At 41.7% G+C, this 117,573-nt stretch overlaps 1 protein-coding gene and 1 long non-coding RNA gene across 2 annotated transcripts; one reads left to right on the forward strand and one right to left on the reverse strand.

The window, feature by feature from the left end:
- Positions 1–6,054: 6,054 nt before the first annotated feature.
- TRPC7 (transient receptor potential cation channel subfamily C member 7) lies at positions 6,055–69,608 on the forward strand. Its single transcript, XM_056502697.1, has 13 exons — positions 6,055–6,059; positions 6,382–7,159; positions 26,621–26,803; positions 42,191–42,355; positions 47,154–47,370; positions 52,216–52,449; positions 54,276–54,540; positions 59,729–59,924; positions 62,770–62,991; positions 65,575–65,655; positions 67,322–67,375; positions 68,656–68,731; positions 69,466–69,608. The coding sequence occupies exons 1-13, from the start codon at positions 6,055–6,057 to the stop codon at positions 69,606–69,608; spliced, it is 2,619 nt and encodes an 872-aa protein (XP_056358672.1).
- A 41,182-nt stretch (positions 69,609–110,790) lies between these two features.
- Positions 110,791–117,033, reverse strand: LOC130258640 (uncharacterized). Its single transcript, XR_008841527.1, has 3 exons — positions 116,964–117,033; positions 113,509–113,557; positions 110,791–112,437 (listed from the first exon to the last, which is right to left on the reverse strand). It is a non-coding gene; the product is annotated as an uncharacterized LOC130258640 (long non-coding RNA).
- Positions 117,034–117,573: the final 540 nt, after the last annotated feature.

Genomic DNA, 117,573 nt, shown 5'->3' on the forward strand with positions numbered 1-117,573 from the left:
TATAACACAAGAATTTGAATAAAAGAACAAAGGTGATTATTTTTCAGTCTTTCCTGCTGTAAAAGTCTTGTATTGGTGCATGGTATTTTATGGGATGGCAAAGAAATTGCTAATGTTTAGTCTGTAAGAAAAAGGAGGGTGAGACAGCTAAAAAGCTGTGGATTTTTTTTTTTTTCTGCAAGATAGCTGATAGAAAGACAAGTTCCATTTCCTCTTTTTTTTCCAAACCATAAGACAGAGCTGCTTCCTTTCTAGCAGAGAGCAGGGAGGATTTGAAAATGTAGATGCTGTTAAAGATTTGGTGGTCTGTCCTAAATGTTTCCAGGCTATTGTCCTCAGACCTTATGCTTCATGACATGAAGATGTTAAAAGTCTTTCTGTGTGTCATTGATCAGCATTTTTTAATGGCACCAGAGGCCTGGTTTGTCTTCCTGTACATTCTCATGCTGACATTCCCTAAAAAGATTTGAAAAGGTGTGCTTTTGCTGACTTTTCTTGTAATTCCACAAGGAGAGAGACCTCTTCCTAAATTTTTCTTCTATCTCTATGAGCAATGGGAATGATGGGGAGGGGACATTACTTCCTGCATATGGTTTGTAGGGCAGCTCTTCAAATTAATTAATATCTGCCTGTGTATGCTAAAAATTATTATTAATTGCATCTAAAAATCTATTAATAAAAATCTAATAATGCATCCTAGACATGTACTCGACTTTTCATGTAGGAAAATGACCACATTGCTGACAGTATTGCATTGGGATTTTCAATGTTGGTCACAATCCAAGAATAAATGAAGTGTCAGTTCAGCTTTTCAAAGCATAGAAAACTTCAGAATAAGCTGCTGTCAATCAATGCAGCCATCCCAAATTATACTGAGTGTGTTTACATAGTAAACCAGCAATATGTGAAAAAGGATACTTAAAAATCTTGTCACACAGGAAAAAAAAGCTTGACTTAAGGTAAAATTTAGAAGACTGATTAAGATATTGGAGAAAAAGGGGGCATCACAGGACTCTGGCAATATGAGCCCATGCAGCATTTGGAATGCCAGAGTAGCCTATTGTATTTAGGATAATAAATGTATGCAGTTATGTTCAGTCTGTGCTCCTTGCCTAAAGTCTGGAGTATACCTCAAAATAAGTTGCAATTTTTAATTAAAAGATTAAACATCCTCCTATTTTTAGTCTGAATTATTTGAATTATTCTTTCAAATTGATTGACTTCTATATCAGTTTGTGTTTTCTTTTAGAACCCAATTTCCTTCTTTTTTTTGTTCACGTTTATAGCATGTCTTGGCTGGCCAGGTTTTCTGTGTGGAACCAAGGGTTAACAGAGAAAAATGGTCCTTTGATATATAAGAGCTGTGTCAATTCCAAAGAGGCCTCAGGAAGTCTGCAGATTCTTTTCAGAAGTACTGATTTAAGTAGAAAGGAAAATAATAAGTAAAGTGTCAATTTGACAGTTTCTGAGGCACTGCAGGAACTGAGGGCAGTGCATTCAAAATGGCTTTCAGAAACTGAAATTTTCTTTTCAACAAGGCAGAGTCAATGTCTCATCAAAGCCTCCTCTGATGGGTGCTTATAGAGCTTACAGAGGATAGTAATGGTTGCATATCCAAAGTTTCTTCTGTAGTTTGTGGACAAAGCGGGGCATTGAAAGAGCATAAGGAGACTCCTGCCAACCTCTCCCCACACAGTGAAAGCAAACCCAAAGTATAGTCAGAGGCCATACATTACTAAAGCTGCTCAATTTTAAGGCTTAAAGACAAGTAAAAGTTGACATAACCTGAGAATTCCAGAATTGTTGCAGTTCCTAATACCTATTGATTTCAATACCTTTTATAGACTTCAGATGTTTTAAAAATTCAGGCAGGTACTATTCAGTCTCTCCTACATACTTTCAAAGCTCTGGTTCAAAGCCATGTGTAAAAACTCCAATTCAACCTTTTAAGGCATTTGGGTCTTCAAACATTTTCTCCAAGCCCCGAGGTTACTCCAGGTGGTAATCCCTCCCTTCCATAGGTTTTTGTGTGGGACTAGAGAGGCACCAGAAGGTCTTGAATGGCAGAGTCTGGAGCACTGTGGAAAGGAAGGTCAAGGAGAGGCTATTTGCTGGAATAAGCTCAAAGTGAAGCAGCTCAACTTCTTTCTTAAGCCCACCCTGTCCTACATGTCGGCACTCAGATCAGTTAAGAGACTGTGGTTGTGGGAAAAAAAAGAGAGCTTCAGCTTCAGTGCGTTTCTAATGTCACCACATTAAGAACATATCTCTTGTTATGCCATGTTCCACTCTCAGACACTGAGTGTCTCAGCATTGTCAGAGCCAATTGCAAGGATCTGCTCTTAGTCACTTTAATTAGAAACTAAAATGCTCCCAGAGGAAGATCTGTTATGAGCTAAATCACCTTTCAGAAAGAGCTACTCTTCTCCACTCCCCACAGGAGTCCAGACGTCTTGTGGCTCCCTCAGCCATGGAAAGCTGGATGAGCTTTGCTGCAAGCAGTGCTCAGGCCCTGAAATTTTTAATTTTCTTTTCCTGGACCATTTTCTCTCCAAGAGCACTGCATGCATTGGCATCCTTTCCTAGAAAAACACGGTGTTTAACTACACTGCTGGATGACTTTGATCACTAGATGTCTCAGAAAAATATGCAAATAAAGAGTCATTTCAATCCAAAGCACCTTTGAAGAAAAATGGTAAGATAAATACAATTAAATCACAATTAATTTTATTAAGTGAACACATTACATGTGCTCAGTTAATATGGTTAATTCTAAGTCTGCTTGCACATAACTGAAAAGCAGAATAGAGCAAGGTTGAGTACAGTCATGACATTGCCGTAGGGTTCAGTTTACAAGAGCTTCAGCTACTGCATACATTGCTCTTTGCACTACTCTCTTGTCATGATACAGTGCTCAGGTCAAGCATAATTTCAACTTTTTTTTTCAGAAGGGGTTTAACAGCTGAGCATATCTAATGAAATTATTCAAAGTTTAAAGTGTAAGTTTTTATTTATCTCTACTTCTCTATGAAGATCTAAAGTATGATAGCTGTTGATGAGCAAGAGGGAGGGTCATAATTCATCTGAGGTGAAGGCCTGTGTACCATGGTGCTCTTTCCCCTACCTGCAGGGTGTAGAGATCAGCTCTGTTCTATTGGAACATCCTGCAGAACATTTATACCAAGATAAATATTGGGTAGCCATTATCTCTTTGAAGAGCAGGTGTTCTTTCCCGTTTCCTCTTTTTCTGATGCAATTTCTCTTGTTAGAAACTATGTATGAAACCAATGTTCTCTTTGAATTGAAGAAAGTGGAATGAAGGTTCTTTTTTTCTGGCATGTTATTCCACATACAACAAACAGGTGTGAATTAGCTCTAGGCCAAATTCTAACCTCTTTTTCAGGCAAAAATCTTAACCAGGCTAACAGTAATATTTTATGTGGGTTTATGTTTACTTTGGGTATGATTATGAGATTATCTGTCCCATCTATCTGGGTTGTCCTTTAGGGACATACCTGAAGAGAAAAGTTTTTCTAATTAAAAAAAGGCAAAGTAACAAGAACTCTACTTCTGTACCAGGAAAAATATCTAATATATTCCTCACTGTTGGAAATTATTGATATTTTTGAGTTGCTTCCAGTACTGACACTTAAATATAACAAAATAAAGTTGCCAAAAGTCTTACCATACATGGGTTTTGAATATCAAAAAAGCCCAGTGGAATTCCTCCAGCTTGAAGCAGCTAATGAAATTAACTGTCCTAAAATATTCAGGCAAGTGCAATCCTGCTGCACTCATGGGTGATTACTGAGCACCTACCTGAGCTGAACTGGTTTCCATTTGATCTCAGCAACGATGGCTTAAGTCATCACCAGTGCATCCTTTCAAGTTGCTTAACTTTTTAAGAGATTTAGTTCAACACTCAGGAATTCCCAAGGCTGTAAATTTTTAAAGTGTTTTCTGGTTCTATATCTCTCCACTTAACGAAGTCACAGTTCAGAATTGTTTATTTGCATGTGTGGTCCTTGCTTGAACTCAGCAAGGTTTCACTACGTGTTTAAAACATAAATGCTGTCCTGAATAGGTAAGGACAGGAGCTCTAGTTTAGAAAAACACTTGTGCATATGGTTAAACACTTCATTTAACCACATGTTACTTGTCCTGGCCTTGCTGGAACTGCTTCTGAGATGAAAGCTAATTGCTGAGGAAAATGTATGTGTGTATGCATATATGTTTCCAAAATTTAGACTCCACTGAAATCAATGAAACTTATAATGTTGACTTCAAAGGGCCCTCAATTTTACCCCAAGCATCTTTTGGCTTTAGAGAACTCTATACCCCTGTCAGATATGTTGCATAATTTATTTATTTAACTGTTATTGTTTTCTCTTATAGTAAACTTCATGCAGTTTAGGGAATAAATTCACTTAACAGTATCTCCTTCTTGTATCCCTCATCTCTGTATACTCCTTCAACTTCAAACCATGCTGGAAGGAAATAGTTTTAAGATTCATACAGCACTTTATCTCTCAGTGAAGTCTGGGATGATATGTTCAGTTCCTACTAGCTTTTATTCTGTTTTTACAGTAATATGTTAAAGTTTATAAGGAGAGATTCTTGATTATTAACCTCTGTTTCAAACTTGTGTGGTCACAGAATTGATTTCTTAAGATTTGTTTTAATTTTAATAAAAATTTTATAAAATGGCTGTAAATTTTTTTTTAAACTACTCAGTCCAAATCAGCACAAAAATGCTGAATTAAAATGATATATATATACGTATATGTTAGTTCCTTAAGAATAGCTACCTTGAGAACCTGGATCTTCAGGTATTTTGGGTTTCTGATAACCCTGTATTTTACTGCTTTCTTGCTGATTCCTTTACTCCTTTGTTACCTATTCTTGAAGGAAATGTACATTCCACTTTGTCTCCTGGCACAGTTCCCTCTCATCATTCACTGCAGCACTTTCCAACTTCAGTAGTATTTTTTCAGAGCAACTTTTCATTGACTGAAGGTCATAACCGACTTGGAGAACAGATGGAGTGTGGAAGGATGAACTTTTGCCACCCACTGAGCATTAACACCTGCTTATTTGTTACATCTGTCCACTGCAGCTCGGAAGCTCCTCAAGATTTTACCCAAGTGATTTAGGACTTGCTATTGGGCTGAGTGCAAATGCTGTCTGTGAAAGAAGTGTTGTTTTTACCTTTTTACTCAGGTTGCACATTCTGTGGGCTTTGGATGGCAATTAACTCCACATGCTTAAACTCTAAAAGGCACTATGAATATGTTAAAATGCTGCTACAATAAAATTTTTTAAAAGAGTGACATTGAGACAGCGCTGAATGCAAAATGTGAATGTTTTAAAGGCACAGATACATTTAGAATTTAATATAGCAGTGCGTTTTCTCACCCATGAGACCAACTGCACATAGCATAACTTTCTTTGGGAATTCCAGAGAAGGTGGAATAAGAACAGTTTGTCTTCATCTCACCAGCTCAAAGTGAAGGGCATTTCAGCCACATAATCAGGGGGAAATTTATAACCCTTTTCCTCCTGCCCTCTGTTTGTGGTGAGAGACCTGTGTCTTGTCCTTCTGCAGGAGCTCTCTGAAGGATGCTTACTGGAGACACTATATCAGGAGTTATTCCTATGTTTTTCTAGACACTCCCCTGGATTTGGGTACTTGTATTTGGAGTAGCAGCCACCTGTATTTCACTAAGAAATTAGACAGTTAATTATCAAACTCCTCTAGATCAAGAAACAGAAAAATGGTATTATGTACCTTGAAAAAAAAAGCAGGGAATGAATAGGTGGTTCGCTTGTACCAGCTGAATCTTAGCAGAATATGCAATATAATGATCCTTGTTAACATGTGTTTTAAATTAGAAACACGGGTTTTAACTTTATGGAACACAGTTTATTGGCTTGATACAAGATCTATTGAAAAGAGAGAGTCCTGCTAACTTTCTCTGGGGCTCATGCACTTAAGGACAAAATTCAAGAAGAGTAATTCAGAGAAATATTTTCTTGTGTATATTAGTCCTAAATATGATGTAATGATGTTCTAAACAATATGAATGGGAAATTATGTACGTGCATTTCTTTTTCTATTTATCAAATCAAGAATGTGCTGAGCATCCTTGTTGCAATCAGGAAGGGGGAACAAATCATAGGAGAACTTGTCTTTTGTTCAGAAGCGAATCTTTATTCCACATGGGTCCTAAATGATATTAAGTAACTACTCAGACCATAAAAAGTTAGTCACATCTGGTCATAATAACCAGACATAATGACACTTTTCCAACCTTATTTCAGGTTCTGTGAAATGATAACTGTGCTAGGAGGTAACCAACATTCTTTTCTGGCTTTCTGCAGGTTGAGACACAGCAATTCTAAAGACATGCATCGGAGGCACGCCACCCTTCGGGAGAAGGGCCGGCGCCAGGCCATCCGGGGCCCTGCCTACATGTTCAACGAGAAAGGCACCAGCCTCACTGCAGAGGAGGAACATTTCCTCGATTCTGCAGAATATGGCAACATTCCTGTTGTGCGGAAAATGCTGGAGGAGTCCAAAACCTTGAACTTCAATTGTGTCGATTACATGGGACAAAACGCCCTCCAGTTAGCGGTAGGGAATGAGCACCTGGAGGTGACAGAGCTGCTCCTCAAGAAGGAGAATCTCGCTCGAGTCGGGGATGCACTTCTGTTAGCCATCAGTAAAGGATACGTGCGCATTGTAGAAGCAATATTGAACCACCCAGCCTTCGCACAAGGACAGCGTCTCACACTCAGCCCTCTCGAGCAGGAACTGAGGGATGATGATTTTTATGCTTATGATGAAGATGGAACTCGGTTCTCCCATGACATTACTCCCATCATACTTGCTGCCCACTGCCAGGAGTATGAAATTGTTCATATCTTACTTCTAAAAGGTGCTCGGATTGAAAGGCCACATGACTATTTTTGCAAGTGCAATGAATGTATGGAAAAGCAGAGGAAGGACTCCTTTAGTCACTCTCGCTCAAGAATGAATGCCTACAAAGGATTGGCCAGTGCTGCTTATTTGTCTCTGTCCAGTGAAGACCCTGTGCTTACTGCTCTAGAGCTTAGCAATGAATTGGCCAGGCTAGCCAACATTGAAACTGAATTTAAGGTAACTCACCACTGTGCCTTTTTCCTTGGGCAGAAAGTGTTCGAGCTATTGTGTAGTTTACATGTTTGATCAAATTTTGGGTTGCTTATTTGAGGGGTTGGGGAGTAAGACTGGCAGAGACTGCCAGATGTGGTAGCTATGCAAAGATTCAGATAGTTGTCTTTCTCTAGGTAATAAATGCTTGGAACTGAACATTGCATATTACAGCAGAAGCTTAAGTTTCTGTGTTGCACACTGTGATTGCTTAGAATCTCTAGTTTGCAGCAGGAATAAAAACTAGGTTATTAAAAAAATGAAGACTCATTTTTTGTAAGAAAGGTAAGTCGTGTAATTGAGCAATCTATTTTAGAGGCAGAGTTCTAGAGGGTGTTTTAAGAATCCAGTATGTCTAGTTCTGCTACAATGATAATATGCATAAATCAAGAAATTTTTGTTTTCTGTAAAATAATTCAAACTCTATTGCATCTTATTGGTTTGGTGCTGCATCTATACATGACAGATTTCATGAAAAAGGAAAAGAGAAGCAACCAATAATTTTTTATGAAGTTTATCATCATGCCAAACATAAGAATAGAGCGTATGGAACTCTCTTATAAGTTATTTGAGATTTCCATTATCATAATGAGTTTGCAAATGCCCAATGCCATTTGCAGTTTTCTCTGTGTCATTTACATAACATAAAGAGCATTGTCTCTCTTTCTAATATAAATTAGTCATTAAACCCCTCATTTTCAGTGGCTCAACCATCAGCATAAGACTTTTTTCTGACTTATGGCTGTTGTGCAGCTACAATTATGATCAGTGACTCTGGGGTGATAAAGTCCACATTGTGAGTACACTGAGGTAGGATGCTCACCAGGAATCCATCGTGTCTAGTTTAAAAAACTGTTAAGGTGTTAAAACATCTGTTTCAGGATTTGTAGCTCTATACTATAAAGGACTAGGGAGGAGATCATCCCCCTGCACCAGGCATTGGTGAGGCCACCTTGATTCCCAGGTTCAGTTTTGAGCCCTTCACTCAAAGAAAGACATAGAGGTTCTAGAGCAGGTCCAGAGAAGGGCAATGGAGGTGGGGAAGGCTCTGGAACAGAAGTCTGATAAGAAGAAGCTGATGGAGATGAGGGGGCTGAGCCTTGAGAAAAGGAGGCTCAGGGGGCACCTTCTCACTCTCTACAGCTCCCTGAGGGAGGTTTGTAGTCAGGTTTGGGTTGGTCTTTTCTCCCAGATAACAAGCAACAGGAAAAACACCCTGGGAGGTTTAGGTTGGATATTAGGAAAAATCTCTTCAAAGAGAAGGGGGCCAAGCCCTGGAAGAGGTTCCCCAGAGAAGTAGCTGTGTCACCATCCTGAAAGGTTTTAAGAGATGTGTAGATGTGTCACCTGGGGACATGGTTTAATGGTGGCTTTAGAGGACTTTTCTGACCTAAATCGTTCTATGAATCTATGCTCTCCAATTTAGAAGCAAGAAGAAAACATATTCTTGAATTTTGTAACCCTTTAGTAACTTTAACAGGAAAAAATATCCCAAACCACTGACATCTTTTGGTCAATAAAATCAGGGTAAAATTTTGCAAACTCTTTTCCCCTATGTGCATCAGAATACAAGGACACAATAATTTGAAGGGGAAATTTTATTTGTTTTCACTCTGACTGAAGCTCCTTGGGCTCAGTGAGTCTGACTTCTGGAGTGAGGGTTGCTCCAGTGTGAAAGCACTGGAGGCTCATGCCCACACTTAACATTAATCTCTCATTAATGCTCCAGCTTCTTTTCATTGAAAGCTGTATATTGAGAGGAGCATGAGCAGCCTCAGCATTGCATGCCTGTCAGTCCTGGTAAGAGTCTTGCTGCAGAAGAGCAAATACATTTCTACCAAAATCCTTCCTTTTGTTCCTGGAGCTGCCAGTGGGGTCTATACTGCTGCTGGCAGGTACACGAATCCTCCAGGAGCAAACCAACATTCAAATATTGCAGAGTTTAATGGTGGTTATATCTCTGCACTGGCAAATGGATGGGAATAAATCAATACCAGGAAAAAACCCAAAACATTAGAAACCTCTTGGCAAATGATTGAATTTCCAGGTTTTCCAAGTTCATTGCTTTTTGGAAGGGTCTGTGCAGCACACACCCATATATGTTAGTGAACTACCCATACCATCAGTTTGCTTCAAAAATTTCACATTCCTTTAGTATGTTAATTATTCCAGAAATAAGAACTTTCTCGAGATTCTAATGTATTCTCACTGTAGCAAGAAAAAACCCCAGAGGTATGTATTTATGTGAAAATATTTATTCTTATTAACATAATCAGTGTGATGTGAGATAGGGTATTAATAAAACAGTGGGGGGTTTTTCATAGAACATGACTATTTCAGAATTTATTTTGAGGAAAGAACACAATTGCTGAAAATATATTTAAGAAGCCCACAAATGAAGAAATTTTATTAAATTAGACAAGTTCTAGAGAGCCTTTTTTGTGACTAAAATAATACTTTCCCAGAATTGTAATATGTTTGATTCCTAAAGTTCTATAATTAAAACTGACACTCAACAGATATATAAAATTATTACTTGGGATTATTTAAAAACATTATTTAAAAATTATGTGCAATTGCAGAAATACAGTTTTCAGGACTTTTTTGGGGGGTACAAAGAGTCCTTGAAACGGAAAGACACAAAATTTTAATAATGTAGGTGGACAGATAGTAATTTAGTAACCTCTGAAGAAACTGCTAGCATGAGCTAATTAAAATATAAATGCAGTGCCTCTCGCCTGCTGCTTGCTGCCCCAAATCTCTTATGCAATAGCACCTTTCAGCACATCAAAATGAGAAGCCAATATATGAGCTATTTTTTTAGAGAACATTAAATTTTTTAAGCAATTTGCCTCTTTGTGCAGAGAAATGTGAAACAAAACAGCCACATTGACCACTTTAAAGAAGAAAACTTGTGTTACCTATGGTTGGCCAATTTACCCATTCTTTTGTTTTGTTCTGTGTTCATCACCCTAAATTGCTAAGATTCAGTAACATACTGCAAATCTGATGAAACAGCTTTGCAAAATTTTGCCCAAAAAAAGTTCTCTTTTCATAGAAAAAAAAAATGCTTTGCAATATGTAGTCCATTACTCTAGAAATAAATAAGGTTCTTTCCCCAAAGTAAAATTAAAAATATGGAACCAGTTGTTTCTACAAAAACACATGGAGAAATGGGGTGGATGGGAAACCCCTGAGATGGATTTCAGAAAAGAGAGAAGTAAACATCAGAGTCCTTGTGTATGTTTGCAGGTCTTCATGCAATGATATTCTGTAGTGGAGGTAGCCCAAGTTGAAAGAAAATAACCTTAATAAAGTGCTTTGTCATTTTTGTATATCCCACTAGAAAGCTCAAAATTAAAACCCGTTCATGACTTTTTCTCTCCTTCTAGTTTTAATTTTGTGAAACCAAACCAACATCCAGTGAGGCAAAGGCAGTACAGATTGGGGGCCTCATTTAGTCCGGTGGATGGGTCCCTTCTTCTGTAGTGCCCTTGGAAACAGAGAAAGAGAGGATCCTGTGTGGATTGAAGGGTTCCAAGTGACTATGCTTCTGCAGAATGTAGGAAAAACTGAGTAGGAAACCAAAACACTCATCAATTAAAAAAATCAAAATTACAATTAGAACAGAAATATGGGACAAAGATAATGTGCTTTGTAGTTTTCTGCAAAGGGTGGAAAACTAACATTAGGCTAATGATTAATATGTGAAGCTGTTTTGAGGAAGAAAGCATTTATTGTCAACCTAGTAGAGCTTGGATCCCTCTAGTTCACACAGGAGGAATTCTCCCCCCTCATTCTCCCATTTTACTCAAAAAAACCCATCTCTGTACATTCCAATTTCTTTAAAAGCTTTCAGATCTTGGACCTCAGTCATAAAGCAAATAATCCTTCTGCCATCTACCAGAGGATTCTGTTTGTTTTTTCTCATATAAATAAGTCTGATGTCACTTGCAGTATGAATAACATGGCCAGGATTTGTCCATCTGAACCAGCCATTATCCCCGAGCCAGGCTGATGAGAATTGCTCTCCTCTTTGGTCCAGAGAAATCAATCTCCCTCATGGCAGCTTGGTGTGAAAGCATATTCAGATGTCTGCACTGTTAGTAGCTGTTCACAGCCAGGTGACTCATTTCCAAGACTGGAATATTAAAAGCAGAGTCAACAGAGTTGTTTTTATATGTCCATCAAAAAACCTTAGGAGACTGAATTTCTAGCAAACAGCCTGCAGGAAATGTCTTTGCAACTGTCTTTAATAGCAGCTTCAGCTTAATATTACTGTGCACATTGTGGAAATGGAGTGAAACCCAGAACAATAGTTTTGTTTACTTTTCCTAGAGCAGTGACTGTGTACTCCTTTTTCTGCTGAGATCCCACTCCACAGCCAGGACTTTCACAGCCTTTTCTTTACAGCCTTGCATGCTCTCAAATTAGACCACATGCTTGTGTATGTCAGGAAGCATCCTTGTGATGAAGTAAATCGGGCAAATCATTTAGCAATCCAGACAAATCAAATTAGAGACTTGCAAAGGAGGCTTAGAAAAGATCTCACCAACCGTAAGCGATAAATCAGATCTCAGCTACTCTTGATTAAAATGTTACTAAAAGCAAGATCAAAATCACCACCTGGAAGACATATGGTGTGTGGTCTTTGTTTACTGCTCCCACCAACATTGTCAGTGCATTTACTACAAGATAACATGTTTTGTTTCTCTCTTATATTTCTTACTTTCTCTTTTCCTGTAAAACACTTTCTCTAAAAGCTGTTGGGATGCAAAAGCAGATCCTGGCAGTGAGCCTGCCTTCATGTGCAGGTGAGCATCAGGTCCAGGCTCAGCTGGCTGTGGGATGGGTGGCTGGTGGGACAGTGAGTCATTTCTTTTAGTGTGGATGCCTGCAGGGATGAGCCTGCTGGAATGCTTCGTGTTCCACTGGGGCTGCAGTGATGCAAAGCAGCTAAGGCTCAGATTCCTCCATTCTCATAATGCTGAAAGAGTAACAAAACAGCCCTTGAGACTCCATGACTTGCAGCTCTTAGGGATGATCTGGCATTCTTCTTGCCTCAGTAAATCAGCTCCAACTTTTATTCTACCTAACTAGTTAACTTCACAGAATACTCTTAAGTTAAATGTTTTAAGAGAAATTACTTTGCCCATTTTCTCTGTATTTCTGGCTCCATGCTGCAGGGAAGGAAAAAAATCATTATTAGACTCTTGGTCTTCAGAAATGAGTGATAAAAAGATAGAAAAAGGCATAAAACATTTAAGACTAAAATAATAAGAAGGAGAAATACTTTAAGAGAATGGAGAATAGCAGTGAATTTGGAAAGAGAGAAATACTTGAAAACCCTCAGACTCTAAATCAGCAAGGCTGCACTTATAAACTCTGCTTCCTACCCAGGCTGAAAAGACTCTTGGATTTGTTTCCTCTCAGGACTGACTGATGGGAGCTGGTGCCTGCAACTCATCTCCCACTGAAACCAGAAACTGGTGTGGGAACCCCCCTAATTAGCCTCATGAACATTCTTGTAAATCCATGACTTAATATTTCCTCTCTGACCCATTCTTCCTTGACTGATCTTTTAATCTTTCCTTAATCCCTGCCCTCAACATATTATCTGGCAGACTTCTTGCTTCTGTTATGTTTGGGAATACTTTTTATGACTCATTTATTATTTCAGCAAGCTTATCTTAAAGGCTTTAGTGTGTTTATATGGCATTTGTTTAAGTTTTCATTTAATTTTTCAGACATTCTGTTCTTTTCTTTATTTTTCTTCCAGACAGGATTTGCATATTTTAAAGAGATTAATTTTTTACTTAAGCAGCTTTCATTTTTTCCCCTCAAGTTTCACTTTACTAGGTTTCAAGAAGAGAAGGGAGAAGGGAACTTCATAAATTTGGTCTGGTAGGCAGAATGTATTCATTGCCTTTTATTACTGTTTTTATTTTCTCTTGCACAGCTCCCCATCTTACCTAGTGCCTGTTTTGAAAATTAAGCATCATTAATACAAATATTTATGAGTATATGAACTGCTCCTAAGGGATTGTTTTTTGGATATTAATTTTTCCAGGTCAATCTTTAGTGAGAATATTGTTTTTTCATAGGGATGGAGTCAGGGATGTGGTTTGGTGGTTTTCAAACTTCAAAAAGAACTGATTCTTTTTTTCTCCCCTCTCACCCATGAACCAGTTTTCCCCATTGCAATGAAACACTACAATTCTTTTATTTGAATTTTCATTTGTGCAAAGCAAATGCACAAACTGGTACAACCAATTACCCAACTTCTAATACAGGAAAGAATCAAGTCCCAGTAAAGCAGGAAAACAAATTTCCTATTGTTCGAAATTTAACTTCTTGTTGGAACAAATTAGGTATCAAAATAAGAGAGGAAATTAAAAGTGATAATGGAAATAGCCTGGGAGAAGGAGAATGTATTTAAGCCTTGTAGTGAAATTAGTGTTTGGCTCACTAAGTGGGACTTGCTCTGTGCAGAAGGAACTCATTCTCTATGCTGTTCTTTTTCAGAGATAAATTCACTAATAATAGATGCTATACCAGCTTTGTCTTGAGAGCCTAATTAATTAATCACAGTTACAATTTTCCATGGATATATTGCAGAGACTGGAAAAAGGATATATATAGTCTTTTGCCGTTAAAATCCACCAAATTTGTGACTCTTGTGTTGCTCTCTTTAAATATTTATAAATTAAGAAATACCCATTATATTTTGAGAGCTGTTATGGTAAGTGCTCTTTTTAGGTTCTGTGATTAAATAATTTTCTGCCTGGCATGTTGCCCAAGAAAAATGGTTTTAAAATGTTGCACGAGAAGAAAATCTTCAAAGCTTTTCAGAGGGGTGTAGAACCACTGCCAAAGCTGTGATGTCTGGAGCTGTCTCGAGAAATCCAGATTTGTATCTCTGAGTGTGAAGGTGTGTTGGCATCTGTCTATGTCTGTTCACAGTCAAGAAGAGTAGTAGGTGCTATGATTCACAGTGAGGGGCATAACTCAGTCTACTACAACTTACCTGGAAAAATTAAGGTCATTTTTCATGGAAGTTGTAACTCTGTTGGCAGCACAAGCCACTGAGCAGTCACATAAAATTGGATAATGTCCACTGCCCACAAGGTTATTTCACTTTCCTTAGGAGTGACATTGTTGTTAAAATCTCCCAGCTAAAAGAAAACTTCTTTAAAGTTATCAAAATACTTTATATGCAGGAAAATATTTTCTTTGCTTTCCTGGAGAACTGGCCCATTCTCTCTTTTGAAAGAGTGAAAAGGGAAAAAAGACCCTTACTACACATCAAAGCATGGACAATTCACCAGTGTAAGAAAATGTAATATTTGAATTAATACCTCAAGGTTTTAAAACAACTCTTGAGGCATTAATTCAAATACAACATTTGAACAACATAAAACAACCTCCAAAAATTGAAGGAAACTTTCAGCATTTGAGGATGGCAAGACAGATGAAACCCTGGAAATATCTGCCTCTCCCAGAGAGTATATCTGGGATACTTTTGTTTCCTGTGATGCTACTGCAAGCGAGATTTTTGGCAGTGCCAGTGTGCACGCCATCAGTGCAATGTTTATTACCCTTTACAGCTCCCTGGGAAGTCATTTTTAGTCCTACTCAGTTAAGGATGAGCAACATTGCAACAGCAGCACTTAACATCTTACAGCTTCCAGCTTGATTGAACACGTCCCTGGAGCAGGATTTTAGTTTAGGTGAGCAACAGGCATGACCATAAAAATATAAAATAACATGGAATCCTCTTACAATCATTAATGGGAGAAAACATCTGGGAAGTAGAGAGCAATAGCAAATTGTCACATAAGGAAGTAGCACAGCAGCTAACCCAGCACTGTTGAGAAATTTAGAAGCATTTTTAGGTATAAAGCTTTAAGCCAATCACTGTGATGCTTTAGCCAGGTAGAGAAAAAAGAGTAATATCTGTAACCAGTTGAAGTTGTTTTAAGGTGTTTTTCTTGGGATTTCAGTGTTTCCTTAGAAATAAGCAGCCTATTCTCCATCAAGAGCACATTTCTGAGGAGCTGGAAAATCCCTATAAATATCTTTATAAGGGACCTGAAAGGCAGCAGCTGGTAAGGGTGGTGAGCAGAGTGAAGCCCCTTACACATAAATAATCCTGGGATAAAAGTGTAACAAAAACGAGGAGGAAATCCAGCAACATGAATGTGTTTGTTTCTCCCCTGCCAGAACCATCTAATATTAAACTTCTGAATCTGAAGCTTCAACCTGCCAGTAAATAGGTTGGGCTGGGGCTGTCAGTGTGCTTCTCTTTATATACATGGCTGGTGACTCTTACTTTTCCCTTTTGTAGCCTGCTGTAATGATTATATTAAGTCCAGATTTTTTACATAGTTCTTAAATTCTGGATGTGATGAGGAATTTGGAAGTTGATTTTTGTTATGTGAGATGACTTTTGTAAACCATTCTGAGAGCCTTGTGGCAACTAATTTTATTGAACCATAATTTTCAGGAAATATATTTGTGCATGTGACATCTCATATACAGTAACATGGAGCATATTGAATATATTTAGAAGGAGTTTAGAGCTGAGGGATCTCCTTTTCATCCTTCTTAGACCTAAACTTCTGTCAGTGAATACAAGAGTCATTTACCTTTGATAGAGGCAGTTGCTGGATATTCTGTAGTTAGGGTGATGTACCACAAAGCTTGTAACATGCTTGGGAATGTGAAGAGTTTTTAGTAAATAGAAGGAAAATAAACACCTGTCATTTTGAGATAATTTGTTGTGTTTAGGGGGAACTCGTGTGAAGGCAAGGTTAAATACAGTTATATTAATTAGTGTTACTATGATATAAGGGAAGTGAAATAAGATCAAATTAAATTAATTTAATGTCCCTGTGTGTTGTCAAGTCATGTATACTACAAATGGCTGAGCAAAGGACAGTAGGTCACTGCTGTGAAGATTTAAGTGGCATTTAACTGGCTAATGGGAGCTCTTGTAGCAGAAGTCATGCTGATACCTGTTGCTCACAGACGGTGAGTTAAGAAAATTATTTGGTTTTAGAGATTATTTTAAATTTAGGAATGAAGATGACCTGCCTGTATTTTCTTTTGTGTGCAAGCACTACTCTGCAACAGCTTTTTGAGCACAGATGCTTAGGTTTACTCTAACAGATACAATGACTGTCACAAACCCATCAGAGAAGCAAAAATAGTTTAGAAATACTTCCAAAATTTAAATGTAAAATGTTCAGCTTACCACAATCTTATTATTGTCACATTTTGATCTTTATAACAGCTTTAACATGGGAGAAAAACTCAGTTGCTGGCAAAATCATGACACATTTGACCATCAAGTCATCTTCAGATTTGTTGAAGCCATGATTTCATCCTCACCCTTTGAAAGAATGATGTGCAGTGGAGCCATGGGGTGACCAGTGGGTCTGGCCTGAGGCTGAGCCCTCTCTTTATACAAATGAGGAATATCATATCACAGATATGTTCTAACATGTCTTGGATCCATCACAGCACGGTGTGATCAGCTGGTGTATCAGAAGATGGGATTTATCCCTACCACAATCTCTCCCAACAATCTGGATTCTCCCACAGAATGAATCTTTGTCTCTCCAGTCTCTAGGCAATAAAGGTGAGACAAACCCCTCTGTGCCACCTCCAGCTGCTCTTTGGCTGCCCTGTCCCAGTGCCAGGGCTTTCTGTGGTGCTTGGCTGGAGCCCTCACTGCTTCTCCAGAGCAGAGCATCCTGCATTTCCCTGCCATGTCTGCTGCCAGCTGCTCAGAGAGCTCTCATCAGCAGGGAGAGTGATTTGGCCAGTTGCCTATGTTTAGTTAACAGTGACAGAGTGTTTTCCTTTCTTGCCCACTGAGCGTGGAAAACAAAATGAGTCCTGGTGCTCAAATTGGTGTGTGCACTCACTGGCAGTGCAGCAAGGAGAGCTCCTGCTGCCCTGAGCTGGCTCTTGGAAAGGAAAGACTTATTGGGCCTTTCTATCACTGGGTCCTCTGCAGGGAGTACAGAGCTCATCTGACTTAGAGATTGCCCTTACACACTCACCATTCATCTAAGAGAATTTTCTCAGCACACTTACAAATATAAAATGACACAGCAACACAATTCCCCTTCTTCCTCCCCTCAGCAATGAGTGGTACCAAGAGGGGTCCACCTTAGAGCACCAAAGATGGAGATATTTTTCAGAAAGCCAAAATCCTATCCTATCCTTCTTGTTGAGGAAAACAGATATAAAAGGCTGTGACCACTACTGTGATGTCAGTCCAGCACAACATTGGTAAGCTTTGCATTTAATTAGCACCACCAAATGGCCAACTGCTCAGCTGGTATCAGCACTGGGGTTTTGGGAATAGTTGGGAGCTGGGAGGTTTATTATGAGCAAGATGACTGCTTTGAATGAGTGCTGCTCATTATTCACGTTGGGAAGGGATATCTACTGGAACTACAAATGAGCATAATTAGGATGATTGCTCTGAATAGAATAATGATGTTAGATCAGCAGATGGGAGAATGGAGTCAGGTACGTTTATCCAAGGCACTGTAGGGAATCAATATCATATTAATGAATGTAAATGGAGTAACACATTCTGAGGATCTCAAGTCTGACATCAAATAGGATGCAGATGGGAAACGATTTAGTTTATCCCTCATTATGTTGTTAATTGTTGTTATTGTAGATAATTATGATGAACTTATCCTGACTGAGTCCAGGCAGACTATTAAGAGAATTGTGGATAAACAGTAATGGTATACAAACACTTTCATACTGCTTTAAAATGGTGCTAGGTACTGTAGTATCTAAGGGTTTTTGGCATTTACATGACCAAAAATGGTGATTTTCTGGAATGTATTTTGTTGCAGTGAAATTGTCACCAGTGCAGCATGGAAACAGCTCATTGCCCACTGGGTGTCTTTTCATTTTCACTGTACAGACCTCAGGATCTGAACTCATTTCAGGACTAAGAGATATAATTATGCACTTTTAATATTCCAGCACAACTTCTAAGTCTGCTCTTCATAGAGAGAGGACAATTTCCATATGGTCAAGAGTGCTCTATGCCAGGGCTCAGCAGCTGGGATGTTTCCAAAGTGCTTGGTTGCTGCTTAGGCACTGTGGGAACCAGAATTCCACCCACTCTGATGCTTGGGATGAGTTTTATTAGAAACTCTCCATTCTGGACATTGAGAACTGTGGTAATTGGCTGTTTGAGACCTGGAAAACATAAAGTTATTTTAATTATCAATATCACTTGCATCGTGGGTCACAGTTAAGCCAAGATTCACTTGCAGGATGGATTTAGGGGTCTTTTCCTTGATATGCATGTGCTGCTTGTAGCCAAAATTCCTATGAGGGGAGAAACTCATAGCACCTTTGAACATACAAGTGTGTTGCTTAAGCAAGTTGAAGGTGTCAAATTTACCTCATCCTAAGGGATAAATGAAGCTGTCTTGACCAACGAATTACTTTGAATTTAAATACATTATTTTCTCCTATTTTTTTCCCATCTGATTTTCAGGAAACTTCAGGAAATTCAGAGATTTGAAGCACCTGAGCTAAAAAAAAGTCACAATTGATGGAGCGCAGCTAATTCTTTTAGTGCAAGGAAGCCATTTCATCTCAAATTTTGTAGGAAATAAAAATCTTTCTCAGTGAAGTTTGCAACACAGAAATCAAGAATTTAATATACATGGGAAAATGTCAGAGAGAGAAAGTATGGGTGGCATGAGGAATGAGAAGCTTGGCCCAGAGGTAATTTTGTGCTTTGATAAATCTCTCACATCAGAGCTGCAGAATGACCTGAAAGGAGTTTGTGGTGAAGTGGGGGTTGGCCTTTTCTCCCAGGTAACCAGTGATTCTCAGTGTCATATCCCCACACAAGGAGTGAACACATATTGGAATGTCATGGAGAAGGATTTGGAGCATTGCATGCATCAACATGAGTTTGATTTTACTGCTGCTGTGAGCAGATCCTAAACTCTTCTTCAACCAGAAAATTATCAGAGTATTATTTTGAAATGCATAGTTTGCATTTAAAGAGAAGCTGTTGACAGGACACAGGAGGCAGACCCTCTCCTTGGCTGAATTTGTGTATTCCTCACATTTGGCATGCACACTTTGCTAATACCTCTGTCTAGGCTGTCCTGTTTATGTGACATCCAAGGACTTGATAGTTTATCTTCTGAAAACAGGTGTTTCAGCATAAACATTCAAATGAGCTAGGGAAAATCTGCAAGTAAAAAAACCTCACCTTTCACTTAGTTGAGGGATCAAAAGCTGTGGCTTATTTGTGATGTGTTTGAAAGCGAGCTGAGGTGATAGGAAAGAGAAGTACATCAAGCATCAAATGCCATCTTATGTTGAAAAGCTGCTGTGCCAACCTTGAGACTTTAAATATCCTCATTAAGAAAAAAAAAAAAAGTTAACTAATATAATTTCTGCCCTAGGTTAATTAAATATTTTCAGAGACTTGGAATGGGGTGGTATCTGTCTGCTGAAGAGCACTGATATTGCTGCACAGGGGTGCTCAGTAGTGGCACCAGCCAGGCTGAAGGTGACTTTGGGGGAAAGGAGCAAAGCAGATGGAGGTGTATGAAAAGAAAGATTGTGTTCTGCTCAGGGTGAGAACTTTGGATAGGTCAAGTCATCCATTAACTTCAGTGTAGAGGGAGTTCTCGTGTACAGGAAACTTATGTTAAGTTTCATATAGTAAAGAAAATCAATAGAGGTATTAAAAACAGCTGGGAGAAGACTGATTCTGGAATTTCTTATGCTAGGAAATCTAAAAATTTGGTTGAAGAGTCAGAAATTGTGCTCAGTCTAGTCTTTAACTTCCTTTAAGGATTTTGTTAGATTCCTGCCTTTGCTTCCCCAAATAATCCATCCATTAATTCTAGATTAAAAAAAATCACCCAGACACCTTATAAAGGAATTGCTCCAAGGGGAAGTCAAAGTAAAGTATTTTTCCTTTTCTAATGTTTTTATTGATGAAAAACAGCCTCCAAAATTTATTCATTAGTTTTGGTCCCACAGAAGCTACATTTATCAAAAATATGAGTAATTTCCCAGAAAAAGTTACTGGTACAGCTGTTAAATTTGAAAGAGCTAGAGCAGAAAAGAGCTAAAGTGCAAAAGAGTAGAAACAAAACAGGGAGGTGCAAACCTGTCTTTTATGCTGCTTTTGACAGTGTGAACTGCCAAAACTTCCAACTTAAAATTATTGGAATGTTATTGGTGAAGATTAAACATATACCTTAACCTGAAAATGATGCTGCAAAAACATGGTAACAAACTCTAAAGGATTTTCAACTCCACAACTAGAATCATTACCACATCTTGTTGAGCTTCTTTACGAATTTGGTATCTACCAGTCAATAGATATAAAGTGAAATCCAAGGTCAGTGTTTGATTGATTCCATACTGCTCTATCCCCTTGGTGGGGGGATATGCTGTCTTAGAGATGAGCTTCTGCAGGGAATATGAAGAGATGAATTGCAGCTAGAAAGCTGAAGAGCATAAAAAGACACCCAAAAAATAGTCTTATTGTAAATTGGTCAGTGCAACTGCCACTGAAACCCTTGCAATGATGCAAGAGATGGCATCGTGGGATATTTCCATGGCTTGTTGGAAGTCAGAAAATTTTTGGTCCTCAATCAAATGATCCTGTTGTTTTCTGGGCTTCTTTGGAGAAGAATTGTGTCAACACAGACAGCACCCTGGCTTGTCCTTTGGCTCTTACATTGGCCACATCTCTTAGTGTGTCCTGACAAAATCCCCCTTTGCCTGGGGAACCCCTCTGCTCTGCTATGCTGCACCCTGGAACTGCTCAGAGGACAAAGCATGGCCATGTTTATCTTGGCTCCATTTAGAAGGATCCAAATTGTTTGGAAAACAACAGAGTCACACTTCTGAAATGTGCAATTCTTGTATATTAACAGATTGCTTGTTATATTAAGATTAAGAAGTCAAGGTCTGGATCATTTTAAAAATGAACTGGGACATCTGTTCCTACCTCTAGAAACATTTAGCAACCTGCACCTGAGTAGGGAGCACTGAGCTTTAAATTCAGGGACATGCCCATGGGTATGGCACAATATACCCAGAGCTCCAATAATTCTCTGATGTGCTGCCACTTAAGAAGCAAGAGAACACAAACCAACTGGATGTGCTTTCTGGAAAATTAACTGTACAGCCTTTCCATAGACTGTGGATGTAGGCATCTAGCCTAGAAACAGTAAGAATGCACTCAGCTGTATTCAAAAGTGTCAGCAGCTGGCAGAGCTCTTTGGGAGGGGGGCTCAGAGCACTTCAGAGGTTAACAAAGTTACATGGTCAGAATCAGTGCAGGGCCCTTCCTCAGCATCTTCTCTCATCACCTTCCCTCCCACAGGCCTTGGCTTCTTTTCACTCCCAAATATATGGCCAGCCAAAGACACTGTAAGTACCCAGAAGGAAATCTGTCCCACAGCTCTTCTAGACAGGCTCGTGCATATTTCATGTGGTATCTAATTGGTAAATATTTATAAGCATTTTGAATATTTGACATGATAGTTTATTTAACAATTCATTTCAAATCTTCCATTAAATATATCGGCTTTTATTTTCCCTCCTTTCTCTCACCTTTTTTTTTTTTTCTTTCTACAAGAATTTTTATTTGGGGGAGTTTTCTGTTCATATTTATGGAATTACTTCTCCATTTTTTTTCTGCTGTCTTCCCAAAATACTAATCTAAGCAATGCAATATTTCTCTCCTTGATATATGTGTATATGTGATGTAGATTAAATACAAAGAGCCAAGGGCTCAAAGAAACATAAAAAGAGACTCTGTGCAATGTGTCTACAGCTTTCATTTGCACAGCAAATTTAATGTTACCCAAAAATGCCAGGTAAGTTCTTGGTCTTAGTTTTTTCTCATTTCACTTAACTTTTTACTCAAACTCCATCTCTCTGACCTGAAACAGCTCTTTTCTGAAAAAAAAAAAAACAAAAAACAAAAAAAAAAAACCTGATTGGTTTTGAACAGATGTGGAGACATGACAGAGTTCATTTAGAACATAATCAACAGATAATAATAGGGTACTCAGAGAAATTGCAGTGAATGACAAGTACCATCAGCCTTTTCAAAACATCAAAATTAGACATTTTTAACTCCACATGCACAACAGTGTTAGAAGAAGCAGGAAATGACTAATTTGGAATCCTTTTATTATGTTCTAGTTTTTAAAAAATTATATTGTAACATTCTCAGGCATTATCCTGATCCTTCTCTGCTCACTGCCTCTATATGAAATAAAATTCTCTCCCATGTGTTGTTTGAAACAGACTGCCTTTCTTGCCTATTTAGTTACATCCCCCATCTTCCTCCCTGAGGCTTGACAGTGCTCAGCCTGTCAGGATGAAGCCCCAATATCTCTCATGTGTGATTTGCAATTTTCATTACTGTAAAAATCCATCTGGTTTATGAACCTCATAATCCTCAGACTTCCATAACATGGCATCTGATTGGGATGCTTGGGAAGCTGTGGGTTACTGTCATTGCCTGTGTCTGCTTCTGCTGCACTGCTGGGAGAACTGAGCTGGATTTTGTGTCTCCAGCCCTGAGTTTCTTGTTCTGGTGCAAGTCTGACCCCACTTGTCACCCAGGCTTGCTGCCAGGATGGTTCAAAAACTTATTTAGTCAGGAAGCCATGAAGTGCCTGGTTTGGGGGTCAAACCTGGCTGGCAAGGCAGTGGTGAAGTGGGGACCATCCCTTTGCACCCCAAGACAGAGTGGCCATCTGCTCCTCTGGGTCCTGGCAGAGTCACAGGAGTCCTCAGGGCTATGGTATTTAAAAACCTTGGTGTAACAAGAATCACAGAGAATCACAGGATACTCTGAGTTTGAAAGGACCCACACAGACCATCAAGCTGCACAGAACAGCCCCAAGAACCCCATCAGTTCCTGAGAGTGTTGAGCTCCTCGAGCTCTGTCAGGTTTGGTGCAGTGACCATTGCCCTGGGGAGCCCTCTGGGTGAAGAATACTTCTCTAATATCCAACCTAAATCTCTCCTGACACAGCTTCAGGCCATTTCCTCAAGTTCTGTAACTGCTCACCAGTGTCTGGAAGTATCTGGAAATGTGTCCTTGCTCCTCTTCACCTCTTCCTGCCATCCCTTGCTAATCTCTGCCCGGGGGTGCAGCCTTCCACCCACTGTCCAGCACTCCTTTCTGCAGGGAAAGCACCAGCCTGGATGCTTCCAAATCTGTGAAATACTGGCAAATGTGAAATGCACAGTGCTGGCACAAACACCAATAGAGCTTGAATGCTGCTGGTAAATAAATCTTCTTGGCTTCCTTGGGATTTTTCCCGTGAGTCAGAATTCAGGATTTCAGATGCAGGTACAGAATTTCTGCTTGCATCACCAGAACTTGATTTTACAAGCCAGGATCAGGAGAAGCTTGGCTCTCAGACCTCTGTTAACCTTAGTTTTTAGGGAAAGAATAAAGTGTGCTTGAGAGAAATACCCTGACACAAGGAGAGTCATTGAGTGTGTTCTCACCATCAGGTGATCAGGATTTTCTCTGATGACTGTGAGAATTAAGGAAGCCAGGACAAAGATGACAAATGGTTTTGTAAAAGGGATCATCAGAAGACACAGCAGGTTCAGTGATCTTTGAGACTTGTATTAACAAATGAGCATTCTCCTGAGAGATGTAATCTGCCCTCCTGCCTGGCTGCAGAATTGCTGGAGGACATTTTATTTTATTTTATTTTATTTTATTTTATTTTATTTTATTTTATTTTATTTTATTTTATTTTATTTTATTTTATTTTATTTTATTTTATTTTATTTTATTTTATTTTATTTTATTCTTTCTACAGCTTGTATCCTGGATAGGATGTATGGCTGCTTGTGTCTACTTAAAAATCAGAGTAAAAAACTTTGAATGAGGAAATCACCCATAGTTTCCTCAAATGTACAGAACCAGTAAAACATTAAGCTTGGAGATGTGCATAAAGCTGGGTCTTGACAGAGTCTGCCAGCTGGGAACCTGCCATTTGCAGATGCTTTGGAAGCACTTTCCTAGATGCTACTAAATGTCTTTCCTTAAAGAAAGAAGAAGAGGGAAAATAATCCAATCTAATACAAACTAGTTGCTCAGATGATGTGGAAGTGGTGACTAGAATTACCTAAAATATGCTGGTTAAGAGATAAGCTTGTGAACATTGCAAACAGTACATAGAGAATGGTATTAAGGCTCAGCAGAATTCTCACCCTGGTGTTTTTTTAAAGCTGCTGGGCTAATTAAGCATCTCCATTACCTGTTGCAGCAAAGCATTTCATTCCCACCCTACACATGTTTTCAGATCTATCTATATTTGCTCTCCTTCACTATTTCTGTAGTTACTTTGAGGCTGGTACTTTTGCTTAGCCATCCCTTCTGTCAGTGAAGAGACACTTTCAATTCATTGAAATTCATCTTGGTGTGGGGAAGATTAAAGCATGGAATTGATTTGAGAGGAGTGCTTTGAAGCCATAAAGTACAATCTGTCTTTCATTTACATTTCAGACCTTACCTCACCCTGTATTTGAAAACATTTGCTCCACAAAATACTCAGGTACTAGATTTAGATGTAAATGGACCATCATTTTCTGCCTGAGACACAATCTTAAATTTTAGTGCTCTAGCTTGGCACATTTATGGAAATCTTGGTGCCTCAGCTTCTGCAATGGAACATTCACCCAGATAAAAATCTGCTTGTTGCACTTTTATGTCTCCTCTTAATGAAGATTTGAAGTTCTTGCTACTCTCCATTAACAGCCCAATTAGAACACCTGGTCTGATTACAGCACTCAAGGACAAAAAGAGGAACTCAGATCTAAACTTTTTTGATACGTAAGAGGATGTAAACATGCAAGCTTCACCTTGCAGAAGGTGTCAGCAGTAAAGTCCTGCTGTTCCCTAGCTGTCTTCATCCCCTTCTCCTAAACACAGATCAGGAATGGCTTCTTCCCTCTCCTGTGAGAATGCCTCACCTACACCCCTTAGGGACTTTCTGGTTCCCTGGGATTATTCAGTTTTTCTGTGCTCTTCCCAGCCCTTCCATGGATGAAAAGCAAAGTTGGGACAAGCACACACATTCAAGGTAGAAGTAACCTCAAACCTATGGCAAAGCCATTAAACCAAATGATTTTAAAAAGTCATTATCATTCAGTTCTGAAGGGGAAAAACTGACTAAAGGAGTTAAGCCATCTCTAATTAAGTATTTTAGACAGTGCTGTTCTAACTAATTAATGAATGTTTGTACAGTGCTTAGAGATCTTTGTGTAACAAGGAAAACTAATATGTTGCTATGTGTAAATGATAGAATTGATAATTTAGAAAATATAGAAGCACAAAGCCAGGTTACCCTTATCATTTCATCAAAGCCAGGTTAAACTATCTTCTTCTTTTGGCTGCTGGCTTAATTACATAATTTACTAAATTTAATTAACTCATCAAACCTAATTTAAAAAGATCTCTCAAGTCAGTTAGAACTTGTCTTATGCTTATTATTCCTATTTGTTGCATTGAGCCTTTAATATCATCATTTTGTTATGATATTAATGGTAGCCTTAATTGTGTTCTAATTTACAACATTTACTCAGATGGTGGCACTTTCCTCATTTTTTAAGTGATAGCATATGAAAATCAATCACAATTTAATTTGAGCCAGGGAAATTGCTCTTTGAGCCCTCTGTAAAGTCAGGTACAGGTTTTCTCTTTACCCACAAGTGTAATTTGGATTTGCAAAGTGAAATCATCTTGAGTTTCTGAAGTTTGATTTCCTGGAGAGGTATTGTGACAATGATCATCTGGATGCTGCTTCAGGAATGTTTAACTAAATTTTAAGGTTTGAGGCTGAAGTTGGTATTACAACTATATAATTCATTTGAACACATCTGTGTGTGTGCTCCAGCTTGTTGTACCAGCCTGGAATTGAAAGTTATGAAAGAAATAACTACTAGGAAAGAACAAAAAAAGAACAAAAATTTGTGTATTTTAACCAGTTAGCAGGACCTTTTTTTGGCCATATTTTTACGTTCCTAGAGATGTACCACACAAAGAGCAGAGATCAACTGATTGCTTAAAATCATAATTTCCCTAGAAATTATTTACTTGTTCTGTAAAAATTGTTCTGTTGTCATGCAAACTATGCTGCTGATGGAGACATTGCTAATTAAGTCTGGAGGAGTTCCTGTACTTCTGTGAAAAGCCATCCACATGCTGTGTAAATCAAATGCTTTCTTACTCTTCCAGGCAGTAGTTTTGCAGAAGTAACCTTGCTCACAGTTGCTCTCTCTTCCTTTTTTAATCTGCCTGTTTGCAGCCCAGCTTTTCAGTGCATAATTAAATACCACTTTTTTTCTGTTTTCCCTCAGAACGACTACAGGAAGTTATCTATGCAATGCAAGGACTTTGTGGTGGGGGTGCTGGACCTGTGCAGAGACACTGAGGAAGTGGAGGCCATTCTGAACGGAGATGTGAACATCCATTTGTGCCCTGAGCACCACCGGCCGAGCCTGAGCAGGATTAAACTGGCTATTAAATACGAGGTCAAAAAGGTAAGCTCTTCCTTTGGGTCCCTGGGGAATATGTCTTCACATTTAATTATGCTTCCCTGATGCCTCCTGAAAAATAAACAAAAGAGAGATTTCAGTGGGATCAGGACTGTCCCCAGAATTTTAGCAACTTGTGGGTTGATTTGCATTTTCTCACGTCCTTAAATACAGAGAAGGTTATCTGCAAAGTGAAAAATAAATTCTTCTAGAAACAACTATTCAGCCTTACAGAAGTGTGTTGTGTGAATGGAAAATGTTATTCTGGCAAATTCTAGGCCTGGGTGGTCCCAATTAATTGCTCCTACAATATGCATTGATGGAAACTGGGCTCCTGCTATGGGACTCAAAGAGCATTCCAAATTTTCAAGCTAACATCTGCTCTCTTTCCCCTCCCAAATCCACCACCTGCTTCGTTTTGCCTCTTGACTGTGCTGCTGTGCTGGCTGAAGAAGGTCTTTTCCTGTTATGAAAGCCATTAATTAAAGAGAATCTTAAAACATATTTGAAATTAAATGCTTTCATGCAGGAACATGTACTATGGAGCCAAATGTTTTCTCCTAGGATGTTGTGTCTCTGCTTTCTTCCATCACCAAAACCAAGTTGAACATCTCAGTTCACTCAGTCAGATGTTCAACATGCTGGGTCAAATTTAGTTTTTGAAACTGTTGCTTTGGTAACAGGAGGCCAAACATGCTCTGGTGCTCTTTCAGAAAATGAGCTAACCTAAAAGACACAGATAGTGTCACTGTTCCTCATCATGGACCAGTGCCCAGAATCATCAGTCACAGAATCCCAGAACATTCTCAGTTGCCAGGGACCTTTGTCAGAGCCTCCAGCCTTTTCAATGTGTGAATGCTCCTGTGCTACTTTGCTCACTTATCCTTCTAAAAGTTTGTGTCATCCTTTTGATACCAAGGCCACAAGCTGAGCACTTCCACCCTGGCTTGCCTGGTTCCAAGGGACATTCCCCCATTTCTCACCCTTCTATATCTGCAGCTTTTCACAATGCATGGACATTGACCTAAAGCACCCATGGGAGGTCATGTACAGTTGATCTTTTCATGTATAAATATCTTCCTAACCCCAGGAATGCTGAGCATCCTTTCTGGATCACAGAAACTTGTTGCACACTGGTAATAAGTGTTAAATTAATTACAGGATATGAGCAGGAGCGTTCAGCAGTCTCATGATGACTCTCAGGTCAGAACTTTTCAGCACATTCTTTTCAGCAGCCTGTGTGTCTATGTGTGAGATGAGTACTTAGTGCTAACTCAAAAACAAGACAGTTCAACCTGTGGGAGACAGAGACATGCTCAGATAAATGGCTTTGGGCTTTGGCAGTGACATGAGAATAGACCAATACTGGTCACACTTGCTGAATAAAGGTTATGTAAACAAGGTAATTAATTCAGGTGAAAGATTTTTATTCAGTTGAGAGAGATTTATGTTTATGTGTACAAATCCTGTGCTTTGAAATCCATTTTCATTTTAAGGAATATAATAGAGAATTTAAGGAATTTATAATAGAGAGGGGTCAGAGGGAGGGTGAATTATTATGCATATTTAATAGACCAATTATTGGACAGATTCTGTAAATTTCAAGTCACTTTTTCAAAGCTAATGACTCATCCTGACTAGAGCTTGTCCAGTTCTGGGCTCCTCAGAGCAACAGAGATGTGCAGCTCCTGTAACAGGTCCAGCAGAGAACAAAGGTAAATTGGGAGACTGGAGCATCTTTCTTACAAGAAAAGGCTGAGGGGCTGGGTCTGTCCATAGGTGGGAAGGGAAACCTGAGAGGACACTCACCAATGTCTGTCAGGGTCTGCAGGGAATGTGTGGAGAGGATGCACCAGGCTCTGCTCAGTGCTCCAGGTAACACCAGGGAGAAACTGCTGCCCAGGAAGTTCCAGCTGGGTATGAGGAAGAATTTCTTTACTGTCCATGTGGCAAGCACTGGAACAGGTTGCCCAGAGTGTGGAGTCTCCCTCACTGGGGATATTAAAGAACTGTCTGAACATAATCCTGTGCCATGTGCTCTGGGATGACCCTGATTGTGAAGGAATTTTATTTAAAACAGGTTAAAGAACTTTAGAATGGTCTGACAAAGAAAAAGAAAAAAAGGTGTTAGTGGTTATGAGTTATTCTTTCATTAAGTTCATATTCAGACTAAATATTTGCACTCACATGGGAAATTTTAAGAAATATTTGATGTTTAAAAAATCTATTTCTACCATTAGCTTCTTAATTCCATTTCCATATTAATACTCAGTGTCTACAATGAGCTTTCTTTGATGAAAAATTGCAGAGAACAATGAAATGCATTGAAAATTATTTTTTAATATCCATTATTTTACTTTTACAGCTGCTGATGCAGCCTGTATTTCATCACATTTTTATTTCTAGAGTCTGGGAAAGATGTCAAGGACTCCTACCCTCAGACAGAAGAGCAATTGCATCTGCAGTTTCATCAGGCTTTTGCAAAATCTTTTAAAATCTTCCTTGTTCTTCCAAATTTCTTTGTCACTTCACTGTCCTCATACAGTGCAGTTACTGCAGTCACACCTGTCCAAGGAAAATCTTATGTTCACATCAGGGCTGAAGCCTTTTTACCTCCTCTGCTCAGTAAACCTGCAACTGGTACCTACAGCAGGTTTTTGTCCATGCCCTATATGATCTGTCTCTGAATTTTTCCTTCTGTGCTTCCATTTAAAGTCCTCTGTTACCTTGTTCATTTTCAACTTCAAAAAAACAATTCTCTGGTCAAGTGAAAGGACATGGTTTTATTGATCATTATCTTTTTTCCTAATTTGCAAAGTTTGAGATGAATCTTGTAAAGTCATTCAAGAAAGCATCAAAAATTACAGGCTTCACTTGTTTGTCTCTTTTTTCCCTTTCTTCTGCAAAGCATGCTACTAACTCATATGAGAAGATGATGAGAAGCTTAATTCAAGGACTTTCTATAAAAGATATTTGAAAATTAAGAAACTCTGCTTTTACATATTTTGCATCAAGGAGAAACCCAAGATTACAGTAGTTTGCAAAGTTGTTTATAAAATTGCTGTATTGCTGTTATTCTTCACATTTTTTGAAAAAAACCAAAATAATCACTCTGTACCCCAGGATTTCTGGAAAAAAATTCACTCAAATGTCCTCTGCCCATGTTTTCCAGAGACATTTTTTCCTTTAGATCAGCTGACTTAAGGATTCCTTGAAAATTATTAAAATGGAAACAGTTTGTCAAGAGCAAAATAAAAAATTTTAAACACTTCAGCATTTACTAAGTCCTGGATTCTTTCCAAGAGCTGGAGTTTTTGCCCATTGTTGTGGGATTGTTGCAAATTTACCTTTGTCTCCCAGGTTTATTAATGATGCTTTTCACTTGCACACCTCAGCCAACAGGAGATTTCTTTCTCCTGCAGCCCTGCAGAGTGTGGGGCACAGGGAGGAGGAGGGCTGGGTGCAGGAGGAGCAGCCAAGCACTCTGAGGATGCTGGAGCAGAGGCTGGGAACTCTCACAGTGAGAGCAAACCCTGGTGGAGTCCAGCAGCTGCTCATAGAAGTGGCAAAATAAAAAGCAGCATTAAGGTGGAACAGGTGGTTTTGGTGGATGATAGCCAAAAGTGGCTTGGGTTGCTAAGCTGAAGCTCTGATCCCAAGGACCATGAGCTCTGTGGGCCATGGATCCCCTCAGCTGCTCCTGATGCAGGTTTACAACATCTGAAAGCCTTCTGTGAAAATGTTACATTAATTTTTTTTCTTTTCTTGAAACATTCAAACAAATTTGTTTTCAGCCAGGTACTTGAAATGTAAGGGTAGCACACATTTTTTCTGTGTGTGAACTAATTTGTAATTAAGCCAGAATATGATTTCTACTTCTGAGAGGCAGAGGCACAGAGGTCAGAACTACTCTTGGACAGTCAACTGTGAGAAAATTAAAGTTTTGATGTCCCACAAAAGAACCATTTTGCGTCTGTGTATCAGCTACACAGATGCCTTCATATTTTATGTTCTCATTTTAGTCAGTACTAATATGATCCTTTCTTGTCTCTCTTTAATGTTGGCAGGGGACTTATGTCAACATTTACCTTTAGGTGTAAAGCTATTGCTCCTCTGTGGGAGGTGACATTCATTTCTCTCCTTTCCCAATGGCAAAATTATCATTGCTCTATTCTTTTAATTGCAAATATTGAGTGCCCATCTCTGTCTTCTCAGCAGCTCTTTTCATAACCATCATAAAGCCAGAGCACCTTTCTCTTTCACGAGTTTTAATTTAATTAACAGTAAGACACACAAATTGGGTTGGGAAAAAAAAAGAATTAAACAGAACACCAGATGGCTGTGTAAATCCTATTTAAGAGAGAGCTGGAACAGGAACTTTTTTCATAACTATATTATTAATAATTAACATACAGAGGATGCTCTGAACAGAATACTCATGGCTACATTAGATCATAACTTCGCTGTGTTGGTCACACAACTCTGATACTTGAGGGCATGAGAGGGCCCAGCTCCCATTAACTGCTGCAACAGCTGGAATGGCAGCTGGAGAAGGGCAAGAGAACCAGCCCTGCCTGTGCTGAGGAGACAGTTTTGCCCCCAAAATGTGCAGTAACAGACACTGCCCCGAAGAGAGCTCCACTAGAGCATCCTTAGGAAGGTACCTGGGACTGCTTGGGTTTTGCCCAGGTAGAACAGGAAAATAAGGTGGAGAACAGAGGGCAGGAAAACCCAGAACTGACAAAACATTCTGGCAGTAGCAGAGGAAGGAGTGTGTCTGTGCCACAGATGGTGGGTGAGATCTGTGTGCTCTGTTTGCAGTTGTCCTGCAGAGGGGCTGCTGCAGGGGAAAGGGGAGAGGGCACACCAGGGCCTGGCCCACAGCCTGCACAGCAGCCTTAACATCAATGGCAAACTACATTTGGGTAACCCAAATGAAATTATTACATCCACAACTTTAGTTTAGGAAATTCTCATAGGACAAACATGGATCTTTCAGTGCCCCAGTGCCTGTAACATGCACAGATATGGCTTGGAACAGGACAGGGTTATGGTTTACCATCTGATGAGAAGCCTCAAGGAGAAGAACTCCTCAATCAAAAGAGCTTTCAAAAAGCTGATTTTTTGTTTCTGCAATACTTCATTAATTTTTTTCCTACTTTTTAGTTTCAGTAATATTTAATTGAGGTCTCGTGAAGTCATGATGTCTTGGACACTGGTGGACAGAACTATCTCTTGCTTCTGTCAGGGGAGAGCCAATGAATACTGTAAAATTTAATTTAATATCAGTGGAAACATTGTGGTCATTCTGGACTCTAAATCTTATCCATGTAATTTTTCTTTTTATATTTTAATTGCATGTTGCAGATGTTCTGACAGAGATTGGAAAGGGAAGGAGTTACTTCCCTTCCCCACAGAATGCATTTCTGTATTGGAGTATTTCATTAGCAAGGTTCCTTCCTCCCACTAAAATCTGTAACTCTGATTATTTCCTTTTCCCTAGATGTTTTAATTTCCTTTTCCCCAGATGTTTTAATTTCTTTTCTTTTCCTTGACGAATCTCATTTTGTTATTTCCTGCACATACATCCATCCTCCTAAGGTTTCAATGAATGATTTCTCCATCCTGAATATTGTCTGCAATATTCCCAGTTCACTGCAATATGCAGACTTAATTATTTTCATTTGCAAATTGTCACAGGGTCTTAAATGTCCACCAAAACACACATAAGTGAGCACAAGAACACATGAAAACCATTGCATGGATGTACATCACAGATGAAAGGGCTTAAATTTACCTTAATTAATAATTAATAACAAAATTCCCATGGAAAAGAACAGTTAATATGGTTTGCTACAAACCTGACCTTAGCTGACTCCAATTTTGACTTTGCCTAATTCCTCACAGGCAACTGAGCTGTAAAGGTGCATTTGGGATGGAAAGTCAAATGGATGAGTAGAATCCTTAAAATAAATACAAATAAATCAGTATTTCAGAGTTATGGAGGGTCCTTTCCCAAGTGGCTCAAATGTGGATGTGTATGGATACTGCCCCAGGGTGAGGCTCTCCTGTGTGAGCTTTGGAGATATCTGCATTAGGGCACATTTTTGGGACTCTATACCTGATGCAGAGAGGAGTCTCATCCTATGAGTGAGTCTGTCTCCCCATCAGCCCTGCTGGGAATAAATCCATCAACACTGAGGCATCTGAGCTTGAGCACCAGCCCAACTTCTTCACCATGCAGCCAAGGGAAAATAGCTCCTGGCTCTCCTGGGGGAGGAAGAGGCTATGGCATTTTAAATCTCTCCTTCTGTACCCTCTGTGGCTGTTTTTTTAGATACCAAAGGGATATTGTTTTTGGTAGTTGTTTATTGTGTCATGTTTTCAGATGAATAATTCAATAGTAAAGATTTTCATGTGGTTTTGATTTTGCACAGATATGAAAATCCTGGAATGTTAAAGGCTGGGCCTTGCAATTCAGTTTCTTTTTTCAGATAGATAATTCAGTGATAAGATTTATTCATACATGTAAAAAGAGGAGAAATCAGACAGTAACAATAAATCTCTTCAGAAAACATGCAGCCCACTAGAAGAAGAAATTGAAGTTTTCCAAAGAGCCAACCACCTTGTTCCATAACCTAGAGAAGAATGCAGAGCCCAAAAAGCCCCTATCTTTGTCTCAGGAAAGTCAAATTATAAAGAAACTTAAGGCAAAACAAGGTTTAAATTGAACCAATCAAAGAATTTGTGTAAACTCTACATTTTCTAGTTCCACACATCAAACATATCATACTTGCCTTTTCATTTCATATTGTACAAAATTAACAGAACAACAAAAGGCCCTTCCACTATTACTATTAATTTTGCCTTTCCAGTCAGCACTGAAGAACATTTGTGCTGATGGGCAAATTGCATTTGCAGTGGTCTTGGCAGTTTTATTTGCCCCATTATTTTTGTTTTCTATTTGTTTTTACTGTGTTTCAAGTTGTGCCTGGCTTTTAAGTGGGTTTTAAATTCCCACCCACGTGACTCATCCTTTACAGGGCTGAGCCACACAGGGGTTATGGGGCAATCACATCAGCACTGGGATGACCTTCACTGCCCTGGTTCTGTCCTATGTCACTTCTGCACAGTGAGATCCCAGTCCTGCTAATGCACTCACTGATTTTAGCACTGATCTGCCCCAAACACTCTTGTTTTTATAGAATGAGTCACAGGAAGGAGATGTGGCTGTAAACTGGAGCTATGTGAAGGTTTTAAGTGTTCAAGATTATAATTTTGTACAGCTTAATTCAGGTCAACCAGCAAGTGGCCCCAGATACTGGATTTCAATAAAACTGGGGAATGTGTGAGTATCCTGGGTTTTGATGTGAGTATTTGCCCTCTGCCAAATGGCTCTAATAAGAAAAATATTTTGGTTTGGAAGGAAATAATGTGACAGGTTTTGTGGAAGATGCAATTTATTACTAAAACTGTACTAAATACTTGTGGGTTTACACCCTAAAAGTAACTCATAAACTGAAGTTGCACAGTAAGTTGGGGTTTTTTTCTTGATCATCCTGGTTCATCTGGGCCTTGCTTGCAAACACAAACCTTTCCCCTTTGCTACAGGTTTAAAAACGCTGAAGTTAGACTGCAGATAGCAGGTCTGAATATTCACCAGGCCTGTCACAAAGCTCATGAGGAGGATGAGCAAGAACCTCATGAATATTTGTGTGATGCCATTAGACAGTCAAATGAACCCCAGGGACAGAGGGAAAGCTGCAGCAATCCTCAGGGCAGGACATTTCCATGTTCTCTGGGTGTCTGCAGCAATATCTCAGAGGATCTTTTGTCACCTAGATTTTCCTTTCACGACATGGTTGGATCCCATTGAAACGTGACTTGATCAATTGAATTTTCTTTCATCCATGGAAATTGTTCTTCTGCATCTGGACAAATGAATTTGGACCTGTTTTTACTCTCTCTTGTAAGGTTAGTCTGGTGTAAAGTGTTTTTAAAACAGGGCCTGTGGCCACGGATAGAATTTAACTATGATTAGAGTGGGTCTGTTTTTGTGAAAAGGACCCCAGTGTCACAGCATTGGCTTTGGAATGGAACTTCACTTGTTATTTTTAATTCATTAGCAGTAGGGCATGTACATTTTTAATTCTTTCTTAAACTTTCTGAATTTTTATTTGCCTCTCCTGCAGCCACAACAGCACAGAGTGAACCAAGTTCCAGCCATGTTTATCCTCTGACAATTTCAGCTGTCAGAATTTAATAGCACATGTATTTGCTAAAGACAATTTTTTTTCGCACTTCAGAGCATGAAATAAATATCATATATAACATCCCACCTGCTTCTGCTAAGGTCTGAGAATAGTTTCTACAAAACAAAGGGCTGTTTGTTCACTTGGAGGCTCCCAGAGCAGAGTACAAGGTGGAGGTAAGGAAAGGCTTCTGCCTGTGCTGGTCTCTCCCTGTACTGTGTTTTCCAGCAAACTTCACTAATTCCCACTGAGCTCTTCTGAGCATCTTCTGCTCTGCGTCAAGTGAAACGACTCTGTAATGGGTTTTTTACCCAATAAAAATGTTTTGATACATTTTCCACCTTTTTTCCCCACCCCCAAAAAAGCATGTTCCAGCTCAAGAAAAGTATTTTATTCAGTGTAAATGCAGACCCTTTATTTAGGCTTCAAGTCTTAAAATAACCTAAAATATCAAAGAAATCTTCTAAAGGGAAAAGTGTTATAAAAGCAAAGAAACTATGTTTTGTTTTATTCCATTCATTGATTTTTTTTTCCCTGTCATTTGCATGTGGGCATATGTTTACCTCTTAACTCTTCTGATCCTCTTTGGTGAAATGGCAGTGTATTTTTCACCCCTCAGGGGAAGAGCAGTAATATCCTGCTTTGACCTTTCCCTGAGTTTTTTCTACCCCTGCCAATGTTTGCTGACACTCCCACAGTCTTCAACGACCTGCTGAAAAAGGATGATTTCATTTCTGCTTTGGGGAAGGCTTTGCAGTGAGAAACATGGCACTGCCTATGCAGCAAGCTCAGCTTTCCCTCCTTCCCTCTGGTTTTGCTCAAGCACAGCAAAGCTGCCAAGGAAACCTCAATTCCCCTTCCAACCCAGCCCTGGCTTTGGTCCTGCTGGGAACATGAGCATGGCAAGCTCAGCTCAGGCTGTGTTTGTCTGTGAGGTGTCAGGAAATCTTCATGATAATTCAGATTTAGCTTTCCAGAGCATACAATGTGTGTGGTTCAGATTCCACCTGGTTTTCCCAATGTGTAGATCCCTGCAGGAGGACTGCTCCTCTGTTCCTGACAACACAGCATCATGGAATGGTTTGGGTTGGAAAGGACCTTAAAGATCATCCAGGTTCAACCCTCCTGCCATGGGCAGGGCTGGCAAAATGGGAAAACCCGTGTATGCAACCCATTTGCTGTCCCCTTCTTTTTCATTTGTAATTCAGAGGCACAAGGTGACAATTGAAACCCTTTGGATGACTCATTTGAGTCAGCATTTTCCCTCGGATTTCTGGCATTTGAAGCATTACACACCCAGCCCAGGGATCCTGTGAGCAGGTGCTGCAGCTTAAAATGTGTTAATAAATGTGGGTTTGCAGAAGCAAAGAGCTACATCACAAGATAAATGCTTAATAATGAACCCAGAAAGGTTGTTCCAAGGACATGAATGCAGCTACATGATGGAAGGAGAAATTGCTCATCCCAGCCCCTGGCAGTGTCTTTTGACATCCTCAATGTTCTCCTGAAAGTCTATTTATGCAGCTCCTTTTGAGCTCTCACTCAGTGATTAAACCCACTGAAGTTTGCCATAAGGCTGCAAGGGAAGGCACAAGCTGAGAGAACATGACAGGAGCACCTCAGGACTTTACAGTCACAGGTTCATGTTGGTAGTTCTGATATGCAGGGTTTTATCTGCTTTCACTGCTTCACTGATGAGTTTTGCCTACCTAGCCCCTGGCTATTCAGTGTAGGGTACATTAGCAAAGTGAGGTGATCCTGCCTGACTCGTTAATTCTTTTGCTCAGTGGTAGATTTCTGTACTTTTAAGGGAAATAGAATCATTTCAGTAATAAAAGAGATACTGGTTTCTTTCTGTATGATTAATTCCAATCATCAGAGGCTGACCTCTGTCTCTTAGCTGTCTTGCTGTAAGTTTCCTTATTTCTGATGACACTATTTTTCTCTCCAAAATAGAGACTCTCCTCTCCTCTCCTCTCCTCTCCTCTCCTCTCCTCTCCTCTCCTCTCCTCTCCTCTCCTCTCCTCTCCTCTCCTCTCCTCTCCTCTCCTCTCCTCTCCTCTCCTCTCCTCTCCTCTCCTCTCCTCTCCTCTCCTCTCCTCTCCTCTCCTCTCCTCTCCTCTCCTCTCCTCTCCTCTCCTCTCCTCTCCTCTCCTCTCCTCTCCTCTCCTCTCCTCTCCTCTCCTCTCCTCTCCTCTCCTCTCCTCTCCTCCCCCCTCCTCCCCTCTCCTCTCCTCCCCTCTCCTCCCCTCCCCTTTCATCAAAAGTGTTTCCCCACAATGCATATAACCAGAAAGAGCTGTCACATATCAAATTAGAAAGAAATGTGGAAAAGTGATCACCCAATGTGGTATCCACAGTGGTGTCTGAAACACCCTCTTTATTCCTGTATGTAAAACTCTTCCTTTGGGTCCTTTCAATTCCCACTGAAGTCTTGGAGAAACTTTTTTCCATATTCCAGATACATTTTCATGTCTCTCATTTAATCCCCTGTATCAAAGGACAGGGACTTTTGGAGGTGTCAAAACTTTTCTCAGTCTTTTGCTGGCTCTAAAAATGCTGCTTTGGTGGCTTCATTATTTGAGCTGATTGATGTGTGATTTTTATGGGTTGTGTGATTATTATGGGGTTTTTTAGCCTTTTTTAACTTAAAAAGCTGTGTGACTGATAGGCTGGAGGGAAGAACAATTTCCTTCCTATATCAAGAGATATGCATGGTACTAGGAAAAACCACTGCCATCTGCTGGGATCCCAGGGCCATGGGAACAGCAAAGCTCCCACCGTGGTTTCTGAATGCAGAAGCACTGAAAAACATTTTTCTTGAGCTTGCAGATCCTGATGCATTACCTTATAGACTCTGCCCAGGAGATAAAGCACTCAATGCTTTTAAGTGGCTGGTTTTGGAGCCAGGCAATCCCCTGCACTGCCAGTGCTTCCATTTCAATCAGAGATATCCTGCCCTGCTGCACAGCCCTGGTCACACTGCTCTTTCTTGTCTGCAGCACAGGAGCATCCATGGTTTGTCCCTAAAAGCCTCCTTGCCTCATTTTCCAGCACTGAAGAAAGGAAAATAGCGTTTAATGGGAACATTGAAAAAGCACTGCAGCATTCAGTCTTCTGAAATTCAATATCACACATCACCATTTGTCATTATGCTTTGAAGCATTCTGACTTTTTTCTTAAACTCTTCTTCTCCATGCTAAGTCACTTACAAAAAAAAACCAAAAAGTTAATGTAATTTTTAACTTGGTGCCAGTGCCCATTCCCAGGGAAGAGAGAAAGTTAAATGGCTCTGTAACATCTCTGAGGAGATCTAAGATCAGTCTCTGAAATGATGATAGAGGTGCTGGCAGTGCCCAGGGGTCACTGTGTGTTTCATTAATGTCTGATAGAGAAAACAATGAAAACTGTTCTGCTTGCTGTAAGCAAATAACAGATCAAAACTCATTCATGTCTGATCTTCCTGATCCTTGACTCATTTTTCTCTCATTTTAGTAATAATCAGAGTAAGATGATGTCCTGGGGTGACTTTATGATGCTGAATTTTATCCCCATTTGTCAGTTTAGCCCAGAAATAAGCCTTATGCCTTTAAAACTAGATCTGAGAGTGAAGAGGGGGAGAAGGAAAAGTGCTGGATTTTTTTTGTGGCTCTATTCAAACACATGGAGATAAGAGCTTCAGCTCTCTCTCATGGACTCTGTTGTCTGCAGCAGGGACACGGAGCGGGAGAGAACTCTCCTTTGATTTTAGTTAGTTTTTTTTTTAGTTAGCTGAGGCCAGAAGTTTTTTTGGAACTGCTGTTGTTCAGTCCCAGGACTTCCAGGGCCCCACAAGCTGCACTGCAGCCAGACACCAGACCTGAGCCCCAGAGAGACTGAGAAAAACCCAGGACACGTCCCCAAAAAAGACTCTTTGTCTCTCTGACCACAGAAAGACTTTCTGAATTTGCCATCTCTTTAGAACAGCAAGAGGTTCCATTGTTTAATATTATTCATTTTTTTGTGTTTGTGAGAACTTTGATTGTAAAATAAACAGTTTTTTCCACTTTTCTCCAAGGAAATCTTTCCCAAACTGGGTGGGGGCAGGGAGGGGGAAGGGCCACTACAAGTTGCTTTCTAGAGGGACCCTATTTGGAGTTTTCCTACTAAATTTGCCCTAAACCACGACAAATACTCTTTTGGCACCCAAGGTGGGGCTAGAGAAAGTGGAGAAAACCTGTACTCATTGTGGTTTCACTTACTCTGTATTGGGATAAAGCAGGCAATAGCCATGTTGCTTGAATTCATAATGTCTCTCTGGGAGGAGGCCATTATGTGTCTCTGGTCCCTCAGCTTTTTTGAAGTTTTAATACCTTTCTGATCCCTAGGCTTATTTTCTTGCCTGGAGATAGCTCCAGCATAGTCCCTAACACGTTGCTTTTACAGTAGAGGGGATGGATCCAGGTTGCTATTGTGTTGGGCTCAGTGATAACAATTTATAAGGAGTTTACAAAGGTACTGGAGTTTGCTCAAGATATGTATGGTTTATGGTTTCTTCATCCTACCCATGTTTGGGGGTTTATTAGTAATTACACACAGTTTGCTAGAGGAGGAGCAGGGGATGAGGCTTTTCAGCCTTTCCTTTTCTTCTTCTCCTTTGAATCTGTTACATCACTTTTTGAGAATGTTCAGTTCCCCCTGATTGTTAAACAGACCACTTTGCTGGTATTTTATCTGGTAAGCTTCCTCTGCATGGTCTGCAGCATGTCTTGAGTGAGGGCTGGTGTGTCCAGAGGAGCTGATGAGAACCCTGACCTAGGAGTGGACCCAGCTGTGGAAAATCCTGTCTGCTGGGGGGAATGGGAGGACATGGGCCAAACAGATACAGATGAACACCATCTAGGATCTGTGGCACTCTGCCTGTCTTTATTGCCTTGTACAAAATAAACTGTTCCACTGAACTGGGTTTTATGGCAATTCCTTCTCAATTTTCCTATATTTGTATTTTCATTGTAGCTGTTTCCAGACAAAGTGGAAAAATGGACAGATTAAAATGTCTGATGAAGTCTCTGAAATGCCAGCCAGAAGTCTTTTACTGCCTCATTGCCAAGGACAACTGAATTTCTTTGTTTGAATCAATTATCATAATGCAGTGAACAATTGCAACAGGAGGAGGAAGTTTGAATATTGTTTGGGCCCTTCATCCCAGAAGTCTGCACATTCACGTGTCATTTCTCTTTCCATGAGTCACTACAACTGTTGTTGAATTCATGATATTTAAAAATAAAATTTGCAAAAGGTATCAATTCTCTACTGAGTTTCCTTCCACTTCATTTTTCTGTCCATTTTCCAGGAAGAAAACAAGCCCAAGCAGCATTAGGACAAACATAAACATCAGGCATTAGGAAATGCCTCCTTGTAATACTGCTGTCATCATGTCAGCCTTTAACTTTAAATGCTTAGAAGGACTAGGACTCATGATTTATAATTATCTTTTTTTGAAAGCTTTCTTTTTTGTGGAAGCAGCTTAAAAGAAAGAATATTAAAATATTAGTATTTCCAGGAAAAAATTCTAAAGACAAAGGAGTTAAAAGTACCCATCAATTTTCTTTGTTCTGACTGATTTATTCAGTAGAAGGAGTAGAGTCTCATTTTCTTTTATTTTTTTCTTCTTGAGAAATGTAAACCCCAAAGCCTAATTTATCTCAAAAGCATATTTTAAACAGCTGCTAATGTGCTATTAATGAAGGAAAAGTGTTACTCCAGAGCAATCTTAATTATTGTGCAACTGTATTTCCTCCTGAACAGTAACAGTTTTGTTATGCAAACATCTCAAAAAGAGCCCATTAAGTTCCCTAACCGATCATCGTTCACCGACAGTGAAGATCAAAGCACAGCCAGAACTTTCTCTGCTTTTCAGCCCAAGAAAACTACAGATACAGCTGAAATCCTGCAGCTGGGTGACGCTTAAAGGGCTGATCCAGGTCAAGGGGCGGGTGCCAGGCGTGGTCCTGTCCCTGTCCCTGTCCCTGTCCCTGTGGCCACCCAGCCCTCAGCAGCCTCTGCTTTCCTCCCTTCTTTTTTTCTTGACCCCCTTCATCCTCCCCTTCACCTCCAGAAAGTTCTGCTCTTTGAAGGACTAGAGTATTTTACATTTCCCTCCTAGGAACATTTATTCAGCCACTGAACCAATAAAAGAAACCCTCAGTTCTGCTAATGCAATTAGCTGCATCAGCAACATATTTATTTTTTATTTTTTTATTTTTGTTATTTTGCATTTTAATTATCCTTCTTTGTGATTAAAGATAGCCACGTTCTAAATTCAATCACCTCAAAGAACAATATGAACTAAAGAAGTTTAATCTTTTATTATAAAACTGTCAGGGAAGATCTTGTGGTGCTGTAATTTTGCCATTAAGGAATTGCCTTTTTCACTTTTCTGCAGCTCACCTTTTCTTTTACTTTTTTTTTTTTTTACTTCTGAACAGTAAACTGAAGAAGAGTCTCAGTTACAGGATATAAACCAGGTACTCTTTGACTCTTTGTACCAGAGCACCACAGCTTTTCCTTCCACTTTTGAATTTGTTTTTTTGTCCTATCAGTGAAGAATGAGCTGTCATATTTTGAAAGGTACTCTGAGATAAAGCATTTAAAGTATCAAAACACCAGCCAGACCTCATAATTTGGAGGAGAGCCCTGCAGAATGGCTTCCTTTGGTCTTTACAAAGTGGATAGAACAATACAATACTAGAGCTGTGTTAAGCTGCTGTGTCAGTGCCTCTGCCCTTAGCAAAGTCATCACGGTGTTTTCCAGCTTGACTTCCAAGCACTTCTGTGTCTTTTCTGAATCTCAGGTTACACTATCTTACCCCAAGAGGTAACTTGCTCAGAGGCATTTTGGAGCACTGACCACTGATGGGTTTGGCTCAGATTCTGCTTTTTAATCATGTAAAAATAGCTTTCCTCTAGAGAAGACAAGGAGCAGAAGCAATGCACATTCTGGCAGTACCTGGGGGTCCTGTGTGCCTGGTTTGCAGCTCTCTGTCTGTTTGTTGGACAACAAAGACACGACCTGTCATGTTCCATTTCAGAAGGTTATTCCCTGAGATCTCATCCTCCTCAGACAACCCTACTGATGTCTCTGTTTCTGGTTTCCTTACAGTTTGTTGCTCACCCCAACTGCCAGCAGCAATTGCTCACCATGTGGTATGAGAACCTCTCGGGCCTGAGGCAGCAATCCATAGCTGTGAAGTTCCTGGCTGTTTTTGGGGTGTCCATCGGGCTGCCCTTCCTTGCCATCGCCTACTGGATCGCTCCCTGCAGCAAGGTACAGACTCCTCCTGGCTGTGGGCTCTGCAGGCATTTTTACCCTGGAATGAAACCCCAGATTTTTCCATAAAGCTGTTGGGAAGTGATTCATGGTATCCTCCAAGATTGCCTCAGGAGAGAGGAGACACAAATGGGACTGTCATGGTCTGAGATTCATCTTTACAGGGAAAAAAGAGGGGTGGTGGGCAAAGAGGGTGAGGGAGTGGGTGACAAGGAAACAAAAGGAAAAAGAAATGTATGGGATACAACAACATAGGAGTGGAGTGAAGAAAAAATAGAAGAGCCATCAAAACTGGAAATAACTGAAGGAGAAGATTCTTGTTTTTGTTAACTCTGATGTTTAAATTGTTCTTTTATGCACTTTTTGTTGTGGGTTCCTCCTTTTTTCAGGGCTCCTTTTTTACCTTTCCTCCTTCTTTCTGAGCTCATGGTTTTAATTAGTGGAGCATTATTGTGGTTTTAGCTAATAGAGCATAATTGTGGCTGCAGTTAGTGGAGCATTATTGTAGTTTTAGTTAATAGAGCATTATTGTGGTTTTAGTTAGTGGAGCATTATTATGACACATGGACCTGAAACTCCTGGAAACTTCTTATTGTCACAGCAAAGACTAGACTTAATCATAAAATCTTCCTGGTTTTGAGGGAAAAGATTATGAAAATTGGAATATAGCTGTATACCTAAATATAGATCAGATGGAGGAGGAGATTTTGTTGAGAACTAGATGTTAAAGGACCAGAGCCTATCATTAGCTTGGGTAAAATCTCAAGTTGTTTGTGCTATGAAATCTGTAGAGGTTTCATTCTGAAAGAGTCTGCTCAAACAAGTGGAGATAAATAGGTGTGTGGCTGAGTGATAAATAGCTTTGTCACTGCTCTTGCCACAGAAAAAGGGGTAGCAGGGGAGAAGATCATTTCACATTCAGCAACAGCCAGCAATATCATCCCTTACAAGGTAGATGCCTTTTGCAGGAGGTATGTCTCAGACACTTAAATTTTATCAAAATGACCCTTGCTGCTGATATTGTATTCAGTCTTAAAAGTATTTTTTCCCATTTCCTCTAAAAACCAGTGAGGAATCCTTTCTAAATTTATCAAACTCAAGTAGCTATAGATCCATCAATTAGTATTGAGGAGAGACTATAATTTGAAACACATATTTATTCAATCAGAACAACAGTCCTTCAGTCTGTCTGAGATAATAAAATACATTTAAGCCTTAGTCTCCTCCAAAATAGCTCCAAGAGGAGTATTTTGTGTTAGAGTATAGGAGGATGTAACTTCATCTCCTTGAGCTCTGTATCAACACAAAGTCCCTCATTTTCATGGGTACCAGACAGGACTCCAGAAGTGCTCACAGAGAAGTGCATGGGAAAACCAGGCTGTGCAGTGGGGGGTTTTGCCTGGGCTGTAGAGGGAATTATTGTGTGGAATTTTTTGTACCACCTTGATTCCCTCATGTCAGACCCCAGGCTAGCAGGGATTTATGAAGCTCTTTAATTTCCTTCACCTCTGTTGAACGTGCTGGGAGTTGGCACACAACCCAACAGCAACATTTGTCTCAGAATTACAGAGGCCACTTTTGAATATAGCAATAGGTGGGAAGAACAATGAGACTAGAAATAAGTGGAGAATTTAAGAGAAAAAATGAAAACTAATGGGAAAGAAACTGAGGAAAAAAAACCCTAAAACTAAAACAGTTTTACAGCAGAAGTAACAAATTATTGAGAAAGTTACTTGATTTTAATTTTTTGAGGTAGGTGTATTAAAATTTAAAAATGGGGGGTGGGGATACTTGACTTTTCATCAGCCTTGACTTCATTATCCTAAATCTTTCATGCATTCTCAATTTTCAATGTTCCTTCCTTTTCACCCCACTAGACTGTGAAAAACCACATGTAACCTTCTAGTTCAAAGTCCAATTGAAATTTCTTTCTTTCAGGCAGGTATTGTCTTCTAATGCATAGATTTGCCTTGATCAGAACAATGTCATCTTGATTTTTGATTGGGGCTTGTGATAGAAATAACTGAATAACAAACACAATTTTTCCCCTAAGGATTGGTACCTCACCCAAAATCATCACTGTTAATTTCAAGGGCTGCAGGTTGATCTAAGAGCCTGGTATCTTCTCACAGAAATTACAGAAAATTCTACTCTGGGCAGGCCAGTTTTGTCCTGATCAACTTTACAAGCATTTTATTGGGTTTTTACTGATGGAAGCAATCTTTATGTCACACAACTGGGCAAAGAAATAAATTTTCCATAGTAATAATCAGTTATTTAACTTAAATCAGATCTGTCATCAGAGACACACAGGTGCCCAGGCATGAGTGAGGGGCTCATTTCTGGACCAAGGCAGTGAGAAAAATGGAGGAAATCTCTGAGGTGAATACTGCAATAGGAGCTGTCCTGAGCTACACCACTGTGGATCACATTTTTATGGTGATTGAATTCTGCAGTTTCACATAGGGTAATAGAGGAATTCATATTCAAAATTCCTTCTCTGATGTATCTTAGTTAGGAACATATTTTAAAGCCTATCTTCCCCAACAGAAAATTTTCTTTAATAAAGCTCTATGGGATTAGAATGTACTATACCAAATACTACCCACTAAAATTTGGTACATATTATTGACAGGAGTTTGTACCTCAACCTTACATATTTTTTTTCATTCAGTGTACAGAGCTGACTTTATTAAAACCAGTTTTAGTGTCAGTCAGTCATTCATTCACATGAAGTTTAAGCCTATGCTACCCTGAAATATCCTTGCTGACCCATCCATGTCCTGGAGGCAGTGACTCTGAAACAAACTGTTGCTTTATGTGTTGGTCTCCAAAATATTTTGTTTAAGCACTGCAACTTTGATGGTTGCCTCTGCCTATGCCATATCTGAACCTTTTTACCCCTAAAATACATGAGATCAGTACAACAGCATCCTTCATTCTTCTGCTATGGACATAATACTGGGCATAGAAATGGATTTTTCCTTTATGATGTTTCTATCCTTTTATGTTCCCATCTCTTCAAGCATTTGGAAAATTTTGTAATGATGTCACACTAGGTATTTCTGTTTTGACATGAATGTATGCTTCATTATTTTCCTATCATAGATAGGATACTAAGTCATGAAATTGTCTACTCTCTTAAGAATGAACCTTTGTATCACAGTCAGTGTTTCTATCTTAGCAGTAACAGCCAGACACTACCCTGCAATCCTGGTTTGATGAAAGGTGGTATTCTGATTTTCTAAAAAATCAAGATATTGGTAGATTCATACAGTTACACACCTTGAGTTTAGCTGTATCATGTTGTTTGAAAAATCTTACTGTCATAAAGCATTAGACTGGCTGGAGGAATTGACACTTCATTAATTTTTACAGAATATTTTAGTCAACACCTTCTGTAGTTCTTAGCTAAAAATCAGATTTCTGAGAAGATATAAAAAGCATCAGCTCAAGAAAATAATGGCAAACTTTCTGCAGTAATAAATGGGACAAATAGCTGTTGTAATGCTAACTAAATGCAGATTTCTGTTAAATCATGAGAGAAGTAAGGGAAATTACCCTTACTCATTTGGTTTTGTAATACATGGAATTATTTCTCTGATAACTGAGATAATGCTACTTTAATATAAGGCCTTTTTTTTTTACATTTCTATAGACTGCAGAAAAAGTCTGATTATGAGAGGAGAGGAGTCATGATTCAATAGGTAGTGCTTTTTCTCTTTTAGTGAATTCAGGGTAGAAATAAGCCTCATACAGATTGCAAATGAACTTTCTTAAAAACTTCTTGCTAAGGATCCATGGCTGTTGTTCCACTTAATGCTTGCAATCTGAGCTCTCTCAGGTCATAGGAGGAAAACTGAGATTGTTACTATGACATTATGTCCTACTCTGTGTGGGACATTCTTCAGACCTATCCCATCACCCCATCAGCTCAGCACTGAAATTATAAATTCTACTACAACGCATAAATCTACACAACATCAACCATAAAAACTTTGAGAATTACACCAATGCTGACAGCACTGGAGGTGAACCAGAGCTGCAAGAATTGAGACTGGTGCTCTTGAAAATGCTTCTACTCTTTCTATCTTTCTGGAGTAATGTTATCTTAGTTCACAGAAAAGGTAAAATTAAAAGTTATATTTAAATTTATTAACAAATAAAGCTTTTCAAGAAGACCAGAACAATTATCAGTAGTGAAGAGACCTACTGCTCCTTTCCTTGGCTTAGTGTCCTGAAATAAATCCTTGTGTTCTGGGAGTAATTCTCGAGCTTTTGTACTAATTATGAGAGAAGACTATCATAGCAAAGCATATGAAAAGCATTACTAAAGAATATTTAAGCAGAAGGCTATTTCTTACACATTGATAATGAACCAAGAATTGGCCATTAATAAAAGACTCTAACATACAACCATGATTTTAGGATGAGAATTAGAATTTGTATTGACTCACGAGTGCATTCATACAACACATACACATACAAACATGTGTTCCATATAAATACCCTGTCTCTTCATTTTCCCCTCATCATATGGCCAGGACAATTAGATATTACATGTGGGTTTAAAGGGGCATTGTAAGACATTGCCATGCATAGAAATTGCACAATGCATGATGTCTAGTAACAGCAAGTAACAACTTGAACAAATCTAAACTCTATTTAGCTAATGATCCAGAATCAATTACCGAATCCTTTTCACCGTGGGCAAAAGGTTTCAAATTTTTATAGTGAAAAAACTTCTAGGAGGTGGGTAAATAAAAACTTTATGACTGTGTATGTTCTATTGCAGCTGGGACGTACCCTTCGAAGTCCTTTCATGAAGTTTGTGGCTCATGCAGTTTCTTTCACAATCTTCCTTGGGCTGTTAGTAGTGAACGCTTCAGATCGGTTTGAAGGAGTCAAAAATCTCCCCAACGAGACCATCACGGATCATCCAAAACAAATATTCAGAGTCAAAACAACCCAGTTCTCATGGACAGAACTGCTGATCATGAAGTGGGTGTTGGGTAAGTAAAACCAAAATGTCTACAAGTCTTCCCTGGAAATTCAACCATATTAGGGATGGCATAATGCACAGTGACAAGACAAACAAAAAGGAAAAAATTAAAATGAAACAAAAATAAACAAATAAAAATTAAACAAATATCCCAACCAAACAAAGAACAACAACAAAAAAAAAAAAAAAAAAACAAAAAAACAAAACAACAAAAACAAAAAAAAAACCACAAGCTAAACAAACAACCCAAACCAAGAAAACTCCCCAAAACTGAAACAACCTGCTAGAAGTCTAGGGGCTGATGTCAAGAGTTTTGATTAAAAGAGGAACAAAGAAGACTTTGGTCTCGGTCACCACTTTTGAAAACATTGAATGATGCTTAGCAAATTCTCATTTACCTGATTTTTCCACTTTGCATTTTAAATGCTATAGATGTTGCCTATTTACCTCTGTTGGTTTAAAAATTGCATCTTAGAGAAAGCAATATTATAATAGAAATATTATGGCTTGTGGCTTCACTCTGAGACAAAGTGAGCAGAAAGAAGTGTAGTGAATCTGTCTGATTTATTACCCTGCCATGGGATCCTACTGTAATTCACTGAACCTCAGTGTCTTTGTCTGCAAAACAAGTATAATGTAATTTGTTTTTTTGTAATGCACTCTAAGATCTAGTGATGAAACCTGCTAGACAAGTAAGAGCTGGATTTTATGAAATTCATAGTATGAAATTTTTACTGGTGAGACGACTGTGGAGTGCTCAGATCTTATAAAAAATTAAGTTATTTCAGCAATTACAAAGCAAGGATTCATCTGGGTGAACCCGTTGAGTGCAAAAGTGTGCCACATGCATAAGTTAAATTTCAAAGGAGTTTCAGACAAATTTAGATGTCTCACTTTTCCATCAGGCATCATTTACTCCTGGCAGGTCACTTAGTTTGAACCACTAATCTAAACAAGCTCAGGAGAAATTATCGGGAAATTGAGCTTATCAACCCTGCAGAATCTTTGTCTGCCTCTTCTGTGGCTATTTTTGCTCACCACCATAATTTTGATTCTTTTCTTGCAGCAAATATTCCACTGTTCTATAAGCACTGGTGGCATTAAATTCCCCTGAAAGATAGGATATGGCTGCTATATCTGATGACTTCTTGGCCAATGTTTCTTTGTTCCCTGTCCCCGAGATAATCAGAATCCCATACAGGATATTAAGCTAGAAAATACTGAATAGATGCCAGACTGGATAGAGTAAGACTGGAAGATATATTTTTAAAATTATATTAAAGCAGTTGGACAAGATGATTAGATTTTAAACTAGGTATTCTTTTCTTATAGGCAGTAGGTATCTGTCTGCTTGTTGAGTTCCTCAGTGATGAAGAAGAAAACATTTCATTTAAAGTGAAGGTTTTCACTTTTCTGGGAGAAGAAAGGTGATTCATTGTACAGACTCCTGAATATAATGAGATTTTCTAATGACTGCCTACATCTGCACTGACAATCTCCTCTGGCTACTTTATCTGCCTGTCTCCATAAAGATCCAAATAATCCTTCAACAATTCTGAGGTGAAAGTTTGGGGCACATGTCCTGCAGACACCTGCACTTGTTGGGCCCCATGTGTGACCCTGAATTTAAGGATTGTAAAAGCCCTAATGGTAGCAACCTTTGGTTCTAAAGTCTTATTGGTATTATAAATACCTGTATGCAAGTAGAAATATAATTAAAGTGGCCAACATTGACCTACCTAACGGTCTTCTCTGCTGGAGTGACTGTGTAAGTGCACAAGGACAGGCTGCAGATGTCATTTAACTGGACTTCTTTAAAGCCTTTGACATGGATCCTCCATGGACAACATCCTTCTCTCTAAATCAGAGAGAGATTGATTTGATGGGTGGACTGATAGATGGATAAGAAAGATGCTGGAGGGTTGTGTGGTCAGGGGCTCAGAGTCCACTGATGGACATCAGTGACAAGTGGTGTCCCCCAGGGGTCTGTACTGGGACCAGTGCTATTTAATACCAGCATTAATGACATAGAGGGCTCAAGTGCACCCTTAGTGAGTTGGCAGATGGTAAATGCTGAGGCTGACACACCTGAAGGATGGGATGCATCATCCAGAGCAGTTTAAGGAATCATGAGGTAAAACAAAACCAATATCTCCTTTGTACACGGTGCACAGCAATTTTGCCTCATGCATCCAGGGCTCATTACATGCCTTGGCTGCCTTTTCCCTGTGGCCAAGTCTTCCCATCTCTTGCCTTCAAATGAGGAAGGCTGGCATTTTCCTTGTGAGCAATATGGGCAGAAGTGTGCACTGAAAGCAGAGTTTATTTCTAAATCCCCCTGCAAAAGCAGACAGGGTAGCAGATAAACTCTGGGTAGATGCAATCTGAGCACTCTTAACCTCTTAATCCAACAGCCTTTGGTGGACCCAGGAAGGCTCAAAGGCAGATCTGCAACATCAGCTGCTCCTGATTTATGTACCAGGCCAAAGAATATAAAAATCTAACAAATTGTTCCTTTTTGTGCACAGGTGGTGAACAGCACTTCTTGCACACTCCCATTTTTCTTCCAGATGGGCTGTGCCTGTATCTTGACTCTCCTTCCCCTGCAGAAACCAGAATTGCCTATCAAGGTGACATTTCTGGTTATCCCTGCTGTGGGAATGAGCCATGCAGAAGCTGGAGCCTAGGGGCTGCTCATATCCCACATCTCTGAGCATCAAACTCGGGGAAATACCTCCTGCCAGAGCCACTGGGGGCCTCAGAAACACCACACTGGAATGCAATCACATCCTGGCAGGGTTGCTTTGTTTAAATTCTTCTCCTTATTTCTTTCATCTCACCTTATGTCCCATCCCCTGAATTTTAGCTGTTTTTTCTCTTCTCTATACTTTTACTAAGGAGAAGCTTTGAATTACTCTCTCAAAATATATATACAGATACCCAGCAGTACTGATCAAGTAATTACTGCAACTTTTCTACTTGTCACGAATAGACATTTTTAAAAAATGATTGCCACAAAGTTGGAGAAAAAAACAGTGGAAATTATAGGTCAATACCCTGTTACTTTCACAGAGGGATTCTAATTTTAGTCAAACTCCTCAGTTTTAGACACTTCTTACTTCATTAATCTGTGATCTAGATACATTAAGTGAGCAAGGTTAGAAATAAATTTGGGAGTAATTTCTGGTCATCAGGGAACAAGTGCTTTGTTGGGCAATGCTACCATGCATGTGATATTTCCTTAAGTGTTTTAGTACCTTTATAAAGCACATGTGTAATGCACAGGGCTAATGGCTCCTATCCATCATTTCTGAAACACTTCTTTTTTCAAGGTAGAAGCGTTTCTTTAATATTTCATCCTTGCTCCAGGAAAATTCCTGAGAAATCAATTCTTCCACCTTCTCCCCTAGGCTATTTATTTTTAAATCTCACTCACAGTGAGTGACAGTGTGGGATGAAGTTCCTGCTTTTGCACAGCCAAGCACCATGGAGAGCTGGGAGAATCCTCACCTGCCCTGCCTCTGCCTCTGCTCAGCATTCTGCAGATGCCAGGCTCTCTCCCAGGACAGACCCTTACTGGGCACAGCCTGTATCAGGGTGCATCTTCAGGGAGGTTCCAGGGCTGTGGAGGTCAGGGGCTTGCTGTGAGCTTGGCTGATGGTGCTATGGATAGCTCAGCTTCTGTTTTCCTCTTTAAATGCTGCACAAGGACTCACAGCAGCAGTTCTCCACTCCTCCACCCTCGGGCTAAATTCCCACTGACCTGTTTCCCTCCTTGTAACCCGGCTGCCCAGTGCACCCAGGGGACACCCTGTGCTTCCAGGAGGCTCAGAACTAGCCAAGCAAATGCATTTACGTGCCACACCACCAGAGCTTCCAGCAGAGAGGATGAAAGGAGTTCACAGAAAGGAGAAGATTGCAGGAGGTTACAAGGAAATTGGCAGGCACTGTTCCTTCTTGATTAAATGTGAATTTTGCTGCTGCTATGGAAACAGGACTGGGTAGAGCGCAGGAAATATTTATCAGTGGGTTAAATATTCCAACACTTTAGCTATTCAGGAGGAAGATTTCAGCCCTGGAGCCCTGCTGGGATTGAAAGTTGAGCAAATTGGTGAATCTGACCTGAGCTCTTTGACTGAATTCACTTGTCCACCCCAGCTCTTCCCAGTAGGACATGGATGTCAAATATTTGAATTCGCTGAGTTTGGTGTTTAGGTTTATTTGTAAGTCTGTTGTCAGAAATCATAAATTTGGGCTAAACTCAGTGTTTTCAAAGTGGTAGGACACACTTTAATAATGGAAATTCATTATTTAATACAGAAAGCTTTATGAAATTGGAAGGACAGAACTTCTGTCTTGCCCTTTTTAAATCATACTAACTTACTCTTGAACAGTTCTGTTTGCATTCTCAAAATAGGCACACCCACTATTCTAGGGAAGGAGGAAAAGAACAGCAGAGCAAGCAGTGCCATCTCCAGTGCCACAGTGTAGGAAGGTCATTTTGGGGACAAGATAGGAAATCTACATTTTTTCCAATTATATCAGCCGTAGAATTTTCTAGTGTCATCAGAATATCTGAACAGTGTTTTTTGTGTCATCAAGAGAAATCAGCTTTTCCATTGACTTAGATAGTGACATTTTGAGATTTCTGCTTCATAAGCACAAAAGGACATAGAAACTAAAATACTGTATTAATTTTTAAGAAAAGATGACAAGAGCCATTCTCAATAAATTTGTTTAATTAAAGAGTCTTTTGCTTTGGTTTCAGAAGCCACTCCAAACAGGAAATGGATCTGTCTGAATGCAAAAACATCATCTTTGTTTGCCAGTTAAAAATACTCTGATCCCTCCACAGGTATGATCTGGTCAGAGTGCAAGGAGATCTGGGAAGAGGGTCCACGTGAATATGTGGTGCATCTCTGGAACCTGCTGGACTTTGGGATGCTGTCCATCTTCGTGGCATCATTCACTGCCAGGTTCATGGCTTTTCTTAAAGCATCTGAGGCACAACAGTACGTAGATCAGTACGTTCAAGATGATGACCTCAATAATGTCACCCTCCCCCCTGAAGTTGCTTACTTTACCTATGGTAAGATGCTTTTTTCTATCGAATACTTCCTGTTCTTTTAGGTTAATGTGTGCCAGTACTGAAAGCAGCTTTCTTTTTGTGATATTTATATAGTTTTTTCTGAATAAACCAAATTATTTTCCCTAGAACTACCCATTCCAGCCATCTTCCTACCAGTCAGAAAGGATCCTCATTCAGCCTCTGCTCTTGTGCTGCAGCTACATTCAGGTCAATCACATCCTGAAAATGCAGCTTGAGCAACAGATAATCAGGAACTCAGAGTGAGCAGAATTACAGATGCATTAATCTGCTTGGTTTTCCAAAAGAGAGAGGAAGGAGATGTGTGAACAAACACAGAATCTGAGGCTGCAGCAACTGCATTTCTGTTACATACAACATGCATATAAAAATAAATAAAAATAGCATAAAAATAGCAGCTGCTCATCAAAACCTACATTTTTGTAGAGACTGTATCATCTCTAAGTGCTGGCATTGGGAAATGCCTTGAAAATGTTATTTTGGATGGCTGAAATGGTTTTCCTTTGCTATATAGAAATGAGTAGAGCTTCACACACATATGGGGACTGGAGACATTGCACATCTCTGCAGGCTCTACCTGGCACCCTGGGCAAAATCCATGTGGATTTCTGCTCACAGGGGGGCTGCAGGAGCTCCAGATCGGGGCACCCAGGAACACCACTTGCTCCCTAGGGCTGTAAGGTGGCTGCTCTAGTGCTGTGCTTGGGCTGGAGAGGAGAGTTGAGGCAGCACGTCCTCCACTGTAGACAAGTCCCTCAGAGCCCCAGAGCCACGTGCCTGACCCACAGCAGCTCCAGAGCCACAGGATCTGGGTGGCCCCACCAGCTCAGCCTCTGGCACCTCTCTCTGCCCACACAAGCAAGGGGCCACCAAAACAATCTTGTGGTTTTCCCCTCTCTGGCTTGCTGCTCCGTCTCTTAAAGTGAGTTCGTGATACAAAGGTGGAAAGGGTCCAGAACAGAATATCCCAATGAGATCCTTTGAATCCCTCCATCAGCTGCTTTTCCTTTGGTTCAGATTATTGCAAATAATGCCTAAGTTTACTGCTGTGGCCCCAAAGATGTCGCATGTTTTGACTGTGAGTCGCAATCTTTCCACCAAGAGCCTCAGTTGATGCAAGGACACTTATAATCCATATTAATATAAATGTTTATATTTCCATCAGATTAGGTAAATCATGCCTATCTGGAGCTTTCTAAAATAAAAATATTACTTTAGTCTGAAGTATTACTTACTTCTGAAGCCTAGAGTAACTAGACTTCAGAAACTGGTTCTAATTTAGAGATAACATGAAAATGGTACACAATGTTTATACCTGCTTTATCTGAACAAACCCTAAATTTCTTATCTAATGGTGGGGATAGAGATCATGGTCTCTCTCCCTAATGCTTCCTTTCCAAACACTGACACATTGCCCTGTATCCAAATCTACAGCTGTATTCCACTGTGTTGTGGTTTTGGTTCTCCATCTCAAGAGCATCACATGGAGAAGGCACAGCACAGTTGATATCCAACTAGGAAACAGAAAATACCAAGTTTGTTTAAAGCCATGCTGGTTTTTTTCACTGTGTGGCTTCAGTAAATCCCAGTGACTTGGTCATTTCCTGCCTTTACCACGTGAAAAGTACAACTAATTCACTGTATTTGTACAGCATGTTGTGGTCCAGTGAACAATTGCCCCAAGGTTCGTTTTTTTCTCTTTAACTCTCACCCAAATGTAAGATTGAGTCTGGAAAGGATCACTTATCATAGTGGCTTCCATCTGACCCTGTTTGTTACTAACGCCCAGTGTACCTGTGTTGTTTTAGCCAGGAACAGGTGGCTTCCCTCGGATCCCCAGATCATTTCAGAAGGCCTGTATGCAATAGCCGTGGTACTCAGCTTCTCCCGCATTGCTTACATTCTTCCAGCCAACGAGAGCTTCGGCCCCCTGCAGATCTCTCTGGGGAGGACTGTGAAGGATATCTTCAAGTTCATGGTCATCTTCATCATGGTGTTCCTAGCCTTCATGATTGGGATGTTCAACCTTTACTCTTACTACCTTGGTGCAAAGTACAACCCTGCGTTTACAACGTGAGTACCACGGGAAGGAGGCTGTTCTCCAGACTCTGTCCCTTCTGCACAGCTGCTGGTGCAAGGTCTGCTCAGCTGCTTTCTGCTGCAGATGTGTGGGAAATAACACCCAGGTCTTGACAGGAAACTTGTACCCCAGCCTGCAGCCCTGGCAGCCAGCTCTAGGCCTGAGTGTAGGGAGAGGAGCAGTTCAGAGCTGGTTATTTCTGGAAATCAAAGTAGCATCTTTCTGTCCTGCTTTTGGCTGTTGCCTTCCAGTTTTGCCACACCACCCTCTTGTGCAACATGTAGCCCATAACACCATGTTTGCTTTCCCTTGTTGAGCCAAATTTGACTTCTAGACCTCTCCTAGAGCCTCAGGGGACATTTTAATAGAAGGATTTGTGAGACCAGATGCATTTCCATCTATCTGTGCTCAGTAGTTAGGGAGAACTGAGTGTGTGGGATGTGACTTGCTTCAGATTTGAAAAGAAGACACCCTTGAAGCACAAGGCTTAATGAGAATCAAGTCAGTTCCATCCCTGACTGCCTGGTGGCACAGCAGCCCTCACTCATGGCATCCCCCAGACATCTCTGGAGAGCAGCACTGACAAACTCCAGTAGCTGGTGCTCTCTCATTAGCACTCATTATCTAAGTGCATCTTGCAGTAGTCACTGTCCTTCGATTGAAATAATGATCAAACATTCACTAAAACCATGACTGCTCACTGGAGTAAAGATTGCTTTAAATGCCCAAGGGATATTTCAACTGAGGGGAGATCCTCCTTAACTTCAGCCTGCTGACTACTTGTGCTGGAGGGACTTTATGTTGTTATAAAGTGAATTTCCCACGAGCATAAATTTTCCTTTCAAGAATTTGGAAGAGACTTTAAAAATACTTACTTTCTTCTGATTATTTAAACACACAGGGGTGGCAAATGATGATCAGTGAAAATGAGCCCTTTCATCATGTGAAACAAAGAGAATAGATTTAAATTCATTCTGAAAATCCTTCTTAGATATTCCATGCAAAAAACTAAAAGCCCTGAGGTAGACAGTCTCAAACAATTGTAATAAGCTAATTAAAAGGTTATTTTGGCAGATGGGCAGACACCAGTTGTTGCAATGCGTCCTGCTCTATTTTTTGTGGCTGCTTGTTGGCCTTGCTGAAGGTGGTGATCTCCTGATGCCAATAATCTACTCATGGAAAGGAGGAAGATTTCAGTGTTAGAGCTGGATGCAGAACTCAGTGTTCAATCACTGAAAAATCACAGGGGCAAAAAGGGGTAATGCTTACTTTGGTGTCCTCATAACCCTTCTGTGACTTCAGCAACATCACAGAAGGCATATCCTGGGAGCATGTTTGTGAATTCTAACGAGATGGGTGAAACTTTACAGAGAGTTTTGTAGTCAGAAATGTGACTATTAACCTGTGGGACCTGATTCTCAGAGGTCACTTGTGTCACTTGGGTAGTTGTGGCAGAAAAAAACCCATTGGATTTGTGCACATAATTGTCTGTGGCCAGTTGAAGACAGCATTGAGCTCCCTGGATTGCCTCAGTGGGAAACCTTAGACAAACAGCTCCTTACTAAAATAACTCCAAATTATACATTTAAGAAAAGCACACCTTCCCAGGGCAGCATGCAAGCAGAAAAAAAGAATATACACTGAGGGAATTGCTTGCTTCATTCTAATGATAATAGTTAGTGAATGTTTGGTTTAGCTTTCACACTCCCTTGCTACCATACTTTGAAATTGTGTACTCAATTTCTCCTCTGTTGTCATCTACAGAGCAAGCACATAGCACCACAGTGGCCTCTGATTTGAGTTATTATACAAAGTTTCTGTCATTTCTTTCATTTTTATATTCTGGAAGCAAAGGAAATAAGGATGCAGTTGTCTTTACTCCACACAGTTAAATATAGAGATTATTTTAGCTAACCATACTTGCAAAAATTTTTGGAAGTTCTTCAATGCTGAAGAGCAGATAGATTATTTACACAGCAGTTTCCATCACGCCAGCTATGTTTATCTGTTTATCAGATGCTGTGTACAGCACACAGCTCTTGAAACAGCCTGTAATTAAGAACATGCTATGCAAACAAAATCGAAATGGAGGCAAGGTTGATTGTGTTCATCTTGCTTTCTGCATCAGAAATCAGGCTGAAGGCTACAAGGCAAGGTTTTCTGTCTCACTCTCCCCACAGGGCAATGTGACTCACTGTTCAGTGCCAAAGCTTCCTCGAGGCTTGAAGGCTTTTTTTCTACTTGTTTTGTTTTGTCAAAATGTGATAGTTTTGTAGATTACATTTACTGCATTGCTTTTTTGGCAGAGTTAGTTCTCAAACCCATTTAAGGATGCCTTAAGCTTTCTTAAAGAGGAAAGATATGACAGATATGAAGTGAGAGCCTTGCCATGATCCTTTTTGAATGACTGATATGAAGTGAGAGCCTTGCCATGATCCTTTTTGATGAACAGCACACAGCAGTTCACAAAAGTGAGGAAAATCTGCAAATAGATAATTGGCTATAGTCTGTTAGGAAGTATCACCTTCCTCTATGCAAAATATTTAAATTTTACTGAAATAAGTGTCATGAAACAAACAAACAAAATATCTCTGTGGTCTTCCCAGTGCAGCAGTCAGCTCTACCACAGTAAAGGGTGGTTGCTGTGCACCCAGCTCCACAAGGAGCATCAGCCAATCTGTCACTGCCAGACCCTCCTGCTGCCAGGAGCTGTCAGTCTGGGCAGGACTCCTGACTTCCCAAATCCTTCATGTGTTTGCCTTTGAGAAGGGTAAAACACCTGCTGGCCTTGCAGGAAGGGGGTAAGTTGCTGAGCTGGCAACAAGGAGACACATTGGCATCTTGGAATCTTTGAGAACTTGGCTCCCAACTTCCTCCTCTCATGTTTTAGTGAGATGTTCTTGAAAAAAACAAAACAAAACAAAAAAAAAAGCCCTGATGTTCCCTGCAACCTGTGCCAAATCTCATGCAATCTGGCAGTAATCTAAAAGGGAGATCCAGCCTTTTTGAAGGGTAGGGATGGACTAGAACAAGGTCTCCTTAAATCATTTCCTCTGACAAAGGGAGACCTGCATCTGCCTGGGGGCTCTGCTGAACATTGTTTTGGTGCTACAGGTTAGGTCAAGCTCTCCACCAGCCTCCCAGTCCCACCACCACGGGCACTGGTCCCTTTCATGACACTGGAAATAAGGTTTATGGACATTACAGAGGAATGTGGCAGCCCTGCCCTTACCGCTGGGGCTCAGGGTGGCCAAGGCTGCTCACTGCTCTCAATTAACTTTTCAAGGAGAATCTGGCCCTGCTCCAGTATAGAGGTTAATGTTTGAACTGCAGAAAAGGAGCACAGCTGACACATTGCATTAAAATCTGCTGGCAGGAGGAAACTGAGAGAACCTTTCTAAATTAAAAAGGAAAGTTAACAGCACGGAGCAGCTGGGCTCGAGGCTGGAGGTTATGGATTTTACTAGTTTGGGAAATCACTTGGGTGGTGGGTTTCAGTGCCAGAGATCACAGGTGGAATGTGTGTTTCTTAACTGGAAAGTGCAACATCTATCCAAGAAGCAGTGGCCAGATTGCTACTGTGCAGTGGGGGCAATGTGACACATTAATGCCAGGTCAGCACAGCTGCAGAGGAGGGCAGGAGAAAACAGCAGAGTGCTGTAAGAGAGGAGATGTTTCAGAAGTGTTAGAGGAGAGGAGATGTGGAGCAGGTGGAAAAGTGATGGCAGCTGATTGTAGCACGGTCAGAGATCATCCCCCAAGGGATCTTTGCAGCCATGGAGAGCAGCAGGGGTCAGGAGTGTGGTATCAGTGACTCTGGGGATCAGTGAATTTGTGCAACATCACTCAGGGTTACTTCCCAAAAGACAATATAGAGAGTAGATATTGTACTCTTTACTGCAGTTTCACTTGTAAACAAAACATGGAGTACCACAAATTATTATAGGAATTACAAACCAGTTTGCTGCAGCAGAAAGGAACTGCCCAGGAATCTTCACCAGCCTTTCAAAGGGTTGAAATTAATTTCTCTTGTTTTTATGAATGGTGTAATTGGTGCTGGAATTGATGTAAAGTTTGTTTTTCCTATTGAATATGCCATGGTTTGTGTCTATAAGATGTTTTTATAAACAGATTTAGCAGGATTAGTCTACAACCCTAGTAAAAAACATTTCATCAAAATAATTTTTATATTGCATTGTTTCATTTGAAGGTGTTACCTCCTGGCTGTCAGGAGGAGAAAGAAGGCAATTAAATGTTAACAGGCTAAGGATTGCTCAGCAAGGGCAAAATGCCTTCTAAATTAAATATTAGGCAAAATGGTTTCAAAATGTACCAGCATCCCTCTTCTTCCTCTTCCTCCTCCTTCTGCCCTTTTCAGCTGTGGCTGCTCCCCTCTGTTACAGCCCTGATTCCTTGGATCAGACCATACTTTTGATCTGGTAGCCCAGCCACATTTTTTCCAGCCCCACTTCTCTTTGTCACTGGTTTATTCCCCTTTTTCCCATCTTTCAATATTTTAATTTTCTTCTTGCTCCTTTCTACTTTCAAGCAAGGACAATAATCAAATCAAAATGCCTCTCTGCAATGTCTTCTACCACTCCTTAAATCCAATTTTTTCCTACAAATGCTTGGGTGTCTGACATGTTTGCAGTCCCAAAGCAGGATGGAAAGAAAATCAGACAATGATCTGACTATATTTGCACTGTGTTCTTTATATTAATGCCACAATGAAGAACTTTTCAATCCCTTCTACTGGGTAAAAGATATGCTTCTTTTCTGCCCTGGAAACTGCATAGAAGGGTGTTAGACTTGGTTCTGTCTTCTTGGGATGAAAAAAAGAGTGAGTGAGTAGAAGCAAAAGCCCTAGATAAAAAGTTTCAAACTGCAAGTTGCCCATGGATTTGTCATCCCTATTAGGGACACAAAATCCAAGTGTAATGCAACTGATAAGAACAGATGGAGCAAACCAGGGCACACTGTAGCTTTGTAATATTGATCAGAAATCGTATTTATTTATCAAATCAGGAAATATGACTTGGCATATCCCTGGGTGATGGATAATGGGTTACAATAACTGTGCCAAGACATATTTATATTTGTGCATGGCTGCTTTTATTATTAGCATCTGGCCTGGCTAACCTGGTGTCAACCCTATAAAGTGATTGCTTGTTTTATTTTTAGGGTAGAAGAAAGTTTTAAAACCTTATTCTGGTCAATATTTGGCTTATCTGAAGTGATATCTGTGGTGCTGAAGTACGACCATAAATTCATTGAGAATATTGGATATGTACTCTATGGAGTATATAACGTGACTATGGTGGTTGTGCTGCTTAATATGCTAATAGCCATGATCAACAACTCCTATCAGGAAATTGAGGTAAGATAAATCAGATTACAAACTCAATGTACTTAACTATTGCTGATAATGAAAATGTTAAAAACCCAGGGAGGCAGTAGCTTGCTCTACATCCAAGGTCAAAATTCTGAAAACATCTTACACAGTATAAGAGTTAAGGCTGAGTCTGTCCCCAAACTATGATTGAATTAATAATCAACAATTACTTATTTCTATAACTATTTCAGCTTCCTTGTTTAATGGCCCTCTGTGAATAAAGCCAATTTCCTTTACATGTATTTAATGGAAGTGGTTTGTGATGTTTTTTATTCCCTTTGTTGGTTATGATAATTTATCCATGTGTGTTGCCTTAGCTGCATTGTTTGCTTATGACAGAGTAATATTTCTTCTGACTTTTTGCCCTGTTCTCTACTACTTAAACACTCCAGCCCATGTAGATCTGAAGTTCATATGCATTCATGAAAATGTTTAGGAAGTTCATATTTTCCAATTTCTGTCAAGGCAGAAAACTTGAGAAAATTTTTTTGAGGAATCTCTGGGATCTACAAAACATGACTTCGTGGACATTTGCAAAAACCATTTTGTAAAGCATATAAACAGAGCCCTCAAGGAATATGAATATGTTTCTGCAGAAAGACATTTGCAGGGTTTACCCAGCCCTGCTCAGTGGAGTGGCTATTAGCAGAGAGGATTTGCTAAATGCTTTGGACATAAACAACTCTCTGCTAATCTAAATAAAGGCAGGAAAAAAATACATTATTTGGATAATGTTAATTTTGAGTCACCTTTTACTTCTGATTTGTTAAATGTCAAACTTCTGCCGTTGGGTTTGTATTAATTACTTGTACTAACCTCCCCTCAGAACCTGACATTGAAAAAGGCCAGGGCTGAAAATATTTTCTCACTGTAATGTCTGATTCATCCATGAGCTGCAGTACAAATATAACTCTATCCTGTGTGTTTTGTATCTGAGCTTAAATGTCAGAGAGACCTTACATATGCTCTCTGCCCCAGAACCTTTCAGGATTGCAGAAAGCAGAGTAATTTCTCCAAAGGTTTCTAATCACTGAGGATCAAGCAATTCCCTGAATCCTATTCACCTGAAACAAGCTTTATTTCAGAAGGAGTGTCAGCCTCTTGCTGCATTTTCTGGTTTATTGTAGTAGACAGAGATGCTCTTGAAGAAAAAAAGATCTCTGAAAATATCTGAATAGATGGCCTATATTAACTTTCCAGTTTAAACTTTGTGATGGCCGTTTTCTTGATAAAATGCTTTGTCATCCTTCTAGATTGCATGGAAATTTTCAAAAATTTTTTTAAAGATTACTTGTAACTATCAGCAAGCAAAACAAGTGTGAACTGTTTGGCCCAGATCCTCATAACTGAGTATGAGTTCTCATACTAATTCATTTCAGTGCTCACTAGAAGTGAGGTTAAAGAGAGTCATGTCCTCAAGTGCCACATCTACACATGTTTCAACATCCCCAGGGATGGTAACTGACTGCAGAGAAAGTCCCTATTACCAAAGTGTTTATCTGACAGAACAATGTCAATAGTGTCCTACTATGGACATTATATCAATTATATCAAATTCCATTATGGTCAATGGGCAGATGGTTTACTATTAGCTGGAGTGGCAAGACCATATTTTCCTGCCTTCCATTTAACACTTCTCTTAATCTTCTTCTGTTTTCCTCTGTTTGTGCTCCAAATATTGGTGCTTCCTGACAAATTTGGATTTATGGAAAGAAATCCTTTTGCTTGCCATAAAGCAGAACTACTCCCAACAGCAGTACTTTTAACTGCTTAACAGAAAGGCACAAGAACTCTTCTCTAGTGGTTTATTCTGTAATTCACCTTAAGGATTCTCTGAGGTGCAACCCCAAACCATGAGAACAGCAAATGGCAGAAGTGAATGCTGCTACTCTGGTGAGGACACGTTGCTCCAACTGTGGCAGAATTAATTAATGGTGTCATGCCAGCTCCTGTCCAGGTTGCAGAGGTTCAGGGTAATCAGAGGTTATGAATTCCAGCAGAACACAGATGTACAGGAGTACAGGGAGCTGGAAGATCCACACCCCTACTGCTGCTTCTGCCCTCCATGTAAACCACAAAGAACACAGTGGGACAGCATCTGTATCTCATCCTTTCTTCTGCCTGATAAATGCTCCTGGTACATGGCCCTGAGCATCCTCCTGTATAAATGCCAAGTGAACAATTTCCTCCATAAAATATTTTCTAAGCTTGCCCTTGTTACTTGGAAGTGATCCTGGCCCACTTTGACAATTCATAAAGCAGATTCACAAATACTGAGTGATGGAGTTTTTCTCCACCTTCATCCATGGCAGGAGGTAGGAGAATTAAGGTGTATGGGGATATATGATGGTGAATGCAGACAGGTTCCAAGAGGAAATCAGCTGATGATAGAAGAAAGCAGTGTCTGAGCCTCCCTAAGGGGATTCCTGGCCAATGCAGTGGTAACAGATGAGGCAGAAAATTGCAGTTCATCACAGACAGTCTTTGCTGTTGTTGTGCTCATGAAAGTTTCTTCTGCCATCCATGTCTCTATGTTCTGACACATTCATTTATCAGCACAGCAAAAAAACCAGATTGTTACTGAGACAACCCCTTTGATATACAAGAAAATAGTCTAATATTTGGAAGACACTTGCACTCTGTTTATACATGACTTTGTTCACATTTTCCTTGATTTGAGATTACCACAGAGAAGCCTACAAATACATGTTTGTGCAGGCAGAATCTGGTTGTAGTTAACTCCTACCTGTATGTTTGTCCTGGTCATAACTAAATTCCTTCCTATTTACTAATTTGGGTGTTGATTTGTTTTTCCTTCTTCCCTTTTAAGGAGGATGCGGATGTGGAGTGGAAGTTTGCACGTGCCAAGCTCTGGCTATCCTACTTTGATGAAGGAAGGACTTTACCTGCTCCTTTTAATCTAGTGCCAAGCCCTAAATCATTTTATTATCTCATACTGAGAATAAAAATGTGCCTCATAAAACTCTGCAAATCTAAGGCCAAAAACTGTGAAAATGACCTTGAGATGGGGATGCTGAATTCCAAAAAACGGGTATGTTTTATCTCCACTTTTCATGGTTCCAGGCTCTCCCAGCTGAGCTCTGTGACTCTGCTCAGGGAGGAGAGAACAGGGGACACTCTACCTGAGATGTGTGCAGCCCACACTCAGCTGTAACCTTGAAAGAGAGATTGAGGAGAAGGGAAGGAAAGATGGAGGAGGCTTTGCAGAATTTGGCTTTGGGACATGTAAGCTGCTTTAAGGTCTGCCTGGATGCCTTGGAGGAGCAAACAACTGAGCCATCCAGCCCAAAGTGAGCCATCCAGCCCATAGTGAGCCATCCAATCCATAGTGAGCCATCCAATCCATAGTGATCCATCCAATCCATAGTGTGACATCTAATCCATAGTGAGCCATCCAATCCATAGTGATCCATCCAATCCATAGTGAGCCATCCAATCCATAGTGAGCCATCCAGCCCATAGTGTCCATAGTGAGCCACCCAATCCATAGTGAGCCATCCAATCCATAGTGAGCCACCCAATCCATAGTGAGCCATCCAATCCATAGTGAGCCACCCAATCCATAGTGAGCCATCCAGCCCATAGTGAGCCATCCAATCCATAGTGGCCCATAGTGAGCCATCCAATCCATAGTGAGCCATCCAATCCATAGTGAGCCATCCAATCCATAGTGGCCCATAGTGAGCCATCCAGCCCATAGTGAGCCATCCAATCCATAGTGAGCCATCCAATCCATAGTGATCCATCCAATCCATAGTGAGCCATCCAGCCCATAGTGAGCCATCCAATCCATAGTGAGCCATCCAGCCCATAGTGAGCCATCCAATCCATAGTGAGCCATCCAATCCATAGTGAGCCATCCAGCCCATAGTGAGCCATCCAATCCATAGTGATCCATCCAATCCATAGTGAGCCATCCAATCCATAGTGAGCCATCCAGCCCTGGTGAGACATCCAGCTCATAGTGAGCCATCCAATCCAAAGTGAGCCATCCAATCCATAGTGAGCCATCCAGCCCATAGTGAGCCATCTAATCCATAGTGAGCCATCCAATCCATAGTGAGCCATCCAGCCCATAGTGAGCCATCCAATCCATAGTGAGCCATCCAGCCCATAGTGAGCCATCCAATCCATAGTGAGCCATCCAATCCATAGTGAGCCATCCAGCCCTTGTGAGACTTTCAGCTCCAGCCAATCCCATGGCCTCCAAAGAGAATCATCCATCCTCCCAGGATTCTGTGAGAATTGCTCAGGTCTGGTGTTCACCCAGCACTTAAATTGAAGGGAGAAATCCATGGGGTTTACTCCATAGTGTCAAATAATTTAATCACCAATTGCCAAGATAGACAAGAACGCCTACACATTCATTTAATACTGCTATTGATTGCTGGAAGGACCACTAAAACAGTGAAGTCTCAAAATGAAATAATTGTTTCTCCTTTAACTACCTCAAATAGTGATTTGAAAATGTTTTTAAAATGTTATTTGGATCAGACTGCATTAAGCTCACTTTGTTTGAAATTTAATTTCTCCTTCAAAGCCTAAAACAAAGTAATAAAATTTTCGCTAAGCCTCTCCTTCCCCAAGCCAAATGAGTGAAAGTGTCTGGCTTGCCCTTTATCATGGAACTCATGCAAAATTCATATTTTCCATGGCTTTAGCATGAACAATTAATACTATCAGTCATATCTTGCTTGCCTATTAATCAATTGTTCACATATCATCTTTAAGAGTCTCTGTAAGCTCATGACACATCTGATGAGTAAGAACATTTTTTTAAAAATTACATTACTACTTCAGACTTTTAATCTAATCATTATAAACATCATGTTTTGAAAGAAAAAAAAATAATCAGGATCTCTGGTTCAGCCAGGGAAGAAAAGCCCTCAACCAGCATCTCCCCTCTACATACAATTGCACACAGGTGCAAAAGTCTATGATATTTATTCCTCTGAATAAGTGATTTTTTTTTTTTTTTTTTTTTTTTTTTTTTTTTTTGTTAGTATTGGACCAAAAACCTCAGATGTGGGTTGCAGTCGAAGAAACCTCCAACAAATATTGTGTGTAGTGCCGAGAAAATTCTCCTTGGAGGCTTCTAGAGCAGTGATGCCACTGATAAAAATAAAATGGTCTATTTAAGTAATACATATTTTTCTTGAGCCAAAAGAAGTAGCAAAGGATACTGCTGTTTTAAAAGGACCAGTGAAAATAGATTGTGTTTCAGAATTTGGTTTCATGTCACAATCTTTTTCTTTCCAAATACAAGTAGTTATCTTTCCTAAGTGGCGTTCTAAATTGATAAACATCAGTCTCATTAAGATAAAATTATTTTGTGCCTCTGAACACCTTATTGTCTAAAATTTGTGTGTGAATGCCATTTCTGTCTAGATGATTTAGAATCTAGATTTTTCCATTAATTTGTGTAATTTTTTTTTTTTTTTTTGTTTCTTGTGTGTTTTTTGCTTTGTTTGTTTGTCTTGGCCTGAATGTTCTGGCTTTTACTGTACTGTACATAGACCAGTTTCCTACTGTTTTTCTAAAGCTTAGCTTGAGGTTGTCTGGGTATAAGAAGCTATCATTGATTTAATCATATCATGATGTTTTATAATTTCAGAAAGTTCGTTTTCACTCTAGCATTCAAAACACAGAGAGTTTTTCTGGGAAGAACGCTTACAGCAAGCCCACAAGATACCAGGTAATCTCAGCATGAAAGCAGGAGCCAAGGAGAGGTCTGTCAGTGCCCAGATCTTTCCTGCAAGAAAAATCGATGCTGCCCTGGGATGCCCCAGGCTGGGGCACTGGCACAGGCTTGGGCTGGGGCGTTTTGGGAACAAGGGCAGCCTGTACCCCATGGAAATCAGCATGGTGTTAGCATTTGTCATGCTAATTAATTCCACTGGAGGATGTTTAACTTAACACACAGACATCACCCAGCTTTTTCTCCTCTCATCTTGTATTGACAGCATTTCATTTCCCAAGGCTCAGAATCATCTCTCCAGCTGCTGCATTAACATTTGCATGTGCTTCTTCTGGCAGTGGGTCGTCCTGCCAAGCTAAACCTGCCATGTGCTATGGTTCAGAACCCCCATGTGGCTGCAGAGGTGGCACAGGGAACCACAACTGTCTGTCCAGCATGAGTGTTGTGCCAGCAGATGTGTCATTTCTTGTGCAGACGTGTCCTAGGGCAATATGATAAACAGAATGTGCCCCGCAGGATTTTTCCTTCTTTTTTAACATAAAGTGAAAAGGACTCTGATGGCAAGTGATGTGTCTGAATGGACAGCCATTAAAGACAGATGAAGAAAATAATAGTTAAACTGGCCAAAATGTGCAGTGGTAATTCTAGAAGTAGTTTATCTTGTGTTGGTACAGCTTCCAGCATAATGGGCTCCCAAGCTGTTCAGAAGACCAGTAAGAAATTTCTACTGGTTTTAAAATTTTCAGGCTTTTCTGTCACAATAGGAGGGGTGTCAAAAGATATAGGTTAGAAATGGGATATATTCACTCTGGCATCTGGAGTTAGTTGTCTTGATTCCATCAAAGGAAAAGGGATGAGAGATTGTGTCCTGCTCAAAGTGGCATTTCAGCACTTCTGACACGTTCCCATCCATTCAAACCCACAGGTGATGTGTCAGCCTCTGCTGGACTGGCTCCCTTCCTGTACCTATTATTTCTCAATGAGACCACCCAGTGTTTGTGGTAAATTAGACCCTTATTTCCAATATTGAAAAAGCCAAAGGTGAAAAATAGATAGAAAAATATAAGTAGCTGTTATTTTGTTTTAACAATGCCAGGTTTGTCTTCAAACTACCTTAGAACATTTTAGTTGCTGCAGGAAGAAATTGCCCAAATAGTATAAGGAGAATGTAATAGTCTTGATTACCTAAACATAGAGAAGGAGGAACAGTGTGATAATCTGGCTGGCAAGCTTTTCTGCAACTGGGAAAACCTTTGAAGCAGTTTCTTCTTGCTGAACTTTTTTTCTTTAGCAGTGTTTATTGAATTATGTATCTCCAGTCTCTGCTGTCTGTGTACTTAAGACTACATATGGACAGTGTTCTAGAGGGATAACAAAAATATAAACATGCAATATTTTGAAAAGCATGAGGAGCAAGTGAACACAGATGTTATGATTTGGAAATAAACTAGTCCAGGAAAAATGATGCCTTTATCAAAAAGAATATGGGAACTGGTGTAAAGAGAGGTTATGTATAATTTTTTTCCAGGTAATAAGAACCTGTGCTCTGATTCCTTGTTTTAGTCTAAATTTCCTCTGACTTCTGCTCTGGAAAATATTACTTATTTTTGGATCCAGGATTTCCCTACTTTCCCCAAACATTACTTCATTTATGTTTTCTCAGGTGACAACCCTACCTCCCTCTGGATTCTACTACCTTGGCCATCTCCAACACAGCGTACGTGCACTGTGCCTCATCTCTGTTGCCTTAGTGACTCACCTGCTTAGCCAGATGCCTCTGACATACAAGGACAGTCTTAGTCATCCCATATTCCATGGCTGCATGACCTATACTAATGACTGGAACCTTCTTTGATCTTCACAAGCCTTTTGCCAGAATGCTTATTTGGCTACTCAGAAAAAAGAGCAGGTGTACTGTTTTCTTAATCCATATTTCACACCCTTTGTAGCATTTTTCAGATGTTCCAAGCAAAGACATGATTGGTCTGTGAAGTGAGCCCATGCTGGGAGAGGCTTCTCCTTTAACACTGGACATCTGGTCAATCAAAGACACTGAGCTCTCCTGTGTTTGCAGAGGATGTATCTAAATCCTGTCTCTGAGAGAGCAGTTCTTTTTATGTTTATATATTTTTATTCCTTTTTTCCTTTATGGGTTTTTATTATGGGATTTTTTTCCCCCATTGGAGTGTCTTTTCTGCAGTGAAGATGAGGCCATCAGCTTTACCACAGCATGCAGCCCATGATTGCCAAAGTTACTTTCCTTCTAGATAAATGGAACTGGGACATTCTGGGAACAATAGCACATTGCAAGCTCATATACATAGCCATCATCTATTTCCAAATGTACTCTTCCTTACTGTCAATCATCTTCCATTTTTTAAGTTTACTTGGCTCTATATTTTTCACCATACATGTCTCTTAAAATCCACCATTTCCATAAGAAACTTTTCTAACCTAAGCCAAGCTCCCCACCTTTGTTCAGACTCTCTTTTCTCTGTCCTTCTCTAAATTTATTTTCTCTTAAAAACCTAATGACAAGGCTAACAGTCTTTCTGTGAACCTCGGGTCAGCTGCATTGTGAGCGAGTTTGCTAATATCATTAATTAACCACTTATTTCCTTCTGTAAAGTACTATTAGACAGCAACATGCTAAAAGAAGGCTCTGGAACCCATTTCCTTAGCTTTATATTGGATCATCTGTGTTTTCTTTCTGCCTGTGGGATATGCCCTACATTCACATGCATCCCACAAAGTACCCCAAAGTACTTCATTTGTGGGGTCGTGATTGAGTGGCTGCCAACCAACTACATAGTACAATGCTCTTAATATAAAATGTAAAATGTAAAATAAATGGGGAAATAATAATAATAATAATAATAATAATAATAATAATAATAATAATAATATTCCTAGTGAAACCAGATGTTTGAATTGCTCATAATAGGCCTGGAATGTGGTCAGTCTCCCAGTAAAGGAGTGTTTCTGTTCTCCTTTCAGAAGATAATGAAGCGCCTGATTAAGCGCTACGTGCTGAAGGCTCAGGTTGACCGGGAGAACGACGAGGTCAATGAAGGCAAGTGGAATTTTATAATTGATCCACCTCATGAGCATGTGCTGTTATTGCTGCTGATCTGGCCAGTACAAGGGTTGAGCTTAGTTAAGACCCTCTCTAGAGAGAGGCTGCTCGTGCTCACACTCAGGTGAGCAGTGCTGACTCTGAGACGCCCTAGTGCCCTTGAAATTTCAGGTCCTTATTTTTCCTCAGCAGAACACACATCTCACAGGATCTTCACCCTGCCCTACTCACCCTTGTGTTCTAAATCCCCTTCATTTACAACCACTGGGGTATTGCCAACACCCAACCTTACCCTGGTGTCTACATAAAGCATTTTCTGGCTGCACTGCCCAGGCCTGCCCCAAGGACTGTTTTGAATGGGATCCAAATTCATATTGCTGTGGTGGCATGTGGGATTTGTGAGCAGATGGAAAAGAACCTCTAATACTCTTAACTGCTACCCTCCTGCAAATACCCTATGTGGGTGGAGATCAATTTGTGGAGAGAGAACAAATTTGAGAAAGGAACATGAACTCTCCACACATATTTGCTGTTGCTGCTGGTACCACTACTGCAAGTACAGGTTATTCCTTTTAAGTACAGATATTAAGTGTGTAACACAGGGAGATCAAATGCAGCTCCACACACATTCCTGACCAAACACACTGAAATTATTGCTCTCTCAGTTCTTGGAACCATAGGGATTGCTAACTTGGTTCAGTAGAGCTAACAAGAACATTTTCCTCTTTCAGGAGAACTTAAAGAAATCAAACAAGATATTTCCAGTCTCCGCTATGAACTCTTAGAGGAAAAGTCCCAAGCTACTGGTGAGCTGGCAAAACTAATACAGCAGCTGAGTGACAAGTTTGGGAGGACCTTAAATAAGGACATTTGATGGTGAATACAGAGAAAGACAACTTGTTTTCTAAATATTGTTAATTCTCAACCAGCATCTTAGGAGGGCAAAAAACAAGTGAAAGATGGGTACTGCAAACTCAGCTTTTGCTGACAAGCAAGTGTTAGTAGGAGCATTTTGCTTTTCTCCTGCACTTGGTGAGTGACCAGTTAAATCTTTTCTGATACAGAAGTGACTTAATGGTAAAAATCTATGCCCTTTGACATCAGAAACAGATGCACCATAGAGAAGGCATCTCCAATTAAAGGCAAAAAAAGCCAGATCTTCATTCTTCTGACTCCAGAGAAGATAATGTAACTGTGCTCCTTAACACCAACAGAGTCTGTACTGACCAGAAATGGGTGAAGTCTGAAGAAAAAAATGTGCCAAGCATATTCCCTGCAATTTTTTTTCATTCCTATTCTTGGGTCTGTACTCTTCTTTTATGTTTACATTGGCAACCCTGAACAGAATTTTGATCAGCACTGTGGCTAATGAAAAACTAATGAGAAATCATCTGTTGATGTGACCAAGGCAGTGAACAACAAGTAGACACTGACAGCACTGGAAAAATGAAATCAAGCTAAATTATCCTTTAACCTGATGCAAGGAATTCCAGCCAAACACTCCTGTTCACATTTCCAGCTGTATTAGCTAGTCTGCTGATGGATATGGTCTCTTTGTATGCACTTAGCCTCTCTTTTATCCTTAGTCAATCCCATCTCCAACAACATGTGCTGAAATATTCGTAATGATGTGAAACTCACTTCCCAGGAATACCCAGAGATAAAATACCTTGTGCTAATGTGTTCAGTTCAAAGAGCAGCATTAATCCTCAGACGGAGATGCAACTGAGCTCAGCTTTCAGATTTCAGAGGTCAAACTGCAAGCCATAGGGAGACATCAATCACAAAGAACATTGCCCAGTAGTTTCCAGCCTTGAAATCAATACAAAAAGGCTCCAATTGAACATTCTGACCAAAAAAAGAAAAAAAAGGAAATAAAGGAAAAATCATTGCAGAAATTGTTGCCATGTTCATCAAGAAGATGAGAAAGGGATTCAAACTGTTCTAAGGCTGTGGTAATAAAAGGATCACATTTTTTCAAAAGGAGAGTTTTAGGTCTGTGCAACAGAACTGCAGACATGGATGTCTTGGGTTTTCATGGTTGGCTACATGATTTCAACTACTTAAAGCACACCTTACTACTTGGGAACCATAGAACTGGACTGTTTGTTTACATGAGACACCTATAAAATGAACATGACATCTAGGTTTCAGCTGAGACAAACAAGCAGAGCCAGAAGGTGACCTGTGACCAGTTCTTAAGTGCCGGATGAGAATACATATAGCCTATTAGAATAATAGTTATATTTGTACAAAAATTAAAGAAAACAAAATAAACAAGTGTACTGTACGTAGAACTGTTTAGAGAAAAAAAAATACAGTATTTTTACCTTTAATAAAATGATCTTGTATACTGTAATATTTTTACCTAAAAATGGAAGAAAAAATAAAATTACCTCATAATATTTTGTTGTACACTGAGTGAAATAATTGCTTGATCTTTTGACTGCCTAATTACATGGCCATTTTCTTTTCTTTTCTCCAATATGTGAACAATTAAATTATTACATGAAGCAATTTTACCATAGGAATTCTAAAGCCTGAAAGAGCCAAAATGCAACACTTAAACTAAAATACACTTAAAATTAATAAAACTAGGGAATTAAAGGCTTCATGGCCAACTAAAGCCCACAAGAGTGACTCCTCATTTATGCTTAATTTGAAATTATTGTGCCATTTGTAAAATTGACATCTAAGAGGAATTCAGCTCTGCTGGCCTCAGACAAACAGTGGTGGTACTGAGTGAGCAAACCAAAGGCAAATGAGTAAGAGAAGCTTTGCAGGCTTTGGCTGGTAGGAAAGTGAGGGGGCATCTGCCCTGGGCACCCAGTCTGGGCCAGTGGTGCCCCAAACCCCTTGTTTGCAGCTGTGGGAAATCTGTCCCACTGTGTGACAGCTCCTGCAAAGTGGTGCTGGGGTGGACCACTTAACTGCCAGCATCCAGCAGAGAGCACCCAACACCTGTGTGACAAATCAGACACTGCAGCTAATAGTGTCTACTCTGCCCTTTGGGCTGTCTCCCACATTGCTGATATATATTCAGTTTTCTCCATAAGAAGAAGAAATATATTTCATGGCAATGCTACTTGCCCCCTCCCCACCTTTCCAGCTACTTTTTTCCATTTGGAAAACCAGCCCTGTTGTCACAGCATTGTTTTAAGATTTAATCTGATTACAGCTCTTCACCTGGCTCCTGATCAAAGTATTCCTTCACTCTTCCTGTTTAGCATTTTAGGGATTTAAAGAAAATTGTTCTAGGTAGAACTTACAAGGACCACCATAATTTAAATTTCTCATTATATTGGATGCAAAAAAGGTTTAGTTGAAATGCTATGATGCACGTACATTTTGTATATTTAAATGAAGCTCAGCAAAATACCTGATCTACAGTACAGCAACACCTACAGGAATATCCTTGTACTGCTAAATACTGCAATCAGTGCATGCTGTGATCAGCACAGACACCATACTGTGGATAACTCTGCTGAATTTTTGGGTCCCAGGTGGAGGCACAGCTGTGCCCATCAGCTCCTCTTCTCCAGCCCCTGCACAGGTGAAGCAGAGCAGTCCTGCCACAGGGAGTGGGCATGCTGCTCTCACTCAGGAGTCTGCCAAGAAAGAGCACAGTACTCTCTAGGACTTCAAAACTAGACCAAAATTGTATTGAAAATATTGTTTTAAAAAAATCTGCTTCTTCCCCTTTTGCATTTAGATTCTTAACAGTATCAAAGTACAGAGACTTTATATAAATATTCACAACAAACAAAACCCCACCACATCACAGCACTTTTCTCTTCTGGTCCCAGTGACACACCCAAGGAAATTTATCACTGTGTATTAATGGGCTGCTGACAGAAGCAGAGTTTATTCTCCAAGGTCGCTTTATAAGAAGTTAAAATTAAAAAGCTTCACTGAAAGAGAAGTCTGAGAGAACTTAGAGAGTTTGAAGAGGAAAAATCAAGGTAGGTGAGTCCCAGACTGGGTTAGACCTGAGACGTGGGTCTCCTGTCCCATTTCCCACCTCCAGGGAAACCTTCTGGCAGTGCAGAGTCACATCAACCACCTGCTGAGTTTAACTTGGTCCAGTCTGTAACACCTCTGACCTTTGGCTTTGTGAAGTAGGTCTTAGTACTCCTTGGACAAATTCATACTGTGAAGGGATGGAACTTCACCCAAGTTATTTGTAAATGCAGAATTATAACTTATTATGAAAAATAAGAGAGGTCACATAAAAATGAAAATAATCTGAAGCCATCCACACAAAGGTGAATATTGTCCAAGAGATCATTGCAATTCTGCAAATACCACAGGCCAACCAAACTGGAACTTAAATAGTTACTGAGGAAGATCAGAACAAAGTCATTCACTAGCCAGTATTGATTTATTGACTGTCCAAGTCTCTAGAGAGTTGTTTCACACCTTGCAAAGGCCAAACCAGTCAGCTGCTGCTGGCAGAGAGGAAAAAACAGCAGGAAGCATTAACAGGACTTGATATTTCATGAGGTTGAACTGCCTGGTGTTAAGCCAGGGACCCCTGCTGCCAGAGGCACAATTCCCAAAGCAGAGGAGCTGCCCAAGGGCATCTGGCACCATGTCCCTTGCTGAAGCAGCAAGGGGTGGGGTGAGCAGCCACAGGGCAGGTGTGATGCTTCATGCACATCCTTGCTCTCCAGCTGGATTAATTCTTCTTGTAACTTTGTGGAGAATGACTAAAAAATACTGTCCTCAGTTCCCAAAAAACATAGTTTAAAAGTAAATATTAAGGAGAATATGAATGGTGTAATGAATAATGGCTTACAAGACTGCTTGCATCCTGACCAGAGCTCATATTAAATTGTCAGAGCTAGGCTTTATTTTAAGTTAATCTAAATGAGGAAAGCATTTCCAGCAGGCCAAAAGAAATTGTCCTAATTAAAAGATACAAAGAATGAATGATCACTCAGTGAGGACAAGCCAGGACACAGTCCATCACCACGAAGGCAGGAGAGCTGAGCAGCATGGACAGAGTTCCAATCACATCTCCAGCTGAGAGCAGATCTCTTCTGCACCTCAGCCAGGTCTGGGCTACAGCCCTGGGCTGCAGGTGAGGAGAGGGGAGACAGGACAGTCCTGCAGCAGTGGGCAGCACCCTGCCACACAGCACCTCTGCTGCTGCAGCAGCAGCCTGACAAACAGGGCACTCCATTGCTCAGCTGGCTTCCCTGACTAACAACAGGCAGGGAAAGGAGAGCCACAACCTCACAGCCAAGGCTGGCAGGCTGTGCTCAGATGGGGAGGGTGGTGCTTCCTCTATCCAGACACTATAAATGACCTGAAAAACAGTTCTGCCCTTGCTCTGGCCACAAATCTCTTAGCACTCCAGTGTTAGATGCTGCAGGCAGCAGTTCTCATTACTCCCATCTCACCTTGGCTGTGACTGGGTGTCCTGGTTTGGAGGACAGGCATCTGCCAAGAAAGACAGGAACTTCTCTTTGAAATGGAGAATGTAAACCCTTTCCCTCCAAATCATTAAAATTTTGAAATAAAGGGACTCTCAGGCAAAGATATGGGAATTAGGAATATCAGTTCTTTCTTAGGAAAATTAAAATAGAAATACAGTATTACAATGAGCAAACCCAAAACACTGACAGAGTCAGAATACAACCTGACACCCTATCAGTCAGTCAGGGTGTTGGCAGCAGTCCCATTCAATGGTGGCTGCATCCTCTTGCAGTGGCAGATGTGGTTCAGCTGGAGCAGTGCTCCTGGAGAAGGTGCAGTTTCCTCTGAAGGTCCAGGGATGATGTGGAAAGGTCTGGTTTTCCTCTGGAATCCAGTGGAAAAAGGCAGCCCTGATGTTCCAAATCTCAGTTTTTATCTAGGTAGGAAATGTTTGGCTCCTCCCCCTGGGTGGAGCATCTCCCAGTGGGATGATGTAATTTTATCAGTCATGCACTGGGACTCAATGGCCATTAACAGGAGATATCTCCTGGAGGGAGGATGAGTTGTGGAAAAGATAAAGATGATTGTCCCAGCTGGTTTTATAGATGGCCCATTAGCAGGGAATATATCCCACTGAGATAACAGTCACTGTCCCACCCGGCTTCAACAGATGGTGACAGAATACACATTTCTGGTCACATCCTGTATTGCAACCCAAGACATTATCTGTAAACCCTGCAGGTACCACACCTAGTGCAGGACAGCAGCCTGCACAAACCACAGCCTTAAGGAACCTACATTTTTATTGAGAAAGGATGATGATTGCATAGGGGAGATGAAATAGCCTTAGCTTCCTGAAGGAAGGCAGATGCAGAGAAATTCAGTGATTTGCCTTACTGACCTGAAAGGAAGGGGCCAAAAATGGAGCTGCGGTTGTGAATCTTACTAGAACAAAAACATACTCATTAGCTTTGCCCTCTCTTAGTCCCTGTTCTACATCTTTGTAGGGCATATATTCCTCAGTGAGGGATAAGATCTGCCAATGTCTGATGCCAGCAGCACAAGAGCAACAGAAAAATAAAAAAGAATAATTGCTTCAGTGATCATATATCATTTTGGAAAGTCATTCCCTTTGGTCCCCAGGAGATTTTAGTAGTTCTATATCACTGATATGTCTTCAGTATTGTTGAATTTAAATAAAGTCAAATAGAAAGGGAAATAATAATCAAAGGAACAAAATAACTAAACTGGTTCTGGAATTTGTGAGTCCTTTTACAGTAAAAGGACACTCACTTCAGGTCATTTTAGACAGATATTTAACACATTTAAACCTGCAGAATGACAAAGGGGATTTTGAAGAGCTTAAACAGTTAATGAACAGCTAACGATCCTGTTAATATACAACTAATGTTTACTATAATACAGACTAATATTTAATTCCCTTACTAATGATTAATTATTGTGCTGCAAGGTTTTAATTAGGCTTACACAGCAGGAGCAGGGGGGATTCTGGTGAGGAGATGGATTTCTGTGTGAAGTCACTGCCCTGACTCCAGGCTCCTCTCCAGCAGCTGCCCCTGTGGCATGGAGCAGGAGATAGAGGTTGCTCCCTTTACTTCCAAGTGGGTGGCACACAGGCACCACAGCAGGTTGCTTTTGAAAACAAGCAGATAGAAACCTGTCCCTGTGCCCTGTCAGCTGAGAGCATCCTGCTCTGTGCCCTGCTCTCCCTGTGGAGCAGGGCTCCCAGCCTCACTGTGCTGGGACCCAGCATCCCTTCTGATGGCAAGGACACTGGAGCAGGGACTGCACTAACTCACTCCAGGATTTTCATTTGAAGATGAAAGCTTCCATGAAATTAAAGAGCTGGTTTGATGCAAAAGTGCTCTCTGTACAATAATATGCTTTAGGCCAAGTCTTTGTCATGATTCCCAAACAAAATTTTAAAAATGGGCTCATCCTTAAAAGAAGCTTTTTGGGCATTTGTGTTAAGAAGCAGCACTGACTGGTTTTGTCAGTCATTCCTGCAGCCTGCCAGGACAGATAGACAGGACTTCAGCAGGATACTCTGAAAACCACAATTCTGTTCCCAACTCTGCATTTGCAGCCATGCCAGCCCACAGCTGAGGGACTTTTATCTTTGTCACAGATCTCAGGCAAGCCTTTAGGTGATGAGAGGCCAGCAGGCTGTTGGTGGGGCAGCCTCCAAGCACACCTAGGAGCAGTACTCCAGCAGCAGCACTCCAGCCCCCAGCGTTCAGGCAAAGCCTTGGTGAGATCAAAGTGTGACAGGGAATGAATAACAGACACCTAATCAGAAGCAACATTCACTGCAGAGAGAAAAGGTACAACTAAAGGGAGATTTAACTGTGTGTTGTGTACCTGGTAACACCTGGCTTTGTCCCTGCTGCCATCTAGGCATCACAGCAGAGCCACATTTGTCATGATGCCCCAGAGTCACCACTCCTGCTGTGCCAGGAATCCTTGTGGGAAGCACAGGGGAGGGTGTGATGGCAGAGGCAGCCCTGCAACAGGCACAAGAGCTCAGAGAACAGAAGGTTTTGGGGTAAAACTGCTGCCACTTTCCTCCAGGGCAGGATGGAAGGGTTGATATTACTGACTTGAACCACAGACTTAGAGCAGGTTTTGCTTTCAGAGCAGAACAAGGTGGGAGCAGGTGTCTGCAGGCAGGAGAGGAATGAGAGTGATGGGGGAAGTTTGCACTCAGCAGCTGAGCTGTAGCATGGAGACTGAGGTGAGCCTGTGCCTCAGTACCTCTAGGGTGAATTACAGTCCATGCACTCTGAGTTTTACTGCTGGGTTTCTTCAAATATTTATAAAAATATGAGGGGGTGGATGCATATTCTGCATCCATCCTGAAGTGAAAATGATGAGGAGGGAAAGGTACAACTAAAAATATAATTAAAGGAGAAGAAAAAATTAGTGTCAGCAGGCATAAGAGAAAATAATAATTCTTTCTCAACTGGAGTTACAGCCACCAGCACAAATGCTGCCTGTGAACACCTTCACCCAAGCTGTGCTGGCTCAGAGCTAGCCCCTGGGACAATCAAAGCATGGCCACACCTACAGAGCAGGTGTACACCCCAGACTCGCTTTGGCTCAGAGACAGCATCACAAGGTGGTGGGAGCAGTGGTGCCTGGCAATGCCATTTGATGCCACAGCCTGCAGAAAGCCCCCAGCCCCCAAGACCCCCTTGTGCTATGAGAGGAGAGAAACAGTTTGCTGCTTGTTTGATTGTTTTTTTCAGGAGATTTTCCCTGGCTTTTAACTGTAAAAGTTCAAAGCTCCTGTGCCTGCAGAGAGCTGTGAGCAGTTCCCAGTATTTTCTCCAAGCTTTGGAATGAGCTGTGGATGTCTCGTAGGGATTTCAGTGGGCATGTGCATTCACTAGGGAAAACACAATTCAGAGCACTCCCAGACACGAACTGCTCTGGCTGGGAGAGGAGGGAGATGGATCTGTGTCTCTTGCTGCTGGTTGCAGCAGGAGCCAGCAGGCTGTGCTCATGAACAAGAAATCCACAGCTCTGCCTCTGGGAGGCTCCACAGTAAAAGCAAAGCTACAGGGAAAAAAAAATTCCTCTTTCTGCAGGGTTTTTCTCCAGCTCATTATAGCAGCCTGCCTACATGTTTTAACAGCCCATAAAGCCACAAGGATCTGGCACTTATTAAACTCTGTTATTAAAAAAAAGCAATGTTGAACTGATGCTTTCTTGTTAGAAAGTCAATATTTCTTCAGCAGACTTTGAGCACTCAGAGAAGTTTTCTGCTTTTTACTGTCTTACTCTTTTTTTGTTTTTTTTAAGTGTCTGCTGGGGGCAAACACTGTGTCTTCTGCTGTTCCTAGAGGCAGCACCTTTCAGTATCTCCCATTTGTACCTGCACAAAATATAGATATAGAGCTCCAGAAGAAAATTCCCTCTTTAGCTGAATTTTGTGTGTGTGGCCAGAGCTGCTGCTTCCTTAATGTAGGGATTCTGCTATTTAAACTTATTTAAAAATATAAAGGTTAGATTATCTTCCAATCTGGATCTACATAAGCCAACACCAAACTGATTTAAATTAGAAAATAAAAGCATGTATCTGCTGTCATCTCACATACAGGGTTTCCTTAATCCATTCTTCCAATTTTAGTAGTATTTCTAACAAAAGGTGGACAATTCTTACATCTGAGGTACCCAGATGTTTATGATAGCAGAATGACTGAGAGTTTTTTCCAAAATCTGATGGGGAATCCCTCCAGCATTCATCCTTCTTGGAGCTGGAATTGAGCCTTAAGCCTCTTTCTTGTTCCCCTCGATTAGAGAGAGCACTTCAGTCATAACCTGAATTCCATAAGTGCAGTCGTTTATTTCTTGCTAGTCTTCTTGCAGCAGTGACTCAGAAATCTTTGTGTTACAAAAGCTTTAACCAACGACCTTGGTGCTCCCAGAAGAGCAGGTGAAAGCTCAGGAGCCAAGTACAGCTCTCCAAAGCCAGCATAAATTTATCCTGGTGTTCAGGTCTCCAGTGATACCTGAGATGCTCTGTCAGTAGTAAGGGACTCCTCTGGGGCTGGGGAGGAGTGGTACAGAATTTTGGGGATGACACATCCACCACACATCAATTTAAATTGGGTATTCCCAGTAAAAAACTGAGCTGGCCCAGATAAAGAAGTTCAACTGTTCCTTGAAAAAAGGAATAAAGCAGACATAAAAACATGCTGTAACTGAATTAGTGAAGATCAGAAAAACCAAAATGAGTCTATCAAGAGCTCTGTGTGTCAGTCCCAGTGCTCCCAGTGCTTCCCACAGCCCTGAACTGGACCTGGAGCCACCCCCATGCCACGGGCACCCCTGAGTGTGACGTGCTCAGCCTGAGCCACAGCCTGCATCCTGCTCAGCCACAGGGCTGTGCTTCAGAAACATATTGTTATCTAAATCAATCCTCTCAGCCAACCAATTCCAGCAACTCACTTTGAAAATACCGCCCACGTTCTGTAAAAATTCAGATTTGAGATGCAGCCCACAGAGATTAATGAGGGTTTGAATTTGTGCCTCAGGAGCTTCCATTGGTTTGGTTTTTCTGCTATACCATTATAATCTTCCTATACATGAAGCCCTATACTTACAGAAAGGGCTTGATTTCACAGCTAATGAAAATTGCATTCAGGAAAATTAAATAAATAAAGCAGTTGCTATTACTCAGGCTGTATTTTAGCACAAAGTCTGGTGATGCAAATTAGTGTGCAGTGGCCAAACCGAGTTTCAGGTGGCATTTTTCTCAGCTGAAGCTCTGCCATGTGCAGGTGGGCCCTGTGAAAGGGACCCAGTGGGGTGGGGGCTCTGCACGGCCCCTCCACCTGTCCTGGCACTGGGGGGCCCTTTCCAGCCCCAGAACAGGATGGGGCTGTTCCCTGTGGAAAGCTTTTCACTCCAGCTTTGAGGAATGGCAGAAGCCATCAAGACCCTTCCAGTGCTCCTCAGCATAGTGACAATTCCAGCAGACCTAGTGACAATTCCTCCCCATTTCAGCACAATGCTGCTGGAAGCCATCCTGCTGAGTGCACCCATAAAATGCAACCAAGCACAGCTCTGCACTGCCAGGCACTGCAGGACAAGCACTAAACAAGGGGTTAGCTTGGGCACAGCAGCTGGAAAACACCTCTGTGAATTTATGGCTCACTCTGTTGTGCTGCAGCAGACACAGGCAGCCCTAGCAGACCACCAGAGCTTTGCCTTTTTGTGTGAGTGCTGCTTTTCAGGTTTCGTTTTTATCAAGTTTGAATTGGACACTCTGGGGCAAAGGAGGGGCAAGAATCCCAGCACTGGCTGAAAAGCCAAATAACCTTGTTCACACAAGAAAATCAGAAAATGTCTCTATCCTGTCCACCTCTCCCAGAAAGGACAGAGAGAACATTTACCTTTTCTTAGCACTGTCTCCTCATACATATTTCTGAGAGATCCAGGAACCTATAAAGCTGTAGGAAAGAACAGACATTCCTCCTCCCTACACATTACACGTGAGACATTCTGAAAGAAGCTCTCAGGATTGTCCCACAGACCCAGCCCAGTGTGGACCTCCACTGTCTGTCACTTTTGATATTCCTGCTTCTTCACCTGTTTGAGCCTCGTTGTGCACAGTCCAACACAACTGTACACATTTCATGGCTAATGTACTCAAAATAAGCATTACTCAGACTGATGACTAGGTCTTCCCTTACAGCCATCTGGATGGCTTATTTTAGAAAGTGATTTGGGAAACAGTGTTTTATTCATAATTATTCTGAGGGCTTCTTTAGAGCACAGGGGCTGTAGGGATCCAGCTCTTGCCTGTGTCTTGCTTTCCTCTCACTGGCCTCCAGCTTCACATTCTCCTCAGCAGTTCCCACAGCTTTTGAAGGGGGAAGATCACATTTATCATTAACCACAACACCCTCTTATCATGAGACTTTGAACTGCAGCACCATGCAGGTTCCAGAGGTGACCCACCATAAACTCACTACCCAGAGCCACCACACACACCTCTAGCACATGTCACCTTGCACTGGGCTGCAGCCATGTGACAAAGCTGCACTTCACATAAACCCAAATTAACATTCAAATTGCTCTCTCAGGCCTTGCAGTGTGTGTCACTTGCTGCTCTGGAGCCATGAGGGACAGGGGCAGGTTCAGGATGCCACCAGCACAGGTTCCAGAGGCTGATGCCATTCTGCCACGCAAAAATGGAGAGGCACTTTAAATTTAGGAGGGGTTCTTGTGTATTTCATCCAAGCCTCATGGTACCTAAATTATTTATTGTGCATTTGCTGAATTATTTATTGAATCCCTTTTGCCCACACATGCAAGGAACATGAGCCAGTGGCTCTGCCACAGATTTCAAACCCCATCCTAGCTCCAACAGTTCCTTCCCATTTTCCTCCAAAGGGCAGATTACCATGCTATTTTCATGGTAAATATACTTTCCCTTGGGAGCAGAGGTCTCCTTGGGTGAAAAGGTCCCAACCAACCTCTGGAGAGGCAGGATCTTGCTCAGCAGCTGTGGCAAAATGAGCTGAAATTATCCCAAAAGGTACAGAAAGAGTTTTTCCATAAATGTGGTTCTGGTCACTGTGAATAAGGAGCCATCTTTCTACCCCTGGGTATCCCCTGCCCTGGAGGGCACTGCTGGCTCTCCATCACAGCCATGGAGCATTCCCCATGTTTGGACCACTGAAGCTGTTTGGGACTGGCATGAAGCTGTGTCAGGGGGTTTAGGTTGGGTATCCTCACCCAGAGGGTGGCTGGGCACTGGAACAGGGCAGTGGTCACAGCACCAAGCCTGACAGAGCTCAGAGAGTGCCTGGACAGCCCTCCTGGGGTCAGGGTGAGATCTTTGGGGTTGTTCTGTGCAGGAGCAGGAGCTGGACTCAATGATCCTTGTGGATATTCTGTGGAATATCTGTGATATTCTGATATTCTGTGATTCCATGACTGGCTTTGCTTTCCCTCATCAGGGCAAAGCTTCTGCAAATTCACCAGAGCCAACGCTGCCTTTTCAGAGAGCATTTCCATCTGTAATTACTGCACAATGGGGCAAAGTGAGGGTGCTTTGATCACATATTCATGGTATCTCCCCTGCTTTGAAGATAACTCTGCAGAGTGGCAGCAGCTGCTTTAATCTCCCAGGTGGTGCCAATAAATACAGGAAGCAGTAGTTTAACACAACGCTGTCCGTGTTCTCATATTCCTCCAGTATCTAATAATAGAACAGAACTGTGAAAAATAGCAATGATCCTACAGCTGCAACTACCTATTAAACCAAGACAAGACATGCAAAGGATGGCTGTTAGCACCCTCCAAGCCAGTGAATTGTCAAATGCCCTCCCATCTGCAGATTGAAGATTTCATTTATTTCTCCAATACCTGTCAGAGCAGGAAAAAAAAAGGAAGGAAATTTTAAAAGGGTATCAAAAATCAACACTGTCTGGACCAGGATAGAACCTCTTAAATTGTCAGATTTCACAGCAGAGTCTGCATGACACTTGTGCAGGTCTTTCATAATTTTGTCCTGTCAGAAGGTTATAGGGTAGCTTGTGATTTGATCTCTAATGTAATTGCTAGTTGGGAGAAATAAGCAAGACCGTTAATTATATTCCACAAAGAACAAAACAAAACACAAAAATAACAAGATAGAAGATAGATTTGGCTTGTTGAAACAGATGGATATTCCCTCAACTACATTTCAAGGGCAGGAAGATGCACCAGTCTCTTTCCCACTGTGGATTTTTAATAAAAGAAGCAAACAAGGAGGGTTGATACCATGAGGCTGCAAAGGCAGCTGCAGTCTCAAGAGAGGCAATTTTGCCTACAGTTCATGCTGTGTGGCCTCCAGGGATGTATTCTTTGCTGGCATTAATTGGCATGGAAAATCAATATAGCCACGTGTATAAGCTGCAGTTGTTGCCTGGGTCTGTCTTTCCCTCCCCACCCCTTGCAGAGATGTGCTGTATATTGACAAATTGCTCCTTGGGATGATATGTGCTATCTCCACAGTTCCTCAAGTAAACTCATTTCTCTCTAATCCCCTCTGGTGCAGAGGCTCATCAAGGCAGTTGTGATTCCTGGGTCTTTGCCTTTAGCTACACCTGTGATTAATGGCATTCCCCAAGTCTTGCAGATTTGGGATTTTGAGAATATGGTGGGACAAAATTTGAATTTGTTGGGCCCCAGGAGTCTGAAGTGCTTGTGTCAAATATTCCCTGTGTGGCATTAGATTATCCCCATTTACACATTATTTTTATCCAGACTTTGCATTTCAATTAGGGATTCTTTAGGGGTCCCTTGAATCCATTTTTTGTTTAAGATGAAGAAACACACTCAGTTTTTTTTTTTACTGCTCTTTCCCTTGAGATTCCATCCATTCTTGGCTGTACTCTCCTGCATATTCTTCTCTTATTTAAACATGGATAGTTTACTCTTCCTTTTTATTTCTACTCAACTTTTCACTGTTTTATTATTGGTTTTTGCATTTCTCTGGTGCTGGTGTGACATCCCAGAGAGGACAGGATGGATTCCATGCAGTCCCAACAGAGCTGTCTGCTCTTGCTGAACCTCTGGAGCTGAATACCATTCCTTGTTCTTTACTGGAGATCTGCTAAGGGCTGAAATGTCAATAAATAAATCCAAATTGAGACCATGCTGTATGTGGTTAAGGAGCAGTTAAGCTGGCTGCTGGTTTCCCTCTCAGTGGCTTTATCTCCAGACCAGGGTCAAAGAGATTTGCTTGACAGCAGCCAAGCAGATAGGAACCTACAGTTCAGATAAATGATATAAACAAGGAAACAATAAAATAATTACATGGATTGCACTTACACAGGAATGAGAGCTGTAACAGGGGTGTAACCAGGATGATGCAACTCCACAAGCAAGAGTTTGTAAGTGTCCTGGGGAAGGGACTTTCTCTTCAAAACCCTCTGTTTTCCCAGAGTTATCATGTGGTGTGGCAAAAGACTCAGCCTTTCCCTAGGGATTTGGTGTCAGCCATAGATGACATTTGATGCCAGGTTGAGTGTTAGTCCTCAAGTGTCCCTGTGTGTGAAGATGCCCCTGTTGGAGTCCCCACAGACATGGGCCACAGGAGGAGCATGTAGGGCTGAGAGAATTGGGATTGTTCAGTGTGGAGAGGGAAGGCTCTGGGGTGGCCTTTTTGTGGCCTTTGAGTATCTGAAGGGGCTACAGGAAATCTGGAGAGAGGCTGTTTATGGGGGCCAGGACAAGGGGGAATGGCTTCAAACTGAAGGAAGCAGGTTTAGATTGGGTATTACAAGGAAATTCCTCCCTGTGAGGGTGGTGAGGCCCTGGCACAGGTGCCCAGAGCAGCTGTGGCTGCTCCATCCCTGGAAGTGTTCAAGGGCAGGTTGGATGGGGCTTGGAGCAGCCTGGGACAGTGGAAGGTTCCTGCCCTTGGCAGGGGGTTGGGATGAGATATCTTTAAGGTCCCTTCCAACCCAAACCACTTTGATTCTATGTCCAGGCCTGACTCCTTGACACTGCAAAACAAGGACAAAATGAATCCAACTTTGCTATGCTTTTCAAAAAGGAATTGCTCATATCTGTGAAGATTTAAATTATTCTATCAGACTTTGCTGCTGGCATGAACTGTTGGCATGGAGACTGATGCGAAATTTAATACAACATAAATAAAATATTAATGACATAGGAGAAACCAGTAGTGATTTAAAGAGATACTGAGCTGCCAACCAAGCTATGGTTTGGAGTTCATCATATGAACAACAGGGAAAATAGTGATTAAAGCTCACAAAGGGCAGTGAGGAACAGCCTCATTCTGTCAAAGTCTTCTGGCCATCAAAAGCACTCAGAAAGGTCTGATTTGGCAGAGAGATGAAATGAAGAACTTCCTAAAAATGTTGTTTTTTTTTTTCTTTTTCCCCAAAAGAAATTAATGGAAGGTCCCTCCATTAGAAGCAACAAGGCCAGGCCAGCAGGCTGTGGGACATGGCTGAGAGTGCACCAGCTGCATCACAGCACCCACTGAGGGCAGAAAATCTCTTGCATCAGTCTTGGGCTGCCTTTACAAGAATACCCAGAGGAGAGGATAAAGGATATTGCTAGAGTGGGGTGGTCAGAGCAAGGAAGCATTACTGATTATATTAGCATGGGTATAGTCTGAGAGACTAGGCTAAAATCCCTGTTTCAATAATAAAATTGTTCCAATAGGTTCAGCTGATGCAGATCCCAACCCAGATGTGCAAATGTCGAGTTAGAGCGTTTACTGAAGGCATTTTGAAAAATGAATTCAATACCCTGAGCAATCACCTTTCCCAGTACAACTGCTGGGTTTAGTGCTGCACTGACAGTTTGAGAGCTCTTTTTCTTCTGCAAAGTCATTTCACTGAAAAGTTCCCCACAACGTCTCCTTCTGAATACTCACACTAAGTTATGTTTGTAGTCACACACTTCCAAAACATGCAAAAATAATGAGCACTGAGTATAACCTAGAGCATGATGGAAAACACTAAATGAAATCAGATATTTATATGAGCATCTCACAGGCTCAGGTGATTGAAAAGCTGTTGGCAAACTGTCAGAGAGAGTCAGTAGAGAGGCAGGAATGATCATAACAGGTCTTGACCTGGTGCAACCAACACAGAGCTCAGACTCAGACCAACTTTATTGAAATAGCTGGTCTTGGTGGACATGGAGGCAGAATTTCATCCCAAAACAGCAGGTTTATTATTTATTAATGCCTAAATGAATGGGAAGTAAGGCCTCTCTGCTCACATCTTTTCTCTTTAGAAAGGCTCTGTTATCTGTCCCTCAGTCCAGATCCTGTCACTGGTTGTATGTAAACAATATTAAAAAATAAATAAATTTTCTGAAGCCTGATAATTTTCCATTTGCATAAATCATAAAAATTTCTCTTCTGCATTGGAAGAGAAAGGCTGAGTGGTTTGGGAGTAATGTAAGTATATCTGGGCTAAATATCTGAGAGAGAGCTGGAGATGAAAGACTCCCAGATACCATGTATTAGTCATAATTTAAAAGTCCTGTCTCCAGGAGATAAAATTGTCCCAAGTAGCTACTATAAATGCTGACTTTCTAATACAGAACTTAGAGCACTTGTTATTGAATACTCTGTGCATCACAGATCATCATCACAAAGAGCCACAGGAGGACATTATGGTGGGTGACAATGGAGACCAGACATAATCACTGGGGATTTGTGCTCTATCATTAATTTACTATTCAAAATGAACCAGAGAAAACAAGAGACACACATCCACCAGAGCCACAGGGCAACAAATTCAAGGGCTCTTTTCTGTTTGCAGGTGCAGATCAACCAACTGGGCATTTGTGCATGTGCAAAAAATTGTCACAGTACCTCTTGCACAAATGGGTACAATTGTATCTGAAATATTTTAAGCATAATCTCCTTGTAGGGAGCTTACACAGGCACAGGGATTAGTGGGAATAGTCACTGAGACAATACACACAGCACAAAATCAGTTCACATCTCCATCAATTATTCAGTGAATGAGAGCTGATGTTCAGGCTGGTCTGTGGCTGTATCAGTTTATTGCACAAAATCTAGAAAGCTGCATGAGGTGCTTATTGACTCATGGGGCTGTGGGGAAATGCAGGAGAATGGTGTGGAAGTGCTCATTAAAGTGTTTAGCACATGCACCTATTGTGCTGGTTTTCCTTCTATTGTGTCTTGGGCAAGCCAGGAGGCTGGGCCGTCTCCCAGAGAGGATGTCTGAAGTCAACATCAAAAATATTTTCCTGGGAAGTGGATACTGATTTATAAACAAAAGGACTCCCAGGCAGAGGCCAAATGTCCTCACTGCCTGGTTAATGTCACCTCTGCACCTTCCAGGGTCCCACAGAGGGAGAACCCCCAGCCTTACCTGCTGGGGAGGGGCAGCTGCAAAGGGCTGTGCCTGAGCAGTGATGCTGAACACCTGCTCCTCTGTACCTTCCCCACAGGACCCCCCTCTGTGGGCTCTCTATTCTAGACTGAAACTGCTTTTATTCAGCAATAACTATCCTGCAATTCTCGTGTCCTTTTAGGGGAATGAGACAGGGAAAACCAGGATGCCTTATTCACTCATTTAAAAAAAAAGGTTTCTTTCTGTTGGTGCCCATAACCCCTATAGCCTGACAATGCTTCTAAAAAAGGGTCCTGGTCTCCTGGTATCCTGCATTCTCTTTTCTACATGTCCCTTGCCTGTTTACACTTTAGAGCAGCTCCTTGCACTGAGAGCTCCTAACTGAGCACCTACAATTGGGATCTTTGATGCTAATCCCTCTCAGATCAGTCCTTTTGGTGGTGTTAGCATGCTATCATGTCACATTACATTTTCACTACTATAACCCCAGATGTTACTTTAGTCCCAGTAAGTGCTAACAAAATTGTTTGTGAAAGTACTTGCAATTAGGTAAATAATTATAAACACATTTATGGTAACTCACCTAGAAGCTGAGCATTAGGCTGCTCAGGAAAAGCTCATTTCCAGGCAAATAGGTTTCAACATTAGTTCTTTCCCACTGTGGAAGGTGAGGGTGAGAAGAGATGGATACCTGGGACAAATGATCCCAGCTGTGCTCCCAGCCTGAACCCAGCTTCCAACCTTGGTGAAGGCTGTGGAGAGCCAGCACAGAGGGCAGCACCTCCACTGCTGATCCTGGGAGCTCACACAGCCCTGGGATGTATTTTTCTGGAGCAGAGTCTCAGGGGACTGTGTTTTTCTGCCAACCATCTGCTGTACTGGGCAGAGTATCAGCATCCATCAGAGGGGCTATTGATAAAAATCAGCAATAAGGCACAGGATTAGCACTGGAAGAGAAAAAACAGCAAATACTCAGTTCTAAACAGCAACAAGGCCAGAGTACATGAGAGGTGCAATTTTTCTTATTTTTTTAACATCATGCAAAAGCAAGATCTTTCAGCAACCCTACCAGAAAGCATTCCCTAAGCTGCCTGCTGAGCAAACCTGAGACCAGGAAACCCACAGGAGGCAGCTGCCATCTACTTCCCAAACAGCACAGGTGCTGCTCTCTTCAGGCATTCACCATCGTGCTGCTTTTAAAAGATAACTAAAACACTTTAAAAGCATCTGTGCTTTGCCAGATTTCTCCAGAGGAGACTTGCCTGGAGGAATTTTAGTAGTTGCATGCATGCCCTCGTTCCACCCCAGCCCTGGGGCTGTTTGCTGTAGCCTGGAGATGCAGGCACTGCCTGCACACCTTCCCCCTCCCATCCTCCCCATCCTAGCTCAGCTCACAGGGTTTGGTCACTAGTTGTACCAATGAAGGTTGTTAAAACAGACCAGCTGATTTTGTGCAGAAACAGTAGCCTTTAGGTAATTTTTGTCAACTTTGGCTGTGACAGTGGTTGAGCATCAAGTGGAGATGTTTTCTGCAGCTGCTCTAGCAAGATCACAGCCGACCTCCTGGTGCCATTTAAATGCTTCTCTCACTGAACATTCAAAAGCTGAAGGGCTCAGACACATTCTTTGCCCCTCATTTCATCACAGCTGACCCAATAACACACAAAGGGAGCTGATTTGCCTTTGGAATGCCAGATTTTGCAACCATGGCAATACGTAAATGTGTTTCCCTCCCCCCTTCTCAGAGAAACTAGCTGAAGCACAAAAGCCCAAGAAGAGGAGAGAAGTTTGGCTGCAGTGAATCTGGAGTGAGCAGGCAGTGTCAGCCAGCAGGGACTCGCCAAGAGTGTCCAAAGTGCTCGATACAAATCCCGTGCAAGGACTGACAGCTTGCAAGATGTTAATCTACTTAGCTGAATTTGGTATAAACTTGGCCCAGCTTTTAAGGTTTGCTATAAGCTACCAAACAACTCTGTCTGATTAGTTTTAGTCATTCCAGCACAACTTTCTGAGTCAGAAGAATTTAGTGTTTCTGTGGCAGAAAATGATAAGTTCCACTTGGACAAAGCTTGTGTGCAAATTTCAGAGCCTGAGAGGAACATCAATGGAATTTTCACCTTGTGCATACTGTGAATTTTATGCTTTGTTTTCTTCAATGAGAAAATACTGATATTTCAATAGATGCTTTAGCACAGCAGAACAAAATATTCACACCTTTAGTGAAACAGGTTCATGTAGCCTGTGGCTCACTTTGGATGCTCATCCCACTGGTGATCCCTGCCCTAATCTTGACACATGCCATTTCTCTGGGTGATTGCAGCCTATTTTCCAAAGGAAATTAAAAAGTCTCCTTGAGACGTGGAACAGAATCCCTGCAGCTAAATAGGAAAAAACTTTCAGGGCTGCTCTGTGGCTGCTCTCCAGCCTTTCCTTTAGCTGGGCTGGCTGCACTGTGAACAGGAGCTGCTCCTGCTGTGCAGTGTCCCACCCTCCCACACCCAGCCTCTCTGTGCTGTGTATTTATTGCTGTGTATTTATTTATTTCCTGCCGTGGATACCGGGCAGGCAGAGCAGATGCTGGGCTCACCCCCAGCCTGCTGAGCAAAGGAGCAGCTTGGCTTCAGTCCCATCCACGCTGCCCACCCTGCCTGGGACAGGGAAGGGTAAAGCCCAGCTCCTCCCGTGCTGCTTTAGTCATCCCAGCACAAAGCACTTCCAGCTCCCTGTGCCCGCCGGGAGCAGCTGCAGGAGCATCCTGCTGCTCTGGATGAGAGCTGCCCCACGTTACCTCACCCCTTTGCTGTCCACAGTGTCTGTGTGTCTGTCCTGGCCGGCTGGGAGGAGTGGGACACACAGCAGGGTGGTCTCTTGGGGTGCTAACAGGTAAAGAAGCAGGAGGGGCCTTTGCAGGGGTTTCAGAGAGATCTTTATTTCAGTCATACACGTGCATGGTCCATGGTTCAAAGGCAAAGGCTTATGAGGGTCCAGGTTAAGTGCATGGGATGAGCAGGGCAGGGAAGAAGCATCAGGGACCAATTACCAGGGGCAGGGGGGTGTCACAAGGGTGGGGTTAGGGCATGGGGGCCAACAGGGAAAAGGGAGGGAGTGACTGAAAGGCTGAGGGACAGGGAGAGGGCACAGGGCCGAGCAGAAAACAGAGCAGGGCTTGCTTTGGACGGGTAGAACAGGATTTGTTATCAAGAGGAGGCAGCTGAGAGAGGCCTCTCATGCTCCCTAACCAGGGAATGCCTTTCTGGGTCTCCACACAGGCACATCCCTGGCTGACAAACACCCTGTTTTACAGGAGGATTTATGGGAGGATGAGGATGCCTGACTCTTGCACAGGTGAATGTAGGAATCATGCTCTCCCCTCTCTCCCACTGATGGTAACCTGCTCTCCTGTATCAGCCACTTTCTCACCATACAGACCCCAAACTTCCCAAACCCACAAACTCAACTTAATAATGAAGTGTTTAAATGAGCTAGCACACCCTTACATGCAGAAGCAGCTGTTGCTAATAGAAACAGATGCTCCATTTCTGTAGAGGCAGTTTACTCAGAAACTGATGCCAACACAGGGCCTCATCCTGCATGGAGCTGCTGCTCAAGGAGAGCAAGAGCCACATAGGAGATGCTGAGCATCTTTCCATAAACACCTTCCTGAAAACAGGCAGTGTCTGTAGCTGTTTGGAATGCAGATTTTGATTTCCCTATGGTGTGAAATGGTTATGGGAGGAAGGAAGGAAAACATTCCCCCATCAACAGGACATCTGAGCAAATGCTCTGAGAGTAGCCACTAGTTTAGAGCACATAAGCAATGCCACATTTGATCTCACATTTGATATTGTGGTGACTCTTTGTTACTGTTGCCCGTGAGCTTCAACACCAAGGACTACAAACCCCGTGGGAGATAAATACTGTTGAGGAATTTATCTAAGAATTTATCAAATGTCATGTGAGCCACAGAGCTCAGGCTGTGTCTAGACACACCTGGGAATCTTAAGGCACCCCTGAGAGCTTTTCTGCAGCAGTGGAAAATGATGGAAACTTGTTCATTTGTGACATGGATGCATGCACAGCATGGGATTCCCTGGGCTTGAAGGCCCCAGGGGGTTCAGGAATGAGAATGAGCAGGTGGAAGTTGGAAGGCATGAAATACCTGCCATTCTGGGGTTGTGAGTCCTTGAAATCTGCACCTGGCTACAGGATCTCCAATCTTCCAACCAGCTGAGCATCTCCAGCCCTGCACTCAGGACATCTTGTGCAGGCTGCAGCCTGTGCCCCCAAGTCATGCAATGCACGACCCCCTGCCCATCCCATTAACTGGAATATCCCCCTCTGGGCTATCCCAACTGTCCAGAGCTGGCTGAATTTCCCAAGCCTGAATTTCCCATTTCCCTCCTTGCCTGTCTCTTCCAGCCAGCAGGCACAAAGGTTACAGGAGCCTGTGACACCTTCAGGAAAACACACAAGAATGGAGCCCTCGATGAGATGTTGCTCTCACTGCTCACCAGTACTTGAGCTGCTGCTTTCCCTCCCATCATGGTCTGAGACACACACCCACAACTGCTCTCTATTCCTATTTCATTTTGAAGGCTGCTGTTCCTACTTACAAGCACTTGGATGCTGAAAAGTCCTCACAATTTTCTTGTGATAAATCAATTTAAAAAAAAATTCTCTCTGCCTACAGACCTTGCACTGTCTACATATGGTCTATTCTTGATCATTGTTCAGTAAAAAATCAAAAATTACAATAGGAGCATTTGACCTGTTTTCAATGGTAGATTCTCCTCTAATTTCTACAGCTGTAGCATCAAGCAGTAAGAAAAACTGTGATTTTAGGGAGTTGCAGTTTTGTTTGTTTGTTTTTGTCTACAGAGATGGTGAGAAACTCTATTACATTTTCCTCCTTCTGCCCTCAAATCTGTCTTATGCCTCCCATAAAAGAGCAGCTCTTTATTCAGCTAGGAGCTAAACTGAGAGCAGAAACTCTGGCTCAGCACAGGCTTGTCTCTCCTGCAGCCAGAGGAGAGGACACAAGGTCCCTGCAGGACCACAGCAGCCACCACAACAGCTTATTTGCTCAGTGAAGGAAGCCTCTGAGGGATGAGGGTTTGGGGTTGGAGCACTCCCCTGACAGCCCCTGCACACACAGATGCTTTATGAACATGTTTTATGGAGCTGCCAGGAGTTTGTTCTCCACTCCCAGCAGAAAGATGTGCTTTCCTGGAATCTGCTGCCAGATAACCACAGCAGGACAAGAGCAGTACGTGCTGCAGCTGGCCCTGGGCTCTGTGTGTGTGCTCAGATGGAGATGATGTTGGCCAGGCACGAGACTCCAAGCCCTTGCTGCATCTGGCTGCCTCCTGTGTGAACTGGCAATGGACCCAGGAGAAGATCTGACCAGTGAAATCTCCACCTGCAGTCCCTCTGGAGGAGGGGAGGGCAAGCACAGGGGGCCATGGGATGCCTGAGCACAATGAGAGCTGGAGGAGAGCTCCAGGGTCCTCTCATCCACCTCACCTCAGAGAGCAATGAGCACAACAACATCATGCCTGGCAAATTATGCCCTAGCCTGTCCTTAGAGACCCCAGGGACAATGTCTCCAAACCCACCTCCCTTCTGTGCTGCCACCCCCCCAGTCACTCAGCCATCTTTTCCAGCCTCCTTCCCAATCAATCACATCTTGTCTGTCTTCTTTAGTTTTGTTCTGCTTCTTGTTCTGTTCCCTCCCTGCCTGTTCTTTCTCTAATTCCTGACATTGATTTCAACACCTTTTGTTCCTCCTCATCCTTGTCTCCCTTTCCCAGGTCCTCTTTGTGCCTGTCTTAAACACAGTCCAGGCTGTGTAAAGTAATCAGCTCTGAAAACCTTTCCAAACTGTATTTTCCTTCTTGGAAAGAATCTCAAAACCAAATAATAGATGTTTATTTTAATTAATGATAGACCACAGCCTAGCATTAAAATCATCTTCTGCTGACAGAATGCACTTAACTGACTCCTGATTTGCTCATTCAATGGGGCTGCTGGATTCTTTCATTAATTCCAGCCAAGAAAAGTGTCCCACAGCAGACTTGGCTCTGCACATAAGCAGCACTGTAATTACAGAGCACATCTGTAGTAAGTTTAAGGCAGCCTGCTTCTGCAACCTGTGATTTTCCAGGCTTCTAACCAGGCAATGATGGGACCTGCTGAGCCAAAACTTCTGCAGAGAGTGTCTCATTGCAGCAGCAGCACTCCAGAAAGGCAGGACTGCCCTTTCTAGCCACATAAACTGATAATTGAGAACCCTTCCCACCTTTCATGTTAGTCTTCCCATTATATAACTGCAGTGAATCAGGGAGTTCAAGCCCTCAGTCCTGTGAGTCCTGTGCAGTCACATCCCTGAGACTGAAAGAAATCCTTGCCTGATGTCTGGGTAGACAGAATGTCTCAGGTCTATCTCAGACTTCTTCCATGGACAAAAGTCAATTATGAGCCAACTGAATTCTCTTTGACTCTAGGGCAGGACAACTCACTTGTTTAACCTTTGCAAGAATCTTCTCTTAGTACCAGTACTTCATAGAACTGTAGAATCACCAAGTGGTTTGGGTTGGAAAGAATCTGAAAGATCATCTTGTTTGAATCCCCCTGCCATGGGCAGGGACACCTTCCACTATCCCAGGGTGCTCCAAGCCCCATCCAGCCTGGCCTTGAAAACTTCCAGGGATGGGGCAGCCACAGCTTCTCTGGGCAGCCTGTGCTCTTACCATCTTCACATGCAGGAATTTCCTCCTAATACCTGATCTAAAGCTGCTCCCTTTGTGTTTGAAGCCCCCTTGTCCTATCACTGCATACCATTAGAAATTCCTTGGTTTCCCTATGAAGGTTTTTTGGTTGTTTGGAAGGAGGTTTTTGAGGTGAATATGTAAATAATATTTTACAGTGAGAATTGAGTTAATGGCTGTTAGTATCAGCACACTGCTACCCTCTCTGCCTGGATAAACACCAATGTAAGTTCCCAGTGGTGGGTAGGTATCTAGAGTGCCTCACTTTTGCCATCCCCATGTCACATTCCCACTGGTGACCTTTTCATGCCATGTGCAACTTCATATCGTCTGAGCCATGGGTAGGATCCTAGGGGAGGTGCTGAGCAATCATTGCTGCCAGTTCCTGATGTTCCTCAGGAAATCTCCATCCAGCCCGTTGTGCTTTTCTCTGAGGGCATGGGGAAACAGGATTCATGGACTGAATGTGATCCAAGAGGAGACACAGCCCTGAGCTGGGAAAAGCAGACAGACTCGCTTCACTGCAAGGCACCATGTGCTGCAGCTGCCAAAATCCCCCAGGGGAGACGACCCCTGCAGATTTATCTGCCAGCCTGGCAGAGATGGGAGCTGTTTGTTCCTCCCCATGGCAGAGCTGGGGAGGTGCTGTGAGCTCTGGCAATGGGGCCAGCTCCCAGGGCAGCAGTTCTGTGCACCCATGGCTGGGACAAGGCATGGAAACGAGCAGGGTTGTGTCACTAGACCTGCCCCGTGCTGCCCCAGGTGTCATCCTGGCTGAAACACCTCCAGGGACTCCCCTCAAAACAGCTTTTCCAGGCAGTGTTTGCAATACACCCACTTGTAAAACAGGTGATGCTGCTTTTGGCAGGACTGCTGCGAGCTCACATCGTGCTGCAGCAAACCTGCTCACAGGCAGAAAAGTTTCTAACCTGGCTCTTAAAGGTAGAAGACAGACTTAAACAAATATCCTTCCCCCCACCCCCACCAAGTTTGTTTAAATTACACACTTTCTACATCCCGATTTTATGTTATGTATTTCTCCTTTTTTAAGATAAAAAGCCTGGATCTGAGACATCAGCCAGCCTTCTACTGGCTGACACATCCCTAGTGAGGTTACAAAAGAAGAACAAAGGTCTTAAGTAGAAAAATTATTTTAAAATACAGGCAGCTTTTTTTCACAATGAGCTGCTCTCAAAATCAAGTGCCAAATTTCTATTAAAAATTAAACCTTTATATCAAACACCAGTCAGTTCCCAGCCACATGCTGGGGAAACCATCACTCTCAAAACTCAACAGAGAAAAGTCAGCAGCCACTCTGCCACACATCCTCAGAGAAGGAGGAGGATTTCCAAGGCTCTGTTTGCCTCTCCCCCAGCCAGGAACCAGGTAACATTTGGGAGCCAGCAACTGTCAGCTGAAACCTCTGCTGCTGACAAGCTGCAGGGAAAAGGTCAGTGCCTGATTAATGAAGCCATACCCAGCACCAGGACACAAATGACAGATTGCTGGGGGAGAACACAAGGGTCAGGCTGCTGGGGGAGAACACAAGGGTCAGTCTGCTGGGGGAGAACACAAGGGTCAGGCTGCTGGGAAGCAGCAGTCACTGCTCTGTCCATGCCACTGATCTGTCAGAAACAGCCCTGGGTTTTAATTTGCCCGTGCCACAGTGAAGAGAATCAGAAAAAAATCAGGACTCAGGATGGGAAGTCATCTGTCCATGTTTCCTCTGTTCCACATCAAACCAGAGCCATATGTGAGGCTCTCTAGGAAAAGGTTCAGACAAGGATCACAGTCTGAAGCCACTGAGCTTCCACCCTGCCCTGGAAACTGGGACACACACCCAAGGCTGTGCCTTCTCCTCCCCACACTGGAGTCTCTGATGTCTGATTGCAGTCCCTCCTTTTCTTCTCTTCATTTCTTGTGAGCCAGAGGATATCCTCTTACAAACAAATGCTGTGATGACTTTCCTGAAGATGGGATAGTGCCACATGTCACCTGGCAGCAGGTACAGCTGTGATGGCTGTCCATTGCTCTGATGGACCTGTGCAGATCTTAGCTGGATCAAGCATCATTCCATGAATTATCTTTCTCCTGATAAACATATCTATATACATTTATGTGTGTTTGTGTATACATATATAAATACATATATACATAGATTCATACATTATACAAAAATGCAGGCATATTGTACAAAATAACTGATAGCATTGGATATGAGGTTACTGAATACCTGGAATAACCAAAGAAGGCAACGATTTTTTTTTTCCCCTACAGGAGGAAGGTATTTAACAAAATTACAATTTAAATGTTATTTATAGTGTAACCTTATCACAAAGTCTCTTGCAGTGGAAATAAATTAGGGCTCATCCATCAAGAGTCAATGCTGCTGTTCCAGTCTGCTCTGGTGCAGTTTCAAACCAGACCAAGCAATTTCCCAGCATTTCACCAAACACCTGGAGCTGATCCCATCTCATCTGCCTTTGGCCATGCTCAGCTGTGGTTGATCACCCCTTCTGAGCACTCCAGGTGAAGTCAGCACCACTTTAAGGTGATCTGGAGCTGCCTGATTCAGACAATCAAAGTCACAACCCCAGGGCTTGCCTCCACTGAGAAACCAATACAAAACAGCTAGGATGTCAATTAAAAGTGCCACAAGTGTTTGCCTTAAGTCCTCCTTCTCCCCACCAAAATTAATCTTTTTCCTGCTCAGGCTAACCCAGTTACCACAGTGAACTGAGCTCAGTGACCTGAAGGTAATTTCAGAGTGGAGGGAAGATGTGGTGTTGGAAATCAGTGTGAAAAGCTGCAACTAAGCAGTGTCAGCTCTGCTCCATTTCAGGCATTCCAGGTGGGTCTTTGAACATCTTTTCCTTTGGAGGATAAGGGTCTTCTTCACTGCCTACCCCTCTTTTATTATATGTAAGGAATCATGTTTTACTTTTCCCTCTTTTTGAGTCCTTCAAAGTTCCAGAATTCTGCAATATCAGCAGCAAATAACCTCTACTGCTATGAAATATTATTTTATCATTGCAAAGTGTAATTTGTCATAGAAAAATGACACTTCTGATTTCTTAAAATGTTCCCCATGTGGGAGACCTTCGTTTCCCCCTAATTAGCAAATTCCTTTCTGATATTCAGAAATAAAGGACATATTACTCTCTGAAATTTCAGGATCAACTGGAGGTCACATCCAGCATGGCAGTGAACCTCTTGAACCATGGGAGAGGTGAGAAAACTGTGGACAGTCTTGAATAATTTTTGTCAGAGAAAGATGATTTTATAGACTTTTATAATAGAACACAAGACCTTGGAAATTATTTCTCATTGAGAAAATGACAGGGAAAAGCAAAGCAAAGTGCCCCAGAGCTGATGGCTGGTCCCCAGAGCAGCACACACACTGTCCTTCAGCTGACAGCAGCTTCATTAGCAGCCAGGCTCGCTGCAATTGCTCCAAGGTGCCTAAAGCACCCCAGACTGACAGCCCTTCACTTGCTTTACCGGGTCTGTTAGCAGAGGAGCAGGCAATCAATTAGCAGCCAGGCTAATTAAGTTGTATGCAGCAGTGTGGACAAACACCCCAAAGCGACTCTCAGCCCTCTGTGGGTGCTGGAGCAGCAGCCCATCACCCTGAGGCTGCAGGAGCTTTAAGGGAGAAGTCAGAGACAAACAAGGGCAAATTTGGGCAAACTGTGTGAGACAGATCAAATAAATCCAGTCTGTCCCACAGAGGAGGAATTTGCTGTGGGGCAGCTCTACCCAGGATTCATATTCCCTCCCATCCCTTTTCACATTTTTTGTGAAGTTCTTCTCATCCTCACATATTTTAATGTTCTTCCCTAGTGTGACAAACCTATTTGGATTTGGGGGAGAACGTTTTCTAGTTGAATCCTAACAGCAAAGCACCTTTTACAGGCACCAAATTACTGTCCAGCATGAAAAAAATGAAAACCCAGGAGAAGATAGAAGGTAGGAAATCCAGGAAAATAATCACCCACTTGGCCAGGCTGAAAACAGCAGATTGCCTTGCAAGCTGATCCAGACCATATGCAAGTATCCAAGATTTTTCCCTTTTAACTGTAAAGTAATCAATACCTACCCACTTGTGAACTTTGGTGAAAATAATGAACTGGCACATATTTATAGCAAATGTCACGGCACGTTAGGTATTCCAAAGGATTTATGTAAGCATCACTTTCTTTAACACAGCTTTAGAGAAAATGCTCTAAGGAGCTTTATCAGCATAAAACATATTTTGAATTTAATGGAAATTAGTAATAGGCATGGCAAAGTCAAAGCCATCTGAGTGGGATGACTTAACCCTCTTGGACAGTATTTTTCAATAACTATAATGGTTAATCTGCCAGATGAGAGAGGAAAATTCTCTTCTATTGTCAAATGCAGCGAAACAAAGGAGGAAATTTCTGCAGCAGATGGGAACTTGTGGAAATAAATGGAATATGCCAAGTTCTATGGAATAAGGTGCATTCTCCAAAATAAATGAAATTAACTCTAAATTGAGGAAACTGAGTCAGAGCAATGTCCCTGTGACTAAAGTAAGCACTGGGGCTTAGTCTGGCCCCAGCCTCTGTCTCCTGAGCAGGTATTTTCTTCTGACCAGGCTGGATGGTTCTGCTGTGAATTTCCCATTGAAGTCCTCTGCGGTGAAATATTTGCACCTTTTTCACACCTATTCAGTGGCCGACTCCAAAATACATTTTATATGCAAATACTAGAGCCTAAGGCTTGGATTTCCTTTCAGGAGTTGGTAGCAGAGTCTAGGGCAGCCTAGTCCTGTGCTGTTGCACATTCCTGAATTTGTTCAATTAAATGTATGAATTAAACATACATTTACATATGGAGAAGTCTGTCAAGGCTTTCTGGAGTTTAATTTATACCCTGAAATTGAGCTTTTTCTCTTACCCTGCCATTATTGCAAAGAACACCCAATCCCACTTACCACAGTAGATGAATTTAGAAGAAAGACCCTCTCTCGGGTCTCAGGATAATTTTGTCTTTTGAGGTAGTTAAGGACACCTCAGGCTTGGGATGCATCCTTCTGTAGCTATAAGCCACCTGCTGGCAATCATTCCTTCACAAATTCACTTCCCTGCTATCATCAAATATATTCCTATTGACTGGAAATGAAATTCCCTGAAAACAAACAAACAAACAAACAAACAAACAAACAAAAAAGAAAAAAAAAAAAAGAAAAAACAACCCAAACAATTTTTGCTTAAAACCAACAACATACCCCCAAAACCCCTCCCATAAAGGACAAGTCAAGACTCTTATCTATCCTAAATTCAGCCAACCTGTGGGTACTGCTGGGCTGGGCTGACCATAGCCTCCTCCCAGCCAATCCTTCCTGCTGACTCCTGCAGCTCCCCTAGACTGCAGAGGTGTTATAAAGCCTTCCTGGAGCTATTTAAAAAGAGATAATTTTGGATTACAAGACTTTGTCTGAATTTTTCTCTTTTCTGGAACTCATCACTTGCTGCATTTTTTTTGATTTTTCATTAGAAGCAGCAACCATATCAAAGCAAGAGTGGCTACCAAGGATTCTTGGGCTCCAAATGAAAGCTCAAATCCCACAGGAGTTAGAACAGTGAACATTTGTATCCTACTAAAATCTAAGATCTAATGAAATCTCCAGCATCCCTAAATCACTAAAATGAATCACTTCCTTTCAACAAAATGAAGCTGCCACTCAGCCAACTGTAATTTCTACTTTACATATAGATAATTTGCTTTTGTTATAAAACTCTGAACTCTGAGAAATATATTGTCCACCTGTCATTGTCTTCCAGAAACCTCCAGCACTCAACTGATAATGCAACCTTTCATAGAAATACTCCTTACTCTCCACCATGAACTCCTTGGGGCAAGAAATAATTTTTTCCCCTCTTTTTGTGTGTTGTGCCTGACACAGCAGGGGCCAGATTCACATTAAGCAGCACATAATAGGATCTACAACATAATGAGTGATAACAAGCAGAGTGGCAAATGATGTCATTTAGTGGATACTGTCCCTGTGGTTCAATGATGGCAGGTTTTTATTGAACAGGTTTTTCTTCACAGTTTCTTACAGATCTAAAAGTCTCTCTCTGTCATTATGCCTGTCTGGGTCTCTATTTAATGCTTTCCTGCTGCAGCTCCTCTTTTCCTGTCCCTTTTTCTCAGCCTGCTTCAGAGAGCTGGAGACTCTGATCCTGTGTGTCCTTTTCCTTTCTTTTCATTTCTTCTCCTTTCTTTTCCAGTTTCACTTCCCAGCTTGGTAAGCAATGTGGACAGTGAAGTGTCTCTGAAGGCCACAGTGGGGCTGCTACCACAGAGAGCCAGATTTGCCCCTAAAGCAGGGATGATCCTCACAACCACACACTTCAGAGCACGCAGCAGGAGCTGATACAAGGCTGCTTGGTGTATTTCTATTAATCATCTTGTCCTCATCCCATCTGCCACCTTCTTCCCTTGGTCTGGCTCACCAGCTCCCAATTTTACAGCACTCAGTGCAGAAGAGCAAACTGAATCTGATCTCTCAGCACAATCTCCAGCAGCTGCTGTTCCATACTGGGATCCCAGCTCAGGCTGCTCAGTCCCAGCCTCATCTCCCTTGTTTGTACCACAGCTCCCATTAGACAAAATGAACATACTAAATAATTTGTACCTGAATTTGGAAGTTTCACATGTGTTGTTAGAAATAAACAGCTCTGCTCTGTGTGGAAACACCTTTTGGCTATGTCTTCTCATTATCTGCAGGGCAGCAAAGCCAGGAGCCCCAGCTCACCCTGGGAGCTCATCTCTGCAGGTCAGGAGCAAGTGAGAGATGCAGGTGAATGAGTGGAGGGGTGGGAAAGCAAAACAGGGAAAGATAGGCAAAATTCCATGGCTTACTTATACCATGTCTTCCTTTCAATAACACTTATGTGAGTATGGTTTTCACTAATAACCTTTTTAAAAACTAGTGAAATTTAAACAGAAGTAAATCATCAGAGCAGTGTGTTTACTTCCATCAGTCTCAGCTGTTTTTTATAATAGAATTTCTCAACAGCTCATAAGTTTTAAAGAAGCTGCTTTTAGCATCATGTTTGATTTATCATAGATACTGGGGCCAGGGTGTTTTCTTGCACTATAGCCAGTGCAGGGGGCCAGGGCAGGAGCCAGGCAGTTCCAAGCCCTGTCTGGTGAGGAGGGTGAACAGCCCAAGCTGCCCTTTGACACCACAGCCAGCTGTTTCCTGAGTTCTGCCCGTGTGCTTCCCCCTGAGGAATACCTTGCCCTGCATGGCCTCTCTCTGCACTGGCCATTCATGGATTTCAGCAGGCAGTGGTGCACAGCAGATCTCTAAAAGAGACATGACTGTCCTTTTTGTACCAAAACTAACTCAGTGAAATGATGAGCCTGGCTAAACTAATGGAAAACCTATTATCCACCAGCCCAGTTCCACTTTTCCTTTCTTTTGGAGGATGGTACCTCAGGCATTCACTTATTTGACATTCATTACTTTTTCTGGAGCCCAGCTGCATTGGCTCTACCCCTCATTTCTTTTCCTCACAGCACAAATAATTTTGATTCCTGCATAGCTCTGAAACAAAGCAGCCATTTCTTCCTGCTCAGCTCAGCCTGGTCCTTCTGCTGGAGATAATTCATGTGCCTACTGTTCTCATCCATCCCTGGAAAGGGGGAGGGCTGGGCTATGTTTAATAAAAGATATCTTACACTGTTTACTGGCCAAAGAGTTGTTCGACAGATGCTCCATTCCTAGCCATGCTTAAATTATTCCCTAAGCAAACAATACAAACTGCACACTTCATCTTACCCAACACAAAAATAAACAGAACACACAAAATATATGGTTCTGGTTTAAGTTCCCATATAAAGAACACTGATTTCTACGTTGCTTAAATATTTTCTGCATAATGTTTGCTCGGTAATTTGTTCTTTCTCTGGCTACAACAAATTAAATGTCAAAACCTGTTTATTTTACGAATTTTTAAGACTAATAGTGAGTCTTCTATTTCAGCTTAAATAATGTTGTTGTTGAGATACTTCTTGATGGATTGTGTAAATAAAGCCAGATACAGAGATTAAAAAAACAAGATCTAGTTTTTTTCCTCATTTTTCTTAGTTTACCAAAGAGGCAAGTTAATGAAGAGAACAATTTTCCCTGAAACTTCTCAGGTGTTTGGGTCTCTTGTAGAGGTAAAAAAAGACATTACCTGCAAGATCACTGCAGATCTGCTTTGGGGTCCTTCCTACCATATCCCAGTGTGTCCTGTCTCAGCTGCAGCCAAGAGGCTGGAGGGATGGGTGAGGCTGGAGCTGGGGTGTCCCAGGGCACTGGGACCAGTCCCTCCATCTCCCAGGAAAGGGGGCCATGGAAACCAGCCTGGAGCCACTCAGGCCATCCTGACCACAGAGCCCCTGCTCCTTCTGGCCAGGGCCATCCCCTGGTGGGCTCTGCCCATCCTCAGACAACCAGCACACACAGTCCAGCCCTCAGCCCTGCCTCACATGCCTGCACAGCAGCACAGACACTGCCACGGAGATGACAAAAATCACTTTTCACCCTGACCTTTGAAATACAGAGCTTCACCAGACACCAGATCGCATCTGGAGTGAAGATGTCCAAGGAAGGCTCTGACCCATCATGGACCTTTATCCTGGGCCCTCCAGGATAAAGAGTTGGAGTTCCACAGAGTTTGGAATAAGATCCTGGCTGAAGTTTTTACATGCACTTAGTGTAAATATTTCCCACTAATTGAACAATTTGTTCACAAGCTGTTAGTGGATTACACCTGGCAAAGACCTATCTCTAAAGCCACCTTATGTTAATTCAGAAACAAATTATACTAATTAATTTCACACAAGAAGGCAGAGGGAGTAAGAATCAATTTAGAAACACCCTGGCACCACAAGGAACTTACTATAATTTTCACTGCAAAAGCAGATGTTGGGCTGTTCTCTTGCTTTGTTGGAGCTAGAAACCAAAGCAATGTGTAACAGGTCTCCAAAGCCCCAGAGCTGCCATCCACCTGCTGCCAGCACTCCTGCCAATTGCTTGGAGCCCACCTGGGATGAATTTTTGTATTAACACTTTTGTAACAGGGTCAGGGACAAGCCCCTGCCTTGCTTTCTCTACTGACAGACTTAAAATTGTCAGCAGCAAGAAATGGAGGGGTTGATAGGAGCCAGTGTGTGTGTAAGTCACATGCTGCAGCAGGGTTTCCCTGGGGACATGTCAGTGCTGGCTTTTTGGATGTGTCTCACTGTGTCACTTCCCACCAAACATGCATAAAGAGAAGGCAAACTAAAGAATAAAAAAGAAAATATTAGTCAGGGAACTAATGGATCTGATTAATGGGGGTGTTTCTCTAGATTTAGGCCATTCCAGCCAAAACTCTGCTTCAGAAATGCAGAACTGAATGCAGAGACCAACAGCAGGAGCAGAGCAATTTCTCTGTAGAGAGCAGTGATGCAGGAGCAGTGATGCAGCCCTTGAGGGAAACTAAGGATGCAGTGGGAAGAGAAGAAAGGAGATTGCCTCAGTTTATCAATTACTGATGCAATGAACAGATTAACAAAACGGGGAAGGCCTGGAGGTACAGAAATCATGTTCTGGCTGTTGCTGAGCTCTGCTGCTCCTGCTGGGATCAAGTGGCAGCCACAGAGGTTCTTGCAGGCTCAGCAGGGGCACAGGTGGGTGATGGGGAGGGATGGCTGGAGAGGAGATGTCCTCTAGGAGGGATCAGAAATGCAGCTCTTCAGATAACTGGGTGTTTCTCTGGCTCTTGGTGAGGGTGGATCAGTGACAGACCCTTCAGTTTATGCTTTCAGTCTGAGGATGAAAGGGCATTTTTGGACACTGAAGGGCAGGAAGGAGGGATGGCACTGGCACCTTCCCAAGAAAGACAGATTCAACACAAAACAACATTTGTAACATCACAGGATTATGGGACCTCACCATCTTATTGTACCAGTGGGTATTCCCAAAGCAGGAGGAGAAATATTGGTCTGATTTCTCTCCATAGCATGACTTGGCAGCAGGGATGATGCAGCTGGGCACAGAGGTGTTTCTTCTGTTTGCCCAAGGCTCCTTGGCACATCCCACCTCTGTAAAACTGGGGCTGGATCCTGAGAGGATCAACCAGGATCAACCTGCCCAAGTGGCCACTCTCCAAAGGAGATGTGGGTCAGAGGAGTGTTAAAGAACACAGAATTATAGAATGGTTTGGGTTGGAAGGGATTTTACAGACCACCCTCTTTCAACCCTCTGCCCACTAGACCAATTTGATCAGAAACAGCAACAAAGCTGGCAGGATCCATGCAAAATGGCTCCTTCATTTAAATAATTATTTTACCAAAGTTTATTTCTTATGCAGCAGCAATGCTAAGAAGGAGGGAACATCTCTTGGAGCTTCTCACTAAGAAATTCCAAACTCAAGAGAAAAGACCTGTAACTGAGACAAAGAGGATTTACTTCAGCTCTTTTTGTATCCATGTAGGTTGCTGAGTCTTTTCTCAGTGAATTACAATAGATCACTCAGCTCAGGATCTCTTTACAGTCTTCTGAAATTAGTTCCAATAACAAGTGATGGAAATATTCTATTCAGGCAAAGGATTAGGAGAAGACACACACACTTGGTGTGAAAATTAGCAGCTCATAAGAACAAAATTATTATTTCCTCTCCACCCTGCCACCAAATCTGCAGCCAGTAGCAGGTTCAAGCAGCTGTCATTAAGGGCTGTTTCACGTTTTATGGGAGCTGAAGGAGTCACTCACTCTGCCCACCATCTGTTGGGGCTCAGACCAGATTTGAGAAGACCTCGAGGTGTGTGGGATCCCAGTGAGAGGGGGTACAGCCCTTGGGAAGGGGCTGAGGTCCAGCCTCCCTGCCAGAGCCCAGCTCTGCTGCCCCAGCCCCACACAGCTCATGGTGGAGGAGCAGTGGCACCCATCAGGAGTGGCTGGGCACACTGCCTCCCTCCTGTGCCCTGAATCTGCTCCCCACTGCTGGACTGAGCTGTGTGACAGAGCTGCCAGGGGCTGCCCGAGGGGTCAGAGTCCTCATCGAGGGAAGTGGCACATTCAGGGCTGGTCCACTGGGACTCAGAGCTGGAAAATGCTTTCAAAATGCGCTGAATAGAAATGTAGATCAGTAGAAGAAATACAACACAAAATGACTCTTTGAACATCATTGTAAAGGGAGCCAGTATCACCAATGCTTTTATGGCATGTTTGCTTGAGAAAGAGACTGTGAAAGGCATTATCCTCTGAATAATGGTATATTTTCTTCTGCAGGATGATACAGGACAGACCTATCAAAGCAGGCCCCAAGGCTGGAGCAACTCAGATTATCTAGAATTTCAAAATGTACAATCATGCATCATCTGCACAGGCAAAAAGATCACTTGGTATTGAGTAAATGCAGCCTCATTATCATTGTAACTTAATTATTATTTTTACTGCAAAGCTTTTGCCAGTGTCAGATCCACAGTCATCTCAAAGTAAGAGGTTTATATTCCTCTTCCTGTAAATCAAACTTGGAACAAATAAAATTTTGTGAAATTTTGCTGATCTCCTGCCCCAGCCAAATCCCTGAGTGTCCTCTCGGACAAAGAGTTCAACTCCTTCCACCGAAATTACACACTGAATTTGCAGACCCCTTGTTTTTCACAGAGTAGAAACAGCCTAAGACTTACATAGAGTGACCCCAAAACATGAGAAACTTGTAACCTCTGCACAGATCTTCTCTGAACTTGAAAAAGGGCTCAGTTAGTTAGCAACAGAAATATTTACCCAGCTTGAGGGAAAATACTCAGCCACAGATTTTTATCTAACAGCATCTCTAGTGACAGCTTAGCATGGAATTTGTACTCAAAGGGGTAATTTAACTTCAACAAGCTTTTCCTACAAAGAACACTGAAAATTGCACTTTCTCTGGTCGATAGATGCTTTCATTGTTTCTGGTATAATGTTCTCTCAGCGTATAGAAGATTACTCATATTTTATTACTCACATTATTTACAGACATAGGTCTCAACACATACACAGGTATTGTGGGTACCACTGGGATGTTAGAAAGAAAAACTGCTGAGATTTCCACCTCTCCAAGAGAGAGGTTTGAACCAGTTCCCAGATGTCACATGACAATTAAAATAGAACTATACTCATGTTTTTATTCAAATAACTACTCTAAAATTACAAAAGATAAGTACTACCTTTCAGCATGAATAAACTTGAATACATGCTAAAAATAATGCCACATTAACTTCTGAAGTCTCTGCCTTCTGGAAGGTGTAAATGGATAGAGTTTGCCATTAGATGTTTTACATAACCATATGTCAAAAAATTCAATAGAATGAAAATTGCATATCTGCAAAGTGAATCTGCAGCATTTTGAAATGTAGTGTCACTTTTTTTTTTTTTTTTTTTTTAACAGCAACTCAAATCTATCTAAGATGAAGATATTTGGTGAAAGAAATTCTTTTACTCTGGTGGCATAAAAATTTTAGAGGATGGACAAGGAGGTCTGAAAGAGTCTAGGAATTAAGGTACAATTCTCTCACCCTCACTTAGAACTGTTTGTACCTAAGAATGTGAGTAGCCCTGATTAAATCAATGAACTCCACTGCAGAGAAAGGGACAACTCAAAATAAGGAGGGCAAGCATGTCTGAGCCACTTCTAATAAATGTCCTCCAGCAGCAGACTCTGGTTTCAGCTATAAACCAGAATCCTCTCCTTTTTATTTTTTCATGTCCTGGTAGATTTTTACCTCAGCCAACAGGTAATAACAGCCCAGGACATCATCTTTTGGCTCTGCTGCCATTCTGATCCTGCAAGATCAGAGAGGAGTTATTTACTGTATGTCACTTATTTCTTACAAAGTTCTCTCAGCACAGTGTGTGGCATGGGGTAGAGAACAGCACAGCAATGCTTCACCAGCTGTCTGGGAGTTCCTTGAGGAAGGGCAGTGCTGGGCTGTGTGTGTTTCTCATAACTCAGAGGATAATTTTCATCCTTGATTCAAGCATTGCTTTGAGAAAATACAGCTGCTGAGCTTCACCAGGAGAATGTCTGGAACTGTGAGTAATAAAAGATGTATTAACTCGAGTACACAGATTACAGGATACAGCACAAACAGCTTCTTTCTAAATGCAAGGGTGAATTCTGTCAATCCAAGCAAAGCAATACCGTAAGTAGGCAAAAATACAACACTAAACAAAGAGTTTGAGAACTATGGCAAATGGCAACTTCTGAGCATTTAAATAGTGGAAGATTAAGCCTTACTGGAACAGAATTCTTCAGGACTCATCATTTGGGCTGTAGTGTCAAACACAGGATTTCTAAATACCTCAGCCTTCACTCTGCCACTTCCATACACATCTTAAAGACATGTTTTCAAAAATTATGGTATATATTATTATGAAACAGTTCTACTTCCCAACAGTTTAGTGATATCCAAATTTCAAGCTGATAAATGTGCAGTGAGACTCCTTAATGCTACTCAAAGTACCAGTGTCAGGGAGGAAATGACATCCTGAGCCAGTTCCCAGAGAGAGTTTGTAAATTCATGCATGGTCTCTAAACACTGCATGTGAGCTGCTTTTCCAATATGTTAATAGGCTCTATTACATTGAATAATTTTGGGGTAAGAAATTCCCTGTAGAAATCCCAGGAGTGGATAGCTTTTCCAACACAGTCTTTCCCTGTAGTGTCCAACTCAACATCCATAACTCTCAGGACAAACTGACTTAATTTTTCGTTACTGAGATCCATTCAGCACATAACTCCACAGTTCTCCCTGCTCTAGGCTGGTTCTGCTCTGATGACTTCACCCTCTGGAGGTATAAATGCCTGCCTCATTTGGACATCAAACACCACGCACTGGGGGTGGGAGGGTTTTGGAAGTCCACAGCTTACCCTTCTGTCTTCTGACATGCATCAGAAATTTTCCCTGCTCCAACCAGAGCAGAGAAAACCAGCCCAGGCTTTCTTTCACAGCCAGTCCCTGCAGTCATACATTTGTAAATCATTCTCAGCTGTGGATATTTATGATCCAAACATCTCTTCTTTTATCAATAAACACCCTTCAAAGCCAAGCCTTTGCTCTGTAACAAATTTAAATTCAACAAGCAAATTTTAGGCATTTTTTAAAGATCCAAACAATATGAATGTACAGTTAAGAATCTTTATCTTTGCAATCAGTTATTAGCTATCATTTTCCTTCTCTCTACTTTCAAGTTTTAACAGAACTGCATGATATTATGTCTTACATAATACAGACTGGATAATTACCAAATGTCCCACATGTTGTAGGTCATTCTCACAGCTGTTGATGCTTAAACTCTTGCCTTCTGTTTCTCCATAATCAGGCATCCTACCAAGTTTTGATACACACAGTAGACTGGGTAGAGAAAAAAGGTTCCTTTCCATTAAAAAAAAAAAGGATAAGGATAAGGAAAAAAATATAATTTTGAACTACCAGAGCAAAACATTTTAATTAGGCTGATAAATAAATCAGTCCCAAAAAGTATCAGAATCTTTCATGAGATGGCAAAATTTATCCAGCTGTGAATTTGAAGAGTGGATGCTGAGGGCAGCCTGGAATCTGGAGCAGAGACAGGAAATAATACAAACAGCTGCAGGAGAAGAAGAGTTATTTTATTTACATGAGCCACAAGCAGCATGGCCCCTGACAGAAGGATGCACAAGGAAATCCGCGTTGCAGGACTGTCAGTGACTGACACTTTGGATCTCGAGGTGCAGAGTTCCTGAGGCTCCTGCAGCCTCATGTCTGGGGGAAGGTAATGAGAGCATTTTGTGAGCAAAGTAGGTCATGGCTCAGCGGGAGAGGCACGTTGTCACATCAAACTATGGAGATGCACAGATTCCAGCAGGGTTTCTTTTTTGTTTAGCCGAGTATAATCTGTATTTTAAGGCAAACAAGATGGTGGTAACTTGTGGGTCACCTCATCCTCTTGCAAGGGCTTTGTGAAAGGGGAAAAGGATTGTGCTGCTTCACCAGAAAAGATGGTGATTTGAGTAAGCAAGCTCAATTGTCTGAACAATGTTCTGCAAACGAGCGAAAAAAAATTGTATCAGAGAACAAAGGATGAGTCACAAAGAATTACTCAATAAGAAACAGCAAGTCAACTTTCACAGGATTTGGGTGATGTGGATATCTCCTGAAATTATGCTTCACTGCAGCATCAGTCATGATGGAAACAAGACACAGGCAGCAGTGAAAATACCCTGTCATTCCATAAGTGGAAAATTTCAGGTGACAAAAACCAAAGCAAAACTAGTCACACTGTGTTTCTGATAGCTCATGTAAACTGCAAAGTGAGCCCAGAAATCTGCCAAAGAAGTCTGAGGGGCAGTGACATTTTACCTGCTATCCCACCAGGAACAAGACGCTGGTGACAGGAATGATTGAGGCTGGATTTTGACACTTGAGCATACATAGAGTAGGTGTAGAGAAGATTGCAGTTATGCACACAGATGGAAGAAGCAGATCACTGGAGAACAGAAATGTGACAGTATTAAGACAGATAAAGTAATTTATTTTATAGGAAACGATTATACAGTTGAGAATCGTGGGGTGCTTTCCATCAGAGTGAAAAGGAAAGAATATCTGATTTTATTCCACATGATCCACAAGATGTGCCATGTGCTTCTGATGGAGTCAGAGACATCAAATGGTTTAGAGAGTGGGTGAACATTTGGATTTCTACCTGACTGACAATGTGCAAGTCAGGGAATTGGCCCAGCATCAATGAGTATCTCATTAATTTTGGCATTAAATACTGCCAACACTGAGGGAAGAAAGTCATGTAACAGGTTCAGAATCAAGACATTGTCCTATATTTGAAGAATCAGCATTGAAATTAATATAATTTTACTAATTCCTTGTCCCAGGCTTTGCTCTGTGGAAGCTGGAACAATTATCGTGTTTAGGAGTGGTTTTTTTTCACCAGTGTTTCTCAGTGTCCATTTAACCTATGACCAAGGGAAAAAAAAAAAAAAAAATCTCTTCTGGCAGTCACCCACTGGGAGTTACCTTGATTTTGGCAAGAACTTCCACCAAATCTGGCAAAATATGTTCTTCTGTTCTGAATTACAGGATTTGGTGTTGCTTTCCAGCAGTGACACCACGCACAGATCAGAAAATATTCTGCATTCAGGTGCTAATGCTTCAATCTTCTGATACCTAACAGCAGAATGGTTTGTATTCTTTGTGTTCTGGCATGCTGAGGCCAAATTCTCTCTTATGGACAACCCAGGAGTTCTACAGAAATTAAAATATGAAATGTGAAATTCTGCTTGAACAGGATGGAAGAAAATTAGTCTATAAGGGGGAGAAGTAATTTGAGGTAGCTCAAAATTATTTCAGAAATTAATTGACTTTGAAATAATTGGCAATGCTATCTAGGCACCAGGTAGGCAATTATCTATTTTGTAAAGTAAGAGTGCTAAGGGATATTGAAATTGGAGAGCAGAATACTTGAATAAAATATATGGGTTCTCCTGCTAGTTTTCCATAATGTTATCTGTAAAACACATACAGGCAGTACAAAGGCATCAGAGCCTTTCAAAGCCTTTTGTGTATTCTCCCTCTGCACATTAGAGAGGGAGGTATTCAGAGTTGAGCAAGTCATCAAAAGAAATTTATGTGCCTGAATTCTCTTTGTTTGAGTAGACTACATATTTTCTGAGGATCTGAGTCCAGAGACACCAGATGGTTGTTTTTCTCAGATATTTAGGCACCTACACATGCAAATAGGTGCCCAGCAGTATTTTCAAGCATGTCCAAACACTTCATTCTCTAAATAACCATTAAAAATATTGGTGCAACATTTTCATCCTACGATTTTTTTTCTAAAATATCAAAGGAAAAAAATACTTCTGTAGAAATTTGTAACTGAAGAGATGAGCACCCCCAGGCTACAGAGTGGGGACCACACAGATCTGGGATATTTCTGCCAAATACAACACTAGACAGTAGAAAACCATGGCAGCAGCTCTAGGAACAACATGGCACTGGGGGAGTTAAAAACTGCAGTTAAAGAGAGATTAAAATCTACAGCCAAATTTAGTTGTGTTGAGACCATGTAGTTAAACATCTCTGTCCCTCCCTACCTTCCAGGATTCCCCAAAACTGAATGGGGACACAAAAATGGACTTGGAGGAGTGATTTGAAGAAGCTCAGCTGACATTTACCCAACAAAAATCCAGCAAAGAGTCCTGAACCCCAAAAAGAGAAGAAGGAAGCAGCTCAGAGAGATGAGAAGTATAAACATTAAACAAAAATACCAAATTTAGTCCCCCTTTTCTAGGAGCATGGACCTTGTGTAGCTGAATGCCAGCAGAGCTCTCTGATAACCAAACAGCCTGTGCTGGGTTCTGCTGAAGAGGAATAGGGTGTTACTTCTGTTCTTAGGAAGGATAGATGTTAAGAAGAATATATGATGTTTGATCCAAAGATACTTTATTTTTAGATTCCTGACACTTGAGTAAATTAGTTTATAGCAAAATACAAAGGGAGATGGTCTTGGGAAACAATTAGGGAGTTTTAAAATGCAACAAAAAGTTACAGGGAAAAATCTCTTCGCTATAATTGATAGTTTTGTCTCAAAGGGAATTAACAGAATTTTATGACTTTGATCTTCAAAAGAATGAGGTTCTTAACTTCATTAGTCATTTTGCTTCAGTTTCAGCATGGGTGCCACAAGAGAGAAACCCCCAGCCTTTAAAAGGGGCAATCCTCCTACATTTGTCACAGCTGCCCTACTGAAGTTCCGTTCAAGAGATCAGCTAAAGAGATTTTGTGGCAGAAAATCCATTATAATTAATGAGCATTCATAATTAATGGCTGACCTGATGTAGCCTTTGAGAAGGATCACAGCTTTTCTCCTTCTGATCTTAATGCAACAATTTCACTTTATCATCACAACCTTTCTCTCTACTTAAAAACTTAGCAATGGGTTAAATGGTAGCAGGAGTTAGATAATTCCACTATTAACCAAAGTTAAAAGCTCTTTAGTTTGCTGTTCTCAGAGACTGTACTAACTGTTCTGATTATAAAGCATGAATTTTAATAACAATACTGTACTGTACTCCTCACCTGCATAGGTTTAGAACTAATTAAAATACAACAGGAATGTATCTGCTTCTATCTAGACAAGGAATATGACTGAGTAACATCTTCCATCACCTCAAAAGAACCATCTCTTGCAAATTCTGCTTTCCCCTGCAAAGTTAAAAATCAGGTGAAGTTTTTACTTTACTAATGGGGAAATTATTTGCAAATATTTCTATTTGCTTTGTATTTTATGCAGTTTTATGAGCACTGTTACAGGTAGGAAAAAGAAAATACTGTTTTTCTAACTCATAGTGGAGTTTGAGTTTTTCAAATTTATTTCCATGAAATTATGGCAATGAAATTAAAACCAGTTTTCTTGCTCCATGAAGAAGCAGATGTTCCAGAAGCAATAAGATTTTAGATTATTAAAATAACCCTTGTCACACCCTGATAGATTTTCCTTCCAGGTACATTCAATAAGCACAAGTTGCAGACCAGCTTTGCTTGGGTGTTTTCCAGCTTTCCTTGGCGTGGCCAGTGAGGACCAGGATGAGCTCCTGGCTGGTGGAGGAGCCTGGAGAATTTCCCCAAGGCTTCCACAGCACAGGCTGCTCCAGCACGCTGCACTCCCATCCCCTCTGGCAGCGTGGGCAGCACCTTGCCTTGATTAGTGCTAATTACAGGCTCAGTCAATGAGAGCCACAGGCACGGAGCTGTCACAGCTGGAGAAGAGGACACAGAGGACTCACAAGGACAAGCTGTGCCAGCCAGGGGGATGAAAAGGCTGGATTCACTCCTGCAGGCATGGATGGCTGGGCTTCCCACCACAGCTCTTCTCCATCTCTCCTCACAGCTGGGCTTCCTTCTCTTCTGGCTCTCACAAAGGTCTGACCAGCAGCTTCTCACAGAAACGAGGAGAGGGTGCTCCAAGGTTCGTGGAGAGACTGAGAAATCTGGATCAGCAGAAAATTTCATCTGATTCAAGGCTGGGTCTGCTTAGGCAGGAGCAATGCATTGTCACTTCCATAATAAAATGTATCTGAAATAGAAAATGCTGACAATATGTATGAAATCCTTCTCTGGGATTCAGACTCCACCAAAGAACAAGGAATAAACAGACACAGAAACCTGATGTACAGGTCTAAGAGACTTTTGTCTCCCTTTTTGGGTGAATATCTTCAGTGAACAGCACAAATCTTTCAGATCAGCTCTTCTGTAGTAATGGAAATTAATTTACTCTTCTCATGTACATCTGCAGGTGTTTTCAGAGAGCAGAAAAATAGGGAAGAGGTTGCTTTTCTCAGTTAAAGATTTCATAGAAAGAAATCGAAACAAGGTTTTTGTTCTGCCATCCTACAGATAATTTACTTCAGTTTGGGACACAAACAAGACTTCAGTTGATGGAAAGCTTGTCCCTGCTATGAGCAGGCTGTGTTTTCAGAGGTGTCTATGGGTTTCAGAGCTTTCTATCATAACACCAAAAAGACCCTGGAGTTAAAAACAAGCAATGTGATTTCTTGAGTCAGATTGTTCTGAATGACAAATTAGAAATCACCAAACTGTTTTTCTTTATCAAGCAGCACACAAGCAATTAAGCTCCCCAATCCCTGGCCTGCTGGGGAACTCTGTGCTAAATTTTCCTTCAATTTTTTCACAGTCATAGATGGAAACACATCTTAAAGCAGCAGCCAGCCACACTGAGGGACAGGTACTTCAGTGGGATGATGGTTTAACTTTCCAGAGAGTGTCAATAGCTTAGTAAGATTTCAGCTTCATCACCCCTAGGGTTCAGCTCCATCTTCCACCCTGCTTTAGATGGTTCTTTAGTCTTTTTTTTTTTTTATTATTTTTTTTTCCACATCAGAGCACCTTGCCACCTTTACTGATTAATCCTCTGGATCCCTGCAGGGTAAGGAAGTATTACCAAGTCTGTTTTTCAAACTAAGGAGGCATTTGAAAACTAAAATATTGCAAAATAGACATCTAGTTTCATGGAACATGGCCAGAGATACCCAGGTTTGGCATGTATACAGGGAGGCAGGAACACCCATGGGCTGTAAAATAACTTCCATCTGTATGTCTAGGGCATCACCCAGGTTTAATAACTCACCTTATTACTTGGTGTTGACTCCTCTCAGAATTTAAAATTAGTAGCAACCCTAAGAAAAACAGAGCAAAAATCAATAACCAGAGAAAAAAAGAGGGACCCCATCTCCCCAGCCTGTCACCTGCTGCCTGGCAGTCACAGCCACAGCTGCCCACCACTGACAGACCCTGCCCAGGGTCAGAGAGAGAGGAGGAAAAATTTCTGACACCAGACAATTGAGTTGTACCAGCAAGAAGCCATAAATAAAGACAGATTCTGGTAATAAAAGAATTCTGTGATGATCTGTGAAGCTTTACAAGCAATTCCTGGCTTGTCCCAAACACCTGATACTGGTAAAATTAATGTAGGGTGATTGAGGGCAATGACAGAGGATTTCTACCTGGGAGTTCAACACGTTTTCAAGAGATGATGGGGAGCCCCAGCCACTCCTGGTCTGAATTCCCTACCATGAATTTAATATTACAGTTAAATAGGAAGTTTTGCAGCATACCAGTGAACAGGCAGGAGGAGGGTTATGCACACAGGTGGGATGTGTTTTGTACAGCAGCCTGAAGAAAGACTCCTTTTAATCCTTTTGAGAAGAGACATGAATAGAAGAGAGATGAAAAGCACAATTTTTCACAGCCTCTCCAAATTCCCTTCTGATCCCCAGAGGATCTATTCAGGCTGGGACTGATACTGCATTTAATTCATATTGCAAGTTGGTGAGGGACTGCTAACACCAGAAGCAAACCATGTTCAGAACTGAAACCTTGAAGTGAGTTGTAACCCTGTGGGCTTTCTTTTCTTAGTCAAATTCAACCCCCAGTAACTGGGGTTAAACTCTGGCAATACAGCATGGGCAGCACACAGCCCTGTCCTTGGACATGCCTCCCTGTCCAAGAGAGCCCCAGGCTGGGCCAGAAACAGCCCCAGCAGTGTCCTTGTGCTGCAGGGACAGGACTGACATGGTCCTGAGCCAGCACACTCTACAAGGAGCTCCCAGAGCAGCACCACTGTGTCCATCTGAGGCTGACTGACCCCCTGACCTGGGTGAAGCTTTCCTCCTGCCCAGAGCTGGGCTGCTGCAGTGCCCAGCTCAGCATCCACGGCCCCTTTTGTTCCCAGCTCAGCCAACAAACCAGCACTGTTTGACTCGAGATCAGTTCAAGTGTAAAGGAGGCACCAAAGACAACCTTTCTCTACAATCAAACATTTTGCTTTTTCTTCCAGAGCACCCTCCTGCTCGTGTTCTACGTGTGTGGATGTACAGGAGCTGCATCCCCAGCAGTGTCACTGGATGCCCACCCACACCTCCTGGCTGTGTGAAACTCTATCAAGCTGTGCTTTGCCTTCTGAACACACCAAGAAGGACACTGCACAGAGAAAATTACAACTTCTGTCAGGACCCAGGTAATCCAAGCATGATCACACCTTGCCCCAAGGGTGAAGCTCTCCACCCCGTGGAACCCCCAGAAGCTGTATGGAGCTGCCCCCTGTGCTGGGCCAGTGAGGGCAGGGCAGGGAGGCTGGGATGCTCCCCCCATTCAAGTAACAGCCAGAGTCTCTTCCCTGCACCCACTGGAGCAGAGGTAAAGCTTACTGGGCTGGCAGAGTGTGTGGTGCTTCTTGCCCATCCAATGCCTGGATGAATCACAGTGCTCCTCCCAGCCTAGAGAGGAACAAAGGATCTGGATGCAGCACTGACCAGATGCTCACAAACCCCCTTTTGCAGAATCACAGAATGCTTTGGGTTGGAAGGGACCTTAAGATCCTCCAGTTCCAGTCCCACTGCCTCAGACTTCTCTGGAGCCTTCCTAAATGCTCCTCCTTTAGGTGGTGCAAACATGTCCTGAGAAGCCTAATGGCAGAAGTTAGTCTGAAATACACACAATCTCTTCTGAAACAAAACATTTTCAAGACTTCTCTGCACTTGAGCCAATTTCTTCAGGCATCCTGCCTCATGTTTAGGAACCAAGGGCAAGATTCCCACATTAGGTGTCTAGTGCTAAGTTTTATGGCCCTGCACTTGAAAATATGTTCCTAAATATCTGAATCTCAGGCACCTGGAAATAATCCCTGTATATTATTTTTATTTTCTCTCCTTTATATGGTTTTAAGCTGCTTTTATGCGGCACTGGAAAGTTACAGCTGTGATTTGTTGCATTCTGGTCTGCTAATAGAAACATCCCCCTGACTGCTGCTCACTCTGCAGAGCAGAAGGATCGTAATGCAGATTGTAAATGGTTGCATTACAGAGAAAGATAATGTTTCTTTCCCCTTTCATTTCCCTGGGTTGGTATTTATCGTGGTAGGGGTTGTGTAAGCAGATGAGAGAGAGATCATGCATTATTTACCAGGCTGGAGCTGGGGAAAGGCTCCAGCCTTTGGGAGTGTGGATGAATGCCCAGCAATTCCACCCGCTCAGGTTTGTGCTGTGCTTAGTGGGAGCCTGGCTGAGGGATTGCTGAGCAAATAGGATGGTCCTGCCAGCCTGGAGGGTGGCAGTGCATGGGGCTGGGGGCCACAGGCTCCGTTCTCCCTCCTTTCAGCTCTGGACAGTTTCTGTCATTATTGATTTCAGCCTGGACCAGAGCTGCCACTGAGTCACCACAACCACCAAACAACCCCTTAAGGTCTGCTGGGGCTCCAACACATCTGAACAAAACTTCTTGCCCTTGAGTGTAGCTGACAAACCCAGAGATGGGGCTCTCACAGGAGGAGGCAAAAGCCTTTCCAGCCCCAGGATTGTCCCCAGGACCAGCACTGCTGACCCAGTTTCTGAACGGGACAGGAAGTTGCAACACTCTAAGGTTTGTTATCATTAAACTCTAGCCAGTGTCAGAGGCTCTGTGTTTGTCCTTGCAGTGCTACTGCCAGTGCACATCAAAACTAACAAAATACGCCACTAAATGCTGGCAGCCTTGGGAAATAATTTTAAAAATCCCCAAAACCAAGAAACAAACCCAGTGAAACGACTAAATAAGGAATAAGTTAATGACGCTCTTCCAAATTAAGGAGAACAAAGGGAAAGGATCAGGTCTTATTTTTGCAATTAAGGTGTTATTTATGGCAATTTAGCTGTTTTAAGATTTAGCCTGGATACAGAAAAAACATCTGATTTACTCTCAAGGCTTCTCATCAGTTTCTATATGAGCACCAACCAGCCAGCCAGCCAAAAAGCAAGAGGAGCTCTGAACTCCCTGTGTGCCCACAAAGCTGCTGTAAAACACCCTGAGGATTTATCCCCATGCTGGGCAGCTGCACTGTGAGCATTGGAAACAAGCAGGAATCTTCCAAAGAGAGAAGAGAAGCAGCAAAAGGGAAAAAATAAAGATTCTGGTTCAGTGTCTACATGCAACCTGCACGTGAAGAGGGGTGGAAAGAGGCTGCTCAGAAGGGCATCCTGTTTGTGCAGAGAGGGGATGAGCAAACAGCACCTCTGCCCTGCCCCAGAGCTGAAAACATTTGCAGAGTACCTGGATGTTAAACATCAAGACTGTGCACACTGTTTGCAGGATTCAGCCCCAGATATCTTCTTGGTTTTCCTACATATTAATAAAAACAACAAAGGAAATAAATAAAAAAGGATGTAAAGCTTTGTTAAACTCAAAAACAGTTCAGAGGGGAGAGAGCTGAAGATGGGATGGTGCTGGGAAGACATTCAGCCTTGCCATGCTGCTGCTCACAGGCTCTTTGAAGGAGGCATGAAAGGAGACATTGCAACACGACAGTTCAAACTCTGTGGCTCTGTTGATTTTTGCAGCCCCCGTGGCTGCCTGCCTCGGCATCCTGTTCTTTGAACCTGCAGAGTAAATAGGTGTGACTGCTGTGGTCTGTGGGCAGGAGATGTGTTCCCAGGAGGAGCACTGGGGGCAGGCAGGAAAAGCTCCTGCTAGCATCCTGGAGAGCAGCATGAGGCAGCCAGAGCGCTCAGGCTGAAAAAGGGGGGAAAGAGAGAGAGAGCGGAACAAAAATCAAGAAAACCTTCCATAGGAGGTTTGTTTTTAAGACCTCCTTATGAAAGAAAAGGTCTGCAGGACTTGTAAGGAAACACTTTGGCTTTTGTGAGGATGGATGCAGGAGGAT

The sequence above is a fragment of the Oenanthe melanoleuca genome, chromosome 13 (assembly GCF_029582105.1).
Source record: "Oenanthe melanoleuca isolate GR-GAL-2019-014 chromosome 13, OMel1.0, whole genome shotgun sequence".
Lineage (NCBI taxonomy): Eukaryota > Metazoa > Chordata > Aves > Passeriformes > Muscicapidae > Oenanthe > Oenanthe melanoleuca.

Bases quoted from the DNA above. Each gene is read 5' to 3' on its own strand.
- TRPC7 (XM_056502697.1), top strand. The intron at 26,804-42,190 runs GTAAGCTCTTCC...GTTTCCTTACAG, and splicing joins TTAAATACGAGGTCAAAAAG to TTTGTTGCTCACCCCAACTG. The intron at 68,732-69,465 runs GCAAGTGGAATT...TTCCTCTTTCAG, and splicing joins GAACGACGAGGTCAATGAAG to GAGAACTTAAAGAAATCAAA.